The sequence below is a fragment of the Muscardinus avellanarius genome (assembly GCF_963383645.1).
Source record: "Muscardinus avellanarius genome assembly, chromosome: 10".
In the NCBI taxonomy this organism is placed as follows: domain Eukaryota; kingdom Metazoa; phylum Chordata; class Mammalia; order Rodentia; family Gliridae; genus Muscardinus; species Muscardinus avellanarius.
This window is the reverse complement of record NC_137796.1, coordinates 77079313-77200663: the sequence shown is the minus strand read 5'-3', so window position 1 is coordinate 77200663 and position 121351 is coordinate 77079313. Positions and strand designations below refer to the sequence as shown.

At 46.8% G+C, this 121351-nt stretch overlaps 3 protein-coding genes across 3 annotated transcripts; 2 read left to right on the top strand and 1 right to left on the bottom strand.

Moving 5' to 3' along the window:
* Window positions 1-783: 783 nt before the first annotated feature.
* Window positions 784-53414, bottom strand: MYH16 (myosin heavy chain 16; the record flags this gene model as incomplete). Its single annotated transcript, XM_080703835.1, is given in 27 exon segments — window positions 784-928; window positions 930-967; window positions 1560-1733; window positions 3233-3358; window positions 4680-4701; window positions 4703-4734; window positions 4738-4827; window positions 4831-4878; window positions 5950-6060; window positions 6064-6143; window positions 9374-9524; window positions 18891-18977; window positions 19570-19601; window positions 20625-20677; window positions 21995-22077; window positions 29558-29639; window positions 31898-32037; window positions 46399-46451; window positions 46454-46498; window positions 46501-46576; window positions 47704-47859; window positions 49000-49149; window positions 49153-49208; window positions 49211-49255; window positions 49638-49776; window positions 52407-52698; window positions 53302-53414. Coding segments are annotated over 27 exon segments (2619 nt in total).
* A 39012-nt stretch (window positions 53415-92426) lies between these two features.
* Window positions 92427-116929, top strand: KPNA7 (karyopherin subunit alpha 7; the record flags this gene model as incomplete). The annotated part of the gene is made up of 10 exons (XM_080703834.1): window positions 92427-92492; window positions 95787-95912; window positions 100816-100898; window positions 101913-102181; window positions 104567-104649; window positions 107899-108162; window positions 110508-110741; window positions 112902-113084; window positions 115675-115821; window positions 116855-116929. 10 exons carry the CDS (start codon window positions 92427-92429, stop codon window positions 116927-116929), a joined length of 1530 nt encoding a protein of 509 aa, XP_080559960.1.
* A 1120-nt stretch (window positions 116930-118049) lies between these two features.
* On the top strand, window positions 118050-119171 carry LOC308267645 (cell division cycle-associated protein 7-like; the record flags this gene model as incomplete). The annotated part of the gene is made up of 1 exon (XM_080702492.1): window positions 118050-119171. One exon carries the CDS (start codon window positions 118050-118052, stop codon window positions 119169-119171), a length of 1122 nt encoding a protein of 373 aa, XP_080558618.1.
* Window positions 119172-121351: the final 2180 nt, after the last annotated feature.

The following is a 121351-nucleotide window of genomic DNA, read 5'->3' as shown; positions in this document are numbered from 1 at the left end:
CAGCCCTGCCAGGGTCAGGGGTAGCAGACCTTCCCCAAGTTTAAGTCACACTGTAGTGGTTATGTTAGCTAATGTAGTATTTGTGGGAGATATTTTTGCTTTTTACGTGTTCTTGTCTCTGGGGTGTAGTATCTGGTCTCTTTCCCATACAATGCTGAGAAGATAGTACCACGGACACGAGGCTCACAGAGTCATCTTTGATCCAGTACTTTTTTTTTTGGCGGTACTGGGGGTAGAACCCAGGGGCTTTCTACCTCCCGGCTATACTCCCGGACCTATTTTTATATTTTATTTCTTTTTCTTTTTCTTTTTTCTTTTTTTTTTTTTTTGGTGGTACTAGGGTTCCTGGAAACCCTTCTACCTTCGGCCTACACTCCCAGACCTATTTTTATATATTTATTTTTATTTGTAAACAGGGTCTCTTAAACCAGCATGGCTGGATTCGAACCTGCGCGATCCTCCTGTCTCGGCCTCCCAAGTGCAGGGATTACAAGTGTGTGCCACCAAGCCTGGCCTATTTTTATATTTTATTTGGAAACAGGGTCTAAGTTGCTGAGAGCCTCACTAAGTAGCAGAGGCTGGCTTCGAACCTGTGTGATCCTCCTATCTCAGCTTCCCAAGCGTGGGGATTACAAGCGTGCACCACCATGCCTTGCTTTGAGCCAGTACTTTATCCTTTCCTGTGGTCAATTCTCATCGAGGCTGCTGGCGACCTGGGCTGGGAAGTAAACATGAGGAGTGGGGGAGTGGGCAGGTGAGGTGAGCACCCATCTCTTCCATCTGTCACTTGTAGACCTTCAGCTTGTTCTGCATCTTCTCTACCAGCTTCTCCATGCGCTGGTTGGTCTTGTGGTCCTTCTCTGTCTGGAAGACCAGCTCTTTGAGGCAGTGCCCATTCTTGCACAGTGCCTTGACCATTTCCACATGGTTCCTGCTCACTGTCCAGCTCTGTCTCTAGTTCCTTGATCTGAGGGAGGAAGAAAGCAGTGCGGTTGAGAGAATGGTGTTTTTGAATTTCAGAACTCAGTGATGTTGGCTGGGGCTGGGGAGAGCATCATGGCTACAGTGTCCACCTCCTGCCCAGAGGCATGTGGCTGAGCCCTGGATGGGAGAGTTGGGTAGGCTATCTTTCACAGGCCATACTGTGGTGTCAGATAGTCACTGTGCCCTGGACCTCAAGTATCCTTGGCTGGGAAATGGGGAATCAGGATGTTGGGTAGGGTAACTCAATTCTTTTGGGCCCTTCCAGCTCTGATGTTTTCTGGGATAAAGAATAAGCCTATTTTCTCTAAGTGAGTAATAAAAGCAAGGAATAATGTTGGGAACAGACACAGAGGAAGAATATGAGAAACTGTTCTGTTTGGGGCCAAGTACCTTCTGGGAAGAAATGTGATGGGGAAGAAGAGAGGGGATCTTTGCATAAATAAACTAGAACTATTGTCTATACTTCATTTTCTTTCCTAGCATTTGCATAACCCAGTTCCTCATTAAATACAGTGCACATTTTTGGCAATAGGCATTCCACCCTGCTGAGTCAGACTGCCCAGCATTGCCCTCACCCCGGATCCCAGCTTCGTGATTGTGTGTGTTTTTTCCCCCTTCAGAGCTAGTGGCTCAGCCTCTTCCACCTTAGCCTGCAAGTCTTTGATGGAGACCTCGTAGTTCTTTTTGATTTTCTCCAGGTGTGTGCAGTGGTCCTGCTCCTGGCTGAGTTCCTCTGCCATTCGGGCAGCCTATAAGCGGAGAGGAAAAGAGCCTGCATTGGAGCTGGGTGCCACCCGGGCTCTTAGTGTCTTTGAGAGTCAAGGGATCTTGTCTTCTGGCATCTGGGAAACCAAGTGGTAGACAAGAGGATCTTCTCTGATGTGCCACCAGCATTTGGAGGAGGGGGTGTCCTGTGTTCCAATGTGCCCTTGGGTGAGAGTAGGGAAGCAGACTTGTACACTCACAACCAGGCATAGCATCTGGAGTTGGAAGACCAAGGTTGGGGTCGAGCTTATCTGCTCTCAGCCCCCTTGTTCTTGCATTCATTCCACAAATTTTCATGGAGGGCATATTGTGTATTGGGCATAGGTCTATGCCGTGGGAGATAATGCCATAAAGTTAATCACCAAACAAGCATGGGATCGAGGGAAGGGGAGGGAATGGGACGGGGACTGGAATGAGGGCTAATTGGATGATGTGTGCTTGTATATCTTCTCAAGTCTTATATTCCAATGTGATATATGATTATAACGCACCAATAAAAAAAAAGATCAAAGTGTTCCTGAACTCTGGGAATTTTCATCAAGTGAGAGGAGTAAAACTCTGTATTCCCTCATCTTCAAGGTGAAGACACAAAACAGAACCCACCACTTACGGCTAGTGTGAGCACTCAAAAGGACACTGGAGTGAAAACATTTGGTGGCACATCTGTTAATATCCACCTCTGAGACGCCCCTTCCTCAAGCCTGGTTTAATGTTCTCCCCTCTTGCCAAAAAGCCTGCCCAGATGGGCCTACTTCAGTGACTCTTTGATTGGAATTCCATGGGCTTACACTCACTCTTGTGTCTGTGTGTTACTGGGGATTGAACCCAGGAGCATTCTACCTCTAACTAATATCCCCAGCCCTATTTTATTTTTTATTTAGAAACAGGGTCTCACTAAGTTGCAGAGGACTTCACTAAGCTGTTAAGGCTGGCCATGAACCTACGATCCTCCTGTTTCAACTTGGAATTGCAAGTGTGCACCACCATGTCTGGCTTGTTCTCCTTCCTTCTTTCCTTCCTTCTTTCCTTCCTTCTTTCCTTCCCTTCTTTCCTTCTCTCTCTCTCTCTTCTCTCTCTCTCTCTCTCTCTCTCTCTCTCTCTCTCTCTCTCTCTCTCTTTTGGTACTAGAGGTTGAACTCAGGGGTATTTTACCTCCAAGACATACTCCAAACCCCCTTTTTTCTTTTGTTTTGAAACCGAGTCTCACTAAGTTGCTGAGGGTCTCACTAAGCTTCTGAGGCTGCCCTCAAACCTGTGATCCTCCTGTCTCAGTCTCCAAGTACTGGGATTACAGGCATGTGCAACAACATGCCTTGCTCTATTTGCCTTTTCGGAAGAGCCTTGGGCTCCTCCAGAGCAGGGTCATGTGCCCCAAGGAGGCTCCTTGAGTGAGTCCACAATGACCCTTTTAGCCCAGGGCAGCCTGGTCCTCAGAGGTGCCAGACCCTGGCCACCAGTCAGCCACAGCAGCACCAGCACTTAGGTCCATCATGGCCTTCTTGGCCCTCTCATCGGTTGAGCAGAACTCACTGATGAGCTGCTCGTGCTCGTTGGAGATGCTCTGGACATCTGGCTCCAGCTTGAACTCAACCATGAGTAGGCTTTGGTTCTGGAGGAGGAAACAAAGTCATTACCAGGGATTTATATAGCTCTTCCCATGTCCCGGAAAGAAACTGACCCTCTCTCAGACATATTTGCCAGACCCCTCAGTGGGAAATGACTCTGGGCTATCTGTACAGGCGAAGGTCTCCCCTACCTTCCTCTCTGGGTTTTAGAGCAGATTTTGCATCATGAGTAGCTCAAGAATAATGTCATATAATGGCTCAGGGTAGGTGTTAGCTCTGGAATAATCCTGGCCTTAGAAGTAGCTGCAGCACTCTCTACCTATACAGATGAATTCCTTCGCTCTCCTGTCTTTAGTCGTCATATTTCTAGAATAGGGCCATAACCTCTGTATGTCTCACCCACAGTCGTTCTTTTGGTAATTCACAAGAGGCGATGTAAGGATGTAGCTACACTGGTAAAGGGGCGCTTGTGCTGTGAGCAGAAGCAGCACCATTTTGTCACTGACTGCTGATGTGGGTCCCAGATGTAGACTGTGGATAAGCCACTCATTCCAAAATGGGGTCAGAGTTTCCCATTTATAAAATAAATATCAGGGCTGGGGAAATAGCTCAGTGGTACGAACACTTGTCTAACATGCACGAGGCCCTGGATTTGATCCCTGGCACCTCAAATAAAGTAAAAGAAAAAGTCTACAGAATATTATAGATCCTTTTCAGTTCAAAGTTCAATCCTTGGCTCCACTGAGGGGTATCAGTGGTCCTCAGAATTAGCATCAGCATCTCCCAGATGGCTTCTGGTAGTTCAGATTTCTGAGGTCAGAAATTTCCAGGGCAGAGCCCAGGAATTTGTCTATTAAAAGCTCTACCCAACAATGTGCTTATAATTAATACCACTGTATCATATACTTAAAATGATTACAACGATATATTTTCTATTATTGATTTTTAATAATAGCTTTCTTTTATGCTGAGAATTGAACCCAGAGGGCATTCTACCTCCAAGCTATACTCCCCAGCCCTATTTTATTATTTTATTTTTTTTTTTTTTGGAAACAGGATCTTACTAGGTTGCTGAAAGCCTCACTAAGTTGCCAAGGCTGGCTTTGAGGCTGCAATCCTCCCGTTTCAGCTTCCCAAGTACTGGGCTTACAGGTGTGCATCACCACCCCTGGCTAATCACATTTTATTTAAAGAGCTCAGCAAGTGAGTTCTGAGGGTTTGCTCAATGGAGGACACTGCCTGCCTTTGAGTTTTGCTAGAGCCCTTGTGGTTTATGCACCATCCTGGCCTCCCCCAGCCCTCCACTCTCCCTACGCCCAAGTGTGAGTCTATGTGGCATTGACCCAGGAGCTGCCCTCGTACCTAGATGTTGACTTTCTTGTGCCTCAGTGATCTCTACCACCTCCTGCTCCAGCAGCTTTCAGGAGTGCTTGCTGCCCTCCAGGTCTGAGGGTACCACCTCCAGCTCTGTCTGTAGAGGGTTCAGGCACTGCTCCTGCAAGTTGTACTGCTCTCACGGCAACTCATGTTCCCGGGAATCTTCATCCATCTGGACCTGCAGGTTCTGGAGGGCAAAAAGACCCAGCCTGAGCCCATAGTCTGGGTCCTGGTATGACTGGGGGATGGCCAGGTCTGAGGACACTATGACCTTTGTGGGCTAGGTTCAATAGAAAGTTGGGGCAGGGCTGGAGGTGCAGATCACAGGAAGAGAGTGAGATACAAGCATGCTCTCAGGAAGTTCACGGTATGGCCAGGGCCCAGGTGTCCAGAGGACTTGTCCATCAAGAGGTCAATATGAAATCAAGAACACCTGGTGTTCTTTTCTAGTGGCAGAACACCTGGTGTTCCCAGCAAGGCCCTCTCAAGGAAGCCTTCTTTCCCTGGTGTTCTCTGACAATTACATTTTTTTTTTTTTGTGGTACTGGGGTTCCTGGAAGCCCTTCTTCCTCTGGGCTACACTCCCAATACCTATTTTTATACTTTTTTAAATTTGGAAACAGTGTCTCTTGAGCCAGCACGGCTGGCTTTGAACCTACAAGATCCTCCTGTCTCTGCCTCCCAGGCGCGGGGATTACAAGCGTGCGCCACCACGCCCGGCCTGGCAATTACACTCTTATTGGTTAATCCTCGACTCCTTCATATGCCCCTTATGCCTTTCTCCATAGCACTTATCATTTTTAAAGGCTACAGTTTTATTTAGTTATTGCTTATTGTCTATCTGCAGAGATGTTTGTCTATCTTTTCAATTCTCGTACCTAAATTCTTCAATTCTCCTCCCACCTAAAATAGTGCCTGGATAAGGCATGTGCCCAACAAGTGCTGAACGTGTAGATCCAGCTTCATATGCTTTAAGTACTAGATGGATGATGGAAGGCCATAAAGGGGACTTCAGCTCTTTTTGTGTCCATTTCCTAAGGTGAGTGGTGGGCATATGGGTGTTAGTCCAGGATACAGACTTTGGTGGTGAGGGTTTCTCTTTGGGGAGAAAGTTCTCCTGCTCCCTAGACTGCCAGCCATCCCCCATCTCCTGTCTTTACCTTTGCCGAAGACATACGAAGTTAGCTCCTTGTGAGCCTTCGGTCTCCACCATTGACAGCTTGCTTTGGGACTGGTCCTTCTCCTCCCTGATCATTACCTTGATTTGCTGTTGCAGCTTTTTCAGCATCTTTACAAATTCACTGTTGTTCTTGCTGGCACGGTCCAGCTGGATTTCCATCTCATTCAGGTATGTTTCCATCTTCTTGAGCTAAAGAGCCTCCGCCTCCAGGCTGGCCTGCGAGGACTTAATGGCCTGCTGGTGGGTCTTCTGTAAGTCCAAGCAGAGAAGACCTTGGCATACCGGACCCACTGTTCAATCTGTGCGAAGCCTCCCTAGATAAACAATCTCTGATCATGAGGGTGGATAGGCCACCATATTTGTTTTAAACAAAACATTAAAAGCATCTAAGTGGGGGAGTATCATTCCTTGGGGAAAGGAAAGGAGGGTCATCTTTAATAAATATATGCCAGGTGTCTCATGTGATCTCAACTCACTGAACAGACCAAGCAGCCTTCCAAGGAAACTGGAGTTGCCAAGATGCTAAAGAGTATGCCAACGTTCACCCGTTGTGCCCACAGTGGAGTCATGATTCAAATCCAGATCCTGAAGTCTCGGTTTTCTCCATTAGAAAATGTGAGCTTTGGCCGGGCGTGGTGGCGCACGCTTGTGATCTCCGTGCTTGGGAGGCTGAGACAGGAGGATCGCGCAGGTTCGAAGCCAGCCCCGCGCGCTGGCTTAGGAGACCCTGTTTCAAAATAAAAAAATGTAAAAATAGGTCTGGGAGTGTAGCCCAGAGGTAGAAGGGCTTCCAGGAACCCCAGTACCACCAAAAAAAAAAAAAAAAAAAAAAAAAAAAAATCTGAGCTTTGGTCATACAAGTCTTTCTTCAAAAACAAGTCATTAGTTGATTTATTTAATATGTAATAATTACATCATTATCAATTTAATATGTCATAATTACACTGTTATCAATTCAATAAATATTTCCATAAAAACTTAATATAAACTGTATGAATCTCCTTTTATAGAAGGAGACCAGAGGAGGTAATTGAGCTATTCAATAAACATTTGTTGAATTGCAGCAAATAAGTGGTTACCATGTAACGATCTTGTCACCTGCCTATTCAGATCCCCAACTATACACTGTGTTCACCTCCACTCTACCCCCAAATGCCTACCACATGTTTGATTTGCATCATGTTTAGATGTATTCAGTTTCCAGATGTGGAAGAGGGTATCATGACATTCTCAAAAGTGAATAAAATGTTGATTCACTTTGACTTAAAAAATAAATACAAGCAAAAACTATAAAACATTGTTGAACAATTAAAGATTTTTTTTATGCTACTGGGGATTGAACCCAGGGGCATTCTACCTCCAAGCTACACCCCCAGCCCTATTTTTTATTTTTCATTTTGAAACAGTGACTCACTAAGTTGCGGAAGGCCTCACTAAGTAGCTGAGGCTGGCCGTGAACCTATGATCCTCCTGTCTCAGCCTCCCAAATAACTGCAATTACAAGTGTGTGCCACCATGCCTGGCTGAAAAATTAAAGATTTAAATAAATGAAAAGAAATACATGTTTATGGATCAGTAGATTTAATAGAGGCAATAATTCCCCAATTATTTATAGGTTCAACACAATTCTATCAAAATTCCAGTTTCTTCTTTGTAGAAATTCATAAATTGATCCCAAAATTTATATGCAAATGACTTGAGAACAATCCGTGTGTGTGGTGTTGGGACTTGAACCCAGGGCCTCATGTATGATAGACAGATATTCTTCCACTGATATTCTTCCACTGAGCTACCACCCCAGCCCCAACCAAAACAATATTGAAAAGAAAAAAAAAAAAAAAGAACAAGTCAGGTGTGGCTCATGTTTGTAATCTCAATACTTGAGCGGCTGAAATAAGACGATTGCAGATTTGCAGCCAGCCTCAGCAACCTAGGCCGTCTGCAACTGACATCCTGTTTCAAAATAAAAATAAAGCAGGGCTGGGGTATAGCTCAGAGGTAGAATGCCACCAACATGTCTGTGGCTTGCATTGCCCCATCATCTATTCCTGGACCAAGTGGCTGTTTCCTGACATCGTTGCTCTGAGCTGTGATACTGCCTTGCACCCTCTCAGCCCTGGCAGGCTGCTCAGCCATTCTCCTCAGCTGCCATCAGGCTAGGGCTACTTTGCTCCCATCGGGGTTCGCCTGCCAGGTGAGGAATATATTCCTCTGCTCTAAACTCCTAGGCTACCTGGGAGTTTCCTCATCTGTCTGGAGCAAGTAGAGGCCTGGGCCAGTGCTTGACCATCACCCCTCCTGTTTACCTTCCTCTCCTGGTCCAGGAAACTTTTATTTGGTTCGGCTCAAGTTCTTTACCTTTGAAATTAAGAAAGTAGAGCCAGGCATGGTGGCTCATGCTTATAATCCCAGCATTTGGGAGGCTGAGACAGGAGGATGGCCTCAGCTACTTAGTGAGGCCCTTTGCAACTCAGTGAGACCCTGTTTCAAAATAAAGAATAAAAAATAGAGCTAGGAGTGTAGCTCAGAGGTAGAATGCCCCTAGGTTCCATCCCCAGTACTGCACAAAAGAAAAAAAAGAAAATAGAAATATATGTGGAGCTGAGTGATAGAGCGCTTGCCTGGCATTTGCAAGGTCCTGGGTTTGACCCTCAGCACCAAAGCCAAACAAACGATAACAGTATGTGAATATTATTTACATTTGACGTATGTAAGGGCTCAAAACATAAAATCTTTTGAGCTCTTAGCTGCTCTATAGTGAGTGACTTCATCCATTTATCTTTTTCTGTTGTGACAACAACCTCACAAGAAAGATAGTATTATTTCCTTATCTTATAAATGAGGAAAAGAAGGCTCAGAAAGTTTAAAGTTACATTGCCAAGTACTCAAGTACCTCTACAAAGCATTTGATGGCCAGCCAACAAACGTGTGTGTGTGTGTGTGTGTGTGTGTGTGTGTATGTGTGTATAGAACCCAGGGCATTCTACCTCTGAACGACACCCCCAGCCCCATTTTTTATTCTTTCTTTCTTTTTTTCCTTATTTTGGTAGTACTGGGGTTCCTGGAAGCCCTTCTATCTCCGGGCTACACTCCCAGACCTATTTTTATATTTTTTACTTGGAAACAGGGTCTCCTAAGCCAGTGTGCGCGGCTTCGAACCTGCGCGATCCTCCTGTCTCTGCCTTCCAAGCCCAAGCACGGGGATTACAAGCGTGCGCCACCACGCCCGGCTTTTATTCTTTATTTTGAAACACGGTCTCACTGAGTAGCAAAGGCCTCACTAAGTAGCTGAGGCTGGCTTTGAACCTGCACTATCCTCCTGTCTCAGCCTGCCAAATGCTGGGAATACAAGTGTGAGCCACCACGCCCAGCTCAACAAACATTTCTTAAGCACCTACTTTGTGCTAGGCCTGCACTCAGACTGATGATGTGCACAGGAGGAAGGGGCTCTGGCTGTGTCCCCATCCCTGCAGACCTGCCCACCTGCCCCCCTCAGACTCACCCTGCTGGGTTTTGCACTCTTTCTTCATTGATCTGAGATGCTCCAGCGAGTCCTCGTAGGGAGTCTTGATCTTGAAGCTCTTTGTCATGTACATGCCGCAGTCCTTCTGTGAGCTATCCACCTCTACTCCCAGATCCTTGCACTTCTGCTGCTGCACCGGGGCAGCATCTTGTCAAACACCCGCTGCTTCTTGTCCAGAGCAGCAGCTGCAGCATTGGCCTGGTGCAAGGTAGAGATGGTTCAAGACTTTTTTCCCCCTGAAGCATCTCATGTGGATGTGACCTCCTACCTACATGGCCAGTGAATGTGACTGTCTTTTATGAATGGATTGCACGTGGTCCCTCACAATCAGCATGAGTCAGGGTCCTTTCTTGACCAGCACCAGGGAGGTGTGTGCTCGTGGAAATTTTATTTAGGTTAGCAAGAGACTGGAAAATCAGTCTGAACCAGTGATACACACACAAAAAATATTTTTTTTCACACAAAGCATGTCCAACATGGTTTGGATAAGAGAGAAGGAACAGGGAAGTTGTGTTTTGTAACTTTCTGGGCGAAAATTTAACCATTCTCATGCACTTTTTTTTTTTTTTTGGAACTGGGTATTGAATCCAGAGGCATTCTACCTCCAAGCTATACCCTCAGTCCTATTTTTTTTTTTTTTATTTTGAAATAAAGTCTCAAGCTGGGCGTGGTGGAGCACGCTTGTAATCCCAGCACTCGGGAGGCTGAGACCTGGAGGATCACGGTTTGCGGACAGCCTCAGCTACTTAGTGAGGCCCCCTGCAACTCAGTGAGACCCAGTTTCAAAATAAAGAATAAAAAATAGGGCAGAGGGTGTAGCTCGGAGGTCAAATGCCCCTAGGTTCCATCCCAGACCCACAAAAAAAAAAAAAAAAAAAGAAAGTCTCGCAGTGGGCAGTGGGCATGGTGGCACACACTTGTAATCCCAGTACTTGGGAAGCTGAGACAGGAAGATTGTAGGTTTACAGCCAGCCTCAGCTGGTTAGTGAGGCCCTTTGCAACTTAGTGACCCCTGTTTCAAACCACAGAATAAGAAATAGGTCTGGGGTGGGGTATAGCTCAGAGGTACAGTGCCCCTTGATTCAATCTCCAGTATCACATTTAAAAAAAAAAATAAAAGAAAGACAGAAAGAAAGAAAGTCTCAGTAAGTCATAAGGGTCTCCCTAAATTGCTGAGGCTGGCCTAGACCCTGCGATCTTCCTATCTCAACCTGCAAAGTACTGGGATTATAGGCATGCACCACCATGCCCTGTTTCATGTACCTATTTTATTTATTTACTTATTTATTTATTGGTACTGGGGATGGAACCCAGGAGCATTCTACTTCTGAGCTACACCCCCGACCCTATTTTTTTATTTTTTATTTTGAAACTGGGTCTCACTGAGTTGCGAACTGCGATCCTCTGGTCTCAGCCTCCCAAATGCTGGGATTACAAGCATGTGCCACCACGCCTGGCAGTCATGTACCTATTTAAATATGGCCAGTCCTCCTTATCTTTGAGTTTCATATTTGAAGATTCAAACAGAGGTTGAAAATATTTGGGGAAAAATTGCACTTGTACTGAACATGCACAGACTTTTTTCCTTGTCTTGATTCTCTAAATAATATAGTGTAATAACTATTTATATAACATTTACTTTGTATCAGGTATTATAAGTAATCTAGAGATGATTTAAAATATATGAGAGAATGCAAACTTTATACTATTTTATTTATTATTTATTTATTTATTTATTTATTGTGGGTCTGGGGATGGAACCCAGAGGCATCTGACCTCTGAGCTACCCCCTGCCCAATTTTTTATTCTTTATTTTGAAACAGGGTCTCAATGAGTTGCAGAGGGCCTCACTAAGTAGCTGAGGCTGTCTGCGAACCGCGATCCTCCAGTCTCAACCTCCCAAATTCTGGGATTACAAGTGGGTGCGCCACCACGCCCGGCTTATGCTATTTTATATAAGGGACTCGAGCATCTGTGGATTAGGGTATCCTCTGGAAGTCCTGGAACCAATCGCCTGCAGACTTAGAGTGATAATTGTATGTTAGGATCTCAAAAGGGTTTACAAACATATGCTCAAGTGGGAGCCATGTCCACATGTTTGTTTGAAGACAAACCCTGTGCTCCACCCTCTTGGGCCACGCGTTTCTTCCTGATAGCCCCAGACATGTGACAGTATTGCCCACTGTAGTTATCTTTGCCTCAGAAAATAGGCAGCCTTTGAATGCTTGACCCTCCAACCTTCTTCAAGTCCATAGCGAGGTCCTCCACTTCTGCCTCGAGTCTCTATTAATTTTTCTCAAGTGACACTGCCCGGGCCTGGGCAGTTTCAGCTGCCTCTTATGCTTCCTAAAGCCTGGCGGCCAGAGGGGCTGTCAAGGAAACATAGGCGCCCACAGGCATGGCCTCGCGGTGTCAGGAGCTGGGGCATGTGGCACTGAGCTCTGGTGTCAACATTGGAAAAGATGCAGACACAGTGGGGTATTCAGAGGAGCAACCACTATCCATTCACTTATTCATAAGCTCACTTCACAAATAGTTTTAGTTTCGGTTTTGTGCCCAGAATTGTTCCAAGCAGTGAACAAAACAGACTAAGACTCCCGCCCTCATGCAGCCTTTGCTCTGGAGCCTGGAGGAGGAGGCACACATTGAACGCAAGTGGCTGTGCAGAGAAATAAAGCAGGGAAGGGTTAGAGAGTCTCAGCTGGAAGGGCGGGACTGTGATTTTAGATGAGGGCTCAGAGAAGGCTCTCTGGGAAGGGCACAGAGGAGCAAAGGCCTCAGAGAGTGGAGTCGGGGACCATGGGTGTGTTTGGGGAGAAGGTTCCAGGCAGAGACCAGGTTAGGGTTTGAGATTCAGTTTAGCCCAAGAGTGGGCTGAATATCACAACTTGGCTGTCTAAGCCAGCGTGAAAGCCCAGTGTGTATAATCTCAGATGTTTGGGAGGCTGAGGCAGGAGGATTGCAAGTGTGTGTGTGTGTGTGTGTGTGTGTGTGTGTATGTGTGTGTGTGTATGTATGTGTGTGTTTGTTACTGAGACTGAAACCCAGGGACTTCTACCTTTAGGATACACCTCCAGACCTATTTTTCCCCCCCGAAACAGTGTCTCGCTAAGTTGTTGAGAGCCTCACTAAGTTGCTGAGGCTGGCTTTGAACCTGCCACCCTCCTGGCTTAGTCTCCCAAGTACTGGGATTGTAAGCATGCGCTACCACATCGGCTGTAGATTGCGTTTTAGGTTAGCATTTTACCATGGAGCTATATTCCAGCCTTTTCTGAATTTCGTTTTGAGACTAAAATGTCTGGACTGACCTCAAACTTGCCATCCTCCTGCCTCAGCCTCCTAAATATCTGGGATTCCAGGCCTGCTTCACCGTGTTTGGCAGAAGAATTTAATTCATTAAGGGAATTCTCTTTTTTTTTGTTGTTTGATTTACTATTTAACCCTGATCAGAGTCCAACCTCTACAAGTTAGATATTAATTTGTATACTGATAAATTACAAATTATTTTTGTCATGGAGATTCAAAGAGTTTCTTCTGATAGGGGAAGAAAATAAAACTAAACTAAACCCAGAGGCTATACAGTATTATTGGCCTGTAGGACATTAACTGGTCTTGCATCTAATTTAGCAAAGTTATTTCAGCATTTCTTTCCCAACTGACTATGTAAATCTCTCCCTCCAAATGCTCTTTGAAGTTGGATTTTTCTGGTTCCCTTATTAATGAGTTAAGTAAATCCTTGACATATGTTCACTTTACATTAGTAAGTGGGTCCTGTTTTAAAATGTTCAAAATTTGTATTTTGTCAGTACTTATGTTCCTCCTGCTGATCGCTGATCGCACTGGGTAGGTGAGAGAGCAGATAAGAAAATGTTTTGAATGGTGTTCCCTGTTTTACATTGTAAAAACATTACCTGGAATACTCAGCAGGTGGAATAAAATCTCCTGGTCTCATCATACATTAGGGATTTGGATGCGAATTTTTCCAAGGCCAAGAAGGCTCTGGGGAGAGGACTGGGCATGCTCCTTTGAGGGTCCTGATTCCTTCCCATGCCATGCTACCTAGGAACTACTGGGAGAATCGACTCAGCTTGGATGTGGGCCCCAATGGCGCTGATTTCTGCCTGGTTTCCCTCCAGTTCTGCCATGTTAGCATTGGCTTCTGCTAAGCTGTCGTCTAGCTTTCTGGTTTTTTTTTTTTTTTTTTAATTTTATTTTATTGGTGCACTGTATTCATACATCATAGTGGGATACAAACTTTTGTAGACATACATGCACACATCGCCCAATCAGCCCCCACCCGATCCCCACCCCATTCTCTCCCCATCCCTCCCTCCCATGCTTGGCTTAGTGGTTGACATCTAGTATTATAGCAATTTATCCAAAATTAAAAATGATAATCTCACATAACAGTTTCATTTGTCTGATACCAAGCTTTTGATGTCTTAAAGATAACATTTCAATATTTCTTTTTGCTTTCTTTCTTACCAGAGAATATTTTTTTCTAGATTAGAAACTATGCATTCATTTTTGGATTGCTCATCTTCTAAGAGCGAGATTCTGTTCTCCATGTGGTCTAATCGGTTGTTTGTGCTTTGAATTGAGGCCTTTACTTCATTAATTGCATCCTTTATCTCTTTTTGGCTCTCTCTGAGTTCTTTTCGAAGCACCTCTATTATTTCTACAGTTATTTTCCTGATTTGATCTTCTAGAAATCTCTGATTTTCTGTTTTATCAGGTTCTGATGTTGTGGGGTTGTGCACATTCATTACTTCAGTGTTATTCCTCTTTCCCATGATTTTGAAGGTTTGTGCCTTCTCTGGGTTCTTCCCTTGGGTCACTATGGCTTCACTTAAGGTGCTCTGGATCTCGAGTCTGTATTATCTCAGACCCTACTACTCCTTTACTGGGTTGTATCACAGAGTCTCCGACCCAGGGAGTCGATAGAGGCTGCTTTAAACTATGGGGGGTGCCAGGTTGCACGCTCTCCTATGGTGTGATATCTCTGCCACCACCACTCCCTCACTGGGTCAAGTCCCAGGAGGCACAATACTGGGATTTCTCCTCTGTGGCCCGCAATTTGACTCACTGTTCTTGAGTATGTAGATGTAGCTGTACTGGACTCGGTGAATTCACTGCTGCTGCCGCCGCCGGTGGCATTATGGCGCCTCTGCCACGCGCTCGGCCATGAGGCTGGCGTATTTTTTCTTCTCTGGTTTTGATTTCCACTCTGAATCCCTGCAGCGTGTGCTGAGCTCAGCCACTGGGAGCTTTAAATGCTGTCTGCGCCGAAAGATCCCGCCTGGCTGTTCCGCATCGGCTCACCTCGGCTTGCTGTAGCCGTCCGCTGAGTTCGCCGCTGCCGCCGGCAGTATGGCGCTGCTGCCGCGTCCTCGGGCGCGTGTGTCTCCTCTGTGGCCCTGAGCTCTGTTCTCAGTCCGCTTTCTCTCTGGAGCCTGGTGGTTTTTTTGTTTTTCTGGTGATGGTGTTTTCTGGCTATGAAAGGCGCTCTTTTTGTGGTAATGGAGATTGGTTGTTAGCGGGACTCTTAAGCCCCGCTTTTCTCGGTCGCCATCTTCCCGGAAGTCTGTTGTTGTTTTTATGTTTTTTTGTTTTTGTTTTTTGCAGTACTGGGGATGCTGAGTTACATCCCCAGCCTTTTTTTTTTTTTTTTTTTTTCTTATTTTTGAAACAGGGTCTCACTGAGTTGCAAAGGGCCTCACTAAGTTGCTGGGGCAGTCTTCAAACTGCTCTCCTCCTGTTTCAGTCTCCCAAATGTTGGGATTACAAGCGTGCGCCACCATGCCCAGCTTTTTCCAGCTTTTTTTTTTTTTTTTTTTTTTTTTTTTTTTGTGGTACTGGGTTCCTGGAAGCCCTTCTACCACTGGGCAACACTCCCAGACCTATTTTATACTTTTTATTTGGAAACAGGGTCTCTTAAAGCCAGCGCGGCTGGCTTTGAACCTGTGTGATCCTCCTGTCTCTGCCTCCCAAGCATGGGGATTACAAGCGTGTGCCACCACGCCCAGCTCCAGCTTTCTGACATGGGCCTCAGCACTCGTCTGCTCGGAAGAAATGACTTCAGAGAGAGACACGCTCCCTGCCTCCCCCTGGACTTTTGCCCTGCCTCATGTCCCTTCTTTCTGGGGATCTGCCTGAGCTACCTTCCTCAGAAACCCCAAAGGCAACACCTCACTATTTTCTACCAAACTTAACTGAGAGACTTTGGGTTGGCACACAGCCTGGACTTGCCCCTCTGCAGGTTCTCCACGTGCTCCGTCAGCTCAGTCATGGAGTCTGTGCTCACTTTGCAAGACCGCCTCCTCTGGCTCATGCCACAGCTTCAACAGCTCAGCCTCCAGCTTGCAGTTTTGTCTACCTGGCATAGAAGGGGAGCAGAGCTCAGCAGGACTGTCTGGTCCTGGCCTCCTGGGGTGGGCACTGCCCACCTGATCCATGGTCCTGCATCCTGTTGATGGAACTGTCAGGCCTTAGCCTTTTAGTGGGTTGCTCATAGGATTTGTGGACTTATTAGGGAACAGAGTCTTTGCAGATGTATCAGTTCAGATGCCATACTGGATTAGGGTAGGCCTTAATCATCCAGTGACTGGTATACTGGTATAAATTTTTCTCCAGTACTAGGACTAAAGTAGTGTGTGTGTGTGTGTGTGTGTGTGTGTGTGTGCGTGTGTGTGTGTGTGTGTGTGTGTGTTACTAGGGATTGAACCCAGGGGAATTCTGCCTCTGAGCTATACCTCTAGCCCTATTTTAATTTTTATTTAGAAACAGGGTTACACTAAATTGCAGATGGCCTTGGTAAATTACTGAGGCTGTCTTTGAGCCTGTGATCTTGTCTCAGCTTCCCAAGTACTAGGATTACAGATGTGTGCCACCACACCCAACTGAAGTGTTTTTATGCTTAAAAAGTATAAAATAGAGCCGAGCACGGTGGTGCATACTTGTAAACCCAGTACTTGGGAGACTGAGACAAGAGAATCACAGATTCGTAGCCAGTCCCAGCTACTTAATGAGGTTATCAGTAGCTTAGAGAGACCCTGTTTCAAAATTTAAAAAAAAAAAATAGGGCTGGGGTGTAGCTCAGAGGTAGAATACCCCTGGGTTCAGCCCCCTGTACCAAGAGAGAAAATAAAAACATGAAATAGGGGGATCTAGAGGGACGCAGAGGGACGAGGCCATGGGATGACGGAGGCAGATTGAGGTGTTATATTCTGCTAAAGATACCAAGAATTGTGGACTGTTGTGAAACAGAAATTCCCCCGGAGCCTCTAGAGAGAACCAGCCCTATTTGTTGATCTCAGGCTTCTGGTCTCCTCCTAACTCCATGTCTGTGGTTTTGGGCCAGTCAGTTATGATGCTTTGTTACAGCATCCTTAGGAGACTAACAGGGATAACAACTGGGCTTTTCCATTTCTCTCCTTGACCTTTTGTTTTTGCGGGTCTGGGGATGGAACCCAGGGGCATTTGACCTCCAAGCTGCACCCCCTGCCCTATTTTTTATTCTTTATTTTTTGAAACCAGGTCTCACTGAGTTGCAGAGGGCCTCACTAAGTAGCTGAGGCTGTCTGTGAACCGCGATCCTCCAGGTCTCAGCCTCCCGAATGCTGGAATTACAAGCTTGCGCCACCATGCCCGGCTCTCCTTGACCTTTATATAGTAACTCTAGAAGTTTCCCATGGCTGCAGCACCAGCGTTACTTGGGAGTTCATTGGAAATTCAGTCCTGTGGAGCTAGAATCTGCATTTGAATGAGCCCACACCATGATCCACATGCCCCATAGTTTGAGAAGCTCTGACCTGGACCAGTGTTCCAACCAGTCCTGGGTGCTGGTGATTCCCTGTCTAACTCCACTACCACGTCCATTGTCTACACAGACCCCTCAGCCACAACAGCTCTCGCCAGGCAGCCCTTCCTCCCTGCTTTGGCTCCCAAGGACCCATAACCCTGCTCCCTACATTCCTTGGGCCCAAGAGTAGTTGTTGCCAGCCTCTGGGCCTTACTGCCTCTTAAGAGGCCTCTCTCAACCCTCCCTACACTGCTAGACGTGTCCCTTCATCAATGCCACACCATTCAACCATCATAGCTGATTTTGTTTCCTGCCAGGCTGAAGTGCATCTGGGCACCATCTTCAGTTCTGGGAATGCACCCCCACCCCAGCCCCCACGAGAAGACTGTGGCCAGGATGGTAGGGAAGTGGACATGTGGTCCAAGAAATGACAGGGAAAGGATTCAGCCTTCCAGTGATGGGGAAAACCCATCCTGCCTTCTGGTATGAGTAAGGGTTTGCATTTGTAGGAGAGGTGATTACACAAAAGTAGGAGAGGGTCACACGGCTTCCGCTGGTCTCCATGATGCCTTCACGTGAACGGAAAGAGGATTTAGTCCTACACCACAAGCTGTGGCTCAGATGCCAGACCCCACTTGCTTCTCAGTGGGATGCCTTGAGATGTGGGCTGGTGGGCTCATCCCACTCCATTAACTGTGTCTCTTATTTTCTGTATTTTTTTTTTTGTTGTGTGTGTGGTACTAGGGGTGGAACCCAGGGGCTTTCTACCTCCGGGCTATACTCCCAGACCTATTATATTTTATTTGGAAACAGGGTCTCACTGAGTTGCCGAGAGCCTCACTAAGTAGCTGAGGCTGGCTTCAAACCCATGCGATCCTCCTGTCTCAGCCTCCCAAGTGCTGGGATTACAAGCGTGCGCCACCACGCCCGGTTTATTTTCTGTATTCTGATGCTTTGAGATCGGAGCTTTGCTGAGTCTGGTGCAAAGAGCCTTCCCATGACTGACCAACCCCTAGAGATAGCACACTCATCAAATGCAAACCAGTCCAGAGCCACACCTCAGCCATCCCCACTGGGGCTCTCTCATTCAGGCTGCATCACTCTAGGACCAGGCATCAGACGACTAGGGACAACCCCTCCTCCCCCCACCCCCGAAATTGCTCAAGGTGGCCAATCCGAAGTCTGTATACCCTACTTTGCCAGATCTTCCCATGGAAACCACCACAAAGGCCCTTGGCCAGGATGGCCCGCTTCCCCCTCTGCCTCCTCACCAACCCCAGCGCTACCCAGTGCGGCCCTGCACAGCACGCGCTGCACACGCCCCTTGACAACTGTGAGCAACAGACTCTCTTTTCACTGGTTGCCGTCTGCTGATCCGTCGGCCTTACTGTAACTGCACATTTTCTATAAATACACTGCATTTAAAATGCCTGCCCCCCTGCATACAATCTATATTCTGCTTCCATAAATACCACCAAACTTCAATGGAGGCCCAGCCGAAACTGGGCAGAACCAGTCACTCTCCTGCCCACCCTTTGTTATTAATTGGCTTTCCCTCCAGTTAGTCCAAGGAATTCAGCGAGAATGAATCGGTCTTTGTCCCCCCACCCCCCGGCTTACAGTCTGGATTTTTGTTTCTTCTCTGAAGGCAGGCAGAGAAGGTGGGGGTTCCAACGCCTCCCCGAGGATGGGTACCTGAGCAGATGTGGCTCCGCTGGCTTCTTCCAGCCTGCTGCTGAGGTCTTCGAGGTCCTGGTAGGGGTCCCTGCTTTGCTTCTCCATCTAGGGTGCGAGTTAATGATACCAATGAAAGCCATCCAGAGCTTTCTCTAGTAAACAGTGCAATGATTGCATCACGTGTACAGCCAGAGACTTGCACTTGGGGGACCCGCACCCTGCTTGCTGTCGTACATGCTCAGTGATGACACTGTCCACCCTCCCCGCACATCCTGCTCATCTCCACCAGCTTTCTGGCCTCACCCCCTCCCCCTGCAGCGTTCCCATCCTCAGCCTCCCTCCTTCCGCTTCCTCACACATGCCTTCTCCTCTTACACCTTTGTACCCGTGAAGGCAGGTGCTATTTTATCCTCTTTGCTTATAAATTCCTCCCTGCATCAGCCTGTTGAATTCAACCTTTGAGGTCAAATGTTTCTTCCCTTAGACGCCCCAGGCAGAACCGGCCTCTTCTCTGTACTCCCGCCTGCCACGTGTCACATCTTTGTGTTTTAAGTCATATAGCACGTAGTGGGTTGTCAGGAGACAACTGGGTTTAACTGGACACTCTCGTTTGGTTTCCTGAGGTGCTTCTACTAGTTGGTTGTGCGTCTGGCATTGGGTCCTTTTTCTCAGGAAGGGGTAAAGGTACTTCATTTACCTTGGCGCTCTCTGCCCCCTTGGCTTTCAGCTCTTCAGACATACAAGGAGACAGATAAGGGTTTGAGGGACTCACCTTGCTTGTAAACAGTTAGAAAGTTACTAACTGGCCTTGCAGGATGGAAAATAGGGAGGGGAGTGTATAGCGGCCACTGGAAGAAGCAAAGGCAGGAGACAGGGAACATGTACAAAGGTCCTGAGGCAGGAGAGAGCCTGGCCTGTGTGAGACCCAGCAAGGAGCCAGCACGGCTGGACAGAATGGTATGGATGAAGGGACTTTTAACCATTGTTAAGAACTTTAGATTTGATCCTGCGTGAGGTGATGCTTGATCTCTAAGGACCCCGTGGTAGTCCTGCTCCTCAGGAAGCACCAATTAGCTGATGTGAACAACTTGTACAGAGAAGTGCATTTCAAAAGGAGAGCTTGAGCCAAGCGTGGTGGCGCACGCTTGTAAAACCAGTACTTAGGAGGCTGAGACGGAAGGTCGAGGGTTCGCGGCTAGCCTCAGCTACCTAGGCTCTCTGCAACTTAGTGAGACTCTGTTTCAAAATAAAGAATCAAATAGGGCTGAGATGTAGCTCGGAGGTACAGTGCCCCTGAGTTCAATCCCTAGTATCATACAAAACAAAACAAAAGGAGAACTTGGTTTTCTCAGTCCTGAATGCATCCAGTGTTCCTTCAGCTTCCCCGCAGTGTAAGAGACTCAGAGACTGCTCATCCTCGTATTTAGGGTTGACAGAATTTACTTCCATATCCCTCCTGCGAGGGAAGTTTGCTCTCCATTCCAGCAGGCTGATGAACAAGGGAATGGAGCCTGGGCTGCCAGCAGAGGCCTTGGCCCCGCTCAAACCCACTCCTTTCCCAGCCCCTGGTCTTCCAGGATGACGGCCCGGAGGCTCTCGCCTTATGGAGGAGTCAGATACTGGAATCTACTCCACAGGCTTTCCATGGCTTACTCCTTCACGTTTGTAGTGTCCCACGTGTTTAATAAACACTCACTGTGTGCCAGACATTGTTTTGAGCTCTAGGGACACAACGAAAGGAAGAGAACTCACTGCTCTGACGCAGCGAGCATTCTGGGGGCTCCAGAACCACAGCGATGCTCTGCCTTTTTAGGGAAAGCTTTCCTCCAAGAACTTTCTGTTAACGGGTTCTGACTCCTCTGGATGTGTGAGCTGCATGCTTAAGGAGCCATGTGTGAGAACTAGGGTTCCAGGGCCTGAGGAGAGGGAGGAGTAGGAGCTCAAGCACCTCCTATGGGTCCCACAGGAGAAAGAGACTGAGATATGAATGCAGCTACACACGTCCCTCCTGGCAGTCTGTGTTGCTTTAAAGCTGCCTTACTCATATATACTTTCAAGACTCAGTGTACAAATTCTGTTCCCTAAAAGCCTTCCTCATCCAATTCCTCCTCACCCCAACCTGTGGCCACTTACTTAGTTCAGGTTCTTACTGGTCCCATTACGATAGCCTTATAGTTATCTTCCTTTTTCCAGTTTATCGCTACCTGTCCTCCATATTATTGCCAGAGTTCTGTTATCCTTGTTATCCTTGTTATCCTTGAGAGCTCAGCTCATAGGTGTCCGTCCATGGAGTTTCCCAGTCCTGCCTCATCCTTGATGTTCATGGGTGGTGGTCCCAGTCTCTTTCCTGGGCCCAGCAGGCACAGAATGAGGCTGGGAGCCCCCTGCAGCTAGGGCAGCACCCACTCCACTATCTATCCACCACGCTGAGCATGGTATCTGCACATAGCAGGTGCTCAGGACATGCACTAAGATATGTAAGGTCCCTGAACAGTGCCTGGCACCATCCAGGAAGCCCCAGCCACTGCTAATGTAGTGAGGGATGAGATAAACAGCTCCTCGGCATGCTTTTCTTTTTTTCAGTACTGGGGATGGTACCCGGGGGCATCCTATCTCTGAGCTACACCCGCAGACCTATTTTTTATTCTTCATTTTGAAACAGGGTCTCACTGAGCTACAAAGGGCCTCACTAAGTAGCTGAGGCTCTCTGCAAACTGCGATCCTCCTGTCTCAGCCTCCCAAATGCTGGGATCACATGCGTGCTCTTTCACCACCTCCTCGAGATCTGCTTGGAGCGCTCCCTCTCCGATGGTCATCTCCAAGACACCTGCAGCTTTCCAATGAACCTTTCCCACGTCTGCCTGTATTTTCTTTTCCTGCTCCTAGTTATCCTCCAGCTAGAGAGACAAGAAAAGCAAGAGAAAGTGGAAGAGGAGGAGCCTGAGGCCGGAAGGCAAGAAGGAAGCAAACCAGGCCAACCAGGCCGGGCCCCTTAGTAGCATGAGAAAGGCGACGCCCCAGGAGATAGGGCAGCGGAGTTCCTCAAACTCTAGCTGAGGACCCTGCGCTGCAGGATGGGCCGGCCCTGAGCTGCAGCCATGGCCAGCAAGTGGAGGTGCTACTCATGGGTCCGGGTGCTTAGCTTGTTGTTGTTCTTGGTCAGGTGGTTCACCTCGTCCTCAGCTTGCAGGTCATCCAGAGTTTTCTGGAAAGATACACATGTGTGTCCCAGGAGGCACAGCGGGAGCAGCTGAGCAGACCTGTTTCTCAGACATTACTTCTGAGCTCTGTGATCACAGGCTTTGGAAACTCAAGTTGACTTCAGTTACCAGTTACTGAAGGTGGCTCCTGGTCACAGGGTGAGGCCAGGGCACACACACCTGAGCACCCAGCAGCCGCAGGTGTGCCCTCAGGGTGTCCATCGGAGTCTCAGGTTCTCCGGGGGACATATTGGAAATCTGCATGGTACTTCCGGCTGTCACAATATTTGGAGGCTCCACCAGTATTTATCCCTGGGTGATTCTAGGGATGGTGGGCATCCTACCTTGCTCTGAAGAATCTCATGCCATGAAGAATAATCCTGCAGTTCAGATGCTTGATGTCCCACTGAGACATTCACATAAGTAGCACAGCTGTTTATATTCAGCTGAACCTACAATCCCCAAACCACTTTATGTGTACCTTAACTTTTTTTTAACGCTTACTACACAACACATTTTAAAAGAATGATCTACCATGAGAGCGGAGAGAAGACTGGTTATGATTCAAATATTTCCCCGAGAATGATTCATGTTTCTGTAAAACTGCATCACTGACAGCGGCCACACCTTGCTATCCCAGCCACGACACGCCCTCCTGTGCCCGCCCGCAGCCATCAGAGATGTATTCTAGTTCATCTGCAGGAGCCTTTACACATCGGCAGATACATCAACACATTATTTATCATAAATTATTTCCCTTCATTTCTCCTTTATACCAAAGAGCATACTGGTGAGGTTGTGAAGTTATGTATTATTTATCATTTTGATTTCAGGACAGTGAGAGGGCATTCCAAAATAGAGTCGATCCTCGTTACTTGTGGACCCTCTATTTGTCCATTCAGCGACTTGCTAAAATGCATTACAAATGTGTTCCAGATCAGTCCTTCTAGTGTTTTTGGGGTCATCTGCACATAAGCACATGCTGGGGGAATTGCGAATTGCCTGATGTGCACATTTCCAGCTGACGCCGAGCAAGGTGACACTTTTGCCTTCTGGTTTCAGCTCTTATAATTAAACAAGTGTCGTTATTATGTCCTATTTGTGCAATTTTTTTTTCACTTTTATGCTCTTTGTCGTTAAGTTTGCTGTTTAGAATGGTCCCTGTGCTTGAAGCACAGTCTAGTGTCCTAAGCCCAAGAAGGCTGTGATGTGCCTAATAGAAAAAAGTACATGTATTAGGTATTCCTCAGGCATGAGTTACAGTGCTGGGGCTGTGAGTTTAATATTAATAGGTCAATCATATGTTTTTAAAACAGGGTGTTTTAAAGCCGGGTGTAGTGGCACACACTTGTCATCCCAGCATTTGGGAGGCTGAGACAGAAGGATCGCGGTTTGTGGACAGCCTCAGCTACTTAGTGAGGCCCTTTGCAACTCAGTGAGACCCTATTTAAAAAAAAAATAAAATAAAAATTGGGGCTGGGCATGTAGCTTGGAGGTAGAATCCCCTGGGTTCCAACCCCAGTACCACAAAAACAAAAACAAAACCCATAATGGTGTTTTTAAACAGAAACACATAAGATTAAGTAATGTGCTGATTACAATTTTTTTTTTTTTTTGGTGGTACTAGGGGTGGAACCCAGAGGCTTTCTACCTCCGGCTGTACTCCCAGACCTATTTTGTATTTTATTTGGAAACAGGGTCTCACTAAGTTGCTGAGAGCCTCATTAAGTAGCTGAGGCTGGCTTCGAACCCGTGCGATCCTCCTGTCTCAGCCTCCCAAGCGCCGGGATTAAAAGTGTGCGCCACCACGCCCGGCTCTGTGCTGATTACAATTATATGTTTTATGTATTGATTGGTTGACAAAAATGTTACAACCAGAGGCTCACAGGCACCTAACCCTACATTTCCTTTAGAAGCAGGAGCTTGCGTTTGCTAATGCAGTGTCTGTGAGAACTTTATAGAGCATAACTACTGTGTACAACAAGGATCGCTTGTGTTTTTTATAAAAGGGGCTTTGGCTCTGCTGTGGTTGAGAATCACAGCCTGAGGGAGGAAGTTGCAGAGGCAGCAGGGAGAGGAGCGCAGGGGAACTGCTTTGGACTGAGGGTGTGAGTGGAGTTCACTGCACACTCTGGGCTTAGACTTCTCTCTGATCAAAGGCATTAGTGCTCTGGTTAGCCCTGGATCTGCATTCAGCAGGAGCCTGAACTCGTAACAAGAGACCTGGGAAAGCAGGGTGGACATCCCCACAACCTCAAGGTCTCGTGACCTACAGTTGCTGTGGTACGTTAGGATTCTCTAGGGCTTCAGAGCTCATGCAGCATCTCCACACACCCCACTTCATCTTTACAAATCCAGTGATCACACCTCCCAGCGTGCCTGGGACCAACTTGGCTCATGACTATTAAGGGCTCTCTGCCTTTCACTCTCAAAACTCTCCTTGTTTGGGTGATGAATTAAATGATCACCTACTTCTAAAAACTCTGGAAGGAAGGCAACAGGATGTGGCCACACCCACTTCCCTGAGGAGAGAACTGAGATTTGGGGAGATTCCTTGTCTTCCCTGAGGCCCCCAGCTGAGGGGCGGCAAAGCCAGGATTTGAACAAGTCTTCAGTCTCCAAAGTGTATCGTACCAACTGTACCTGGTCTGCCAAGTGGAAAGGCAGGGGGAGCCCACCTGGTACAGCTTCTCCAGGGCCCTTTTCTCCTTCTGGAGCTTAGAGATATAGACACACGTCTATAATCTCAGTACTTGGGAGGCTGAGATGGGAGGATCACTGGTTTGAGGCCAGCTTCAGCAATTTGTAAGACTCTCAGCAACCTACAGAGACCTTTTTTCAAAACAAAAAATGAAACAGGGATGGGGGTGTATCTTGGGGGTAGAACGTCCCTGGGTTCAATTCTTAGTCATACATATGCAAAAGAATTCAGTGGAGACGTCTTGATGTTTGGATCAAGGGTGGCATTGTAGTGAGGGATAATAGAAGGCTGGGAAATGTCCCTGTCATCTGGATGAAAACAGCTTCTCATAAGAGCTCCCCTTCTCCCCTTCCCTGGATCTGACTGAAGCAACTCCAGGGCTCTGGGCAGTCGTCAAAGCCATCACCACACCGTTCTTCCCTGAAAGACCGTGCATGCAGTTGGATGGTGTGGTCCTTCTTCTCCTGGCTAAGTATGGCGGTCTTCTCTGCTAGATCCTTCATTTTATCAGCTCCTGGGGCTTGGCCATGGCATTCCTCAGCTCCTTCTCCTTGGCCTTCATCTCTTCTTGCCAATACACATTCAGAAGTGGCTTGACTTGGGTGGTAAACAACACCGGAGTGTTTGGAGGGTGGACTTTGCCAGGGGGCATCTGCCTCAGATGGACCTCAGATCACCGCCGTGGTTCCTGCAGCTCTGTAGGCAAAGTCCCTCTTCACTGATGCTGGTGGCCCTAGCTCCTTGCTATAAAGCACCAACTGGCTCAACAGAGAAGGCCCACCCTTACTTAGGATCTTCCCCCCACCCTTTTTTTTGATACTGGGGATTGAACCCAGGGCCTTGCACTTGCTACACAAATGCTCAACCGGTGAGCTACAGTCCCAGCCCTTTACGACCAGTTCTTAGGATGCTGCTTCATGTTGAGAGACAGGAGTTAAGTGTTCCTCAGTATCCAGGCGCCCCGTGTTTAACATCTCTTCTGCACATTATAAACACCAGGAGCCTTGGTGGAATCACAGCTTTGGCTCCCTGTCCTTCTTCACTGACTTCTCCCTCTCTGTCGTCTTCATCGTTGTCCTCTTTTTTTTCTCTCTCTCTCTCTTTCATTCTCTGTCTCTCTCTCTGTTCCCTCTCTCTATCACTTTGTCTCTGTGTCCCTCTCTTTCTTTCTGTCACATTGTCTCTCTCCATGTCCCTCTCTGTTCTGTTTCTTTCTGTCTCTCTCCTATCTCTCTGTCTCTCCGTCTGCTTCTCGCTATCTCCTTCCATCTAACACAAAGTCCCAACTCTCAGCTTGGCTTTCCATGATGTGGCCCCTGTTCACCCTGTGCTGGATCAGCAGGCACCTCTACCTCTGGTCTGCACCAGTTGCCCCCACGTCTGTCTGTCTGTCTGTCCCCTCTTTTCTGTCCAGCAGCCACTCTTGGTCTGCACCGTGACATTTATCAGGACTTTTCAAGGCATTTGACACTTGTCACTCGCTATGATGGTGTCAGGGTCAGCAGGCCCTGTGCCCTATATTCCTCTGCCTTACTAGTTGGTGAGCCCCTCAAGAATCTCCCTCCTGCCGCCTCTCACTCCCTACAACCAGGAGCAGAGCCAGCGGGACAGGCCAGGAGGGGGTATTTCCTGAGTCTACAGATTCATTTTCCAGGTGGGTAAACACTGAAGAAATGGATTTGGGGACAGGAGGGCCTTTCATGGAAGATGACAAATACATGCGCGGATCGGGGATGCCACAGTGGCCAAGTTTGCATCCAAGGCTGTAATAAGCACCGCAACTTTTTATTTGGTAAAAACTACTACAAGTGCTCCTCCCTCCCAGCAGCTCATCCTGTCTGGGTTCGTTAAATAAGATTAGAGCTCAGTGAAAACACTAAGAGTAAAGGATCTTTTAAAACTAATTAGAACTCTGTCACGTTTAATTAGTGAGGAACAAGGACTTTCCCAGCCTCAGCCTCTTATCTGCTATCACTGCATCCTGCTCAGGAGGATCTTAAAAGCTGTTGGCTTCCCTAAGGGTAACACATACAGCAAAGGCAGGGAGTGGGTTCAAGCATTATCCAAGATCCTTTGATAGGACTTGATACATAGTTACTTTAGTTAGTAATGAAAAACTGAAAAAGAATTCATCAACACACACACACACACACACACACACACACACACACACACAGTACTAGGGATTGAACCCAGGGACATTCTAACCTCCAAGCCACACTATCAGCCCTTTTTATTTTTTATTTTCAAATAGGGTCTCACTAAGTTGTTGAAGGCCTTGCTAAATTGCTGAGGCTAGCCTCAAACTTGTAATCCTCCTTCCTTTCTCAGCCTCCCAAGTATTACTACCCTACCTAGCTTCAAATTCATAATTTTGTAGACAGCATTGATTTAGGATGATATTAAAACAAGTAAAGATACAAAGTTTTCTTTCTTTCTTTTTTTTTTTTTGGTGCTACTGGGGTTCCTGGAAACCCTTCTCCCTCTGGGCTCCACCCCCAGACCCATTTTATATTTTCATTTAGAAACAAGGGTCTCTTAAGCCAGCGGGGATGACTTTGAACCTGCGTGATCCTCCTGTCTCCGCCTCCCAAGTGCGGGGATTACAAACATGCGCCACCACACCCGACAGTACGAAGTTTTCTTTCTTTGCTTTTTCTTCTTTTATTCTGTGTGTGTGTGTGTGTGTGTGTGTGTGTGTGTGTGTGTGTGTGCATGTGTAGTACTAAGTACTAGGGATTAAACCCAGAATGGCATTTTTTTTTTTTTTTTTTTTGAGGAAATGCTGGGGATTGAGCGCAGGGGCAGTCTATCTCTGAGCTACATCCCCAGCCCTGTTTTTTATTCTTTACTTTGCGCAGGATCTCACTAAATCGCAGAAGGCCTTGCTAAGTAGCTGAAGGCCTCACTAAGAAGCTGAAGCTGGCCACGAATCTGTGGTCCTTCTGTCTCAGCCTCACAAGTACGGGGATTACAAACGTAATCCCCCATGCCTGGCTCAGAGAAGCATTCTAATTTGAGCTACCCACCCCCAGCTCTATCTTATTTGTTTTGTGGTACTGAGGATTGAACCCAGAGACATCCTACTTCTGAGCTATACCCCTAGCCCAGTTTTATTTCTTATTTGGAAACAGGGTCTCTAAGTTACGGAGGGTCTCTCTAAGTTGTTGAGGCTGGCTTCAAACCTGTGATCTTCCTGTCTCAGTCTCGCAGGTACCGAGATTATAGGTGTGTGCCACAACACCCAGCTCAAAGTTTTCTTTTCTTTTCGTTTTTTCTTTTGTTTTCTTTTTTTTTATTTTTTTGCAGGTCTGGGGGTGGAACCCAGGGGCATTTGACCTCCAAGATATACCTCCTGCCCTATTTTTTTTTTTTTTTTTTTTTTTTTTGCGGGTCTGGGGATGGAACTCAGGGGCATTCAACCTCCAAGCTATAGCCCCTGGCCTATTTTTATTCTTTATTTTTGAAACAGGGTCTCCCTAGGTACGGAGAGCCTCATTAAGTAGCTTAGGCTGTCGGTGAACTGCGATCCTCCGGTCTCAGCCTCCCGAATGCTGGGATTACAAGCGTGCGCCACCATGCCCGGCCATAGTTTTCTTTTAAAATAAAATCTTTGAGCCGGGCATGGTGGCGCACGCTTGTAATCCCAGCGCTTGGGAGGCTTAGACAGGAGGATTACACAGTTTCAGAGCCAGCCTCAGCTACTTAGTGAGGCTCTCAGCAACTTAATGAGACCCTGTTTCCAAATAAAGTATAAAAATAGGTCTGGGAGTATAGCCCGGAGGTAGAAAAGCCTCTGGGTTCCACCCCCAGTACCACACACACACACAAAATAAATAAATAAATAAAAATAAAATAAAATCTTTGAAATAAAAGTGAGTTGAGGTAAAGAAGAAGGTCAGTCCTAGAGCAGGTGGGGAAAGCCAGGCAGTGCTCACAATAGCTAGGCTTTGAGAGAAACCCAATTGGACCCCTCTGCAGCCTCAGGCCCTCCAGGGGACTGGCCTGTATGTGGATACTTTGGGGGATACAGTGTTTACTATCTATGTCTTTCAATTTGTGGTCAGCTCCAGTTGTTAGAAAGTTCTTTTACGGGGAGTGGAAAGAGGTGTCTTTGTGAGCCAAGACAAAGAGGTCTCGGGGCCACCTGAGAAGACTGAGCTGTCCCCATGGCCCTGGTAGCCACTCCAAATTGCCCCTTTGTCCCGTCTCCTGAATACAGTGGCCCTCTGTCCAGCCTCTATCCTTTGGTGCCAAGTGGCACAGTCCTTTTCATGGTGGCTCTAGAGTATGTGTGAATGCCCTGCACACAGCCAAATGGCTCCTGGGCTTCTGCAGTGGCCGAGGGTGGCCTGGCTGCTCACAATGTCCTCACCACTGTTAGAAGAATCTGTGAAATGAGAGGTCCCACCCCATCTCCAACTCTCTCTGAGGCCTCGGACTCTCTGAAGGGGTTGAAGACACCCCAACACACTCAGGGGCATTCAGTCAATAACCAAGTCCACTCTTTTTTTTGGGGGGTGGAGTAGGGTAACACGGTTAGAGTTGCTCTTTCTACCCTAAGTGGATTTTATCTGGACGGATGATGAAGGTGGGAAGACCCACCATGCTTTTTCTTAGGGAAGATTAGCCATCTCTAAGGCATCCTCATTTTCAGACTGTTGCTGTAGCCGCCTGGCCTTCCCACCCCACAGGGCACCTCTGTCCAGGACCGAGCCTCTCCTCAATTTCCCCAGCACACAGGCAGCAGTCGTCTCAGCTGGCCTGTCCCCCGCAGCCCTGACTTGGTTGTAGAGCTCCCACCAGCCCCGCAGATGCAGCTGCAGGAACTTGCACACATTCCGATGGGTGACTTTCAGGCCTAAACTGAAAACCAAATGTAAGGTTGCATGGATTAAAAATACAGGTGGCAGGCCTGGCCTCTCTGGGGAAGGGGTTGGAAGAACAGAGTAGGCAGGGGATAGAAGCCCACACGTCCATTTTTATCCAGACACAAAAGTGCTTTCTCAAGACCCAGCATTGTGTGCATGGTCCAGGCCGTGAGGCTCTGGCTGGGGTCGGAATCCAAGGCAGGTGAAGGGCACTGAGTGGGGATTGTATTAACTGGTCTCTGTTAGGGGCTGAGTTGTGTCCCCTTCAAAAAGATATGACGAGGTCCTAACACCCAGTACCTCTGAATGTGATTTCTTTCTTCCTTCCTTCCTTCCTTTCTCTCTCTCTCTCTCTTTCTCTCTCTCTCTCTCTCTCTCTCTCTCTCTCTCTCTCTCTCTCTTTTCTTTTCTTTTCTTTTCTTTTTTCAGTACTGGGGATGGAATCCAGGGGCATTCTACCTCCCAGCCAGTGGAGCTGGGTCCCTCTGGAACAGCAGGGTCGAGACAGACTTACTCCTGTGTTTTCCCTCCTCCTCCCTCACCAGAAATCACCCCTTAGTCTCGGAATCCCAGGAATCTGCAGACTTCCTGGAATCTTCCCTCTTCCTTTCCCCTGCAGCTTCATTGAACTGAACCATCATTGGCTGAGAGCTTCCTGGGCCAGGGCTGATGTCCCTCCGCTCAGTCCCTAACTGGTGTTCTTGCTTTAAGCTGGGCTCGCTCACAAGGGCCTGATGGTGGGGAACAGGAATTCATCATTAATATTATGACCACAATAAGCCAAAGTCAGCCACGGGTCAACTGTTAGGGAAATGGCTGAAAAACATGATTCCACGGGTAGGGGGTTGGAATAATAAATTCTGCATTCTAGTCCAGACTCTGCATGAACCCAATTTCTTAACACCTCTGGCCTTAGTTTCCAAGTCCATAAAGTAGGGTGCAGCCTCTACCCACCATCCCCCGTCAGTACGTCATCATCTGGATGAAGTAGGGGGAAGGCTGTGAGAGACTTAGCTGTAGAGAGAAGGGTTTGTATTAATTGATCTCTGTTAGGGTTGAGTTGTGTCCCCTCCAAAAAGATATGTCGAAGTCCTAACCCCCAGTACCTCTGAATGTGACTTTCTTTCTTTCTTCCTTCCTTCCTTTTTTTCTTTCTTTTTCTTTTTTTGTGGTACTGGGGATGGAATCCAGGAGCATTCTACCTCCAAGCTAGACCCCCAGCCCTATTATTTATTTATTATTTATTTATTTATTTTTGCAGTACTGGGTATTGAACCCAGGGGCATTTTACCTCTAAGCTACACCCCCAGCCTATTTTTTTCTTCTTTATTTTGAAACAGGGTTTCACTAAGTTGCAGAGGGCCTCACTAAGTAGCTGAGGCTGGCCTTGAACCCAGATCCTCCTGCCTCAGCCTCCCAAGTACTGGGATTACAAGCATGTCCCACCATGCCGGCATTCTTTTATTTTTGAAACAGGGTCTCATTGAGTTGCAAAGAGCCTCACTAAGTAGCTGAGGCCTTCTGTGAACTGCGATTCTCCTGTCTCAGCCTCCCAAATGCTGGGATTACAAGCATGTACCAGCACACCTGGCTTGTGATCTTATTTCTAAATAAGGTCTAAGCAGATGTAATTAGCCAGACATGGTGGTATACATCTGTTATCCCAGAACTTGGGAAGCTGAGACAGGAGGATCACAGGTTCATAGCCAGCCTCAGCAATTTAGCCCTGTTTCAAAATAATAATAATATCAACAACGATGACAATAAAATAGAGCTGGGGGATATAGCTCAGAGGGAGAATACACCTAGGTTCAATTCCCAGTACCACCAAAAAAAAAAAAGTAGAGGCCGTGCTGGAGGAGGATGGGCCTAGATCCGGCAAGGGGAAGACAGTGGGAAGACAGGGCCCCCAGGAGAGCACCACTCTCCAAGGCAGAGGTGAGGGCTGGAGCGATGCTGCTTTGGCCAGGGAATACTTGGGGCTACCAGGACTGGAAGAGGCAGGAAAGGACCCTGGCCAGGAGCTTGGGAGGGGGCACAGTCTGTTTGCTGCTCATGGGACCAGCAAAGACCTAGGCATCTTCCTCTCATCCCACCACATGGTATAGCCAAAGTTCTGACCACCGTGTGTGTGTGTGTGTGTGTGTGTGTGTGTGTGTGTGTGTGTGTGTGAGAGAGAGAGAGAGAGAGAGAGAGACAGACAGACAGACAGACAGGCTTTGGTGGTTCTTCCCTGGAGGTGTCTGTGAGTACTTCCTTCGTTCCAGTCTCTTCTTGAACTTGACCCTCCTGAGGAAACCCCAAAGCCGACACTGCAGCACCGTCATGCTCTTGGCCAGACCCTCGCCCCTCATGTCCTCAAGCCTGGCCAGGGTGCTTCCTTGGAAGAACACCTGGGGAAGAAACACATGTCTGGAAAAAGCCCCAGCCATTACCCAACAGCAGCCACGGGGGGTGGGGGTGAGGGGGTTAATGCAAAAAACCAGTGAGGCCAGCACTGTGCAGCACACACCTGTAATCCCAGTACTTGGGAGGCTGAGACAGGAAGATCACAGAGGTTTGAGGCCAGCCTCAGCAATTTAGCCAGCACGTTACTGAGACCCTGTTTCAAAATAAAACATAAAATAAGGTTGGGGGTTGTAGCTCAGAAGTAAAAACAGCCCTGGGTTCAACCCCCAGTACACAAATATAAAAACAAAACAAAGAACCAGTGGGTCGTGAAGGGCTTTAAAGTAAAGAACTCATCTGATATTCATGCTTGAGGCCCAAAGGAAACAGCTGGCCGGGCCTGGACACCTCCAGCAGCAGGCCTCTGACGTGGGTGTCTTCTTGTCTGGGTGCCTCTTGGGTTCTCCAGGAGCCAGCTGGGCTCCAGTCCCAGCCTTGCACTTCCTAGTGGAGTTGCCTTGGATACTATATCTCACCTCTCAAGCCTCACTTCCTCCTCTGTAAATTGGGGGTGCTAATCCCTCTCCCCCAGGGGGTTGTTTTAAGGATTAAATAAGATAACAGGTGGAGAAATACTGCAGGGCTCCAAGAAAAATGTGACGGGATCGTTACATAATATGGTGGCAAGGGGCTTTCCCTCTCCACCACCATGTGAGCAGGCTTTAGACAGTCTAGGTCCCGCAGGATCTGAGCATAGGGAAAGGGGATAGTGATGGGATTGGGGGAGGGGAGCGGATTTTGCATAAAAAAGATCACGTGTTACTGGTGCTACACAGCTTCAGGCTTCAAGTGGTGTTGGTGAGTGGGACTCGTGCCCAGGATAGCAATGCCAGCTTTGCAGAGCGTGTTAGAAAAAGCTGGAAACAGCCAGGCACGGTGGTGCAGGCCTGCAATCCCAGTACTTGGGAGGCTGAGACAGGAGGATCTCAGGTTTGTGACCAGCTCAGCAATTTAGTGAGACCCTCTGCAACTAAGTGAGAACCTGTTTCAAACTAAAAAGTGAAATAGGACTGGGGGTGTAGCTTGGAGAGAGAGTGCCCCAGGGCTCAATCCCCAGTCCCCCCCCCAAAAAAAAAAAGAAGTAGTAAAGGAAAAAAGAGCTAAAAACATCCAGCTTCAGGGAAATGCAAATTTCACAAGATACCATTTGCTTCTCCTCCTCCCTGCAACACTTAAGACTTCGGATAAAGTAGGTGTTGGCAAGGATGTGGATTAATGGGGGGGAGGGATTGCCACAGATTTTTGGAAAATAGTTGGATGTTCCCTCATCAAGTTGGATATTTGCATACCCTAGTACAGGCGACCATCCTGTCGGCATAGATCTCAAGCCTGGATGCATAGCACATCTCCCTGGAGGGCTTCTGGAAGATTCAGATGCCCAGACATAGGTGATTTCAAATAGAATTCTGGGATGGGGCTCAGGATTTGATATTTTAGAATCCTCCCAGGTGATTTTGAAATTCTTTTTTTTGGGGGGGGGAAAGGGAGGATTCTGGAGAATTAATCCAGGAGAATTGTACTTCTGAGCTACATCCCTAACCCTATATATATATTTTTTAAATTTGGAAACAGGCCGGTCGTGGTGGCGCAAGCTTGTAATCCCTGCGCTTGGGAGGCAGAGACAGGAGGATCGCGCAGGTTCAAAGCCAGCCACGCTGGTTAAAGAGACCCTGTTTCCAAATTTAAAAAAGTGTGATACTTTAATGAGGCTAAAAACCAAGCCCCGGAGCAATTGCATATGTGATGAGACTGATTTTTAAAAGGCAAGGATATGGTTAATGTAAAAACCAAGAACAGGGAAGCCTGGCATGGCAATGCATGCCTGTAATCCTCTTAGGAGGTTGAAGCAGGAGGATCACAAATCTGAGGCCAGCCTCAGCAATTCAGCAAGACCTGGCTTCAAAATAAAATAATGTAAAAGGGATGGGGTGTAGTGTGGTTATAGAGCATCCCTAGGTTCAATCCCTAGTATAACCACACACACAAAATTAGACCCACGGGGGTTGCTACTGTTGGGAATGAGGAGTCAAGACTACATTCCAGAGGTTTTTTTGGTGACTGAGTATGGAACCCACGGGCTTTCTATCTCTGAGCTATAACCCTAGCCCTTAAAAAAAAGTTTATTTTTGGAAATAGGGTCTGTCTTGCTAATTTGCTGAGGCTGGCTTCAAACCTGTGATCTTCCTGTCTCAGCCTTCCAAGTACTGGTATTAAAGGCATGCACCATTGTGCCCAGCTACGTTCCAGGTTTTTAAAGGAATTCACAAGTGCTTCCTTCATTACGTTTCCTCATTTTACATGCTTTAAAGTGGACATGGAAGATACTTGTAGGACAGAAAGACAGGGAGATGTGTGCTGGCTTCTGCCTGCTGTGGGTGTGCTATACCACCTTGGTCAGGTCTCTCTCCTAAGGAGGCATTGGTCTCTCCTCCTGTCCAGGGAGAATGCTGACTGCAAAGCCCCAAGACCTCCTAGCTCCATGGTAATTCTACACATGTGAGAGCAAGCCCCCAGTTGAGTCTCAGTAGGAAAAGAATGCTCTACCTCCCACCCTGCAAGAACCCCTCCCATAGAGCTAGACATCACAGTAAAGAGAAATGGGGCTTGGTGTCATAAAAGGTTTCTCGATATTTCAAAACTATTTGTCATTGAGGTTTAGCTTAAGAGGCACGCGTGCTGCTGAGGATGGGGCCCATGTGAGCCAACAGCAACGATAAGGACACAGTTTACAGGTGGAACCAGCCTAGCCTTTGTTCTGCACCTGCTGCTGAAGTTGGCCTGGTCTTCAGAGAACAACAGTGTCCCCAGTAGCCCCAGAACCTTTCCTGCAGCTGGTGTAGCCAGTGCAACCATTGAACACGAGCAAGGTGTAGCCATTTGCTCAGGCAGTGGCATATGTCAAACTCTGGAACTGTCAGAGTTGGCTTCCCAGGCGACACGTGTTGGTGGAGGGGCCCGATGCCTACTCTGTCCTGCCTCCTTCTGTGAAGTTGGGCACGCCACTTCCACCCCCTCTCCAGGCTTTTCTTAAGTTCCCCATCTGCCAAGGGTAGGTGGGAAAAGGAGCGAAGCACTGGCCTCCAAGGATCTTTGCAGCTCAAGTATTCAGTAATTCTGTGACAAAACTCGGGTGTCCCCATAAGTCGATCTAGCTACACACAGCAGGTCCTAATTAAGAAGGAGGCCAAAGCAAACAGTTCTGGCTGGGTTACAATTCTGCAAACACCCAATGTAAAGGAAGCCACAGGGAGCTAGAGCCTCGTCCTGTTCTCACAGTGTGTCCCTGGAGCCCGGCACACAGCGCGTGCTCCATAGGCATTTGCAGTGCCGCCAGATGCACTGGAGGCTGGAAGCTGCTGCGCCAAGCCTGCCTCATGCATGAGGCTCGCAGAGGCAGGTGATCTGCTCCTGGCCACACAGAGGCAGGCGTTAGACCTGGCACTCCTGACTGCTGAGCTGGTGCTCCTCTGGCGTGACCCTGGCTGTCAGGTTGGGGTGCAGTCTGGCGAGACTACTGTAGATGGATACCTTGCACCACTGGCCTGGCTGTCCCTTACAATCCTAACAAGTCTTTTTCCTTTTACCTGGCAGCCCAGGAAGTGGGACAGACATAGGGTGGCCGGGGCCCCATGAGTCAGGATCAGAAGGCTGCCCTGTCTGAGTCAGCTCCTACTCACCTGCCAGCTCAGGGTTCAGGGCTCGCCATGTGGGTGAGCTGGGATTGCAGGGCTTCGCCACCCAGGCCCTGCACATACAAATTATCATGCTTGGTCAGATCCAAGACTTACATTCTATGGGCTTTTCTTTTTTTAAATTCTTAGGCTTCATACAGTACTAAGAAATATTCTGCCATTGATTAAGTACCACTCGGTGCTGAGCTGGGTTCTATGCATGTTGTCACTAATTGCCCCAAATCCTGTGATTGGCATTATCAGCTCTGATTTATCAGAGGCGAAAACCAAGGCTCTCAGCAGCCGAGGGACTCGCTCAGTGGCCAAGCTGGAGTTGGTACCCCAACGCCTACCTTCTTGGGACAAAGCTGAGTGGGTGTAGAGAGGACACTTCCACCAGGAGACCTTACCTTGATAAGCCCAATTTTGTATTCATTGAAATCCAGATCAGTGGCTGAAAGGAGCAGCTCTGAGGCCTTCTTATTGTCAACAGACCCTTGGGAAATCACACTGGGATTGAGCATTTGGTACTTAGAAGAGAGACAGCTGCCAGTCACCATCATACCCAAAGTGGTAGCACACAAAGTATATAGATGCAGTTAGTTACTCATCTTGGACATGGTCTCCCAGATAAGGATCAGGCTTGGTTTACAGATGTCCGAGGTAGGCAGGGAGATGAGGCTGACGGGATTTGGGGGAAGGGCAACTGCCTGTGGTGAGTACTGGGATGGGCTGGGGTTTCAGGGCAGAGGTGTTCCAAAGGACAGAGAAACCAAAGTCCTTCCCTTCCTGACAGAGCTGGGAGTAGAGAAAAGGGCCCTTACTGGGCCAGGCGTAGGAGAACACTTTCTTTTTCTTTTTCTTTTAAGACTTAAAGAAGTTTATTAGAAAGAAATACAGAAAATAGAAATACAGCTCCATACCAGACTGGCATGGAGGGTGACTCGAAATGAATACACCAAAGGGATCACATGTGGACTCGACCTTTTATACCCATGACCTCCATCTTGTTTACGTGATTCTGACATAGTGAACGTCCCTGTAAGGTACCTCCCCTTAACCCTGTAAGGTACCTCCCTCAGCAAGGTGTGGCAGAGTGTCTAGGAGAACATTTTCTTTTCCTGACCCACCAGCAGTCCCCTTTGTGATTCTGGACAAGTCTTTCTCCAGGTGGGGACTTCGGAGGGAGGGGCTTGGAAAAGGTGACCTCTAGTTACCTTTTCCATCCCTCTATCTGGACCCTAGGTTATAGCAAGTGGGGGGGAGTGGATGAAGCTCATCTGTAAAGGGAGGGTCTTAGTTTAGTTTGGTAGAAGTGGACCCTGAGACAAAGATTCAGGTGTGGTAATTAGTTTACTTGGTAGGTGTTAGAGTTGGGAAGTAGGAAGAAAGCCAACAAAAGATGCTGTCACGGTAGGGGGTCACAGCGGGCAGCTGGAGCTCAGTGCTGTTGTGAAACAAGGGAAGCTGCCCTGGGAGTATATATACCATGGAAATTGGCAGGTTTCCTACCAATCAAGGCTTTGTTAAAAAAAAAAAAAAACCTGGAGAACCTTTGTCTAATATTTGCTACATTCTGCTGTCTGGGGGCCAGTGTGGAAAAAGCCACAGAATTAGCCTCCTAGGAGGGCGAGGGAGCTGAAGTATTTATACACCAAATCTCCAGGGCACATGGACATCTCTCTGTTGCGCTCCTCGGAAGCATTCATTCCTGGGACTTTCAGCCTGCCAGGGAGGAGCAGCAGGCTCCAGCAGCAACAGAAATGCAGGTGCTGGCAATTGAAAGTTGGGCCAACATGCAAGAAAGCAGTTTTAACGAGCTGGTATCGACAGGGCACCCATGGTGCTACGATGGGATTCTACTGATCCGCTAGTCAGTCCCTTGAAGACTGAGCGCTGCATGCAATGTGTCAGGGAGATACCATTCACCTGTGTGAACTCTAGGTACTGTTTGGGAAGTTCTTCCTGCAAATACAGATGCCTTCCAGGACAGCACTGCAAGCTAGCTGGTGCACAGTCAGGTGGGCATCTACAACATCTGCCAGGATGGACACAGGGTGGAGAGTCCGTGCTCTGAAGTTGGGCAGGACAGGCCTCACCAACCAAGGAGGCTAGATGAGCATCTCTGCTGTCAATCACAGACTTTTGTCTCTGTCCAAGTAGTTCCAGGTCCCTCACAATTTGGCCAATGCTTAAAAGCTCCCTAAGTGTGATTTCTGGCTGGTTGGTCTCCATTCTGCTTTATAAAGCAACTAGAATATGATTTTTATTTTTTAAAATGTATTTATTATGATACTGGAAATAGAACTCAGGACCTTCTACCTCCAGGCTACACCCCATCCCTATTTAATTTTTTTTTTTTTAATTTAGAAACAAGGTCTCACTAAGTTGCTAAAGCTGGCTGCAACCTTGCCATCCTCCTGCCTCAGCCTCTCAAATACTGAGATTACAGGCCTGAGCCACCATACCTGGCTTAGAATATGATTTTTAGAAGATCCATTGTTGGGGATTGTCTCTGATCCCTGTTTTGTCCTCTCCAGCCCTGACAATTTAAGATAGACTTCATTTGGAATGAACATCAACTTCGTAGGCCCTCAGGACTTCCAGCAGGAAGACATGATCCCACATTGTACCCAACTGCTTACACTTGTTAAGGACAATACAGCAGACAAGATGAGGTGCAGTGCTGTGAAGGGTGGTCATCAGCCGGTTCAGCTACTCCTGGGGATGGAGGAAAAAGAAAAAAAGTAAGTGAAACTCAGCAATGATATTTCAGGATCACCATGCTCAGGAGAGGTATTTAGAGTCTAATTAATTAAAGTTAAATTAAAATTAAGATTCAAGCCGGGCATGGTGGCACACCTTTGTAATCCCAGCATTGGGGAGGCTGAGCCTGGAGGATCGCGGTTCGCAGACAGCCTCAGCTACTTGGTGAGGCCCTCTGCAACTCAGTGAGACCCCGTTTCAAATTTAAAAAAGAATAAAAAGTAGGGCAGGGAGAGTAGCTCAGAGGTTGAATGCCCCTGGGTTCCATCCCCAGATCTGCAAAAAAAATAAATTAAAAAAAAAAAAGATTCAAGCTGGGTGTGGTGGCACATGCTTGTGATCCCAGCCTTCAGGAGGCTGAGACAGGAGGATCGTAGTTCGCAGACAGCTTCAGCTACTTAGTGAGGCCCTCGGCAACTTAGTGAGACCTGGTTTCAAAATAAAGAATAAAAAAGATGGCAGGGTGTGTAGCTTGGAGGTAGAATGTCCCTGGGTTCCATTCCCATATCCCCCCCAAAAAAAAAAAAAATTAAAATTCAGTGCTTCAGTGACACCAGCCCCTTTTCTAGTATAGACTAGCTACATGGGGCTAAGTGGCCATCATACTGGATAGTGCAGAAGAGAACTTTTCCATCCTTGCAGAAAGTTCCTTTGGATAGAGCCATATTCTAGGTCTGGGGTGACATGGTTTTCTTTATTCTTTATTCTTTTTTTTTTTTTTTTTTTGTGGTGCTGGGGATGGAACCCAGGGGCATTCTACCTCCAAGCGATACCCCCAGCCCTATTTTTTATTCTTTATTTTGAAACAGGGTCTCACTGAGTTGCAGAGGGTCTCACTAAGTAGCTGAGACTGGCTTTGAACCTGCGCAATCCTCCTGTCTCAGCCTCCCAAACGCTGGGATTACTGGCATGTGCTACCACGCCCGGCTGGGGTGACATGGTTTATAAAGAAACAAAGTTCATCTGATTCAGGGCTGGTTCACTGCAGAATCCCAGTACTAGAAAGGGCCACAGGATCTCTGTGGGCAAGATCCTGCCTACTGTTAACCTCTTTGACGGATGGACCCTCCTCCGTGGTTTGGATTCCTCCAATGAGGTGGCCCACTCTGCCCTCGGACATCTTGATGCTTGAGAAACATTGAAATCTTCTTTCACGCAACTTCTTGTTGGCTGCACTTCTGTACTTTGGCAAGTATTTCCACTAACTTCCAAACTTTGCAAAAGTTGTGGCCATCCCAGAAGACCTATCAGCCACCTCTTGGACACAAGATCTTGGGCACTGATATCTCGGGGGGAAAACAATTTTTTTTACATGGAGTCTTTTCAAAGTATCCACCCATGGTGTTCCCTATGCTCCAGATGACCTCTGTTGGATAAGAGGCAGGGATGGGTTTGTCAGATGTTGCCTAGGCTGGTCTCAAAAACTCCCGGACTCAAGTGTTCCTCTCAGCTAAGCCTCCCAAGTAGCGGGGGCTATAGCCATGGGCCACCACACCCCTGTCTGGGCCCTGACATATCTACTTATTGTGTTGCATAGGTTTCTTTTAAATCTCTGAGTTTCAGTCTGAAAATGATGCAATTAGACTGGACTTTCCTAAGGTCTTTCCCATCTAACAATAGTTATGATTCTGTGGCCTCCTCAGATGAAGGGGAATAAGACTCCATTCACATACAGTGAAATTCTTTTTTTTTTTTTATTGGTGCATTATATTCATACAACTTATTGGGGTAAAAAACTTGTGTGTACAAACATGTACTCATCGCTGATTTAACCCCTACCCAAATCCCACCCCATTCCCTCCCCGTCCCTCCCTCCCTTGCTTGGCTTAGTGATTGACTTCAATATGTTTAAGTACATTGTGAGCTTTAGAGATTTTCCTCTTCCCACCTCCTTTCTCCTCCTTTAGGTTGTCTTGTTTGCTCCTCTTTTCTCCCTAACTCTCACATATTAGGGAAAGCATCTGATTTCTTATTTTTTGTGCCTGACTAATCTCACTTAGCATAATGTCCTCCAGTTCCATCCATTTCCCTGAAAATGATGTAATTGAGTTTTTTTTTTTTTTTTGATGGCTGAGTAAAATTCCATTGTGTACATATCCCACAGTTTTGTAATCCATTCATCTGTTGATGGACATCTTGGCTGGTTCCATAGTTTGGCTATGGTGAATTGTGCAGCTACGAACATAGATACACATGCATTAGTTTGGTAGTTTGGTTTCTTTTCTTTTGGGTAGATACCCAACAGTGGTATTGCTGGATCAAATGGTAGATTTGTTCCCATTCTTCTGAGGATTCTCCATACTGTTTTCCAAAGTGGTTGCACTAATTTGCAATCCCACCAACAATGTCTTAGAGTTCCCACTTCTCCACATCCTCGCCAGCATCTGTTGTTGTTTGTATTTTGAATGATGGCCATTCTAGGTGGAGTTAGGTGAAATCTCAGGGTAGTTTTGATTTGCATCTCTCTGATTGCCAGTGATGTTGAGCATTTTTTCATGCATTTATTGGCCATTTGAATTTCTTCTTTTGTGAAGTGTCTATTTAGTTCATTTGCCCATTTTGTTATTGGATGCTTTGTTTTCTTAGTGTTGAGTTTCTTGAGTTCTCTGTATATTCTAGATATTAGTCCTCTATCAGTGGTGTAGGTGGCAAAAATCTTCTCCCATTCTGTTGGCTCTCGATTGAGATTCTTGATAGTTTCCTTTGTTGAACAGAAGCTCTTCAGTTTCATGCAATCCCATGTATTGATTCTCCTTTTAATTTGTTGTGCCTTTGGGGTCTTGTTGAGGAAATGTTTGTCTGTGCCTATGTGTTGTAGTGTTGGACCTATGCCCTCTTCAAGGAGCTTCAAGGTCTCTGGTTTAATTTCCAAGTCTTTGACCCATCGTGAGTTGACTTTTGTACAGGGTGAAAAAGTGGGATTAACATCCAATTTTCTGCATATGGTTAACCAGTTTTGCCAACACCATTTGTTGAAGAGGCTATCTTTTTTCCAGTGTATGTTTTTTGGCCCCTTTGTCAAAAATCAATTGGCTGAAAGTGTGTGGACTTGTTTCTGGGTCTTCTATTCTGCTCCATTGGTCTATATGTCTGTTCTTTTGCCAGTACCATGCTGTTTTTATTACAATGGCTTTGTAGTATAGTTTAAAGTCAGGTATTGTGATTCCTCCTGCATGGTTTTTGTTGCTGAGAACTACCTTGGCTATTCTGGGCTTTTTGTTATTCCAGATAAATTTAAGGACTGATTTTTCTATGTCTGTGAGGAATGATCTTGGTAGTTTAATGGGCAATGCGTTAAATCTGTAGATCACTTTTGGGAGGATGGCCATTTTAATGATATTTATTCTGTCAATCCATGAACATGGAAGATCTTTCCATCTTCTAAGATCTTCTTCAATTTCTTTTTTCAGTGTTTTATAGTTTTCTTTGTAAAGATCTTTTACCTCCTTGGTCAAGTTTATTCCTAGGTATTTTATTTTCTTGTGGGAGATCCTGAGTGGAAGTGTTTTCTGAATTTCTTTTTCAGTGGATTTATGGTTGGTATAACATACAGTGAAATTCTATTCAGCAATAGAGAAGAACAAAATTATGTCATTCATAAGAAGATGGAAAGACCTGGAGAACATTTATGTTAAGTGAGATTAGCCAAGCACAGAAAGAAAAGGGACATATGTTTTTGTAATACGTTCAAGCTAGGACATATTTGGGATACCAGAGGGACTCCAGATAATGGAGGAGAAACCTCAATGAAGCCAAGGAGGAAGGGTAGGGGAGGAAGAAAGCTGAAGACATTAATGGAAATGCTACATGCGACTATGTGTATACATGTGAATATAGCATTGTTAGCCTGGACACTTAGTATTGGGAGGGAGAGAAATGGGGAGATGGGGGGGCACCAAGTATTGTGTGAATATATGCCATTGTCAACATTATCTACATTATGATGTGAGACTATAATGCACCAAAAAAAAAAAAGACAAAAACAAGGGGGCCAGGCATGGTGGCACACACTTATAATCCCCACGCTTGTGAGGCTGAGACAGGAGGATCGCACAAGTTCAAAGCCAGCCTCAGCTGCTTAGTGAGGCTCTCAGCAACTTAGGAAGACCCTGTTTCCAAATCAATTATAAAATAATTCTGGGATTATAGCCCGGAGGTAGAAAAGCCCCTGGGTTCCACCCCAGTACCACACACACACACCACCACCACCAACAACAACAATAAGAACAACAAAAACAAAAACAAGGGAATAAGACTTCCTGAATTAAAGAAGCAATCACAGACAGAAAAATGAAATCCCTTCCTTGGCCATGAAGCAGCAGCCAAACTATCACACCATTGAAAGGCATGGTTGGGGACACTGGACTCTAGGTGGCTTTTGGGCAGCACCAGCTCACCCTGTAGAAGTTGGAGACTGTCATGAAAGAGGACCCTTTTGCTTCCAGCTGAGGAAGAGACAAACATGTTTTGTATCTGTACCCAGCACAAGGCAGGGAGCCCCATTAAGTACTCAATGCCAAAGCATAGGCATTTTCTGAATTTAAAAAGGCTTCCCTTGGGACTAAATGAGGTGGGACCCTCACACCAGGAAAATGAAATTCACCAGGGAGTGGGCAAATGGGCCGACCCTGGTGTAATTGTCAAAACTGTTGGGCCCCCTGGCAAGTGTTACAGCCCTTTGTGATTTAGTGCTGGCACAAGGTGACAAACTGCTCGCATTGCCAGAGGAGGAGGAAGAATGTGCACGTTGGTGATGAAATATCGCTAAGCCCAAGAGAACTGACAGTTCCTGCCCAGCTGAGTGGCAACCCCATGGGGCAGCATCCACCCAGGGGCTCCCCTATGCTCCAGATGCCCTCTATTGCATAAGAGGCAGAAAAAGAAAGTGGGGGAAGCACAGGGAATTTAGGCGTCAATTTTCCACAGCATCATCACTCCCCCTAGAGGTGACACAGGCCCAGTGATCAGTTTAGCCGAAGGAGGCCTCCAGGGCGCATGAACGTCTCTCTGTTGCAGGATCACCCACGGCCTACCTCGATGGTGTCCTTCAATCCTTCATTCACCCCGCCGTGCACTCATTCAGCAAGATTTGAATAAGAGAGCTTTACTCCCTTCCCATTTTGGCCGTTAAATGGCGGCAGCCCAGGGAGCCTGGATACCACCAGAGACCATCCATACCACAGCCTCTTCCTCTCTGAAGGGAAGGGCCAGGATTGCCAGAGTTGGTTTCTGGAAAAAGCCCACCACTCTTTCCTTCAAAGGGTCTTTATTCTTCTCCAGCCAACCCCTGAGGTTGTAAGCTACCCAGATGGGGGCACATGCCAGTGGATAAGGGAGGGGGGGCCCAGCCTTCCCTTTCTAGGTCTCTTACCTGGATCTCCCCCTGTAGCTCTGCTCTGCTCTGGCTCCCGGGACCTACCATCAGCCCCATCTCCTGGGGCACTGATCCTTGTCCCTTTGCAGTTCATGGTGTCTGGGATGGTCCTGAACCCCAGTCTGAGTTGGAGGCCTCATCATCCATTTGGACACCCCATTCTGAGTGCTTCCCATAAACCAGGACTCACAGTTCTCACCTGGGCTGTGGCATTTTCCTATACAGCTTGTTCTGATGGCTACTCTGAGGCTCCCTGACTGATGCTCAGGTCTTGTTCTTCCTAGGTGGACTTGCTGTCAGTGACTGGCCATGGCTGCCAGAACCCTAAGCTGCATGAAGAAATCTCTACAAGGGCTTCAGGTCTCTCCTTGCTGAGGAGAATACATCCCTCTTACGACACTGGAGAGTCATTGCCTGGTGGGAGCCTGGCTCTATCAACCCAGGACTGGAGGCTCCCTATATCTGGATAATTGGACTCCAACTAATCCATCCTCCCTCCCTCCCTTTCTCCCTCCTTTCCTTCCTTCTTTCCATACTGGGGATTGAACCCAGAGGGGTTCCACTCTACCACTGAGTTACATTTCCAGCCCTTTTACTTTTTTTTTTTTTTTTTTTTTTTTTTGGTGGTACTGGGGTTCCTGGAAGCCCTTCTATCTCTGGGCTACACTCCCAGACCTATTTTTACATTTTTATTTGGAAACAGGGTCTCCTAAGCCAGCACCCGCAGCTGGCTTCGAACCTGCGCGATCCTCCTGTCTCTGCCTCCCAAACGCGGGGATTACAAGCGTGCGCCACCACGCCCGGCCTTACTTTTTTTTTTTTTTTCTTCAGTACCAGGGATGGAACCTAGGGTCATTCTACCTCCGAGCTACACCCCCAGCCCTATTTTTTTTTCTTCTTTATTTTGAAGCAGGGTCTCACTGAGTTGCAAAGGGTCTCACTAAGTAACTGAGGCTGTCCTCGAACCATGATCCTCCTGTCTCAGCCTCCCAAATGCTGGGCACCGCTACACCCGGCTACTTTTTAAATTTTTATACATTAAGTTGTTCGGGCTGACCCTGCACATGCAGTCCTCCTGCCCGAGTCTTCTGAGTCATTGGAATTACAGGTATGTGCCATCGCACCAGGCTTTGGACACTCTGCAATTTCTGTTTCCCATTTTGCCATGTGGCTCAGATGGATGGATAAGGAGGAAGGGGCCTTTTGGTTTCTTCTTTTGAGCGTAGATAACCGAAGAAAGAAAGAGAAGCCAAGTTTGGGAGCCTTCCATCTCCTGTTCAGCATGATAGACATTCAGCATTCTTCATCTTACTGCCTTATTTTAGGGCCTTCTTGGAAATGTGCAGATCCCAATTGAATTTTTATTTTATTTTTAGTACTTGGGATTGAACTCAGAGGTATTCTACCTCTAAATGACATCCCAGCCATTTATTTATTTATTTATTTATTTATTTATTTATTTATGTTTTGAAACCGGGTCTTGCTGGGTTATTGAGACTATTGATAGGTTGCTGAGGCTGTCCTTGAAGCTGTGGTCCTCCTGTTTCAGCCTCACAAGGTCCTTGAACCCGTGGTCCCCCTGTCTCAGCCTCACAAGTACTGGGATTAAAGGCATGTGCCACCACACCTGGATGACTTTGAATATTTCATTGGTATAGATATGGAGCTCTTTTCATTAAGTGTAAGGGAGGTTGGGGGGGCTGGAGCACTACAATTTGTCTCCAAGCCTGCTGTTTGTTCTGTTTCAGCCTGATCCATTTTGTGAGTAATTGGTATTGTTATAGTTGATGATATGAAATCTCAGCCCCGAAGCCCAGTGTAGTCATGGCTCTTCTGACAGCATCATCCTCAGACTGCTATTTTCCTGCAGTTAAACCCACAGAGGCTCAGCAAACTCTGCTGGTAACAAGAGTGTCAGCACTTAGAGTAATATTGAAATCCCAAGGAAATCAAACACATTCTTATAAGCTGGCTAGATGAATGTTACCACCCTATCGGTTATACAAATAGAACCTGAGTCCCTCTTTCCCATGGACTACATCTGCCGTGAGTTAAAAATCTACTTTATAGATGTCACTTACTGGTTCGGAGGCTACCAGCTGTCAGAGGGACAAATTACTCAGCTGGAAGTAATTAATGAGATTATGGAAATTTTTTCCACATGCTGTCATTTCTAGCCAAGATTGACATTCAGCCATCAAACTGAGGGCCAGAGACACTGGTGTGGCCCTGGCAGGGCTGATGGCATGAGGCACCGGCTGCTTCCTAATGGACATCTCTGGCTGGATTGCTTTGGAATTCTCCAGTGGACAAGTGATGAAGGGAGATGAGAGCCAGAGTTCATTTCAATTGGCAGAGCACCCCGCTGTATCGTGGCTGTGTTGAATGGAGGCAGGGACATCTTGGGGTGGGGGACAGGTCAGGGTGGACCTGTACTACGGGGGGTGAACAGCAGCCAGTAGGTGGCCACAGAAGATGCTGAACCTGGAACTTACAGGGCCTGCGTAGTGGGTGGGCTGGAAGCTGACCTCAGGCCCCGTGCCTTTGCTCCCCTTGGCTTGAGGAAGTTTCTGGACTTACCCAAGGGATTGTTTACAGGGCTGCCTGGAGTGTGGCATCCATGGCTTTGGGGAAGACCAACTGTTCTTCCAAGATGGAGAAGATGCCCATGGGCCAGGAGGGAAGAGGACAGGATAGTGTTAGAGGAGGTTACAGAATCCCAAAGAGACCGCACTGGCATTTGGCCTTGGCCGCTGGTAGAAACCCATGTGGCTGGCCAGGAAGCAGAGCTCAGGTCAGTAACCCCTGGGAATAGCTCTGGGCACTCCATTCCTTCATCTCCGAACCCCATGTCCATTTAGACATGAAAGAGACTAGAATCTGTTCAGTCCACCCGAAGGGAGGATTGAAGGCTAAAGGGGCCAGATAGCTCCACCTAACAGTGGCCCTGGGCAAGTGTGGCCTTCAGGAAGACGCCAGTGACATCTGTTGGCCATGCTTCTGACTCACTTTTATCTGTCCCTTCCTGATGATCTTCCTGGCTGCCAGGGACCTTCTGCTCTTCTAGGTCTCTTCTCATACAAAATGGGGAGCTCGGAAACACTGTTAGTGACCTCACTTGCCCCCTATCCATGGAGGCCCTGGATTTAAGAGAAGACTCTGGAAGAGGACAAGGCCTAACCCCAAAGCTCAAGGATGAAGATATTTTAGGTCAGTGACAGCTGGACAGGGAGGTGTCTGTAGGTATTGGGGGACAAGGGGATTGTGCACACAGCCTGGTTTTGGAGGCTCTGCCTTCTGGAGAGGCGCAGGCCGCTCTCACAGTGCACGCCCTTAGCTTCCTACATACCTGACTCTGACTGACCAAGGATAAGCCTTAGAAACAGGATCTTCCTTCCTTCTGTCCTTCCTTTTTCTCAGGTGGTATGATTACAGTGGAAACTATTCTCTTGCCTAGGTTAGAGCCTACTTCTGTCACTCACAGACTGTGGGAACTTGGACAGGTGATTTCCCTTCTCCATGCCTCAGTGTTCCCATTTCAGAGATGGGCATAATATCCAGTGGTTATGAGGATCTGATGAACTGTGGCCTACAATAGCCCAACAGACAGTATTGTCCTTGCAGTACTATGCCCATTTTGCAGAGGGTTAGCTAGAGGTCAGACCAATGAAGGTCATTGGCAGTGTTGCCAACTGCCTGGAAGCCAAGTGCCACCTCCCAACTTGTCCCCATGATGTCCTCTCCTAAGAAGGCCCCAGCCATGGCCGCGGCCTCTCTCCAAGGAGGTCAATGCAGGCCACCTTTCCCAAGAGGTCGATGCAGGCCTGTGGGTTGAGGCCAAAGTCGGTGAAGACCCACTCGATCCCCTCCCTCTTGTACTCCTGTTCCTGCACGAACATGTGGTTGGAGAATGGCTGCAGCTTCTCATTGGTGAAGGTGATGCCGAAGCTGTTGAACTGTGGTGGGAAGACAGGGAGGGGCGCATCAGCCGAGGCTCAGAGACAGCTGCTCCCAGGACCGGGGAGGAAGCCGAGTGCATGCAGGAACGCATCGAGAGCCCACTGGGATCAGGCCTTCCCTAAGTGCCTAACGCTGACCATTGGCCCAGTGAGATGTGGTTTGGTTACCCTCCCCTACAGTGGTGATTCTGGGACCTGGACCCCAGGCAGCCACAATTGCAACCTGTATGGCAAATTACAATCATTGTGGAAAGACCCACTTTTGGTGCATGTCTGTAATCCTAGGACTTGGGAGGCTGAGACAGGATTGCAAGTTGGAGGCCAGCCTCAGCAATTTAGTGAGATTCTGTTTCAAAGTTAAAAAAAAATTTTTTTAAAGCTGGGCGTGGTGGCGCATGCTTGTAATCCCAGCGCTTGGGAGGCTAAGACAGGAGGATCGCACAGGTTCAAAGCCAGCCTCAGCTACTGAATGAGGCTCTCAGCAATTTAGAGACCCTGTTTCCAAATAAAGTATAAAATATGTCTGGGAGTATAGCCCGGAGATAGAAAAGCCCCTGGATTCCACCCCCGGCACACACACAAAAAATGTTTTTTAAAGGGCTGGGTGTGTAGCTTAGAGGTAGAATGCCCCTGGATTCAATATCTAGTACAAACAAATCAAATCAAAATCACTTTCTTTCCAGGGATGGAAATTATTTGAAATACTTTATAGATCGGACCTACTATATGCCACCAATAGTGTGTTGGTACATCAGTTCTCTCTCTTAAACAAAAAAACACCTTGTTTTTGTAGTGTTTGCCAATTTCCATGGGGTAAATATTTACCCCAGGGCTAATTTAAAGCTATCAACATGATGTCAACTGGCTCACAGAATTCCTGAAATTCCAGAGAATTTAACAATCAGCTCTTAAAGCCAGTACAGGCGGGCTCTGGCACACCACTGGTTCCATCCATTCTTAATGACTGGCACCATAAATGAGATGGAAATTTCTGGAGTCTGGAAGCCAGAGACCTAGCAGCAAACTGAGATTGGCCTTCCCCGGGTCCCAGATGAAAAATAAGACAACCATTGGTGAGAGGAGCGGATAAAATGAAGGCCACCTTGAAGCAGAAACCAATTATGAGGCCAGGCGTACCTCGAAGATCTCGAAGTCAGCAGTGTCCAGCATCCCGATGAAGAACTGCCTCTGCCTCTTGGTGTCCAGGGTCTTGTTAATCCTCAACACCAGCCACTTGAACATCTTGTTGTGGACAGCCTTGCCCAGAGCCCCGACGGAGTTGTAGCATCACTTCACGTCCTGGCCCTTTTGCACAAGCTTGTTGCCTACTGTGGCCCGGGGCCTAGGAGTTCCCCAGAATTGAGACCCATGAGGTGGGCGACTTTGTCAGCCACTGAGTACAGATGGAAAAAGCAGGTGCATGAAAGGAAGATGGAGCCACACCCAGGAGCCACCCAGCACCTTCTGTGTGGTCTTGGAAGAGGGTGAAATGGAGGGTAAGGAAGGACTTTATTTTATCAGTGAAAGATCTTAGGTGATTTCTGCACTTTCTTGGATCGAGTGGCAAAGTGAAGTATAGAAATCAAAATCATGCTCCAATGCTATCATACCTTTTTGAGAAGAGTGATGTTGGAACAACCAAGAAATGTGTTTGCTTGGCAGCCCCCAAGGAGCCGAACATCTGATGTGCCTCTGAAATGGCAGGGAAGCCCAGAAAGCAGGGAACTCCTGCCATCAGCTGTCTGGTCCCTGGGCAGCCACAGCCCACCGCCTGCCCTCGGTGGGGTCCACTTTGGTTTGCTCCTCTCTGGGCTTCTGCTTGAACTTCATCTTCTTGAAGTGCGTGATGCCTTGGGTTGGCTTATAAACGCTGATCTTCTCATCAGAGCTGAAGCCCAGCACGTCAAAGGCATCCTGTTAAGCAGGGAGGAGAAAGCTAAGGGACTCTTGGTTTCTCATTCCATGTTGTGGAAGCCATGAATCTGTCAACGTGGGGCCACCCCATGGGCCACAATGGCAAGGTGTGGACTCTGGAGTCAGATACATCCTGACTGGGGAGGAGGTATATTTATTTTCCTCCAAGAAGCCCAGAACAGACATTTTTATTTCACCTTATTACCCTCTGTTTAGCCCTCTGCAAGATGGGACTTGTAAGTCTACATCAGAATGATGTGTGAAATGTTTAGTCCAGTGCTAGACACAGAGTAAGCATTCCTTAAGGAGAGTTATTATTATTATTATTAATATTATTATTATCGTTGTTGTTGTTGTTGTTATAATCATTGTTGTTATTGTTAAGGCTTCATAGTAGGTGGGAGAGAAGGCCAAGATAAATCAGGAATCAATTCTATCATCAGAGACAGAGGACCTAATACACAATACAACCACACCATATAATAATGTTTTGGTCCATGATGGACTGCAAGTTTGGTGGCTATATCCTAAAAGCATAGCGGAGCTGAACAATTTCTATCACATTATTCACTGATTTGTGGAGATACTGTTGTAAACAAACCTATCACGCTGCCAGTCATATAAAAGAATAGCACACCCAATTATATACAGTACATCACACTTGATGGCAAACACCTGTGCCATTACTTAGGTCTTTACTCTGCGACACTCTCATTGTTGTTTTAGAATGTACTCCTTCCACTTATAAAAACCATTTACTGTGAAAACAGTAAGTTGTGTTATGCTGGCAGCAGCTTCACACGTCTTGGGTTTGCTGTTCTTTTGATCGCATAGTTTCTCTTTTGCTCGATTTAATTTCACATCATTTTGTTCTTCATGGCCCTGGGAGCAATAGGCTACACCGCATATAAATACCATTCGCTTCTATGGGTAGTGAACTGTGCCACCTAGGTGTGTGTACAGACTCTCTGATGTTCTCACGGTGACATCGCTGAATGCCTTTCTCAGAACTCATCCGTCATTAAGCGGCGCATGACTAATCCTAACAGAAATCACAAGTGCTCACTGCCACGAAAAAAAGGAGACAGGGAGTGCAGCAGGGACTGGGAGGACCAGAGAGTCACTTCTCGCTGGGCTGGGGAGGAGGTGACATCGTGTGAGGTAGAGAACTGAGTCCTTGGGGAATTCCGGTTCAACTCTGCAAAGAGAAACTTGCCTTGCTACAACAGGCTGGGGATAAATGCCAGGTGCAACCTCAGAATTCTCCAGGGAACGCGCTGGGCTGCTGTCTGGCAGCTCTGGGCGGGCCCCTGCCCCAGTTCTGGCACATACCAGGTCCCGAAGCTTCAGCTGAGCCCTCCCTGCCCTTTGCTAGCCAGGCGCGTCCACTCGGGTCTGCAAGCTGCAGCTCCTCCCTGTCGTCCCCGTCGTCCACCGGGGTAACCCCTTAGGCTCACGCAGTGGTATTCCTTCAGGTTGGAGACCAGCAACACACACTCTGCCAAGAGCAGCAAAGCAGCTTAACAGCTTGTTGACCTGCAGTGTTCTTCCCTTTCCTTTCTAGCCCATGTCTCTAAATGTCTCTCGCCTATCAGATATGATGGTGGGAGCTCTGGAGCTGAAGAGGATGTGGTCCCTGCCCTCTGGGATCACCCAGAGGGACTGGAACAGTGAGTGCCACACAAAGAGCTTTAGAGTGGTAAGAGAGTTACAGGGACTCAGCCGTGTCCTGTCACTCGGCTCAGTCCCTGGCACCTGGAGGATTCCCACTGCATAATTTGGAGAATAAATGAAATCATATCTTTCTTCTCTCTGGTAACATAATGACAGCCTTGAGCAATACCATCATTTGCATAGAACACACATGAGAATGTTGTTGCTTTTACAAAAACACATTCTCACTTCTAGCTTTCTTCAGATGTGTGCCCCCTCTTGGTCTAGCTTTTTTTTTTTTTTTAATGTTTGGAAGAGATGTGGGTACAAGAAGTGCTTTCCTTTCCTTGTTTCTCTACGATAAAGAAAAACTGCAGCACAAGGAGGAAGATAAATGGTGGCCACCACTTCGCTCCTTGTATCAAGGAAGTAACAGGGCTCGGTGGGGAGTGTGGTGAGCAAGAGATTCCGAACTCCACCCTCACTCAGCTGCCCCGATTAGTGCCGTAGTAGCCTGTGCCATGGGCAGGCTCTGAGGCACTGGTTCTTCTGCTTCTTGCAGAGTAATCAGGAAATTGGATTTTTATGTGAAATCTCCCAATTTCAAAACGCTGACCATGGATTTAAAAGTCTACTGTGTCCAACACAAATAAAGCCTACCTGTGGGTTAGGTATGGTTGCCCAATTTGCCCAGTGTCTTCATCTCTGACTGGGTTGGTTAGTGGGTTAGGAGGGTGTGTGTGTGTAAGAATGATCCCTCCTCCCACTTTTTTTTTTTTTTTTTTTTTTAGTGGTACTGGGGTTCCTGGAAACCCTTCTACCTCTGGGCTACACTCGCAGACCTTTTTTTTAAAATATTTTTATTTGGAAACAGGGTCTCTTAAGCCAGCGCAGCTGGCTTCGAACCTGCGCGATCCTCCTGTCTCCGCCTCCCAACCGCGGGGATTACAAGCCTGCGCCGCCACGCCCGGCTCCACCTTATGTCTTAAGCTAGGCTGCCGTGGACAGTAGAGCAAGCTGGTGCCTGTACTCTCCAGCATGCTCCGCTGTCCAAGCTGCGCAGCCAGCAGGGGCCGTGTCTGCTCAGAGGGTAGCCTGTTGTTATTGCTTATGGGAGCACTGGCCCTTGGATCAACCATGGTCTCAAGCTGACCTCGGTGCTGCTGTCTGAGCACTGAGCTCAGAGACAGCAAGTTTGAGTCGAGGGTCTGAAGCCTCATGTTCCGGGTCTGCGCCTCAGCCAGGAGTTGTTGGCATTCCAAGCCCCACCTGTGAAAGTGGCCAACAGTGGTGTTAAGCCTCATGCGACTATCCTGAGGATGAGCTGTGCGAGCAGAACACCAAGAAAGCTCCCTGGAATCCGTGGCTCCCATATCTTTAAACCAAAGCGATCACTGCAGAACCGCAAGGGTGAAGCAAGACCCTTCACACGTGAGAATTCTTTCATTATGAACAAAGGGGAAAAGCAAGTGCAGGGACAGACAGACAGACACCAGGATCCTGCTTGCTGTGAGAGGAGAGATTTCTCTAAAAGATCTGGGGAAAAAATGAGCAAAGATGCTGGCAAGCGCAGAGCACCCTGGAGTTCAGGTTCCATGGAAAGCAGGATTCCCCTCTCCACAGAGCCCAATGAAATTGCCAGTGGGGGAGCCCACTCTTCCCTCTCCCAAGGCCCGGGGGAAGAGGAGGCTGGCTTCCTGGGCTCCTTGGTATAGTTTGTTTAATGTTTCTCTGTGGCTGTTTTGAAATTCTTAATATTTTAAAAATAAGGTCCCCTAGTTTTCATTTTGCTCTCAAAATAAAAGACTTGAAAAACGAAGGGCCTCAAAAATCATGTAGCTGCCTATTTGACTCCTTTTAAAGGGGTCTCACTTATAGCTCTTGATGTTAACTCCAGCTAGTTCGCCTGGACTCTCAAAGTGGATTCGGATGAACTTATCCTCAGCGGGGAGGAGAGGGGAGGCTTCCCGAGGGAGGCTGCTCATGGCTTTAGAACAGTCTGAGGCTCGCCAGGCGTGGTGGCGCACGCTTGTAATCCCAGCATTTGGGAGGCCGAGACAGGAGGGTCGCAGTTCACAAACAGCCTCAGCTACTTAGTGAGACCCTTTGCAACTCAGCGAGACCCTGTTTCAAAATAAAGAATTAAAAAAAAATAGGACTGAGGGTGTGGCTCGAAGGTCGAATGCCCCTGGGTTCTAGCACCGCAAACATCATCAACATCAACAAAAACAATAATGAGGCCCCAATTTGGTATGCTCCTCCACAGCCCCCAGGAATTGCGAGGAGGCCATGTGGGATGGAAGTGGGCTAGGTGATGGCCCATGAAGATGTGTCCAGAAGATGACAAGTTGGAGGTAGATCTGGGGCCTGTGGTTTGGGGCATTTTTGGGGGGAGAAGAGCGCTCAGTAGGAGAAGCTGAGACCTTAGGAATTCTTTCTTGGTGTCAGGTCTTAAGGGAATTTGGCCAGCCAGCCAGGCGGTAGGGAATATCCTTATCAAGAAAAATCCCATTCTTCTCCCTAATTAGTGGCAGAGCCACAAATGGACACTCCTGGGGACAAGCATCTCTGTCCATCTGTCTCTTGGGCCTGTTTGCCCTTACTTCTTACGCTCACCTGCCCCCACCCCTGCAGGCTCCTCAGCCTGGTTTCCTTGGGTTCCTCAGGTAGCTCAGTGAGAGACCCCAACCCCATCCCAGGAGACTGGGGGGAGGGAAGGGTGGATTGCTCCTCTGTGGGCGGAGCCTCAGGAAGTACTGAGTTCCTTCTGTGACTCAGCTCACAGAACCCTAACCCTGCACACCCCCCTTCTGGCTTCAGAGTCCACCAGGACCCCTTTTCTAGGTCCCCCTAGCCTGGAAGGGGTCGCAGCTTCCTGCAGCTGTGAATCTCTGGTTTCCACATGTGATTTCTCAGTCCTTCTGTCACCCTGTAACCCAAGTGTCTGCAGCAGTGCCCTGGATCAAATGCAGATGAGTTCTGCTGCAGGTTAGACCCAGAGTGACCGTCCTTAAAGACCTCTAGGAAGGAAGACATCTCAACTTGACTGTCCCCTTCACCTGAATTTCAATCATCCTCAGTTTTCTTGCCTGGAACAGACTCTCAGCTCCCGCCCCACCACCCCTGGGGGACCCCATTGCCACTGTTCACACTTATAAAGTGAGAGGAATTGTTGTTCCTGGTGTCTTTTTGGCATTCTCAAAGGCCTCCACCACAGGGTTTGCCTGGATGATTTGATCCTCTAGGGACTCCTGACTCTCTCCTCCAAAAAAAGGCCCAAAGAAGGGTGAGCAGTCGGCTACTGCCAAGGTACCCAGAGTTGAGAGACTTAGGTTTATGTGCTCAGAACCCAGGACGGGGATGGCATTGAGGAGCCTGGGAAGTCAGGGCCAGAGCAGCCAAAGGTAGTGACTTGGGGACAGGGCCAGTCCTGGTAATATCTGTCCCTCTGCAGCCTTGTGATATCAGGAGGGGTGCCTGGGAACACTGGCAGCTTTGATTCTTAGCTGTTGTTTCTTCACTTTGTTGTTGGTGGCAAGATCTCGGAGTAGGCCCCCAAGCCCTTCACTGTGCATCTTGAATCTGCCTCCAAAGCTCTGCTTTTCTCTTTGTCAGGTGTGTGTGTGTGTGTGTGTGTGTGTGTGTGTGTTACTTGGGGTTAAACCCAGGGTCCTTCTGCCACTCAGCTGTAGCCCCATCCCTTTTTATTTATTTCTTTATTTTGAAACAGGTTCTTGCTAAATTTCCTGGCCTTGAACTAGCAATTCTCCTCCTGTCTCAGCCTCCCGTGAACTGGGATTTCAGGTGTCTGCCACTGTACCCAGCTCATTGTCAGCTTTCTATAGCTGCCATTGGCCTAGGCAATGCTCCTGTGTCCCTGGGGCAGCCAGGGCCTGCAGAGGTAGCTTAATGAGGAGCCTGCGTTCTCATTTCTCCCCTACCAAGTACTAGTGGCTCTACTGCTGCACTTCTGGGGCAGGGACCAGGGTCTGTGGCCACCTTCTTCCTGTGTGACTCTACCTGAGTCATTTCTCTAAAAATCTCAGTCTCAGCATCCATGAAATGCTTCTAACCCAGGGAGCGACTAAGGATGTGCCACAGAAGTCTGAAGAAGGGATCCAGACCCCGAGTCTACCCTGTCGGCCCTGTCTTCTGTTTGCCAGTTCCTCCGATATTGGCAAAATACTGGATGACCCTCTTTGTGTTCCTAGTCTTGCCAGCACCAGATTCTCCACTGCAGATGTAAAATGGGAGTGGAAAAGTGAGCCAGGAAGAGAGATTGGGCACAGAGGAGGGGGGAAGCATAGAAAGGTACTCGTTTCTATCCACATTTCAGCTCCCAGCCTGGACACTCAAGCAGGTGGGGAGGCGCTGGTGACATGAGTCCTCCCCATCAGTTCAGCAGGTGCAGCCTCACTTGCCCTGTTAAGCCCACTCACTGTCTTCAGAGTTCCTATAAAGTCCCTCAATTAATTCCGAGAAGGCTTAATTATATGTGTAAGGCACAGACCTAATTATATGTACATAGACTGAGAGACAGAAGAGACACTTACGTGATTAGCATAGACTGATTTTCACAATCTGTAGGGAAGAAAACAGCAACAGGAAGATGTAATTAGGAGACATTTAGATACTAGGCATTTGACAGAACCCTAACCAGCAGTCAGGCCTTCCCTGAATCCTTCCCAGCTTGCAGAGTGGTCCTGGATGCACTGGGAAGCTCCAAACTCAAGATCCTGGGAGATCTGTGTCCCTGTGCCTACCTTTGCAGGGTATACCCTGGCAGAAAGGGCCAAGAATTTACGAGACATTATTTTTTGGTTTTGTTTTGGTATTGGGAATTGAAACCAAGATCATTCTACCTCCAAACTACACCCCCAGCTCTTTTATTTACTTATCTTTATTTCAAAACAGGGTCTCACTAAGTTGCCGTGGCTGGCCTCAAACCTGTGATCCTCCTGTTTCAGCTTCTTCAAAACTGGGATAACAGGTGGACGCCACCACACCCAGCTAGTCACTCCATTTCTGCCAGCCTTTTCTCCTTGACCCTAAAACTACCCAGTTGTAAGCAACATAAAGAGAAATGGCAATAACAATCACATGTTGGAGCTACTCTACTATACAGAGAGACTTTAGTTCCAGGCAAGTTACTTAACTTAGTTAAGTTGCTTCACTTAGCATCCCATGGGTTTGAGAAAGGCGTGGTGCTTGGCAAGTGCCCAGTGCCTGGTATTAAAACCACAGGCAATAGCCGGCTGTGGTGGCGCACGCTTGTAATCCCCGCGCTTGGGAGGCGGAGACAGGAGGATCGCGCAGGTTCGAAGCCAGCCGCGCTGGCTTAAGAGACCCTGTTTCCAAATAAAAAAAAAGTATAAAAATAGATCTGGGAGTGTAGCCCGGAGGTAGAAGGGTTTCCAGGAGCCTCAGTACCACCAAAAGTAAATAAATAAATAAAACAAAAGATACTATCTATAATGCTATTTTATATTCTGACTTTCCATTTAATTATCTCTGAGATTTTCCATGAGAATTCACTGAAATCTCTGAGGCATACAGAGTCCTCGCTGCGTGGACACAGTCTCCTTTTGGTGGGTAGCTGAATTTGTTTTACTTTTGAAAAGAGACCCCAACTTCTCTTATCAATCCAGGATTACAGTTTATAAGGAGTTCCACTATAAAAAAAAAAGGTGGGGGAACAGAAAAACTAAAGGGGTAGTAAAAAAAAAAAAATGAGTCGAGAAGAGTGAGGACAGAATCAGGACAGACACACCCAGTCACGGGGTCTCCAACCTTCCCTTCCCTTTGCTGGGCAGTTACATTCAGCTGTGATGCCTCCGCTTTGTGCCTCTTTTCAGTTGAACTTTAAAATCTTCCATTTTGGTCTGAGTGGGAATAAGCATCTCTAGCTTTTCTTTAGCATAACTGTGATATGTTGAGATTTTTTTTTGATATGTTGGTTTTTTTTAAAGGAAACATTAAATAGAAAGTGACTAGAAGGAAAAGAAGTGAAGAGAAGATATAGAAAACCCACTGATGAGCTGAAAGTGTGACACACAGTGTCTCATCCTGGAACTGGCCACTGAGTCACTCTTTCCCTCCAGCCCTGTCTCAACTGGGGGTGGAGGCAGGTGGCAGCCTGGAAGCCAGTTGTATCCCTGTTTTGGTCAGGAAAGAACTAGTCGGGGGTTGAAGAAACAGCCCCTGCTTGCCAGAATTGTTCAACTAGTGGTTCAATAGTGGTGCTTTAACTAGAGGTGTCTCCCTGCCTAGGTCCTTCAGGCTGTACTCCATGGAGCCTATGGTCCCTTAGCTCAATGCCATGCTGTAGTCATCCATGAGGAGCAAAGGTCACCTGCAGAATGGCCCAAAGTGAGCCTCCACCCTGAGCTTGGCTGTCAGGCTCACCAGGGCTCAGCCTCAGTCAGTGGGTGTGGTTCTCTTCAGACCCAAGCTCCGAGGACATCTTCATTAACCTTTAGTCCCAGAAAATATCTGAAAGAGCTTCTCAGACAACTCCCAGCACCACCAGGGGCTACGGTGCTTCTGGAGGTGTGAATTCAGGAGCAAAATAGTATTAAAGTGGGACAAGAGGAGTAGGGTGCAGCAGCCAACTTGGCTATAACCATAAACCTGGGGAAGAAATCCCCTGCAGCCCCAATCAGCCCCCACCTCACCTATTTCTAGCACATGAGCATCTTTACACTTAGTGAAGACATCTAAGACACAAACTCCAAACTTCCTTATATAATGCATTTGGAGTTTAGCCACTGAAAACTTTAGGAAATCATTCTTCTGTCCTAGGATTTCTAAGATACTGAGGAGGACTGATGGTAGCTTGCTCTGCTCATCACCTTGGACAAACAGAAAGTGTGCTTCCTAAAGGATGTAGCCTATTGGTCTTCCTAACTCCCTCGGGCTGAATTTAGGTTACAATTTCCCAGTGTTGTTGAATAAATGGATGGATAGGTGAATAAATGGATGGATGGATTACTGGAATGATGGATGGATGATGAGTAGATGAATAAGTGGATGACTTGATGGATGGATGAATGGATGGAAGATTGGATAGATAGGTGGCCAGACGGGTGACTGGGTGGATGGACAGATGGATAGAGGGATAAAGGGGTGGAACACTGGATGGAAGACTGGGTCGATGGATGGGCAGATAGAGAGATAGGTAAATGAGTGAGTGAATGGCCGACTGGATGGATGGATAGATGAACAGAGAGGGATTTCTAATGCGATATCAGAAGTCACTAGGGGAAAACAATATTGCCATTGGAGGTGTGAGGAGGAGGATTTCTGGCCGAAAGGTATTTCAGCTGCCCGTGGAAATGGTGCCATCTTGAGTTGCTGAAGACTTGGGGCAAAAGTTCTCACATATCAGAAACATCATCCCTGTGCCATTATCTGAGTCACTATGTGTATTGGGAGCTTGGGAGAGTAGAGTAGCTGTTCCTCATCAAAAGAGGGGTAGACAATATGGCCTGCCTTTGCCTCCCCACCCTTATCTCTAGCCTCTGCCACTCACATAGATCCTCATGCAGGGGCAGCATTGGCACAGATGTCCAGGACGCTGGCTTCATTCAAGAAGGTCATGTCTGCCACGTCGTTGGCCTGGTAGAATTTAGGTGGGTTCATCTCGTGGCCATCATCTTTCTTCACAGTGAGCGTCTGGAGTGAGGGTCAAGACACAGTGACACGTGTATTAAGAAATGATGCCTTTATAGCTATGTGACACGTGGTGCAGAGTCCCATACACTGTCTGCTGTCTTGGAAGGAGGTGGAGTGAGACACCCAGTAAGCTCAGTTTCTGGTCCAAACACATACTATTATATGACTTGGACACGAGGATTTCTGAGGCCATATTAGTTTTAACTGTGTCCCCTTTGAAGCAATGAGGATAAAAGCCTCTTTGGCTGGTTGGTAGAAGAATTACACCGACCTAAGTGAAGTCATGTAAAAAAAAAAAAAAAGCTTGTTAATTATGATGTTCCCATCCTACAGTTCAGAACACCTATGTCGGCTTCTCTGTCAGCTAAGTCCATCCTGGTAGCTGATCAGAGCTTGTGCTTTGATTCCAGGGATGTGACTCTTGGTGAAATATCTTGACAGTTAGTGGTTGCTTCAAAATATCAATGAACTTTCCATTAAAAAAAACAACAACAAAGATATTCCTCAGCTCCCACCAAACCACCGTGCAGGATAAAAAAAAAAAAAAAAAAAAAAAAAACAAGCAATTAAGACAGAAAGCAAAAACAGAAAAGGATGCTCAGCAGTAGAAGTATTAACTTCTGGGTAAAGCAGGCAGATCCGTTCCCCACTCTGCACCCGTTTCTTCATCTCTAAATGAAAACTAGAGCCAGCTCTTCCATTCCGGCATCAGAGACCAGAGCTTGAGACACGTGACTGAGAAAGCAAATATCTTTCGGCAGCCTTAAGCCTTAGATGTAAGGCCTGAATACATACTGGGGTTTCTGAGAATTTTAATAATTTATGAGTACAATAGGCAGATAATTTGAAATCTTGACAGCTCTGGAAAATCCACGCAGTAATAGTCACCACACCCCCTAGATAATCAAGCTGAGTATTATTCAGAGTCATTTTCCAGTAGTTCTCAGATCTGTGGGCCTTGCTCACCAGCAGATACTTCTCTGAGCTCTAGTAGAGGAGGGAGGACTTTATTTTAGGAGCCAAGTGACTCAGCACCATAGGCTCAGTCCTTTCTGTTCCAATCCTGGCTGGCTGGCTTGTCCACTGCGGATGCTCAAAGAAGTTGATTGTTGTCCTTAAATCTGCATTCGAACTGGGCCTCTGGGGCTCCACTCCCTTGCCTGTCATTTCTTGCAACACTGCAATGCTCGGCCATTCTGAAAAGTATGTTTCTCATGAGAGCTAAATTTGACTTTCATGTTCAAATCGTCTTTGGCCTCCGATCTCTAGCTGTCATTCCCCTCAAACTCAGGCACAGAGAAAAGAACAGCAAGTCTTGATCATCAAATACCTCTGGCTTCTTTAATTCATAAAATTAACCAAAGACTGGCCTCCTCTTTGCCCTTGGGAGCCCACTATGAAGAGATGGTATAGCGATATCAAGGGGACATGGATATTTGAGCCAGAACAGAGGTTTTCAATCCAAGCTCATTACTCATCTCTGTGACTGGGAGAAAGTTACTTAAAGTAAATATTTCCTCCCCTAAAAAATAGAAACAACAAGTTCTATAAGCTTGGCAAAAGGATTTTTAAAATTGTCAAGTGAAAAGCTGGATGTGATGGTGTGTGCCTGTAGCCCTGGTACTTGGGAGGCTGAGACAGGGAGGAGTGCAGGTTTGAGGCCAGCTTCAGCAATTTATGTAGACTCAATTTCTTTTTTTTTTCCTTTTTCTTTTTCTTTTTGGTGGTACTGGGGTTCCTGGAAGCCCTTCTACCTCTGGGCTACACTCCCAGACCTATTTTATACGGCTACGTAGACTCAATTTCAAAATAAAAATAAGCCGGGTGTGGTGGTGCACGCTTGTAATCCCCGGGCTTGGGAGGCGGAGACAGGAGGATCGCGCAGGTTCGAAGCCAGCCTCGCTGGCTTAAGAGATCCTGTTTCCAAATAAAAAATATAAAACAATAAGTCTGGGAGTGTAGTCCAGAGGTAGAAGGGTTTCCAGGAACCCCAGTACTGTCAAAATAATAATAATAATAATAATAATAATAATAATAATAATAAATAAAGCTGGGTGTGGTGGTGCATGCTTGTAATCCCAGTACTTGGGAGGCTGAGATAGGAGGATCGCAGGTTAAGACCAGGCTCAACTACTTAGTGAAGACCCCTGCAACTTAATGAGACCCTGTTTCAAAATAAAGAATAAAAATTAGGGCTGGGGTATAGCTGGGAGGTAGAATGCCCTTGAGTTCAATCCCTAGTACCATAAAAATAAATAAATAAATAAATAAATAAATAAATAAATAAATAAATAAAGGCTGGAGTGTAGCTCAGAGGTAAAACATCCCTGAATTCAACCAATGCCTGCCTCACTGGAGAGGAAGGTGAGTTAGAGGTTTAATAAACCAAGTTTTCCATCTACTCTGTCAAGGCATACCTTACCATCAGACACAGTGTACACCAGCAGAGAGAGTGGTAAACCAGCCATCTGTGGGGAAACAATCCCTGAGTTATAATTGCCATTTCCCATGGTGTAAATACCTCCACTGTGGCTGATGTGAAGCTACCAGAGGCTTGACAACTGGCTGTGAAGCCCATGAATGTTGGGTATTTGCAAGCCAGCTTGGGTCTAGCACACTGCCACCAGCAGCAAGGGGTTTGGAGCCACCACCTGTCACATATGCTGCTGAGGGGCTCACTCAGTGGGCCAGAATGTTCTAAGTCTTGTCTCACATTTTTAATGCCACCACAGGTCATGGGACACACAGCAAGACTGGATATTAATGGGATATTTGCTCATACTCTTAGAAAATCGAGTCCATGTAGGAAATACTTGGGACTTTAAAAATAAGTAACTATCATGATAATCCCTTATACTTGTGCTTTTCTAGAATGTACAAAGTGCTTTCATGTGTCTGATCTCGTTGGAATCTCTAGTTCGATAGAGCTAAAAGCTCTATGAGGAGAAGTGTCTTACCTAGGGCCACACATCTTTAGTAGGGTGGAGTCTGGATTTTAGCCTAGCATAGGGGACTCAGAGGCATCTTCCTTTTATTTATTTACTTTTTTTTGCCACCCTGCTTCTTGAGCCGAAGCATGTGCAGCAGAGGCCTTGGTGCCTGCTATGCCCAAAGCTCAGCTTCATCCTGGAGCTCATTCTTCAATCATTTGGATAGTGACAGTCTTTACAGTGACTTTATCACCTTGTTCAGACTACATCTTCCCAGCGATGAAACCCTCCTTTTCATCTTTGACCCAGCAGGACCTCTTAATGTCATAGGGGTTGTTCATGGCTTATATGCTCTCCTTGTCAGGAGGTGCCAGGAAGGGCATAGGGTCCACATTGTCCCCACATCCCCCTTTTGTACAGGCATTGGCTGAGGGAGGACCAGGAAGAGACTGAGGGCAGGAACCAGGACTTTTCAGGGTGCTGTGGTGGAGGGAGCAGGGACAGGCTGCAGAGGCTGATATATAAGATGGAAGATAAGGGTTTACCTATCCAGAGATAGGGTTTGCTTCTCATACATCACTTTGGATATCTTTGTGACATTAGGCCTTAATCATCAAGAATAATAAATAAGCTAACTAGCCGGGTGCGATGGCGCACGCTTGTAATCCCCACGCTTGGGAGGCGGAGACAGGAGGATCACGCAGGTTCAAAGCCAGCCGCGTGCGCTGGCTTAGGAGACCCTGTTTCCAAATAAAAATGTAAAAATAGGTCTGGGAGTGTAGCCCAGAGGTAGGTAGAAGGGCTTCCTGGAACCCCAGTACCACCAAAAAGAGAGAGAGAGAGAGAAACCCTGTTTCCAAATAAAAATGTATAAAAATAGGTTTGGGAGTGTAGCCCGGAGGTAGAAGGGTTTCCAGGAACCTCAGTACCACCAATAAATAAATAAATAAATAAATAAATAAATAAATAAATAAATAAGCTAACTCTTCACAGTTGTGTACCCCTTCACCAACACAAAATGCTTCTGTACATGTCATCCCTATGGTCTTCACACTAAGGCTGTGAGGTAGGGATCAGAAAGCCCATTTTATGGAGAAGACTAGGTAAAAGGGTCTTGCTAGGTTTCTGAGTCTCTCTACATTGCTGAGGCTGTCCTTGAACCTTCTTCAATCCTCCTGTCTCAGCCTAAGTACTAGGATTACAGACATGTGCCACCACACCTGGATTGTTTGTATTTTTTTTAAATAATTGTAGCCAGGCAATTAATGGTGATGGACACTTTTAATTTCAGTACTTGGGAGGCTGAGACAAAAGGATCTCAGGCTCTAGGCTAGCATATGGTAATTTAATGAGACTCTGTTTTAAAATAAAAAGATAAAAGGTAGTAGAACACTCCTGGGTTCAATTCCCCCCACAGAGTAATAATAATATAACAACAACAATAATAATAAAAGTGGTTTGGCTATAAACCACTTGCTAAGATGCCATTTCTGTTGTCTCCTGCAGCATGAACCCCTCTAGCCAGTCACTGCCTTGAGGGATGTGCAGGTCTCTGACACATCCCTTCATTTAGCCACTGACCTGCTCTGTCATGACCACCCTCCAGGACCCTTGCATCCAAACCTCTGCTGTCCTCCGAGACAACAGCTCTTTTAAGGCATCTTAGATAATCCCATTAAAAAAAAACTCCATAAACCATAGAACTGAAAAAAATTAGCTTCTGAAATGCAGAATAAAAGCATCCTGGGTGGGGAAAGATGCCATACAGAGTTGAACCCAGTGTGGGTTCAGCCTCACTTCCCCGCTGCAGGGAAGGTGGGTGCAGGGGAAGGGAGGCTGAGATCCAATCCTTGCTGCTCAGGTCTCACTGTGGATATCGTGGGCTTCCCAGAAGCTCTCTGGACTGCCCCCTCATGTGTGTGTCCAGTGGGTGTGGAGTGCAGGCCATTTGGGGGACTGAATAAGACACCGCCTCAAAGGGCTCATGCTCTTGCTGCCCCCACTCACCTGTCATCCCCCGGGGGATGTCCTGTCAGGTCTCCACGACATACCATCCCCATTTCCCAGCTCCCCCAGCACCCCCACAGCATGCTGAGATGACACTGGAAGAGATAGGCTGTCCAACAGAGTCTGGCCTTTCACTTTTATACCTGCCCCCAAAGGTCTGAGCCAGCAAAACCTTAAAAAAGAAAAGAACCCCTCAGGGCTCCAGGAGCTCAGATAGCCTCGCTTTCCAGGGCTAACTGGACACTCCTGGGTCCCTCTGGGGGGTTCAATGAATGTCTTGAATTCGGGACATTTGTCTTCCTCTCATTGCCCTTGTGGGGAAACTGATGACTTCAGCCAGGGGTGCAGGACAAAAATAGAACAGCTGGGTAATGAGTTTTCCTCTTCAAGGTAACGCTGTAACTGCGCCCAAGGAGGGGCCGACTCTCAAGGGGCTGACTCAGCATAGCCTTTGGCCTGGATGAGGTTGGGGAAACAATTGGTTGATGACTTTATTCCTTCCACATGCTCAAGGTGGGAGGCCTGTGCTTTATTGGACTTCGCTTCTCTGATCATGTCCATGGGTCCCCTAGAGGCCATGTGTGTCATGACTCAGTGCCAACCCCAAGCCCCTGCCTCTCACTCCTTAGGGGCTTCCCAGGTCTTCAGGCCTTGAGCAAGCTCCTCCTCCCTTGGGGTTTGCCTTTCCATCTGTAAAAGAGTGGCTGGACAGACAGACTCTCGTGGTCCTCTGTGTTCTTCTTAAGTTCTGTGATGGTCTCTGGGTCTGGAGGGAGGAATTGCCTGGGGGACTTTCCTCTTGGCATCCATCATTAGTTCTCCCATCTTCTCAACTCCCCAATTGACTTTTTTTCTGTGTGAGTTTGTGGTACTGGGGATTGAACTCAAGGACATTCTACCTCTAAGCTATACCCCTAGCCTTTTTTTTTAAAACAGTTTTTGTTTGTTTGTTTGTTTTTGCAGTACTGGGGATGGAACCCAGGGGCATTCTACCTCCGAGCTACACCACCAGCCCAGTTTTTATCCTTCCTTCCTTCCTTCCTTCCTTCCTTCCTTCCTTCCTTCCTCCTGTTTTTTCTTTTCTCTTTTGTGGTGCTGGGGATTAAACCCAGGGGCATTCTACCTCTGTGCTACACCCCCAGACTGATTTTTTATTCTTTATTTTGAAACAGGGTCTCACTAAATTGCAGAGGGCCTCACTAAATAGCTGCAGCTGGCTGTGAACCTGTGATCCTCCTGTATCAGCCTCCCAAGTACTGGGATTACAAGCATGTGCCGCCATGCCCAGCTTTCCAATTATTTTTCTATCTCTATGGATTTGCCCATTCTCAACATTTCATATAAATGGGATGGAATCTACAGAATGTGACTATTTGTGTGTGTGTGTGTGTGTGTGTGTGTGTGTGTGTGTGTGGTAACAGGAACATTTTACCTCCAAGCCACCCCCCCCCAATACTGTTTATTTGCAAACAGGGTCTCACAGAGTTGCTGAGGCTAGTTTCGAACCTGTAATCCACCTGTCTCAGCCTCCCAAGTACTGGTATTACAGGCATGTGCAGCTGGCTACTTAGCATGTTTTTCAGGTTCATCCATGTTAAAGAATGTATCAACATTTTATTCCTTTATATGTCTGAATAATAATCCATTTTATAGATATACCTCAATTTCTTTATCTACTCATCAGTTTTTGAATATTTGGGTTGTTTCCACCTTTTGGCTACAGTGAATAATGCTACTATGAACATATATGTACATGTTTTTGAGCACCCATTTTCAATTCTTTTGAATACTTACCTAGGACTTAAATAGCTGTTACGATAATTCTGCTTAGCTTCTTCACCAAGTTGTTTTCCATAACCGTTGAGTCATTGTACACTCCCACCAGCAATTCAGGAGGCTTCCAATTTCTCCACGTCCTCATCAACATTGTGCCCCCCTTCTTATTATAGTCATCATAGGTGAGTGTGGAGACGTATCTTAATTTACATTTCCCTATTGATTGATGGTGTTGAACATCTTTTAGTGTGTCTATTGGTCACTTGTATATCTTGTTTGGAGAAGTGTCTCTTCAAGTTATATATATATATATGTGTGTGTGTGTGTGTGTGTGTGTGTGTGTATATATATATATATATATATATATATTTTTTTTTTTTTTTTTTGTACTGGAGATTTGGTACCAGGAACATACAGTCCTCCTGTCTTAGCCTGCCAAGTACTGGGATTCCAGGTGTGTGCCTCCATGTCCAGCCTTTGCCCAGGTTTTAATTGCATTGTCTTTCTGTTGTTGAGTCATAAGTCTTCTTTATATATTTAGATACTAGACCTTTATCAAATAGAGGATTCGTAAATATTTTCTCCTGTAGGTGTTTCTACTTTTGTGATATCTTTTGATGCAGTTAATCTTGATGAAGACCAATTTATCAATATTTTCTTCTTGTCATTCACAATTTTGGTGTCATATCTAAGAAAACACTGCTATCTGGGCCTGGGGGTGCATACCTGTAGTCTCAGTCCTTGGGAGGCTGAGACAGGAGGATGCAGGTTTGAGGCCAGTCTCAGCAATTTAGTGAAATCCACAGCAACTTAGTGAGATCCTGTTTCAAAATTTCAAAAATAGTTGGATGGGGTGCTGCACACTTGTAATGCCAGTACTTGGGAGGCTAAGATAGGAGGATGGCAGGTTCACAGCCAGCCTCAACTACTTAGTGAGGCTCTTCACAACTTAGTGAGACCCTGTTTCAAAATAAAGAATCAAAAAATAGAGCTGGGGTGTATCTCAGAGATAGAATGCTCCTGGGTTCAATTCCCAGTACAGCAAAAATAAATTAATTAATTAAATAAAAATAGAAAAGGGCCGGGGTGTGACTTGGACATAGAATGCCCTTGGGTTCAATCCCTAGTATAAATAAATAAATAAATAAATAAATAAATAACTGCTGGATTCAAGGTGTTGAAGAGCCATTCCTGTGTTTTGTTGTGAGTGTTGCCTGATATTTTGCTTTTATATTTAGGTTGTTGATGCTACAATTCACTCTTAAAGAAAAAAAAAAAAGAACTTACCAAAGCACAGAGCTGATTTTCTTTTTTTTTCTTCCCTTTTTGTCTCTCTGGGTTTAAGCAGCAGCTATTTTAAACCCAAAGGCTATTTTATGTAATACCTATAAATTCTTTTTAAATGCTTTCTATTACCATCTGACCCCTGCAGCCATATTGTCGGAATATTATTGTATTCCCCTAACTGGAATCTGTCAATGAAGGATGGTATTAACACGTGATCATGGCACCAACCCATTCCCAGGCAGCTGCTCCGCCTGAATGCTTCACACCTGAGAATGAAACTCACTCTTCCCACGCTGTGCTTGGGTCTCCCCAAAGGTAAAATAAGATGTGGGCCGAGAGGACCTCCGCACATGGTTGGCAGGCTCCTGGCTCGGGGGACCCAGAGCTTGGCCTGAGGAGGTGCCATTTCCCCAAATATGATCCTTGGTAGGTTTGTTTTTGTTGCTATTCAGTCCTGGGGATGGAACTCAGAAGCCCACTTATGCTAGGCAAGTGCTCTACCCCTGAGCTGTACCCCCAGCCTGACAGGAGTATTTTCAATATCTTTCACAGTAGAAAGTATGTGTGTACATGTGCGTGTGTTACTAGAGATTAAATTCAGGAACATTCTAACTCTGTACTACATCCCCAACCCTATTTTATTTTATTTTTAAATTTTGAAACAGGGTCTCACTAAGTTATATGCTAAGTTGCTGAAGCTGGCCTTGAACCTGCAGTTGTCCTGTTTCAGCCTCCAAAGTACTGGAATTACAGGCATGAGCCATCATGCCCAGCTCACAGTAGAACTTTTTATGGGCAGACACTTGTGCAGAGGTCCAGTTGCAAGCAGAAAAAAATCAGGGTTTCTCCAAGTAAAGCAGGAGAGGAGGACTCTCCATACACCACCTTTCCTGGGTCTTTGAGGACACTTTCCAAATATCAGGTAGAGGGTGCTGGTGGGAGCCAGCCCATCAGCTAGGGCCCGGGGTCCAGCCTCAGGATGCCCCACCAAACCTTGGGCCCCGGGTGCTTCTGGTCTATTCACACGTGGGGTCGTAGGAGCAGGAGCCAGTGAGAGGAAGTGGGACCTGCCCACCACGACCCTGTGAGAGGCGTTCCCCAGGCAGGAGTGTGAGGGTTTCTTCCTACTCCTGTTCAGGTTCCACAGGGAAGAGCACACTCCACTGGGATCGCTGTGCTGAGTTGAAAGAAGAGAAAATTTACTAAGGAGGGGCAGGATTAAAGAAAGGCAACAGAGGATGGTGAGGTGCCCCCTGGGCAGGTGACAGGGAAAGCCACTGCACCCTGGAACTGGCTGTAGAGAAAGCTGCCGTCCCTCAGGGTCATGGAGCAGCTACTACTCAACCAGACCCAAGCACCAGGGGCAAGCTTGCCTCTCCCCCTGCTCCCCATCTCCTTCCCCCTCCCATGGCCAAATCCAACCAGAAGCCAGAGAGCAGGGACCTGGGGAGGCAGCAGGTGGAGGTCAGCCTCCTAGGGCAGAGGACGGGATAGCAAAGGGTGGCAAACGGATCTGGAGCAGGAGCACATGACCAGTGTGGTCTCCTATGGTTTGAGGTATCCCTGGGTGGGAGGAGAAGCTTATGGCCAGCATCCCAGAAATTTCTAGTTCAGAAAACTTGCTGGTCTGCAGATGGCCCTCCAGGTAACAGGTGACAAAGTACCTCCCAAGAGGAAGTGAGCCATCACAATGCTCTCCACCTATCAGAACACAGTCAGAGCCAGATGCGGAGTGCCCACTGGTAATCTCAGCTACTTCGGAGGCTGAGACAGGAGGATTGCAAGTTTGAAGCCAGCCTAGGCAGCACAGTGAGATCTTGTCTCTTAAAAAACAAAACAAAACAACAAAAGCAGAACAGAACAACAACAATAACAACAAAATGATGCCGGCTGGGAGTACAGAGGGCTCAACTAACACGCCCCAGGCCTGGGGTTTAGTCCACTGCACTGCAAAAAAAATTTTTTTTAAATTAATTATTTAAATAAATAAATAAAGTAAGTAAGTCAGAATTTCATTGGGTGGAAACCCTGGCTCATAATATCTGGGGAAAGTTCAGTGGTGTTTTTTTTTTATAGAAAGTAAGTAGCTTAAATCCGAGTGTGTGTGTGTGTGTGTGTGTGTGTGATTTCTTGGAGTCATGGTTGGTGTTGTTATGATGAAAGCAAAGGGCTCCTGTGTCCTTCACTGTGATTCTTCCAACGACCTGTGAAGGCGGATGGGGCAATGAGTAATGTCTGCCTTGGAGCAAATGAGTAAACAGGCTCAGAGGGGTGAAGCAAGCTGCCCCAGGACACACAGTGAGTCATTTTCTGGCTGTGACATGGCTCTGTTTTTCTTTCTAGCTTATCATGATCCGACAGTGCATTCTGGATCTACTGGATCAGGTCAGTATGGTTAGACGGATACAGTGGCGTACACCCGTGATCCCAGTACTTTGAAGGCTGAGGCAGGAGGATCACAGGTTGGAAGTCAGCTTCAGCAACTTAGCGAGGCCCTCAGCAACTCAGTGAGATCCTGTTTTAGAATTTAAAAAAGGAGGGGGAGCCGGGCGCGGTGGCGCACGCTTGTAATCCCCGCGCTTGGGTCGCGCAGGTTCGAAGCCAGCCGCGCGCTGTTGGCTTAGGAGACCCTGTTTCCAAATTTAAAAAATGTAAAAATAGGTCTGGGAGTGTAGCCCGGAGGTAGAAGGGCTTCCAGGAACCCCCGTACCACCAAAAAAAAAAAAAAGAGGGAGGGAATATTCCTGGGTTCAATCCCCAACATCAGAAAAATAAAATAATGGGTGTAAGTGTGGTGAAGGCCAGGTGTTGGCCTGGTCTAATGAAAAAAAAAAAAAAAAAAACTACTTTTCCTTCTGTACTCACGCTCAACACAGAGTGCTTCTGTGACCAGATGTGAGGGGCATTTTCCATCGTCAGGCAACTCACCATTCTCTGTGGACACCAACTGGGCGTCCTACGATTCTCCTCCATTTGGACGCTAGCTGGAGCCATCACAGGCCTCCCTGGCTAAGGGCTCAGCCCATAAGAACACTCCCACTTCAGATGCCAATCATGGTAGGAAGCTTCTGGGTTAGCTGCCCCTGTCGGTCTCACTTGTTTATTTACAAACCAGAAGGCCTTGCCGGGGCGTGGTGGCGCACCCTTGCAATCCCAGCGCTTGGGAGGCTGAGACAGGAGGATCGCACAGGTCCAAAGCCAGCCTCAGCTACTTAGTGAGGCTCTCAGCAACTTAATGAGACCTGTTTCCAAATAAAATATAAAATAGGTCTGGAAGTATAGCCTGGAGGTAGAAAAGCCCCTGGGTTCCACCCCCAGGACCACCAAAAAAAAAAAATACATACATACATACATACATAAATAAATACATGAATAAACAAACCAGAAGGCCCACAACCCCTTTCTTGGGTTGGATCATTTGCTAGTATGGCTCAGAGAACCCAGGAAAACAGTCTACTCACTATTACTGATACAAAGGACATTTTAAAGGACACCAACGAGTGTCCAGATGAAAATATACACTGGGTGAAGTTCAGAAGCAAGGAGCTTCATGGGGCCTGGTGGCGTACGCTTGTAATCCCAGTACTTGGGAGGCTGAGACAGGAGGATCGCAGGTTTGAGGACAGACTCAGCAAATAGTGAGACTCTCATGAACCTAGAGAGACTCTGTTTCAAAATAAAAATTAAAAATAGGGCTGGGGGAGTAGCTCAGAGGTAGAATGCCCCTGAGTTCCATCCTTAGTCACACACACACACACACACACACACACACCAGCTTCAGGCCTTGTGGTGTGTCACCCTCCTCACATGTGGATGTGCTCTTCATCGCCAACTGGGAAGCTTTCTGCACCCTGTAATTGAGGAATTTTCATGAGCTTTATCACGTAGCATGATCCAGCCCCTCTTCCTCTCCAGAAGATGTGAGTGAACTGGATGTTCCAAGCTTCTAATCATGGTGGGTCTTTCTGGTAAGTATTGCCCCTCCGGAAGCCCATCAGAGCAAAAGATGCTCCTATTACCCAGGAAATCATAAGGGTTTTAGGAGCGCTGTTGTTAGAAACTGGGGGCAGAGACCAAAAATATATGTTTTTAAGTCACGTTTGGTCTCTTTGTTGGAAGGTAGTAGAACATGGTGGTCGAGAACTTGGACTCAGCTAGGTGGCCCATGCTTATAATCCCAGTGCATGGGAGGCTGGGACAGGTTCAGGGACAGTCTCAGCTACTTAGGCCCTCCTCAACTTAGTGAGACCCTTTTTCAAAATAAAGTATAAGCCAGGCGTGGTGGCTCACACTTGTAATCCCAGCACTTGGGAGGCTGAGACAGAACGATTGTGGTTCGCGGACAGCCTCAGCTACTTAGTGAGGCCCTTTGCAACTCAGTGAGATCCTGTTTCAAAATAAAGAATAAAAAATAGGGCTAGGGTTGTAGCTCAAAGGTAGAATACCCCTGGGTTCTATCTTTAGTACTACAACAAACAAACAAACAAACAAACCCAGAAGAACAAAATAAAGTATAAAATAGAGCTAGGTGGGGGTGTAGCTCAGAGGTAGGATGCCCCTTGGTTCAATCCCCAGTAAGACACACACACACACACACACACACACACACACACACACACATACAGAACTTGGACTCACTTGTGAGACCCACCACAACTTAGTGAGACCCTGTTTCAAAATAAAAAATAAAATAGGACTGGGGCCATAGCTCTGAGGTAGAATGCCCTGGGTTCAATCCCAGTACCACAAAACAAAAACAAAAACTAAAAGAACTTGAACTCAGCTGGGTGTGGTGACACATGCCTGTAATCCCAGTACTTGGGAGGCTGAGATGGGAGAATTGAAGGCTCAAAGCCAGCCTCAGCAATTTAGAGAGATCCTCTGTAACTTAGTGAGGTCCTGTTTCAAAATTAAAAAAAAAAATAGGACTGGGAATGTAGCTCAAAGGTAGACCGCCCCTGGGCTCAATCTTCACTTCTACAAATTAATAAATAAATAATAGAAACTTGGATTCTGAAGGCAGATTCCTTGGGTTTGAAACCCAGTTTTGCCCCTTGCTTGCTCAACCTCTCCACCTCAGTTTTCTTGTCTGTAAAATTGGGAGAACAGTGATATTTGTCAAACATTATTGTTATGGGAATTAAAGAAGGTCACAGATGTAACGTGCCTAGCACCCACTCGATGAGCAGTACATATTTACAGAAGACATCAAAACCCTTGCCTGCTCATCTCCTCCCCTGGAGTACTGTCCATCTGTCTGTTTGGAAGCACTTGTGCTATAATGAGAAAATATTGTTTCTCGGAGTTGGTTAACTGGATTCAAGTGGCAGTTCAACCACTGAGCAGCAAGGCGAAATCTTTCAAACCCCTGGGTTGCTGTTTAAACACGGATGTCCATGCCGCTGGGGAAACACTGCCTGGAGTCAGGCAGCTTTGAGCTGGCCTTCCACAGCAGAGAGAAGAAGGAGAAATGGTACAGGAAACTGCCATTGGGTTGTCAAACAAACTACGAGAATGAAGAGTTGGAAATAACCTAAATGTCCATCCAGAGGGGATTAGTCAAATAAAAGGTAGTGTCTCCATACAATGGAATGTAGGAGTGTTTAAAAAAGAAAACGGAGGTAGTTAATTAATATCCATTAGCATGAAAAAAAAAAAAGGCCCGTGGCATACTGTTGGGTTCTGAAGAATTATCCTAGAATAACTCAACCCCGTTTTTACCAAATGGAAGCTTCTCTGACCACTGAGATACGATCAGATAAGATCAGGGAGGGTTTATCTGAAATGAGGCGCGGCCAACAGAGGACACAGATAAGCTCTAGTGGTTGGATTTTAGGTGCTTTTTAATGTAAAAAAAACCCCACAAAAATAACCTTCTTTAAATGTATCAGTATTGCCTAAGGGTTTTTTTTTTTCCCCAACAAGGACTATTTTTAGGATCTCAAACTATTTTTAATGAAAAAGAGGAAATAAATGCCAGTAGATGCCAAAGCGCTCTTTGGTTTTCTGTCCTTGGATGGTGTAGGAGGGTCCTTCCTGGCAAGTTTCTGAAGGCACATTCCCAGCTGTCGTTTGCCACGGTAGAGGAAGGAGGGAGGGGGTCAGTGCCCTCCCGTGAGGGGTGCGGGATGAAGCATTGGCAGGTGTGCTGTGTGCCCCTTGAAGATCAAACATGGACACAAGGCCTGGGCCCAGAAAGAGCCCCTGAGATCCTTGGAATTCTGCAGAGTCAGCTCAGGAAAGGGTCAGCACAAGAGGGACCTTGACAAGGACTTTTCCAATGTCAATCCAGGTTGGAGAGTCTCTGTTTGCAAGCCACCTGGAGATTTCCTAATGAATGTGAATTCTATAGGATCTCAGGAGTAGAGCGGTCACTGCTGCTGAAGACAGACTTACCCAGGTATCCAGCTGCCTTGCTTCTATCTGTTTTCTTTATATTGCATTTAGATTTATATGTCAATTTGATCTTACTTGGAACTAAAGCGCCATTTTCATCAGATTATTTTGAAACTAAGAAAAAAAAATCTTTTCAACTTTTATCCCCTTTCCTCTCCTCTTCACTTCACCAGCCTGACATCATTTCTGTCTATCAAGAAATGTTTATTCTAAGGTCGGGCGTGGTGGCACACGCTTGTAATCCCTGCGCTTGGGAGGCTGAGACAGGAGGATCACACAGGTTTAAAGCCAGCCTCAGCTACTTAGTTAGACCCTGTTTCCAAATAAAATATAAAAAATAGGTCTGGGAGTATAGCCTGGAGGTAGAAAGCCTCTGGGTTCCACCCCCAAGTACCACCACCAAAAAAAAAAAAAAAAAAAAGAAAGAAAGAAATGTTTATTCTTAGCCAGGCTTGGTGGTACACTCCTGTAATTCCAGTACTTGGGAGGCTGAAACAGGAAGATTGTAGATTTCAGGCCAGCCTTGGCAACTTAGTGAGGCCTCAGTAACTGAGCAAGACCCTGTTTCAAAATAAAAAATAAAAGGGCTGGAGGTGTAGCTCAGAGGTACAATGCCCCAGGTTCAATCTCCAGTAACCTTCAAACAAACAAACAAACAAACAAACAAACAAAGCTGGGGGTATATCTTGAGGTAGAATGCTCCTGGGTCCAATCCCAACCACCCAAACAAAAGAAGTGTTTATTCTTATTTCTCCAAAGGAAAGAGAGTTTCTTTGCTTCCCATGAATCTCTCAAGGTCAAATAAAGCCTGGTGTCTAGAAAGCTCCGTGGCTTCACACCTGACTCCCATGTATCCACTGAGCCCAGGCATCATCTGGGGCCTGGGTCTGGATGGAAAAACACTCTGGCTTTGTTCTCCCATGCTCTATGAGGACACCAAGCCCCCCCCCCCAGGACCCCACCAGGGGATGGGACATCCCATTCTGTGTGCTGGGCACATGGCATTGTCTTTGAATACCTGGCTCATGAGAGGATTTGTGAAAACCAATTGGGGAAGAATGCAAATTGTAGTTCTATGGACACATATGACCCTGAAAATGTAATACAGGAGTTAAGACCATTGTCCTGTTCTCCAAACCCAGCCCTATAGCTCTCTAGCTGTGCTCTGGAACACATTATCATCATCACCACCATCACCATCACCACCATCATCACCATCATCATCACCACCATCACTACCACCATCATCATCATCATCACCATCATCACCATCATCACCACCATCACTACCACCATCATCATCATCATCACCATCATCATCACCACCACCATCACTACCACCATCATCATCATCACCACCATCATCATTATCCTTATCGTCAGTGCTGGAGATTGAACTCAGGGGCATTCTACCTCCAAACTGTACTTCTTAGCTCTTTTTTTATTTTTTGTAATTTATTTATTTTTTTATATGTATTTATTTATTTTTTGCGGTACTGGGTTTAGAACCAAGGGGCATTCTGCCTCCGAGCTACACACCCAGCCCTACTTTTTATTGTTTATTTTGAAACAAGGTCTCACTGAGTTGCAAAGGGCCTCACTACGTACCTGAGGCTGTCTGCGAATGATGATCCTCCGAGTGTCTCAGCCTCCCAAATGCTGGGATTACAAGCATGCGCCACCACACCTGGCTCATTTTTTGTAACTTAGAAACAAGGTCTTGCTAAGTTGCTGAGACTGCCCTTGAACCTGTGATCCTCCGGTCTCAGACTCCCATGTACTGACATCACAGGCATGCACTACCGTGCCTGGCTCAGAACATATTACTTAACCTCCTTATCCTCAGTTACCCCATCTGTGACCCAATTGCTTTGGTGTGTTTTTTGGGGTGCTACTGATGGAAACCCTGCGCCTTGCACATACTAGGCAAATGCTCTAACCTGGGGCTGCACCCTCAGCCCTGCCCTAGCTGGCTTGAGTGTGTCCCCTCAAAATGCATGATTTAGAATGTTAACTCCTTGATGTGTTAGGAGATGGGACGTAGCGGAAGGTGTTGGGTCAATGGGGTAGATTAACACCCTTCTTGCAGGAGTGTGTGATCTCGGGTGGGCTGGCCCCCTTTCCCTCTTTTACACACACCCGCTTGCCCTTCCTCTTTCCACTGAGTCACAGCAGAACCAAAGTCCTCTCCAGAAGCCAAACAGAAGCAGGCACCATGCTTGAGGACTTCTCAGTATCCCGAATCATGAGCCAAACTCTCCACTATTCCGCCAGAGCAACAGAAAATGAAGTAAGACCCACCTGTATCACCTACGTGGCTGAAATGAGAAAACCCACTCATTCTTTCAGGACACGGCAAGCACTTGCTAAGCTTAGCGCCCACTGACGTCACGCGATGCCCAGCCATGCTCTTCCAGATGCCGGCTTCCTCCTCCCCGTGTGAGGCCGCACCCGAGGGCTGCAGAGCAGGAGCCGCGGCATGTTCATCTATTGAAGGCCGAGAAGCCTCAGGAGAACAGCGGGACTGTAAATGGCCTTTCTTTCTGTCTGTCTGTCTGTCTGTCTGTCTGTCTGTCTGTCTTAAGATTTAAAGGAGTTTATTAAAAAGAGAGAAATACAGAAGACAGTTACAGCCCCATGCTAAAGCATGAGGGGGTGATTTGAACGAATTCACCCCCATCTTTTTTTTATTACGATGTTCTGTGAAGCCAGTTTGAGCAAGAAAAGTAATTCCGCCTCCTCCGCCTTCTCCGTCTCATTTGTTCTCCCTAGGTGATAAGCAGACCGGGGTGGCCCCGTGCGACGGGAGCTGGGACCCATCACTGTCATCCCATCCGGAGAAGGCAGGTTTCTATGCTTCTGAATTCCCGCTTTCTTAGGGCGTGAACAAATGTTTTATAGGAAGGGCCCGCTCCCCTCCTGCTCCCATTGGCCCTCCTCGGGACCACACTAAAAGCTCCACGGTGAGCTCCCTGATTCCCTTGGGCTTCCTCCATCACAGCCTGGAAACCCAGTGGCTCGCGAGCTCTGTGAGTGCAGAGGAGAAACATCCTTCATGCTGCCCACCAGAAGTGCCCTCCAATGGACACTCTCCTCTGCTGCTCTGGGCCCCATGGCTCCCACCACTTGCTGAGGATCAGGCTGCCGGGCAAGGTCTTTTCTCTTCTTCAGATACATCTGTTGTGCTGGACTGCTGCCCACTCCATGAGCGTAACCTCTTCTGTGTCCAGTTTCCTTATACTAGGTGTATCTACCAAGATCACCTGTCCCAGCACATCCCACCTGCCCAAATCTACAAGCTCTGGAGTGGCTCAAGCCATCGCTCCTGAGCTTTCACACTGCTTAATGCCTTTTTTTTTTTTAAAGTATTTTATATTATTTTTGGTACTAGGGATTGGACCCAAGGGAATTCTACCTCTGAGCTACACCCCTAGCCCTTTTAATTTTTTATATTGAAACAGGATTTCACTAGATTGACGATGGCCTCACTAACTTGCTGAGGCTGGCCTCAGACCTGAGGTCCTCTGTCTCAGCCTCCCAAATACCGAAATGTGCCACTACACCCAGCTAGTGTCTCTCTTTAGAAGTTTGCAGTGGGCTGAGTGTGGTGCTGCACACCTGGGATCCCAGTACTTGGGAGGCTGACACAAGAGGATCACAGATTTGAGGCCAGCCGTAGCAACTTAGTGAGGCCCTCTGCAATTTAGTGAGAACCTGTTTCCAAATAAAAAATAAAATAGAGCCAGGCATGGTGGCACATGCTTGTTATCCCAGTATTTGGGAGGCTGAGACAGGAGGATAGTGCAGGTTCAAAGCCAGCCTCAGCTACTTAGTGAGGCTCTCAGCAACTTAGTGAGACCCTGTTACCAAATTAAGTATAAAAAATAGGTCTGGAAATATTTCCTGGGGGTAGACAGCCCCTGGGTTCCATCCCCAGTACCATAAATAAATAAATAAAAAATAAAAAAATGAATGAAATGACTCAGGTGTAGCATGAAGGCAGAATGCCCTTGAATTCCATCCCAGTAAAACACACACACACACACACACACACACACGCACGCACACATCCCATCTGAGTCTTGATTTAATTTTAGAAACACAAGGAGCCAGCAGCTAGTGTGCACAGACACTTGTGAGACAGATGTGGACCAGTGACAAGAGCTGGACAAGGAGGAGGCCAGGAAGCAGCAGAGAGTGTGAAGAAGGCGACTGTTGAAGAAGCACAGAAGGAGCAGGCATGGCGACTCACGCTTGTAATCCCATTCGGGAGGCAGAGACAGGAGGATCCCAGTTTGTGGCCAGCCTCAGCTACTTAGTGAGGCCCTCTGCAACTTAGTGGGACCCTGTTTCAAAATAGAGGATTAAAAAAAAAAGAAGCAGCACAGAGAGTAGGAAGGCAGCACAGAAGGGAAATTCTGCCTTGAGGGGGACCAGCCATCATGTAGATGGAAAGAAGAATGAAACATACATTGGCTGGTCAGGGAGAGGCGGGGTGTCCTGGGCAGCGTGATGGGCACAGGCGGAGGCTGGCTACGTGTGGTTGAGAATGGCCAGCATCATGCCACGGCGGCTAGGTAAGAGCCCCGAGTTCTAGACACCTTGCTTAACCACTGCGGAACACGGCTGTTCTCTCTGAGCCCCACTGCCTTATCTGGGACGAGAATCCAGTGGTTCCTTAATACCACAGGAGATCAGTTCCTGGATACCCCTTACATATCAAATTTCATGTGCCGGAGTCAGCCGGCAAAAGTACGGGTTCTGAAGAGAGGTGTGAGGATGAAGAATTCAACTCTAAGAATTTGATTCCAAGAATTTTTTTTTTTTATTCTAACGTGGGCGGGGCCGCCAGCCTACTATCTCTACTGGCTGACCCCTGCTCTGAGTCAGTAGCTCTACTGGCTGACCTACTGGCCAACGCCTACTTCTGGGTCAATATCATCTCTCTCTTCCGGCCTCTCCACTCCTGGGGTATTTATAGAGTTGCGGGTCAATCAACATCCCCGTGCTATCACCACCAGAATACAATAGAGACCAATCCAAAGCATATACATTACAGGTAGGTTAATCAGTACCCTCCTGCCATCACCACCTGATCCTCTTTCAGACCTTTTACTTTGGACTTTCCATAACCCCAAACCTTGTTGACTCTGGGCGAAGGACAGTCAGCTGAGTCAGAAATATTCTTTTAGGGAAAAACCTTAATGGCTTCCCACATTCATGGAAGTTCAAGTCTCATATAAAATGGCATAGTATTTGATTTTTTTTTTTGGTGGGTCTGGGGATGGAACCAAGGGGCATTTGACCTCTGAGATACACCCTCTGCCCTATTTTTTATTCTTTATTTTGAAACACGGTCTCACTGAGTTGCAGAGGGCCTCATTCCTCATTCAGTAGCTGAGGCTGTCCACGAACCGCCTTCATCCAGTCTCAGCCTCCCTAACACTGGAATTACAAGCGTGCGCCACCACGCCTGGCTAAAACGGCATAGCATTTGAATGTGACCTCTGCACATCCTCTAGACTACTTACAATACCTGATCTGACGTAAGTGCTTTATGAACAGTTGTTATACTGTGTTGTTCAGGGAATAAAAAGGGGGGAAGTCTGTACACGTTCAGTGTACATACATTTAAAGATTTTTTTTGGTACTGGGGATTGAACCCAGGGGCATTCTAGCCCCGAGATACATCCCCAGTCCTATTTTTATTCTTCATTTTGAAACAGAGTCTCACTAAGTTGCAGAGGGCCTCACTAAGTAGCTGAGGTTGGCGGCGAACCTGCTCTCCTCCTGTCTCAGCCTCCCAAATGCTGAGATTACAAGTGTGTGCCACCATGCCTGGCTACATTTAAAGAACATTTTTAATCCAGGAGTGCTGGTGCATGTCTGAAATCCCAGCACTTGGGAGGATGAGGCAGGAGGATTGTAGGTTCAATGCCAGCCTCAGTAATGAACTTAGAGACTCTCAGCGACCTAGGGAGACACTGTTTTCCAAATAAAAAATAAAAAGGTCTGCGTGTGTAGCTCAGAGGTAGAATACCACACACCCAAACATATCATTAATCTGAGCTTGGTTGAGAAACTCCTGGATATGAAACCCATGGATACGGAGGGCCAACTCTAATATCCATCTCATGAGGTTATCGTATAGATGCAATGATAATAATGGGTGTGAAAACCCTTCTGTGATGATTAGCCCAGACGAGGTAATCAAGCTCAAAGAAGTGTGAGTTCAAAATTCCCTGGCAGCAGGGACCATGTCTAGGTCAGCCAGGGAGGCTGCCCTCACATGGAGCCTTGCTGGAGCCCAGCTCTTGAGGTCAGAGAGAAAGCTGCGTGTGACCCTGGACCGTAGGTATGGGTATGTGCTTCTGCTATTCAGAAGCCTTAGTGAGGAGTAGAGTCACACACACTGCCCCTGACCCTGAAAAGGACAAGCTTCAGACAGCCTGGCCGTTGAGAAAACCCGGGAACAGCAGTAGTGAACTGGCTCATGATAGAAACACGCTCTTAAGGAACTACCACAGCCAAGCATAGTGGAGCACATCTGTAATCCCAGTACTTGGGAGTCTGAGACAAGAGGATTGCTGGTTTGAGGACAGTCTCAGCAATGTATCGAGACTGCCAGCAACCCCTCGAGACTCTGTTTCAAAAACAAAAATTAGAGCTGGGGTATAGTTCAGAGGTAGAATGTCCCAGGGTTCAATCTCCAGTACAAAAAAGAAAGAAGAAAAGAAAGAAAGAGAAATTTAGGGATTTGGATTCTGATTTTATAGGAGAGTCCTCTGGACCCGAGAGATAACCAGCCTTGGACTGCTTTAGCTGCCTTCCTCCACCTTCCTCCTCTTTCTCTCCTTCATATCCTCTTCTATGCCAAATGGCATCCACCAAGAATCTAAAATAAGCTCCTAAAAGAACAACATCCTGAGAAATCAAATTTCCCCAACCCTGGGGGCTTTGGGACGCTTGTGCACAGACACACACACACACACACACACACACACACACACACCCTCGCAGAGGCTGAGATGTTGACAGTTTTTGACAGCTGCTTTTGTCGGGAGTCGGGAGCCAGTGGATTCCTAACTATGGATCTCAGGCACAAAATCTCTCCTGAATCCTCTGAGGAATGATGACATCAACTCCCCAGTTCAGGATTTTCAAAAAAGTCCTGTGTGTGTGTGGAGGGGGTGCTGGAGATAGAACCCAGGGGCATTCTTCCTCTGAGATACACCCCCCAGCCCAATTTTTTATTTCTTATTTTGACACAGTGTCTCACGAAGTTGCAGAGGGCCTCACGAAGTAGCTGAGGCTGGCAGCAAACCTGGGATCCTCCCGTCTCAGCTTCCTAGCTACTGGCATTACAAGTGTGCACCACCATGCCCAGCTTAAAAAGTCCTTTTTTATATTATTAATCTAGTAAATGGGTATTTAATATTAATAACTAGTGATAGACTGAGTAGGGCATGGTCAGAGCAGTAAGGGATATAGGCATCAAAAGCATGTATTGGTTGTAGAGGATTTTATTTTATTTATTTTTATTTTTTGCGGGTCTGGGATGGAACCCAGAGGTACTTGACCTCCGAGCTACACCCCCTGCCCAATTTTTTATTCTTTATTTTGAAACAGGATCTCACTGAGTTGCAAAGGGCCTCACTAAGTAGCTGAGGCTGTCCACGAACCGTGATCCTCCAGTCTCAGCCTCCCAAATGCTAGGATTACAAGCGTGCACCACCATGCCCGGCTAGAGGATTTTAAAATAAATGTGTGTGTGTGTGTGTGTGTGTGTGTGTGTGTGTGTGTGTGTGTGTGTGTGTTACTGGGGATTGAACCTACCAGCATCTACCTTCAAGCTACACCCCAAGCCCTATTTTATTTTTTTACTTGGAAATAGGGTCTTGCTAAGTGGCTAAGGTTGACTTTGAACCTGCAATCCTCCTGTCTCGGCCTCCCAAGTACTAGGATTACAAGTGTGTGCCACCACACTGGGCTATAAAACAATTAAAACAAAAAAAACACACCAGTGTATTCCTGTAATCCCAGTACTTGGGCTGAGACAGGAGGATCGCCGGTTCATGGCCAGTCTCAGCAAATTAGTGAGGCCCTCCACAACTTAGACCGTGTTTCAAAATAAAAATTAAAACAGGCCTAGGGGTGTAGCTTAGAGGTAGAATGCTCCTGGGTTTAGTTCCCAGTAATACAACAAAACAAAAAACCAAAACAAGCAAAAACAGCAGAAATCATGCAGGTTGGTTTTGTTTGTTTGTTTTTTTACTGCTCTGCTTTGGCAATTATGAACAATGTCAGTGATAAATATTACTTCCTGCTGGAGAGGATCAGTGCCCCTCCCCCTGCCAATTCCCTTCTGGGATGCCACGGCGAATACCAGTATTAACAATACTATTAGCCAGGCGTGGTGGCACACACTTGTAATCCCAGCTTTTGGGAGGCTGAGACAGGAGGATCACACAAGTTCAAAGCCAGCCTCAGCTACTTAGTGAGACCCTGTTTGCAAATACAGCATAAAACAGGTCTGGGAGTGTAGCCCAGAGATAGAAAAGCACTTGGGTTCCACCCCCAGTACCACAAAAACAACAACAACAACAACAACAACAACAACACTATAGAAACACAAGGTTTTTTCATTTTATTTATTTATTTATTTATTTATTTATTTATTTTTTGGTGGTACTGGGGGTGGAACTCAGAGGCTTTCTACCTCCAGGCTACACTCCCAGACCTATTTTATATTTTATTTGGAAACAGGGTCTCACTAAGTTGCTGAGAGCCTCACTAAGTAGCTGAGGCTGGCTTCGAACCTGTGCAATCCCCCTGTCTCAGCCTCCCAAGTGCGGGGATTACAAGCGTGCACCACAACGCCCAGCTTTAGGTGTTTTCATTTTAAATAAAGAAATCAGAAGGCAGGAAATTCGGACACATGCTACAACATGAGTGAACAGTGAAGATATCATGCTGAGTGAAACAAGCCAGACACGAAAGGACAAATATCATATGATCCCCCTTCTATGAGGTCCCTAGAGCAGTCAAATTCTTAGAGTGGTGTCTCCAGGGGCTGGGGCGGGGGAGGGGGATGGGTGTGGGTGTTTAATGGGTGCAGAGATTGAGAAGATGAAAAAGGTCTGGAGGTGGATCCATGGCAATGATTGCATAAAAATACAATGCAAAATGCCCCTGGACTCAATACTAAACTGGTTAAGATGGGCCAGGTGTGTTGGCACACACCTGTGATCCCAGCACTTGGGAGGCTGAGGCAGGAGGGTCGCAGGTTGGAGGCCAGTCTCAGCAACTTAGCAAGACCCTGTTTTAAAATAAAAATGAGAAGCCAGGTGTGGTGGTGCACACTTGTAATCCCTGGATTTGGGAGGCTGAGACAGGAGGATTGCGGTTCTCGGGACAGCCTCAGCGACTTAATGAGGCCCTTTGCAACTCAGTAAGACCCTGTTTCAAAATAAAGAGTAAAAAAATAGGGCTGGAGGTGTAGCTCAGAGGCAGAATGTCCCTGGGTTTCATCCCCAGTACCGCACGCGCGTGCGTGCACGCGCGCGCACACACACACACACACACACACACACACACACACACACGCAATGCCATGGGCCATTGCTGGAGACTTGTGAAGCTAATCTTCTGGCTCAGGGCTTGGTCACTTCTTTCCCAATCTTCCTCTCAACTCTCCACTCACCTGCCACCTAGATCTGAAGCATCAGCTTCAGGGGCTGTTGTTTGAGCCACAACATCCAGTTTTATTATGGCTGTAACATCCCTGTTGACGGGGCAACCGCTTATCGCCTGGACCAGTGGCTCCTCTCCCTCCTCCCCTGTGTACCATCTTTTTCCCAGACCTCATTCCATCAGCCCTTCTAGTGACACTGATGGGCCTTTGTTCCCAAGGAAGCCACGATCTTTTTTTTTCTTGCCCCAGGACTATTTCCCATGCCATTTCTTCTGCCCAGACATTTTTCTCAGTTTTTTTTTTTTTTTGTTTTGTCTTCTTTTTACCTGTAAGCTCATGCTTTTCCTGAGGATGTGTTTTGAGCATCACCTCCTCCAGGAACCCCTCCCAGACTCCCCCTGCTCTGTTTTGTCTCAATTGCTGACTTGCCCTCACGAGGCTGAGGGTCCATCCCAGGTCATCTGTTTGCTGCTGCATGATCAGAGCCTGACACATGGAAGGGACTCTAAATATTGAATATCTATCTGAAAATTTATTCCTATTTCCATTTCAATTTGCAGCAGACCTATTCTCGCCACCACCCAAGCTTCTTGCCTGCCTGCAGAGTCGACGCTTCTTAACTGGCGGCTTTACCTGCTCTACCAATTTTAGGAAGAGGTCATTGGACCAAGCCAGACCTCAGCAGCCTCAAATGTCCAGGAAGCCCATCCTTCCCAGAGGGAGCTGCGTCCCTCCCGCCCTTGGTAGTTTAGCTGAGGGCCTTAAGGCACAGCTGCTGAGGCTGAAGTTCCATGAGCTTCCACGGCACCCGTCTGGTCATGCAAATCACGTGGGAGAACTGGGTTCCTCACTCCTGACCAGCTGGGCCAGGTCAATACTCTCCAAGTGATTCCAATGTACCTTCAGGCCCAAGAACCACCCAGCAGGTGAGAAACCAGCTCTAGGGGGAAGAGCCTAGGACCTAGGAACACCTGCTGTTTGCTGAGGGCATTTAAGGCTGAGTGAGGGGCAGGAGGCAGCGCGTCCCTGCTAGGTAAGTAGTGGAGGGGTGTGGCCGGTCTCCTTGCTGGGTGTCAGGGCTCCCTATGTCTTTTTGAGCCCTTCTATGTGGGCTTTGATGGACCAGACACCTTGCTTTGATTCGGGCAGGCAGTAAGCCAGGCGGTGCTCTGGAGCCACCGGGGAGGGAGGCTAATGTGGCCCTGCCCTTGATAACAACAGTGGCTTTCAGGATCCTCCCTAACGCTGGGCGCTTGAGGGGCAGCTCTGAGAGGCCTCAGCTTTGTCTCTCCTTAATGAAAGCAGCCTCACTGCACTTAGTGGCCTTTGGGTTGTTTTCAGGATGGAGACAGAGGAGGTGGCAGGTGCCAGGTGGCTGAGCCCAGGAGGAGGTGGCAGATGCCAGGTGGCTGAGCCCAGAGGTGGGCCTAAGGGTTCCTGGGGCGACTCTCCCCACACAGCAGCAGGCGGTAGATCCGAGGCGCCCTGGGCCTTGGTATGCACCCTAGAAATGAAATATCGTTTGGGATGCTTTCTCCTGCGGGAAGTGTTCACCTGATGCAGCCTCTTTCCAAGAGGCCCTCCCATGGCCTGGGAGCCTGACCACCCAGGCAGGGCACCTGCTCCCTGCTTCCTCCTTGGGATTGATTCCTCCTCTGGGAGCCCTGGTGGAAGCCGTGCTGTGCCTCCCAGCCTTCAATCTGGTGTCTGGAGCACACAGGGGCGTCTCATCCACATCAATAAAGCCCCTTAGAGAACCAAGGAATGACAAGATGGAGCCCCCCCTTCCCAGTGCCATCCCCCAACCCTGCAGCTGCCTCCCCCTGTCCCTGAACAGCCCCTGTGTCCCTCCAGCTTGTAAAACTGGAAGGCCTCGGGGTGTTGGAGCAGAGGCTGCTGGGACCCCTCAAGCTCTTTCCTGGGGAGGAGGCCTCACTCAGTCTAGTCTAATGTGTGGTTTTAGCTTAAATTCTGCTTTGAAGAAATGGCTGTTTGTGAGGCGGAACTGGACGTACTAATACCAAATGATGTATAGATGAAGTAGAAAAGCTTGGTGCAAAATGGGGTGTCAATGGGGTGTCTATTATGATCCTCTCCGTAAGACGCAGGTCTGTGCATGTGCAGTGGGGCTGGGCACAAGAGAGGGGCATGGTTTTTGTTTTTGTTTTCCCCTGCACTAGGGATTGAGCCCAATGGGATTTTGCACCTGACTATACCTCTAACCCTTTTTATTTATTTATTTTTATTTTTATTTTATTTTTTTTGCGGGTCTGGGGATGGAACCCGGAGACATTTGACCTCTGAGCTACACGCCCTGCCCAATCTTTTTATTCTTTATTTTGAAACAGGGTCTCACTGAGTTGCAGAGGGCCTCACTAAGTAGCTGAGGCTGTCCGTGAACCGCGATCCTCTTGTCTTAGTCTCCCGAATGCTGGGATTAAAAGCATGCACCACCATGCCCAGCTTTTATTTCTTTATTTTGAAACAAGATCTCACTACGTTAAGGTGAACTCGGAGGAGTGGGGATATTGGGAATTAATGCTCAATGTCTTTTTGAGCTACAGATAGCTTCCAACTTAGGATGCTTTGACTTAAATTTTCAAGTTTATGGCTTTACAATGGTGTGAAAGTTTTGCACATTCAGTAGAAGCTCTACTTGGAATTTCAATGTTGGGCTAGTGATATTTGGTGCAATACTCCTTTCTGATGTGGGGCTGCAGCAGCCAAGGGTCGCGAGGGTAAACAGCGGATCCTGAGCTCTGGTGTGTTGTATGTATGTAGCACATGGGATGGTCAGTACTTCATAAATACACAGGCTTTATGCTAGGTGATCTTGGCCAACTTCAGGCTAACAAAAGTGTTCTAAGTGCATCGAAGGTAGGATAGAATGTTAGGAACATCAAAATTACGATATTTTCAATTTAGGATTATTAAATGTTTACCTATGATATTTCATTGTGAGGTTTACTTAGTTTCAACCTAGGATGGTTTTGTTTGGACATGAGACCATATTAAGTTAGGGAGCATTGCATTTATATTACTTAATCTTTGAGCATGTTACTTTAAAATCTAAAAAAAAACAAAAAAAACATAGAAGCCAACGCCTGGATGATGAGAAATGTCTTAATTTAAAATGGTTCTTGGTTCATGAAAGATGCTCACAATAAAAGCTCTGCCAAATTTAGAACAGCATAGGCAACACAAAAATGGCCTGAAATGTCTCAGCCAGACAAAATTACTCAATGCCATTAATAAGCTTTGGCAATCCCCCATGTCCCTTACCCAGAAAGAATGAAATGGCAAGAACAGCTTGGGAAGCTGGGTGTGGTGGTGCACACCTGTAATCCCCGTATTTGAAAGATAGAGACAGGAGTATCCCAGATTCAAGGACAGCCTCAGCAATATAGTAAGACTTTCATAAAACCTAGTGAGACCTGTTTCAAAATAAAAAATAAAATAGGGCTGAGGATGTAGCTTGGAGGTAGAATGCTCTTGGATTCAAACCCCAGTAACACACACACACACACACACACACACTAGTTTAGAAGCCTGGGTGACCTTTAATCTGGCCACAGTCTCTTGGCTGGTCCTCTGCCACTCAGGGTATGAGTCTCCCAGTGTGGGGGAGTGACAGAGCTGGTCTGAGACTCCAGGGGGTAAAAAAAAAAGCCCCTAAATAGATGACCTTTGCCTAGGTCACCAATGTGGCTGTCTCTGGATCTTGAATGTTAGAGAACTGCTAAATCAAGGCGCTGATCGGACTTTGTAGGTAGTTTGAAGCCGAAGCCTCTAACTCGGCCCTCTCACCGTGTTGGTGAAGAACGGCGGGACAGCCAGCTCTCCCCAACACTGTAGACAGCAGCCAGAAGGAAAGGAAGCACATTCTGAGCTGTGAGTGACTAGGGAAGCTTGTGAAAGCCAGGATTTGCCTTGCAGCTGGCTTTGCAGAATGTCTCCACAGGAAGTGATCTGGCTTCAGCTGTGACTTTCAAAGGCTCCCAGGGGGAGGGGAGGAGCCCCTCTGAAGCCTGCTGCCTTCTAGAAGATGGCAGGAGGATGGATGAGTGGCTCCCTTGGCCTTAGTCCTAGAGCCAGCTGCCGCCTTGGGGCTCCCCTGAGGCAGAAGCATTTCTTTGCATCCAGCTCTCCTCTTCCTCATTCCCATTCAGGCATCCCCATGAACTGAGATGCCTGCCATGCACCCCACAATGTCACGCAAGAGGCGGCAGCTGTTTTGGGAATGGGCTTCATTGTTCCCATTGCTTAAAACAGTCACTTTATCATTTTTTTCTCTTATCTCTCATCCCACGTGTTGAATGCCACCCCTGGCAGTGAATTTCTGCCTTTTAAATTGGACCTTGTAGCTGGGCATGATGACGCACGCTTGTAATCCCCGCGCTTGGGAGGCAGAGACAGGAGGATCGCGCAGGTTCGAAGCCAGCCGCGCACGGTGGCTTAGGAGACCCTGTTTCCAAATAAAAATGTAAAAATAGGTCTGGGAGTGTAGCCCGGAGGTAGGGCTTCCAGGAACCCCAGTACCACCAAAATAATAATTAAAAAAAAAATTGGACCTTGTTACAGGTTATTGGCTATCTGGGGTAGTGATAAAAAAAAAAAAATGGACTTGTGCGTCTGATCTAGCCTGAATTCCTTGCTTGGTGCTTAGCAGCTGTGGGAGCTTGGGGAGATGGTGTCTGAGGAGGTCCCTCCACCTTAGTGCTAAGGGTTGCTTCCTTGCATTCTAAACCCAACATCGCTGGCACAGAATAAATGTGTTTTGGCCACTGCCCTCTGAAGAAAACCAGGTGTCTAAGATGCCATATGTTTCAGCTCTTGGAGATCCAGGACGTAGCTTCTCGTTTAATCCCAAATCTGGTTGATCCTTCCTGATGGTAGTTATTACAACATAGTTTTGGGGATGATGTTTTAAAGAATGCTATGATCACTAGCGATGATTTAGTCGTACTGAGAAATCCTCCGTTATAGGGCAGAATTTGAGACTAAACATACATGAAAGGATTGGGTCTTGTTACTTTCTGGTCTGGACTCTCAGTGCAACATCGTTCTCTCCCCTCCCAGATATGCTGAGTTCTGATGTGTTGCTGGGTTTAGAGCAACCTCCAGCTTGAGTGATTTTCATTTTATTTTGTGCTATTAGGGACTGAACCCAGGGGCATTCTACCTCTGAGTCATACCCCTAGCCCTTTATACTTTTTGTTTTGAAACAGGGTCTCACTAGGTTGTTGAGAGCCTCACTAAGTTGCCGAGGCTGGCCTTGAACCTGTGCCATCCTCTTGTCTTGGCCTCCCAAGTACTAGGATTACAGGCATGTGCCACTGCCCCAGCCAGCTTGAACTTTATTGAACTATTCAAATGTCTGAGAACATCTTAATCTAACTTCTCTGAAACATTTCTTGTAAATAGGCAGCAACTGAAGGACTCTGGATGTCATTGAAGCTCCTTTGTACACATTCACGGGGGTGGCCGATGTGACTTAACAGAATGGTTGAGAGCTTTGTTTGAACCGTGGTGTCACTTTGGGGTGGGAGAAAGGGAGGGCTTGATCAATTCCAGGCAGTGATTTCCATTTCTCACTATGAGGGGAAGGTGCATCTCACCTAAGCTCCAATACGACTCCTCCTCCTCCTCCTCCTCCTCCTCCTCCTCCTCCTCCTCCTCCTTTTGGTGGTGGTACTGGGGTGGAACCCAGAGGCTTTCTACCTGCGGGCTATACTCCCAGACCTATTTTATATTTTATTTGGAAATAAGTTCTTACTAAGTTGCTGAGAGCCTCACTCAGTAGCTGAGGCTGGCTTCGAACTGGTGCGATCCTCCTGTCTCAGCCTCCCAAGTGCGGGGATTACAAGCATGTGCCACCACACCTGGCTAAGAGACTCCTTCTTTAAAGCAGACAGCATCACATGATGAAGCCTAGAGAGACGTAGGCTACTGATCGGCCTCTGCTTCCAGACCCAACTGACATGCTCCCCTGCAGTGTGGCTGGTGGCACTTCAGCTTAGGAGCTTGTCCCTGCCCTGGCTGCCCCTGTTTCCTGTGGTGCCTCTGACCCTCTCATTCTGTTGTTTTATCTCAGGTCTCTGGTTCCTTCATTCAGCTGAGCCCTGACATCTGCAAAGACGATCCTCGTTCTGAGTACATGTGGATCTTGTCTCTTTCCTAGTTCATCAGTATTTTTTTTTTAACCAGAACATTCTACCTCTGAGCTATAGCCATGCCATTAAAAAAAAAAAAATCAAGTGTGGTAGCACACGCTTCTAATCCCAGTGTTTGGGAAGCTGAGACAGGAGGATGGAAAGTTCAAGGATGGCCTCAGCAAGTAGTGAGACACTCATCAACCTGGCAAGACCCTGTTTCCAAATAAATAACATCAGGCTAGGGTGTAGCTCAAAGGTAGAATGCCTCTGGGTTCAATCCCTAGTACCAAAAATAAATAAACAAGTGAATGAATAAATAAGTAGGTAGATAAATAAAACAGGAGCTGGGCATGGTAGCACCACCTTTAATCCCAGTACTTGGCAGGCTGAGACATTGCAGGTTAGAGGACAGTCTCAGCAAGTAGTAAGACTCTCATCAACCTAGCGGGTGAGGGTGTAGCTCACAGCTAGAATGCCTCTGAGTTCAATCTCCAGTAACACAAGAAAGAAAACGAGGTCTTACAGTCAAGGTGTGGTGGTAACATTTGTAATCCTAGTACTTGGGAGGCTGAGACAGGAGGGTTACAGATTCAAAGACAACCTCAGCAATTTAGTGAGGCTCTCAGCAACCTAGTGGACTTTGTTCCCAATTAAGAAATAAAATCATTCTGGAGGTAGAATGCCTTTGGGTTCAATTCCCAGTACCAAAAAAGAAAAGAAAAAACAAAACAAAACAAAACAGGGTCTTGCTAAGTTGCCTGAGAGTTTACAACGTTTCTGAAGCTATTCTCGAACCTACAAATCCTCCTATCTTTGCCTCCCAAGTACTGGAATTACAGGCGTGCACCACCACACTCAGCTCTTCAGTCTTACTTCTGTACTCACTTACAGAATTCCCCAAGTTGTCTACGCTCTCTCTTCCAAATGGATAGGCTGCAAAATTTTCTCCTACCAAAATTAATCTCAGCTCAAGGCTAGAAACAAATGGTCGTGTTGATCCAGTTTTCCCTTTTGTAGGATGTAGTGCAGACTGTCTTGTATGCTCAGGAACAGGTGGATATTCATTGCACGGTTGTTAGGAAATAGTTCCTGTTGCCTTGTAGAAAGTTTAAACACAGCCGGGCGTGGTGGTGGCAGCACACGCTCATAATCCCAGCATTTGGGAGGCTGAGATGGGAGGATCACAGTTTATGGACAGCCTCAGCTACTTAGTGAGGCCCTTTGCAACTCGGTGATACCCTGTTTCAAAATAAAGAATAAAAAGTAGGGCTGAGGGTGGCCGGGCGTGGTGGCGCATGCTTGTAATCCCAGTATTCGGGAGGCTGAGACTGGAGGATTGCGGTTCGTGGACAGCCTCAGCTACTTAGTGAGACCCTCCACAACTTAGACTCTGTTTCAAAATAAATAATAAAAAAACAGGGCAGGGGGTATAGCTCAGAAAGTCAAATGCCTCTGGGTTCCATCCCCAGACCCGCAAAAAAAAAAAAAAAAAAAAAAAAAAAATGTAGGGCTGAGGGTGTAGCTCAGAGGTAGAATGCCTCTGGGTTCCATCCCCAGTACCACACACAAAAAAAGTTTAAACACAATATAACTTGAATAATAATCTCTAACCGAAGGCCAACTCCCTTTGCCACCTCATCCCTCGCCGCCCTCCGTCAGCCAGCACTTGAGTGTCTCCCGTATGCTGCACACTGTGAAGAAGCCATGGGGGGAATCGTCCTCGTGACGGCTTGGATATGGTTTGAGTGTTTCCCCCAGGATTCCATGCGTTAGGAGCTTGGTGTCCGGTGGCGGGATCTGGTGGAGGGTGATGGGTCGCTGGGGGAGGGTGGCCACTCTTAGGAGGACTCTATGTAGTTCTCATGGGACTTGGAGTTGGTCTTGAGAGTGAATTGTTATTGAAACAAAGTGAGCCTGACTCGTCCTCTCAGTGCTCCGGCTTCCGCCTCACCACGGTATCGCTCCTCTGTGCACATCTTCCTGCCGTGATGTGATGCGCAGCGGAGCTGGCGCGATGCTGTTTGGACCGTCTGCCTCTAAAACCGGGCTGAAGAAACTTCTTTGTGTTATAAAGTACCCTAGCTTTGGAGATTTTGTTGTGGGAACAAGTACGCCCTAAGTCACACGTGGTCCTATTGTATTTGGGAGAAGGGGGAAAAGGATGGACAAATGACAGGGGGAAAAATCAGTGGTGAAAGCTGGCAAGAAATTAAAACGGGTGCATTAGGAAGACACTCTGGCTCTTAGGGAAGGTAGTGATGTTTGAGCTGAGGCTAAACAAAAAGGAACCAAGTATGGAAGCATTCTGAAAGGACCAGGATATTGTTTAACGGCGCTAAGTAGGGATAAGCTTGAAATACTTGGCAACAAAATCCAAGGGCCCAGAGCACAGTGATCAAGAGAAGAGCTCTTGGAGGTAAGGTGGGCTGCGGCCAGCTCATGCAGAATATCGGAGGGAGTGCAGATTTTCTTCAAGGCTCGATGAACAATCAGGACTGGGCTTTTAAGCAGCGGGGTTTTATGATCAGGTTGTCTTCTTTTAAGAGTCCTACAGCCTCTGTGTAGAGAATGGCAAGAAGGCCCTGAGAGCAGGGCGACACCTGTGGTGGTGTGTGAGTGAAAATGATGGTGGCCTAGACCAGGTGGAGGAGTCCACGGAAGGCTGAGCAGAGGGCAGGCTGGAGACGGCTCTGACGCAGTGCGCTGGTGGGTTGGACATGGGAGGAAAGGGCATCTTCCTATTGGGCCCCGCTACTCTCCTGAGCATCTTACACATGGGTTCTACGTAGAACTTCTGGTGCCCTGCCATCTGAAAACCTCCTTGGTCTCCTTTCCAGCCTTCTCTTGTTCAACCCAAGTTGCCTTTTAAAGGTTTCCCTTGATACTAAAGTGCTCCTGGCCTCTTGCACTGGAGTGGTGAGGCCATGGGAGCCAGCTTCCTGAGTCTGCTCTCGGATCCCCTGAGGTCCCTCGACGAGCTGAGAGCTAGATGCCTTTGACATAGTAACCCCCATGCCGGGCACTGAACATCTCTTTGTGATTGTCTAACCTGCAGGTGATTTACTTCTTCTAGTCAATATGCCGACCTTAGGTGTTTCGGAAGAGAGGCTGAGGAAATTTAAATACCGAGGCAAAGATGCGTCTGTGAGTATGCAACAATTGCTGCAGCCTTCCAAGGACCAGGGCGGAAAAATGTTTGTGGCTGAAAGGTGTCAAAAATAGGGTGGAAGCTGGGCGTGGTGGCGCACACTTGTAATCCCCACGCTTGGGAGGCAGAGACAGGAGGATCGCGCAGGTTCGTAGTCAACCGCGCTGGTTTAAGAGACCCTGTTTCAAAAATATAAAATAGGTCTGGGAGTGTAGCCCAGAGGTAGAAGGGCTTCCAGGAACCCCAGTACCACCACCCCCCACCAAAAAAAAATAGGGTGGAAGCTGGGCGTGGTGGCACACGCTTGTAATCCCAGCACTTGGGAAGCTGAAACAGGAGGATCACCCAGGTTCAAAGCCAGCCTCAGCTACTTAATGAGGCTCTCAGCAACGTAGGGAGACTCTGCTTCTAATAAAATATAAAATAGGTTGGGAGCTGGGCGTGGTGACACACACTTATAATCCCTGCGCTTGGGAGGCTGAGACAGGAGAATCACATAGGTTTGAAGCCAGCCTCAGCTATTGAGTGAGGTTCTCAGCAACTTAGTGAGACCCTGTTTCCAAATAAAGTATAAAATAGGTCTGGGAGTATAGCCCAGAGGTAGAAAGTTCCTGGATTAAAAAAAAAAAAAGATAGGTTGGGAGTATAACCCAGTGGTAGAAAGCCCCTGGGTTCCATTCCCAGTACCACAAAAAATAAAATAAGGTGGAAGCTGGGTGTGGTGGGACACACCTGTAATCCCAGTACTTGGGAGGCTGAGACAGGAGGATCACAGGTTCAAAGCCAGCCTCAGCAACTCAGCAAGGCCCTCAGCAACTTACTCTATTTCAAAATTTTTAAAAATAGGACTGGGGATGTAGCCCAGAGGTAGAATTCTTCTGGGTTCAATTTCCAGTAACACACACACACACACACACACACACACACACACCCCCAAGGCTGCTATCTACCTCTGAGGGGCCAGAGTGCACCCCCAAATGCCAGGTCTATCGATGCTGAACTGCAACTGCTTATGTCCAGGAGTTTGCCAAGAGGCTCAGATGTTGATATACAGATATAACCTTGCAGAAATAAGACTCAGACTGTCCATCTCATCGCTGTGACAAGCACAAGGGTAGAGGCAGGAAGTCTGTGCTGTGTGTGGATTCTAACTCTTGTTCAGCTTCTCTGGTCACCTGGTTTTCTGGTTCTATGTCTGTGTCTCTTGGCCAACATTCCATTTAAGAGTACTTGGCGACATGTTGGGAATCTGAAAGGCAGCTCAGAATGAGGGGATGCAAGGTCACAGAAGCCTGGTTAGGATGCCGGAGCCAAATTACTCCTGCTGTAACCGCTCCAGCAAGTACAGCTGTGTGGCTTCCAAGATGACCACAGATAAAAGAAAACCAGGTAGAACAAAAGATCAACCTGTAAGCCAGCCAGCATCTGAGAAGGGGAAAACCCCCTGTGCACAGGGACCCCCCACTTAGTGGTGGGGCCACGGTACAACAGGCTCAACAGGCCCCGAAGGTGTTCCTGTGTTACCGTTCAAAAATCACGATGGCTTTGTTTTCAAGCAAGAATAAAATGGTTTGTTAGCTGGGCACAGTGGTACATGCCTGCAATCCCAGTACTTGGGAGGCTGAAACAGGATTGCAGATTGAAGGCCAGCATGTGGTAACTTAGTGAGATCCTGATTCAAAATAAAAAATACAAAGAGTTGTGGGTGTAGCTCAGTGGTAGGATGAATGCCGCTGGGTTAAATGCCCAGTACCACATACATGCATCTGCACATGTGTACACAAATAATTAAGTGGCTTCTTTAAGGGACCAGAAGTATCTAAAACATCTCAACTTCTTTATACAGTCATGCACCACATAACAGTTTTTCGATCAATGATGGACCACATAGACGATGATGGTCCCGTAAGATTATATTGCTTGGTGACATTGTACCTGTCTTAGTTTATATAACTGAAATCTATGACATTTACACACTGACAAAAGTCACCTACCAACTCATTTCTCAGAGCATATTCCCATCATTCAGCAGCACATGATTGCAGTGACTATTTTAACATCTTCAGTTTAACCTCATGCATTCAGAAAGTCTAGGTAATTTCTTCAGGATTCTCATTGCTGCCAAGTCTGAGTTGTCAACTGATAAAAGGAAAAGGCCTTTAAAGAAAATCTTAGGTACTGGGAATTGAATCCAGGGTCATTCTACCTCCAAGTTATAGCCCTTTATTTTATTTATTTATTGTGGTACTGAGGATTGAACCCATGGGGCATTATACTTCCAAGCTACACCCCCAGCCCTATTTTATTTTTATTTTGTTTTTTTTTGTTTGTTTGTTTTTTGGTACTGGAGGTGGAACCCAGGGGCTTTTCTACCTCCAGGCTATACTCCCAGACCTATTTTATACTTTATTTGGAAACAGGGTCTCAGTAAGTTGCTGAAAGCCTCACTAAGTAGCTGAGGCTGGCTTCGAACCTGTGCGATCCTCCTGTCTCAGCCTCCCAAGCACTGGGATTACAAGCGTGCGCCACCATGCCAGGCTTATTTTTATTCTGAAACAGGATCTCGGTAGGTTGAGAGTCACTACTTGCTGAGGCTGTCCCCGAACCTGAGATCCTCTTGTCTCAGCCTCCCAAGTACTGGCATTACCAACGTGTGCCTGGCTCCTTTATTTTTATTTTTTCTTTGGAAACAGGGTCTTGCTAAATTGCTGGGAGTCTCACTAAATTGATGAGATTGGCCTCAAATCTGCGATCCTCCTGTCTCAGCCTCCCAAGTACTGAGATTACAAGCATATGGTGCTGTGTCTGTCTGAAAACTTTTAATGTCCCTCAACCTGTTGTCCAAGTGAAACCTCTAGAATTGGGCATCTAGTCCATGGGCGGGCCCTAGCAGTCCCCAGTCCCACTTACCCGGTCACTTTTGCAAGGTCAAGGTCAATCCAGAACCTTCAGACCTTACCACTACCAAGCATCAACAAAGATGTGCTCAGACTCGGGACGGCGGGATGCTCAGTCCCCGCAGCTGAGAATCCTGGCCTGTCAAGGATGCACATGACCTTCCTTTGCTTGGAGCAGAAGATTGAACCATTTCCTAGAGCTAGCATAGTATGAGAAAGCAGAGGAGGTAAACAGAGTTGAGATGAATTACTAACTGTGTGGTCTTAACTCTTCCAGCCTGTTGCATCTGTAAAAAAAAAATCACATGCTTTGAAACATGTTCAAAAGGCTAAATGGGGTGACGTCCTGGCTCCCTGGCTCTAACGGCTTCAGTTGTTTCTTCTCTTCACTAGGTGAGGCGGCAACAGAGGGCGGCGGTCAGCCTGGAGCTCCGGAAGGCCAGGAAAGACGAGCAGGCTTTAAAGAGAAGGAATATCGTTCTCTCCCCTGACCCAGCGTCCGACAAGCCAGACAGAGAGGTGTGTGAGCACGGAGTTTTTGGAGCGGTTGTGTGCAAGACGTGTCGTGAGCGAGTTTCTCTGTCTTGGGGATATCTAGTAGCTTCAGAGCTCGCAGGCTCTACTCTAGGGTCTTTAAGTCATGGACTGAAGGGACCCTGGTTAAAGTCAAAGTGCCTTTCTCGAGAGGCTAAGGATCTTTGCTCTTATGGTTGTGAGTCTGTGAGATCTGTGTTCTAACAGGGTGGAGAAGATGCTTCTTGTATGTGTGTAACTGGGGATTGAACCCTGGGTATTCTACCTCTGAGCTACACCCAAGCCCCATTTTATTTTATTTTTTTATTTTGAAATAGAGTCCCGCTAAGTTGCTGAGGTTGGCCTCTAATCTGCGATCCTACCATCTTAGCTTCCCAGATACTGGCATTACAGGCATGCGCCACTCTGCCTGCTTAAGAAAGTACTACTTCAAGCCAGGCGTGGTGGCGCACGCTTGTAATCCCCGCGCTTGGGAGGCGGAGACAGGAGGATCGCGCAGGTTCAAAGCCAGCTGCGCTGGCTTAAGAGACCCTGTTTCCAAATTTTAAAAAAGTATAAAAATAGGTCCTGGAGCGTAGCCCGGAGGTAGAAGGGTTCCCAGGGGCCCCAGTACCACCACCAAAAAATAAAGTACTACTTCAAGCCGTGCCTGGTGGCGCACGCTTGTAATCCTCGTGCTTGGAAGGCGGAGACAGGAGAATCGTGCAGGTTCGAAGCCAGCCATGCTGGCTTAAGAGACCCTGTTTAAAAATAAAAAAGGATAAATATAGATCTGGGAGTGTAGCCCGGAGGTAGAAGGGTTTTTAGGAACCCCAGTACTACCAAAAAAAAAAAGAAAGAAAGTACTAGTTCTAATTGAAAACCACCTGGCACACTAAGCCTGGGAACGTAGGAAATGAGGCTGTATAGAGGTTATTTCTTGGTGAGGCTCTCTAGTCCCTGGACATGTCATCTTTCCTAAGACTAGAATGTATTTCCTCTGGTTTCCATTCTTTGTCCTCCTCAACTTCACTAAATGTAAATCCTGGGTTGACTTTAAGGCCGATCTTATTTTTGCAAATCTTGAATGCCCTAAGTTTTCTTTCTTAGAACTTGATACTGTCTTCAGTGCACGGCACTGTCAAAATCCCACCTCCATTACCCCAGTGCATCCTTTGCACCCTGCTAGGCTTAGGAGCAGAGATTGGATCCAATGGTGCCTCACCATTTATCCAAAGGAATGGGTACATCACTCTCTAAATTGCCACACGGGTGTGATCCATATGTGCCTAGTAAACTTTATTTGTATGGAGCAGTCCCTAGGCTTCCTTTTATCCAAAGAAGGTATAAAACAAAACAATGGTGGGGGGGTGGAACTGTTTTTCTTTTTATATTGGAAATTCATATATAATTCCCATACCCCAAAATTTACCCTTTTAAAGTATATAATCAGCCAAGCATGATGGCACACACTTATAATCCTAGTACTTGGGAGGCTGAGAAGGAAGATCGCAGGTTCACAGCCAGCCTCAGCAACTTAAGCCCTCCACAACTTATTGACACTCTCTTTCCAAATAAAAAATAAAACAGCCTAGGGGTGTAGCTCAGAGGTAGAATGCCCCTAGGTTCAATCCTCCAGAACAAATATGTGTATGTAAATGTATATGTACACACACACCCCAAAAAGCAGAAAGAGATGTGCTGCGCTTTAAAGATGGAGAGAGCAGCTATAGGTCATGGAATACAGGTTCCCCTGGGAGAAGCTGAAAATAGCAAGGATGACACCCCCCCCCAATATTCATGAGGTAGGAACTAGCTTTGTTTAAAACAAGAGGATATATATCATATATAAATAAGAGAAATCTATATATGGGAATAAAAACAGTCTGTGATAAACTTATCTAGAGATGATTCTGGTTTACATGTAAGACTGCTTAAACTGTCTTTTACATGATTAGAAATTTTTCTTTTTCTAACATAACACCCATCATTATAAGTTAAGCTGGTTCTGGTCCTTCCTTCCATAATGGAGATTAAATTCAGAAGCATTCTACTTCCAAGCTAAACTCTCAGCCCTTTTTTATTTTTATTTTTATTATTTTTGGTGACTGAGGGTAGAACCCAGGGGCTTTTCTACCTCTGGGCTACACTCCCAGACCTATTTTTTTTATATTTTATTTGGAAACAGGATCTCACTAAGTTGCTGAGAGCCTCACTAAGTAGCTGAGGCTGGCTTCGAACCTGTGCGATCCTCCTGTCTCAGCCTCCCAAGCGCTGGGATTTCAAGCATGCACCACGATGCCTGGCCCTTTTTTATTTTGAAACTGTATCACTAGGTTGCCGAGAATCTCCCTAAGTTGCTGAGGCTGGTCTGAACCTGCAATCCTCCTGTCTTGTCTCAGCCTCCCTCACAAGTAATAGGATTACAGGTCTCTACCACCACACCCAGCTTGCTCCTAGTTTCTTATACATCTCTTATTTCCTTGGATTTATCTACTGAACTCTCGCTATATAGCCACCAACTGTAGGCTGGGCCTGCCCAGTTTGCCTATAAAGCCTCTCTTCAGAAATATACCAGATAGCCGGGCGTGGTGGCGCACACTTGTAATCCCCGCGCTTGGGAGGCTGAGACAGGAGGATCGCGCAGGTTCGAAGCCAGCCTCAGCTACTTAGTGAGGTTCTAAGCAACTTAATGAGACCCTGTTTCCAAATAAAATATAAAATGGGTCTGGGAGTATAGCCTGGAGGTAGAAAGCCTCTGGTTTCCACCCCCCAGTACCACACACACACACACAAAAAGAAATATACCAGATATGAGCTGGGCGTAGTGGCGCACGCTTGTAATCCCAGCATTTGGGAGGCTGAGACAGGAGGATTGCGGTTTGTGAACAGCCTCAGCTACTTTGAGGCCCTTTGCAAATCAGTGAGATCTTGTTTCAAAATAAAGGCAAAAAATAAGGCTGGGGGTGTAGCTCAAAGGTAGAATGCCCCTGGGCTCCATCCCCAGGATCACAAAAAAAAAATTAAATACATATAATATATATAATATATATCTGATGTGTTAAAGGCATCTTTTAGTAAAATCCTGCACTTCAGGATGGCATATGAAGAGCCAGCAATCATTCCTCTAGTGTAGATACTTCTCAATTTCACATTATCACAGACATAATGAAGTTGACTATTCCTTCCTTATAGGAAGCTCAGTAGCTGTAAAAACAAATTTTTTTTTGTTCAGTTTCAAACATTTCAATACTCATTAAGTCCAAAGATCCAAGCACCATGTCATTGTGACATTTGGGAAATAAGCACGTTTGATTGTTGAGGATTTTTTCATCTGTCATGATAGATGATCCTGGTGTGTGCTCTTGTTTTCTTGAAATGCCTCTGACATTTAGTGTAGTTTATAGTTTAGTATTAGTATAGTTTAGTATTAGTATAGTTTAGTATAGCTATGGGTTGGACGTGGTTTAGTGTGTCCCCTAAAGGTTTAAGTGCTGGAAGCTCCTTCTCTGCTTTGGCAGTGTCCAGGTGGTAGGGCCTCGTGAAAGGTAATTAGGTCATGGGGGTCTTGCCCTCTGCAGGGATTGATGCAGTCTTGCTGGGTCATTGTTAGTTCTCACAAGAGCGTGTTGGTAGAGAGTAAAGGCACTCCAAGTACTTGGCCTTTTTTTTTTATGCCACTGGTTCCCTTCCCATAACTCTGCTACTTTGTGATGCAGCCAGTGAGCCCTGACCCAGATGCCCACTCCATGGTGTTTGGACCCTCAGAATCATAAGCCAAGTAAACCTCTTTATTTTATGTTACCCAGCCTCAGATCTGCTGCAACAGAGAAAGAATACCAAGTTAGTATTAGGCTTAAAGAATGAGTTTAGAAAGTTCCACCTCTTTTATATTTTTTGAAGGATTTTATAAAAGATTGGTATTATTTTTAATGTTTGAAAAAATTCACCAGTAAGCCATCTAGGCCTAGTTTTCTCTTTGCTGGATGTTTCATAATTACTAATTAAATCTCTGTAATTGTTTTAGGTCTATTCAGAATTTCTTTTTTTCTATTTTTGCGGTACTGGGGATGGAACCCAAGGAGCAGTGTACCTCCGAGCCATACCCTCAGCCCTGTTTTTTAATCTTTTTATTGTTGAAACAGGGTTTCACTGAGTTGCGAAGGGCCTCACTAAGTAGCTGAAGCTGTCCACGAACTGTGATCCTCTGGTCTCAGCCTCCTGAATGCTGAGATTACAAGTGTGTGCCACCACACCTGACTTTATTCAGAATTTCTATTTCTTCTTGTCACTTTTCGTTATGCATATTTAGGAGTTTGCCTTTTTCACCTAGATTTAATTTGTTGGCATCCATTTGTTCATATTTTCCTTTTTATGTCTGGAAGCTCAGTAGTAATTTCCCCACTTTTGTTTCTGGTTTTAATAACTCAATTCTTCTCTCATCTCTTAAAGTCTATCTAAAGATTTATTATTTTTGTTCTTTTTCAAGAACCAGCTTTTGGGTTCATTGCTTTTCTCTATTTCCCCCTTCTCTGTCTCTCGTCTTTATTATGTCTTCTGCTTGCTTTGGGATTGTTCCTTTTTTTGGTGCTTTTACAGAATAGCCTGATTTTGAAGGTCCTCACTCACCATTTTCCCCCTGATAATCCACTAGCATGGAACATTTTTACTGCATGAGATAAAAAGGTGCTAGGGATCCAAGTGACAATAACACCAAGCACAGGGAGTTGGTCCACTGTGACCTATGACTTAGGGACCACAAAATCTTCCTCCCTTCCCTAACGTAGACCGGCAGGCTCAAGGAGCATCCTTCTCTGGCCAGCCTGTTTTAATCAGATGAATGGCTAGACTAAGTGATACTTATTTTTCCTTTCGGCAGAGACTCTGACAATGTGTCTCTCCTTTGCAGGTCGGACTCACTCTGGATGAAATCATCAAAGGTGTGAATAGCTCAGATCCAGTCCTGTGTTTCGAGGCCACCCAGGCAGCCAGGTATCAACTGCTATTTTCAGGTTTATAGCCAGGAAAGAGCACCAATGGCCCGTGTCACTTCTTGGCATTGGCAAAAGGCCCATAAAGTGTGGGAAAAGACTAGTCTTTCCAGAAGCAAGATTTCTATGCTACACAGTCCTGGAGGGCACCTTCAAAGATGCAACGTGTTATTAGAGATGGATTGCTTCATTTATATCGGCCTCTATAGGAATTTTAGCTCACAGATAATACCTGAAGGGCAAAATGTTGCTCGAACACTGCAAAGTGCTACAGGCTAAACAATAGGATATTTAGTCGCTCTGGCCCAGCTGTGTGTCTCATCTAGAAAGGAGGTTCTCTCCTCTCCTCCCCTCCCCTCTCCCCTCCCCTCCCCTCCCCTCCCCTCTCCCCTCCCCTCCCCTCCCCTCTCCCCTCCCCTCCCCTCTCCCCTCCCCTCCCCTCCCCTCCCCTCCCTTCCCTTCCCTTCCCTTCCCTTCCCTTCCCTTCCCTTCCCTTCTCTTCTCTTCTCTTCTCTTCTCTTCTCTCTCTCTCTCTCTCTCTCTCTCTCTGGGTCTGGGGATGGAACCCAGGGGCATTTGACCTCCAAGCTACACTCCCTGCTCAATTTTTTATTCTTTATTTTGAAACAGGGTCTCACTGAGTTGCAGAGGGCCTCACTAAGTAGCTGAGGCTATCCGCGAACCACAATCCTCAGGTCTCAGCCTCCCAAATGCTGGGATTACAAATGTGCGCCACCACGCCTGGCTAGAAAGGAGGTTCTTTTTTTTTTTTTTTTTTTTGTGGTACTGGGGTTCCTGGAAGCCTTCTACCTCCGGGCTACACTCCCAGACCTATTTTATATTTTTTTATTTGAAAACAGGGTCTCTTAAGCCAGCGAGGCTGGCTCCGAACCAGCGCGATCCTCCTGTCTCCGCCTCCCAAGCGCGGGGATTACAAGCGTGTGCCACCACGCCTGGCAGAAAGGAGGTTCTTAATGTGACTTTCCCTCTACCCTGCTGCTCTTCCACTGCACAGGAAAATGCTATCCCGGGAAAGGAACCCGCCTGTGAAACGGATCGTGGACGCGGGGGTCATTCCCAGGCTGGTGGAGTTCCTGAAGTCATCGCTTCACCCGTACTTGCAGTTCGAGGCAGCCTGGGCTCTGACCAACATTGCTTCAGGGACGTCGGAGCAGACCCGAGCTGTGGTGGAAGGGGGTGCCGTCAAGCCCCTGATTGAGCTCCTGTCTTCCCCCCACGTGACTGTGTGTGAGCAGGCGGTGTGGGCTCTTGGTAATATAGCCGGTGAGACTCCTTAGTGAGCTAAGAAAACAGTGGGCCAGGCACGTGGGAGTTCTTGTGGGAGGGTAGCATGGTTCTCTTGATATTTCTGGAACCCCTCCCAGTATAGAAACCTAGAATTGCTGGGAAAGGTACTATCAGCTATTTCAAAATGTAGGGCCAAGTTCAGATACAAAACGAAAGTGTGTACAGGCTGCCTGGGGACACCTGCCAATACCAGGGTCCTATAGCATCGGGTCTTTATAGCTTCAGGAATGGTGTGGGGAATGTATAGTAGATCCACGACCCTAAATGGACTCTTCCTCCAGGGAAAGTACAAAGGGGACATACAGAAAATATCTCTTTAGTTCAGGGAGAAAAGTCTTTCCTGAAAATGCAGTCCGAAAGCCTTCTGTGCGGATTTGGGACTTGATCTGGGAAAACACAAGGTAGGAAGTTAGTATTGCAGGGTTGGAAGCCCTCAAATTCCTGGCTGAAATAAATCCCAATGCTCTGGGGGTTGGGGGGAATTCTCAATTGGGCCCCTCAGGATTTTGACAAATGAAGATCGGCCAAATATTAGCAATTGGAAGTTCAGAGAAGCAATCCACCATGACTGAGTCAGCAGAAACACAAGTATGATTAGATCTCCAAGGACTTCAGATATTGGAATTAGCAAACAGAATATAAAGTAACTGCTTTAAAAATGCTTGCAGAAGTCATGCATCTATTGCAGAGATACTGTCTCTCGTTTTGCTCGGTTCAGTAAGGAATAGGCACCTGGGGTGGGGAAGTATAACGTGACTTTTGCCCTGCCTCAATGGCCAAGAATACAAACAGAGACTTTAAGGATCTAAAGTCGGTGTACTAAGCCAGGCATGGTGGTGCACACCTGTAATCTTAGTATTTGGGAGGCTGAGACAGGAAGCTCACAGGTTTGTGGCCAGCCTGGGCAACTTAGCTAGGCCTTCAGCAACTTAATCAGACTGTTTCAAAATAAAAATAGAATAGGGCTAGAGGTGTGGCTTGGAGGTAGAATGCCCCTGGTTTCCCCTGGTCTCCAAGACCATACACATATGAAATATATATAGACCAGGCAAGGTGGTGCACACCTGTAATCCCTGCACTTGGGAGGCTGAGACTGGAGAATTGCAGGTTTGAGGACAGCCTTAGTAAGTAGTGAGACTCTCATCAATCTAGAGATACCCTGTTCCTGAATAAGAAAATCAGGCTGGGCCGGGCCGGGCATGGTGGCGCTTGTAATCCCCACCGCTTGGGAGGTGGAGACAGGAGGATCACACAGGTTCAAAGCCAGCCTTGCTGGCTTAAGAGACCCTGTTTCCAAATAAAAATATAAAAAATAGGTGTCTGGGAGTGTAGCCCAGAGGTAGAAGGGTTTCCAGGAACCCCAGTACCACAAAAAAAAAAAAAAAAAAAGAAAAGAAAATCAGGCTGGGATAGTTTGAAGGAAGACTACCTCTGGGTTCAAACCCCAGTATAATATATATATATATATATATATATATATATATATATATATATATATATATATATATATTCTAAATATATATAAAATCTCTGACATACTTACCAAAGGTACTGATTGCAAGCCTTTATTGATCCCCGGGTCCTGAATTGCATTTGGAAGTTACTTCCCCATGCCCAAGAACTCTGGGAAGACAGCTTGGTCTGCACTAGCCTCCATCTTCCTGAGAACTATGTTGTGAAGCAGGGCCAAGCTGGCTGCCTTCCTTATGTGTTCACGGCCTCAGCCCATAGCAATTGCTGTATGTGTCACCTGTTCGTCACAGCAGAAATGTCTACCCTCTAGACTCCTGGGAGACCCAGGATCTAGTACATGGCTGTCACATCTACTTGCCAAGAATGAGTTTTAGACTCTTGTTCTTCGCGTGACCTTTTTAAATTTTTTGTGGTACTGGGGATAAAACCCAGGGGGGGCTTTTCTACCTCTGGGCTACACTCCCAGACCTATTTTATATTTTATTTGGAAACAGGGTCTCACTAAGTTGCTGAGATCCTCACTAAGTGGCTGAGGCTGGCTTCGAACATGTGTGATTTTCCTGTTTCAGCCTCCCAAGCGCTGAGATTACAAGCGTGTGCTACCACACCCGGCTCACATGAACTTTTTTTTTTTTTTTTGGTGGTACTGGGGTTCCTGGAAGCCCTTCTACCTCTGGGCTACACTCCCGGACCTATTTTATACTTTTATTTGGAAACAGGGTCTCTTAAGCCAGCGCGGCTGGCTTCAAACCTGTGTGATCCTCCTATCTCAGCCTCCCCAAGCACTGAGATTACAAGCGTGCGCCACTACGCATGGTTCACATGAACTTTTTAAAAGCTAGTCATCCTCATCAGGATTCTCTTTGTTCTCTCTTTGTCATGTTGCAGGTGACGGCCCCAAATTCAGAGATATTGTTATCTCTAGCAACGCCATCCCACGTCTGCTGGCCCTGATTCCGTCAACCGTACCAGTGAGTGTCTTTCAGTGAGAAGACCTAGCTAGGTGACAGATTTGCAAGGTTGGAAAATTGGGGGATGCACTTCCACGTTAATGCTGTCTTCTGTGGCTGCTACCTAGACCCTTGTGACGACAAGCGGGGTCTAGGACTGGGTATCATCGTGAGTGAAGATTACCCCAAGTTTGTCCTTAGGGGAAAACAGCACTAATCTGTTTTTAGGGGTATTAGCAGAGGTCCACTAAACTTTTCAAAGTTAACTATCCTGCAAACATAAATGACTAAGATCTCCATCCAGGGGGCACAGACAGATGTTATGGTTCTCCAGTTCTGTTCATGGGTCATAGGGTCTAATTTGAAACTTTAAGAGTCAAAGTTGGCCGGGCGTGGTGGCGCACACTCGTCCTCCAGCCTCAGCTACTTAGTGAGGCCCCTCCGCAACTCAGTGAGACCCTGTTTCAAAATAAAGAATAAAAAGATTGGGCAGGGGGTGTAGCTCGGAGGTCAAATGCCTCTGAGTTCCATCCCCAGACACGCAAAAAGGAACAAAAAAGTCAAAGTTGATTGAGGTGGTAATAAAAATGAAGAGAAGCAAGCTGGGTATGGTGACACATGCCTGTAATCCCAGTGTTTGGGAGGCTGAGACAGGAGGTGCTCAGGTTTGAGGCCAACCTCAGCAATTTAGCAAGGCTCTCAGCAACTCAGCAAGACCCTGTTTTCAAATAAAAATAAAATAAGGCTGGGGGTGTAGCTCAGAGGCAGAATTCCCCTGGGTAATATTCCCAGTACCACGAAAAACCGAGGACAAGAGAAGGGAACGAGGACAAAACCTCCGAGGTGGGAGAACACCTCTGGTGTTTCAACCAGGAGAGGCTGCTCATGATAAGGGAGTTTGTGAGGAGTCAGAGAAGCTGGCAAGTCAAGCAGAGGGTCCGGGTATCGTCCTGCTGGCCACAGGAGGCCTGGGGAGGATGTCAAAGCAGGAGGTAAGGTCCTTATCTTTCAGAAAGACCTCTTGACTGCCTTCGGTAGGATTATAGGAGACGGAGCGGGTAAGGCAGACAGATTGGGCTGCTGCTTGCTGGATATGGAAAGGAGATGGGAGGAAGCTAGGATGCTCCCATGTTTCAGGATAGGTTGTCAGATGACCATCCTGCTAGACAAAGGAAGACGATGGATCAGGAAAGGATTGGAGCTTTCATTACAGCTATTAAGTAGGGGCTAGTTAGAGGCACCATGATAACCACGGCGGGTTGATGGATGTGCTGATCTAGACGATTCTACATGTGTGAGTCAACCAGCTGGGAAAGATCAAGTGAGCGGGGGTAGTTAACTGAACCTGGCCAGTTGCTTGTTTTGTAGATAAACTTTAATTGGAGCACAGTTGCATTTATTTACATATCATCTATGGCCATTTTCAGAGACCATATGGCCCACAAGGCTGAAAGTGTTTACTGCAGCTTGCCAGCAACACTCACCGTGTGTGTGTGTGTGTGTGTGTGTGTGTGTGTGTGTGTCTCACTGGGGATTGAACCCAGGGCTGTTCCCTGAGGCCAGCCTTGAACCTGCAACCTTCTTGTTTCAGCCTTCCAAGTACTGAGATTATAGGCATGCACCACCACACTTGGCTCAGTTTGTTAGCCTCTGACCCAGAGTGTAAGGAGGACCAGAATCAGGTCCTGGGGGTCCTAACATTCAGAATCAGGCAGAGCTTTCTAAGGAGATGGAGAGGGGGAAAAACCCACATTGGGAATACAAAACAGGTCCAGCATCTCAGAACCAAGAAAAGCTTTATCAAAAAAGAATGGTTAAGCTAGGCTTGATGGTACACGCTTGTAATCCCAGCATTTGGGAGGCTGAGGCAGGAGGATAACAGTTTGCAGACAGCCTCAGTTATTTAGTGAGGTCCTTTGCAACTCAGTGAGACCCTGTTTCAAAATAAAGAATGAAAATATGGCTGGGGGTATAGCTCAGAGGTAGAATGCCCCTGGGTTCCATCTCCAGTACTGGGGGAAAAAAAAAGAATGGCTGATACTTGAGAGGCTAAGTCAGGAGGATCATAGACTTGCAGCCAGCTTCAGCAACTTAGGGAGACCTTGCTTCAAAATAAAAAGAAAAATAGGGCTGGGAGTGTAGCTCAGAGGTAGTCTGCCATTGGGTTCAATCCCTCTGTCTGTCTGTCTGTCTGTCTGTCTGTCTGTCTGTCTGTCTCTCTCTCTCTCTCTCTCTCTCTCTCTCTCTCTCTCTCTCTCTCTCTCTCACACACACACACACACACACACACACACACACACGGCTGGCTGCTCAGTACAGCTGAGAGGGATGGTAACTTTAGGACTGAGAAACAGAGGCTAGATTGGGAGACTTGAAAGGGGACTGGTTTCCATCACTATGAAGAAGTAGGGGAAGAAGCCAGATGAGGATGTTCAAAGAATAAATGGAACCTACAAAGTAGACAATAAAGAAAGATGCTTCCTTGAGAATGGGCTTTTAAAAAGGGGGGGTAGAGCAGTGGCCAGGGAGGTGCCAAGGGAAAGACTGAGGGAAATGTGTTGAAGGCCCCATACTGTGTTTCCATAGATGCTGGTGGGAGCCATATAGGGGTGATGGGTGGTCCTGGGGGAGCAGGATTTTTTTTTTTTTTGGTGGTACTGGGGGTGGAACCCAGGGGCTTTCTACCTCCAAGCTATACTCCCAGACCTATTTTATATTTTATTTGGAAACAGGGTCTAAGGTGCTGAGAGCCTCACTAAGTAGCTGAGGCTGGCTTTGAACCCTGTGCGATCCTCCTGTCTCAGCCTCCTAAGCGCTGGGATTACAAGCATGTGCCACCACACCCGGATTTAGAATTTTTAAAGGCAGAATGTAATGGGACTCAGAGGCAGGATAGAAAGACTGGTCCTCAAACAGAAGATCAGAGAGATGGTTGACATCCCCAGTGGAGTTTTAGACTGGCTAAAAGACCAAGTAACTCCTGCTTGATCTTTTCATCAATGGAAAACAAAATTAGGTCATCAAGTGAGTAGAGTGGGGAAGGGCATTTTGAAGAACATTAAGCCTCCGTCTAACATTTGAATATGAAATATAAAGCTCATTTTCCTTGTCCCCATGGCACATCAGTACCTAGAAACAAGTTCCTATTTGAAGCTCAAAAGCGTTGGTTCATGCTGATCAATAATATTGACCAGAGATGGGAAGGGCACGCTGCCATTTGCATTCTCTCTCTTTTTACACCCGATGCTGGGCGAAATCTCCTCGTTACAGATCACATTTCTGCGAAACATCACGTGGACCTTGTCCAACCTGTGCCGAAACAAGAACCCGTACCCTTGCAAGGAAGCAGTGAAGCAGATGCTGCCTGCCCTCTCCTACCTCCTGCAGCATAGTGACAACGAGATTCTCTCAGACACCTGCTGGGCTCTGTCCTACCTCACTGATGGCTGCAATGATCGCATCGCCCAAGTGGTTGAAATGGGGGTCCTGCCCAGGCTTGTAGAGCTCATGACCAGCTCGGAACTCAATGTCTTGGTAAATGTCCTTCTGGGTCCTGGCTGTGAGGCAGATTCACTTTACCAGGTTCTCTCCCTCCACCCCAGGTCTTCACAATCTGTTCTAATCCATGGCCCGGAACAAAGCTCGTCATCTGTGTTGCCCTGGTCTTTGCCTGTCTTTAACCGAAGGTTTGGATCTATTTTGATCTGAAACCCTAGTGGGTATTAAAGGACTTACTTTTTAATCTGATAACTAGAAAGAGTTGGAAAAGCATTAAGTGAAAATTCCTTGCAATTTACCACCCAGGGAACTATTCTCATATCTTCTAGTGGCCTATGCATATGGACTTCATCAAGTTTATTTATACAGTGCACGCGTGTGTGTGTGTGTGTGTGTATGTGTGTGTGTGTGTGTGTATGCGTGCACGCATGTGTGCACCTGTGCGAAGCTCATTGTAACATTTGAATTTGTTTATTTTTCTTCTTTTGGTTCTGGAGATTGAAATCAGGAGCATTCTACCTCTGAGCTACAACCCCCCCCCCCAGCCTTATTTTATTTTTATTTTTTACTTTGAAACAGGGTCTCACTATGTTGCAGAGGGCTTCACTAATTGCCGAGTCTGGCCTTGAACCTTCAATCCTCCTGTTTCAGCCTCCCAAGTGTTGGGATTACAAGTGTGCACGACCACACCCAGCACCATTTGAATTTCTTTTTTGTTTATAATATGCTTTTATTTGTGCATTATAGTCTCACATCCTAATGTAAATCATGTTGACAATGACATATATGCACGCAGCACATGGTGCCCCCTCTGCCTCCCTATTCCCTCCCTTCCCAATACAGAGTACTGAGACTGACGTTGGTGTACTCACATATTTACATGTAGTTGATGGTAGTATTTCCATTAATGAACCTCATAAATTTGCGTTTCTGATACAAATATAAAGAGAAATTCTTACCCTCTCCCCAGTCTGTACTCTGAGGTTATTACCTTGATACAGGTAAAAAGCAAGTACCACTGTTATCAAACACTTTGCTGGGTTATTACACATGTGCTACCTACATAATATACTGTTCCAAGAGGCATGGGCATATTTAAGATGTTTTTACTCAGCCCCTCTATTTTTCTAGGCCTATTCATGTATATTGTATACCCTTAATAATGATCTGAGATTAACATATTTTTTCTCAGATGTCAAGGCTAGTTTGGGAATAGTTTTGGGGGCATGGAGAATGAAGAATAAGAAGCCAGTATGGAGGCTCGCACCTGTAATTCTGTTACTTGGGAGGCTGAGACAGGAGCATCAAAGGTTTGAGGCCAGCCTCAGCAACTTAGGCCCTCAGCAACTTAGACCCAGTTTCAAAACAAAAAATAAAAAGGGGCTTGGGGTGTGGTTCAGAGGTAGAATGCCTCTGAATTCAATATCCAATACCACACACACAAAATAAAGAAGCAACTTCTAGAAGTTCTGGGTCCCAATTGAAGCTGTCCTGTTGAGGCTATGATTGGCCTATACTCACTGCTTCCCCCTCTCTTACGAGTAGCAGGTATGTAGCCCAATAGACCAGGAAAACTCTAGAACTGTTGATGGGCTTCACTGGGGACTGCCACTACAGTGCAGAGAAACCCAAAGAAATTCAGTCTTGAGTCCAGGCATTGGCCCGTCCTGGGAACCTTCCGAGTTATTGTGAGGTGGTACATGAATACACCAGGAAATGTCATTGGGATCTCTTTTTTTTTTTTCATTAAATAGGCAATAAAAGTTTGCCACCAATGCTAAATACAAATTCAGTCGAAGTTATAACATGATAGACACTATAATCAATTTAGTGTTGAAAAAGCATATGAAAAAGAGATAGCATTATTATTATTATTATTAGTAGTAGTAGTAGTAGTAGTAGTAGTAGTAATAGTAGTAGTAGTAGTAGTAGTATTGGTACTGAGGATTGAACCCAGGGGTATTCTACCTCTAAGCTATACCCTCAGCCTTTTTATTTTTTATTTTGAAACAAACAAGGTCTTGCCAAGTTACTGAGGCTGGTTTCAAACCTGTGATCCTCCTGTCTCAGCCTCCCAAGTCCTGGGATTACAGGCATGCATCACCATGCCAGGCTATGGCAGCAGCATTTCTTGGTAAAGGTAGCTAGCCCTTGACCTCTACCCAACTTGAGCCACAACTTTCAGAAAATACCTTGAAACTAAGTAAAACGACAGCCACGGATATTATTAAATAAGGATCATGGACATAATTATGGTTCACGAACTTCCAGAGTACTATGGGCATAGCATGACTAGTGTTTGGGAGGGCACAGAACTAGGTTTACTTGTCACCTTTTACTGTGATAGTCACAATACTTAGATGATAGCCTTGTTCTTCCAGACTCCTTCTCTCCGCACTGTGGGGAATGTCGTCACAGGAACAGATGACCAGACCCAGCTGGCCCTCAGTGCAGGCATGCTGAGTGTGCTGCCCAAGCTCCTGATACACCCCAAGTCCTCCATCCAGAAGGAGGCAGCCTGGGCCCTGAGCAACGTGGCGGCTGGGCCGCGCCAGCACATCCAGCAGCTGATCTCTTTCAACATGCTGCCTCCTTTGGTGGCTCTGCTAGAAAACGTAAGTGGCCCGCTGAACTTCCCCAGCAAAAGACTGTATCCCAGGCCCCTGAATGCCATCAGGAACTTAGAGCTGGGCCGAGAAGAGAATGAACTAATATGAGAACAAAGCTATGAAGCGTTAGATTCCTAGGTCTTCCTGAAAAGAAAGGAAGGGGCCATCCATTCTGAAGAGCCCACTGAACATTTGGAAGGCTAAACAAGGATTGTTCAACACAAAGGTGACCCCATAGTTGAAACATGCAGAAAACCCTTGAGCTAGTAAATATTGACTTCTAAGGGGCAGTCAAAGATCATGCCTGCTAAGAGGGAGGAGCTTTTATTTTAGGAAGAAAAATGTATCAGGCTGTGGGGATGTCATGCACTGGAAAACAGTGGCCCTTTCAAGTGTACAAATGTAATTGATTAAGGAGATAATCTAGCCAGGCATGGTAGTGCACCCCTGTAATCCCAGTACTTGAGAGGCTGAGATAGAAGAATTGCAGGTGTGAAACCAGCCTCGGCAATTTAGCGAGCCTCTCAGCAACATAGTGAGACCATTTCAAAACAATAAAAGGGGTTGGGAAGGAGCTTAGGGCAGAATGCCTCTGGGTTCAGCATCTCGTGCAAAAGAGAGAGAAAAAAGGAATAATCTCTATGGAAAATTGAAATATAAAATAAATACAGTAAAGTTTTCTTTCTCTTCCTGATTTCCACTTTCCTTTCCCAGGAGCCATTGCTATTATCATTGCTACATTTTAGCAAATTGGCTACAATTAAACCAGCTCTAGAAGCCCGGCATGTTGGCTTGTAATCCCAGCATTTGGGAGGCTGAGACCAGAGGACTGTGGTTTGCGGACAGCCTCAGCTGTTTAGTGAGGCTCTTTGCAACTCAGTGAGACCCTGTTTCAAAAGAAAGAATAAAAAATAGGGCTGGGGGTATAGCTCAGAGGAAGAATGTCTCTGAGTTCCATCCTCAGTACTGCAAAAAAAAAAAAAATGTAGGCAGGAGTGGTCACTTTGGGCTGGGGGTGGGAGACAGGTGGCTCTGCAGGATGAAGAGAAGCTACTGGCTTCTCCATTCTAAGATCAGATGGCAGGTTCCCAGGTACAAATCAGGTAGGAAAAGTTAGGCAGGTGTGCAGCCCAAATCACGACATCTTCCAGTCTCTTCAGCATTTCTTCTCCTGCGTCTTACAGTGAGTCCCTGTTCTATTAAGAAATATCCAAGCCAGTCATGGTGGCACACGCTTGTAATCCCAGTACTTGGGAGACTGAGATGGGAGAAGTGCAGTTCTCAGCCAGCCTCAGCTACTTAGTGAGGCCCTCTGAACCTAGTGAGAGCCTGTTAAGAAAGAATATAGAAAGCCGGAGGTGTACTCAGAGGCAGAATATTTCTGGGTTCAATCCCCAGTAACTCCCTCCACACACACACACACACACACACACACACACACACACACACACACACAAAAGAAACATCCAGTTATGAATCAGGCAGTATTCATATTACAGACCATGTCTTTTGAACTCTAAATTGTTTGGAACCATCAATTATTCATTTTTGTTTTTGTTCCACACTGAGGCCAGTTTGCCCCAGCCATAAAATGAGAACAAGTCCTTCTGCCCAAGAATAGAGGGATCCATGATAAATTATGCTCTTATCTCTGGTCCAAGTGCTATTTCACAGATGTGAGGGATTAATTGAGCAGTATTTCAGTGGTCTTTGTCCATTACCTCTGGGCTGGATCCGTCTCCTAGGTCACATCTGTGTGCCCTGCAATATAACTTGTCCACAGTTTTATTGGGTCAAAAAGATTAGGAATATAGATATAGGCCACTATCGTCTAAAACTTCAAGCACAATTTTTAGTCTGTATATATTACCCAGGCTGGTTTATGTTGGTTCTATTTTCCCCATAGCCTTACATAGGCAGGGGAATGAGTCTACGTGACATAGAAGCTCCCTCTGGGATCCCACTGGAGCCTGCCTGCCTGCGTCATGACTTCTCAGAGACTGTCTTCTGATGAAGAACTGGAGGCCGGTAGCCAAAGTGTTCCACGTCAATTGCCTTTGGAATCCTAGCTGTCACCTCCGTACCTAGAAAGTGAACCCAAGTCAGTGTCACTTGATGTAGGTTCTTTAGGAATCAATAAAGCATGTGAACGCTTTGCCTCTGCAGGGAGATTTTAAAGTCCAGAAAGAGGCTGTCTGGACAGTGGCTAACTTCGCAACGGGGGCCACCGTGGACCAGTTGTTCCAGCTTGTCCACTCTGGAGTCATAGGGCCACTGTTGAATCTACTCACTGCCCGAGATGTGAGGACTGTCCTCATCATCCTCGATGTCCTCTCTTACATGCTGCAGGTGAGCTGTTCTGAACGGGTTGGTATGTAAACAGCAGTCTTCAATTTAAGGCTTTTAGTTTGGTTCTTGAAACCCAAGTAGGATTCTCTTTCCTCTCCATTCTCCCTACCCTCCCTGACATAACATCCTATGGACAGTACAGAAAGAAGCCCCTGCTAGAAGACCAGTGCCTTCACTGTCTCAAATGAATGTCTCCGCAGGAGGCACCTTTCTGGATTCTCAGAATATGCTGGTGCAAAGTCCTTGTTCTAATGGACCTTAGGTGTTAGTGGGGAGAGGCAGACACATTGGAGAGGGAGTTCTGCATCAAGTAAATCAGATGAAAGGGTAGTCACTAATCACTCAGGGTGGAGAATGTACATACGTAGCTTTGTATATGCTGTGGTCAGAAGGAACGTTCTGGGGAGAAGCATCTGAGCAAGGATCAGAAAGAGTGAGCGAGTCTTGTGGACGTCCGAGAAAGAATGTTGTAGGCAAAGCAAGTAGCAGGAGGGGGTGAAGCCAGATCACGTAGAAGGTGGCAGGAGGTCAGGCTGACAGCAGCCCGGAGCCACATCATGTAGCGTCTGGGAGGATGTTGACTTATTCTGAGTGGGGAAGAGACATCAACGAAAGGTTTGAAGCAGGACGGAAGTCAGTGAGCCACCAGTGAGTATTTAGAAAGCTGAAACATAGGATATTCTTGAAGGAACAGCAAGTTGTTAGGAGCCATACTGAAGTGCCAGCTCCATTCAGCTTATGTGGCTTACGTAGCATGGAACTAGAATTCTAGAAGGGCCTCAGTTCTGAAATAAAGCAAACTTAAACCAGTATTTAGGTACTCTATATTGTGGTCTATATTGCTGCATAACAAATTATGCCTTAGTAGCTTAAAACAAGCTTTTGGTATCTCACACAGTTCTTGGGGTTAGGAATGTGGGCTGGCTTAGAATAGTGGTCTGGGCTCAGGGTCTTGAGTGAGGTCCAGTAGAGAGGCTGGTTAGGGCTGGTGCCCTCTGAAGGCTTCTGCTTGGATTGGCTTCCAAGTGGCTCATTCACATGGCTGGCCAGTCGCTCTCACCCTGTGGACTTCTCCACGGGGCACCCTGAGCATCCTCACCTCGTGAAAGAGAGCTAGGTAAGCCGGGCGTGGTGGCTCACACTTAGCAGGCTATGATGGGAGGATTGCAGGTTCAAAGCTAGCTTCAGCAATTTTGTGAAGGCCTTAGCAACTTGGTGAGTCTAGGGGTGTAGCTCAGAAGTAAAATGTCCCTGGATTAAAACTCCAGTATCAAAAAAAAAAAAAAAGGGTAAACCCACTGATTTTTGTGACCCAGCCTTGGCTTATACAGATCAGCTCCTTTTAATCTAAGGGGAAGGTATACCAGTATGCAAATACCAGAAGTCAGGTCATCATGGGCCATCCTGCAGGCTGGCTATGTTCGTTTGATTAAGCTTCTTTTTTACACGGCTAAGCCATTAGAAAGAGCTTCAAAGTAACACCAGGAACTCCTCTTAAAAGTCCTCTTTGAGGGGCCGGGCGTGGTGGCGCACGCTTGTAATCCCAGCATTTAGGAGGCTGAGACCGGAGGATCGCAGTTCGCAGCCAGCCTCAGTGAGGCTACTTAGTGAGGCCCTCTGCAACTCAGTGAAACCCGGTTTCAAAATAAAGAATAAAAAATAGGGCTGGGGACATAGCTCGGAGGTAGAATGCCCCTGGGCTAAGTTGCTCATGCTGGCCTCCAACTTTCACTCCTCTTGTCTGAGCCTTCCAAGTAGCTAGGATGACGTGTGTACCACCACGCCTGGCTCTTCTCTATGCATCTTCTATGACACCCTGTGGTGTTGTATTGTATTATATATATTTTTTACACTACAACAATGCTTTACTTGTTGCCCCCAATAGTCTGAGTTAGGAAAAGACCCAAGTCTGTGTTTCTGGCTTTGTGAGCCTCACCCATAGAACATGGAGAAACATTGGAATAAATGAGCAGCCCTTGATAGTAAAGCCAAGGGCCAGCGTTGGATTAGATCCAGCAGTGTTGTCTGTTCTCAAGGGTTTCATTCTTTGTCATGCTGTGGCTTCTGTGATTCAGGGTCTCCTGATTTATCTCACAGGACTTTCGGGAAGCGCAGGGCAGAGCACCCGCATCTATATAGCATTGCTTGAGCACTTTTCAAACTATATTTAAGACAATTTTTATTAGAAGGGGATATCTGCTAAGGAGTGATAGCGATGTATCTGCGGTCGATAATGTATTCAGCCAAGAAAATACCATCCCTTGTAAGTTGATAATCTAGAGAGATTGCACATTATACAATGAAAAGAACCATATAAATAAAGACATACATTTATATATCTTATGTATAAATATGTGCATATATTTTATATAGGCACACATATTTACATGCTGTGTTTATGATAGTATATACCTCTATCAGAAATATCTGAAATGGAGGATCGTGCCGTCCCACCTAGGGAAAAACGAAACTTCGCTGAGGCTGGACCAGGCGCCCCTGGTCTGACTTTTCTGAGGAGAGCTCCCGTGAGAGCCGCCCGGGTTCCACCTCTGCGGGCCGCTGCACGGGGGCTCACGTGGGTCTCTTCCAGGAGGCAGAGAAACTGCGCGAGAAGGAAAACCTGTGTCTTCTGATAGAACAACTTGGTGGGATCGATCGGATTGAGGCTTTACAGCTCCATGAGAACCATCAGGTTGGCCAGGCGGCTGTGAATCTCATCGAGAAGCACTTTAGTGAGGTAAGTGGCTTCCGGCTGGAAAGAAGTATGTGTCCATCCTGGGGACCTGCCTCGCGGGTGACCATCCTGCCTGCGCTGCTGCCAGGAGACAGGCGACCGGGCAGGTGGGGGCGTCCTTCCCCTGGACGTAGTGGGTCTCCCCTTTTCTGTCACCTGGGTGGCCTTTGGTCTAGTTTGACCCTTTGCCCTGGCTTCAAACCACACCTCACCTGCCTCCCTTTTGCGGTGGGGTGGAGAGGGGGAGAGCATATGGCACGGAAGTGACTTTCTACCCCAGAAAGCAAATAGTGAAGGTAGGTCCTGATTTGAAGAACCATTTGCCACTTACTAAATTTAGTCTCTTTCCGGAATACGGTGTTTGAGGTGGATTCTACAAAAGGCTTGTAAGTTTTCTGTAGGAGCAGAGAGTAATGATCAGATCGCATTAGCTATTCTTAAAATATTTTGGTGGTAAAATACATATAAAATGAAGTATGTCACTTAATACCAGAATGGTTTGCTGGTATTAAATATATTCACATTGTTGTGTAACCATTACCATCCTCTATCTACCTCCAGAACGTTTTCATCTTTTTAAAAGGAAACTCTAAACTCATGAACAGTAACTCTCCATGGTCCCCTGCCCCCCAGCCCTTGGTAATCACCATTCCACTTTCTATTTTTATGGATTTGACTACTCCTTGGGTCTTGTGTGTTTGAGATTGTATAGTACTTGTCTTTTTGTGAATTATTTCCACCTAGCAAGGTCCATCCCTGTGAGAGCATGTGTCAGAATTTTATTCTTTTTAAAGGCAGACTAATGTCCCACTGATTATACATACCACATTTTGTTGTCATTTGTCCATCAATGGCCCCTTGAATTGCTTCTACCATTTGGCTACTGGGAATAATGTTACTGTGAACATGAGTGAGCAGGTATCTGTTAGAGTTCTCATTTCCAATTCTCTTGAATATATACCCGGGAGTGGAATTGCTAGATTGTGCAGTAATTCTACTTTTAACTTTTGAAGAACTTCCGTGCTCTTTTCCACAGTTGAAATGCCAGTGCATATTCCTACTAACAGTACACAAGATTGCCGGTTTCTCCACCTCCCTTTCTAACACTTGACATTTTCTGATTTTTTTGGGGGGGGGGGGTCTGGGGATAGAACCCAGGGGCATTTGACCCCTGAGCTACACCCCCTGCCCTTTTCTTTTTTATTCTTTATTTTAAAACCGGGTCTCACTGAGTTGCAGAGGGCCTCACTAAGTAGCTGAGGCTATCCACGAACTGTGATCCTCCGGTCTCAGCCTCCCAGATGCTGGGATTACAAGTGTGCGCCACCACGCCCATCTATTTTCTGATTTTTTAAATAGCCATCCTAATGAGTATAGCATGATATCTTGTGGTTTTTGATTTGCATTTATAGTAGGTACTGTTTTGTGTTGCTATAACAAAATGCCCCAAGCTGGGTACAAAGGAAAGAGGTTTATTTATTTAGCTCACAGTTTTGGAGGCTGATTGTCCAAGACTGGGCGACCTTACCTCTATGACCTCTAGCGAGGGCTTCCTTGGCTACATCATAACATGGTGGATGGTATCGGGATTGCCAGGGGGGTACAAGAGATTCAGGGGCAAGCCATGCTCTTTTTATAGATATGAAAATAACCAAGTTCCCGCAAGAACATTAATCCCTTCTTAGGCCAAAGCCTCCAGTCATCTAACCACATTCTCCTAGGCTCCAGCTCTTAAAAGTCCCATCACTCCCTCAGGACCACTGGCTCACGAACCTTTGCGGGAGTGAGACACAATCAAACCATAGCAAACATTTTTCATATAAGGAAGCCAAGGTCAGAGTTTTTTTTTTTTTTTTTTTTTTTTTTTTTTTTTTTTTTTTTTGCGGGTTTGGGGATGGAACCCAGGGGCATTCGACCTCCGAGCTACACCCCCTGCCCAATTTTTTATTCTTTATTTTGAAACCGGGTCTCACTGAGTTGCAGAGGGCCTCACTTAGTAGCTGAGGCTGTCCACGAACCACGATTCTCTGGTCTCAAGCCTCCCAAATGCTGGGATTACAAGCGTGCGCCACCATGCCCGGCTGAGGTCAGAGTTTTAAGTGGCCAGGTTAACGTGTGGTAAGGAGTTTATAGAATGAGTGACTATTCTGTTAGGTGTCAAACGTGAATCGTCGGCAAAATTGTAGATTGAAGAATACAATAGGCGGCTCCTTGCTCCCTCCGCCGCCAGCATGGAGACGCGCCGCACGCGGCAAAAGGATCTCAGAGTAAAGAATGTAAAGAAATTCAGATATATGAAGTTGATTTCCATGGAAACCTCGTCATCCTCTGATGACAGTTGTGACAGCTTTGCTTCTGATAATTTTGCAAACACGAGGCGCCAGGTGGATCGCCAGGGCTGCAGGACCCGTAGCCAGCGCAGACTCGCTGGACCACTCAGGGTGGCCATGAAGTTCCCAGCACGAAATACCAGGGGGACAGCCAACAAAAAAGCAGCGCCTCCCCAGCCTCCAGAGAATTTTGCTATCGATTCCAATTCTGATTCAGAAGATGAAAGTGGCATGAACTTCCTGGAGAAGAGGGCGTTAAATATAAAGCAGAACAAAGCAATGCTTGCAAAACTGATGTCAGAATTAGAAAGCTTCCCTGGCTTGTTCCCTGGAAGACATTCTCTCCCAGGCTCCAGATCCACAAATTCAAAGACACCCCGGAGGCGGACATTCCCAAGTGTGGCTTCCAGGAGGAACCCCGACCGCAGAGCCTGTCCCCTCACCAGGTCACGGTCCCAGATCCTGGGGTCCCTTAGCAGTGTACCCACAGAGGAAGAGGAGGAGGAGGAGGAAGAGGATAAGTACATGTTGGTGAGAAAGAGGAAGACCATGGATGGCTGTATGAACGATGATGATACGCCCAGAAGTCGCCGCCCAGGCTCCATGAGCCTTCCACACATAATCCGCCCAGTGGACGAGGTCACTGAGGAGGAGTTAGAGAACATCTGCAGCAACTCTCGAGAGAAGGTCTACAACCGTTTACTGGGATCTACTTGTCATCAGTGCCGCCAGAAAACTATTGACACCAAAACAAACTGCAGAAACCCAGACTGCTGGGGTATTCGAGGCCAGTTCTGTGGTCCCTGCCTGCGAAACCGTTATGGCGAAGAGGTCAGGGATGCTCTGCTGGATCCTAACTGGCACTGCCCGCCCTGTCGTGGAATCTGCAACTGTAGTTTCTGCCGCCAGCGAGACGGGCGTTGTGCGACTGGGGTCCTGGTGTATTTAGCCAAATACCATGGCTTTGGGAATGTACATGCTTACTTGAAGAGTCTGAAACAGGAATTTGAAATGCAAGCGTAATGCCTGGAAGATCTGATCACTGCCTGCTCTTTGCTCCTCGTGTCTCCTTAAAGTTGTCCGTTTTGTCATTATTGAAACCTGAGTTACGAGTCTTGATCTGTCTGATTTATAGGAAACAAGTCAGGCTAATCCCATTAGACTTGGCTGTTTCTAGAACATCACAGAAAGCATTTTACCACTTACACTTGGCCGTCCTGCAGTTTCTCTTCTGCTTGGCCTCCGCCTCCCCTCATCTCTAGCCCTTCTATTTCCAGTGGTCCTGTCCTGCCACTTAGTTTGGGGATTCTTTTTAAATGGCAATTTGATAAAAGCATTCTTTATTTAATTGGTGTAGAAATAGCCTTGGAATCTTCCCATAAAACCCAAGCACTTAGAACCACAGTAGAAGCCGGGCATGGTGGTGCAGCATTCCGGAGGTTGAGACCAAAGGATCGTGGTTCGCGGACAGCCTCAGCTACTTAGTGAGGCCCTCTGCAACTCGGTGAGACCCTGTTTCAAAGTAGGGAGTGAAGAATGGGGCTGGGGGTGTAGCTCAGAGGTCAAATGCCCCGGGTTCCATTCCCAGACCCACAAAAAGAAAACGAAACGAAACACAGTAGAACTGTTAACTATACTTTTGAATTCTACAGAATAGCCCTCTAACTTGTTTACACAAAAACAATGGGTATGACTTAATGTTCTCACTAATATATATTAGGTACTGGGGATGGAACCCGGCAGCATTCTACATCTGAGCTACACCCCCAGCCCAATTTTTTATTCTTTATTTTGGGACAGGGTTTCACTGAGTTGCAGAGGGCCTCACTAAGTAGCCTAAGCTGCCAGAGAACCCGGGTCCTCCTGTCTCGGCCTCCCAAATGCTGGGATTACAAGCATGTGCCACACAACTGGCTCACTATTTGATATTTTAAATAAAACCAAGGCACAAAAATTCAAAAGCCCCAGTGGAAAAATTAGGTAATTGTTGCAAAGTGGAATATGTTACTTTGGATGCCTCTCATGAAAATACAGCACAGTTATGTGTTTAGTGCACACAAGTCACAGTTGAGGTTCATTGCACTAGAGGAAGAGGTGCGTCCAGCTCAGCCATCCGGAGGCTCTCGGGCAGTGTCAGACCGCACTAGAAATCATGGTAGAAAACACTAGGAAATAAGCCTGGTGAAACTTCAGAGCAGGCTGCTTTGAATTCTTGTCATAAAACTTTAAAAACTTGATAGTAAAAACTAACCTGTGGTTCTTAGCAGTTTCTTAAGGAAATTATCCCTAGGTGGTGTGCAGAGTTTATTTCTTAAGCACTTTTGTAACAATGAGAAATGCCTTTTTGGAGGTAACTTTCAACCGTTTGTTAAGCTGGCATCTCAATTTAGTCAATTTAGTTTCTGGGCATATTTCATGCCTCATCCTTTCTTTCCTCTTTGGTATATAAGTGGAATTATTTGGTGGAGGTCTAATCTTTTTTTCTCCCTTCAGTACAGGGGATTGAACCCGGGGGAATTGTGTCACAGCTACATCCCTAACCCTTTTTATTTTTAGGACAGTCTCACTGAGTTGCTGAGGCTGGCCTCAAACCTGTGATCCTCCTGTCTCTGTCTCGGCCTCCCAAGTAGCTGGAGTTACAAGCAAGTACTACTGCACCTGGTGGTAGAAGTGGGATCTTAAGTGTCTAATTTACCTGCATGTGTAGCCTGTTGCTGTGTTCAAAGTTCGATGCCTAATTGGGCCTTGAGTCAGTAAATGTAAATAGAGCTTTTGATCTGTAATGCTTTTATACAAAGGTTTTTATTTTAATAATAAAACATTTGTTCTAAAAAAAAAAAGAATACAATAAGTACAATCAGGCTGGTGGTGGTTTCTAACTTGAGGCAGATGGTCTTGATTTGGGACCAAGATGCTCCCGAAGCAGAGAAGACCCAGAACAGCAACGAGCATCTTCTGAGTGAAGATGCTTTGAGAACCCAAGAAAATGAGACCCATTTGGAAAAAGCTGTTCTATCCCTGGGGCTCATCCAAGAGCTCTAGCTTGAGGACTTCTGTTATATCCTTACTTGTTGTGTAGATAGTTTTCTTTATTTTTTGTGGTACTGGGGGTTGAACCTAGGGGTAATTTACCTCTGAGCTATAACCCCAATCCTTCTTAATTTTCATTTTGGTTATTTTTCATTTTGGGACAGGGTCTTACT